This window comes from Artibeus jamaicensis, unplaced genomic scaffold (genome assembly GCF_021234435.1).
Source record: "Artibeus jamaicensis isolate MK-2021 breed Jamaican fruit bat unplaced genomic scaffold, CSHL_Jam_final contig_240, whole genome shotgun sequence".
NCBI classification, from domain to species: domain Eukaryota; kingdom Metazoa; phylum Chordata; class Mammalia; order Chiroptera; family Phyllostomidae; genus Artibeus; species Artibeus jamaicensis.
In genome coordinates this window covers 8,057,140-8,201,318 of record NW_026521506.1, presented here as the reverse complement: position 1 = coordinate 8,201,318, position 144,179 = coordinate 8,057,140, and positions in this window count along the sequence as shown.

Genomic DNA, 144,179 nt, shown 5'->3' with positions numbered 1-144,179 from the left:
GTATGAGGAGAATCTTTCAACTTTTCATGCTGTATTTTTCTGAACTATTCTGTCTGAATCTTAGAAGTCCCTAATGATAAATCAGTGTTTAATTACTATTGACTCTGTGAGTACTAAAGATGCCAAATCAAATATTTTGACATATAAATGTTTTAATATACTTTGAAATAATTAAAAAATATCACCATGCTAAACACTTGTATACGTCCATCTTGTTATACAGGCATGCTTTATTTTAGTACACTTTGCCTTATTGCACTTCACAGATGTTGCATTTTGTGCAAATTGAAGGCCAGACCTCTGCAGGCAAAAAGATTATGATTTACTTTATTGTGATACTTCCTTTATTACAGTGGTCTGGAACCAAATCCACAATATCTCTGAGGTACACCTGTACTCTGAACTTAATTCATGATCCCTTCCTGGATTCTGATATATTGCATAGTCTGGGGATAGATAATTTTTATTATTGCATATATATACATTTTTGTGTTTTGGTTGAAATTCTTAGGACACAATATTATCATACACAGGAAACATACTATGCAATAAACATTATTCTCCTTCCTAAAGTATGCAAAATACACTTCCAATAAAAATTAAGTAAAAGTCAAAATAAACATGAACATTAAGGTTACAATACCATAGTGTAACAACAGTTCAACATCTCTTGTAGGTAGAATATATTTACAAATCATGTTTTTTTTTAAAGACTTGGCAAGGTTGGTTTCACATCAGAAGATTGTCAATCTTCACAGTCATTTCAAGTATCTCTATAATCCAGTCCTCAGAGTGTGAGTATAAACTAAACAAGGTAAAATAATATTTTCCATCATATTAACATGATTGAAAGATCTAGATTTTTTCACTTCAGTTTTACTTTTTAAAAACTGGCTAGTGAAATCATCTTAACATTTTATATATTTTAAATTATAATATGTTTTAGTTTGCATTTCTCTGATGATTAGTGACATTGAACAGCTTTTCATAAGTCTATAACCATATATTCTTTCTTTCCTTCCTTCCTTCTTTCTTTCTCAATTTTTTCTTTTTTTTTAGAGAGAGGGGAAGAGGAGAAAGAGGAAGAGAAGCATCAATGTGTGGTTGCCTCTCCTGTAACCTTGCCTGCAACCCAGGCATATGTCCCAATTGGGAATAGAACCAGTGACCCTTTGGTTCACAGGCTGGAACTCAATTCACTGAGCCACATCAGCCAGGGCTAAATTTTATACTCTTAAAATCATAAATTCTTAATTTTTCATTTTGACTATTTTGAGTTATCTTATTGACATAGTTTTTAACTAAAAATTATGATAAAATTTCAAAAAATTATGTCACTTTCATCAATTGGGACATATTTAGAAAAATAGCATTTTTTTTTTGGTAATTTCAGTTACAATAAAAATATATAGGGACGACTTCTGCCAAGATGGAGGCATAGGTGGATGTGCCGTGCCTTCTCACACAACCAAGTTTAGAGACAACTAAATATTAGCAACAGAAAACACAGCCAGAACACGGAAAATTGAACTTTTCGGAAGTCCGTTAACAACAAATTCTTCAGCCTGACTGGTAAGGGGTGAAACCAGTGGCGGGTGAAGTGGGATTGCACAGGAGGTCTCCATCAGCCGGACTCAGGCGCGGAATCCAGACGCGAGGAATCCAGGCACAGGGTTGGACCTAGTGAGCGACAGAGTGAGCCACCGGGCGAGCAACCTCCAGGGAGACAGCGGGGAGCGGTGCTGCGTGTTGACTTTGGTCACGCATTTGTGCGGGGCGGACAGGCCGAGGGAGTGGGCCGTTGGACCGGGGGCAAGTGGCTGTGGAGGGCGCCACCATTTCCATGCTCTGACCCCACCTCCACATACAGCGTCATAACCCAGCGACTCTGAGTGGCCTGGCCTGGTAAACCACCTAAGATGCTAATCCTCACCCAGCTGTGAGAAACAGCAGAGGGGGTCGCCATTTCCCCGCTCTGACCACGCCCCCACACACTGCATCACAACCCAGCAACCTGGGAGTCCAAGGCACCGCTTCTCACACTTAAAGGGCCAGAACAGACCAAAAATGTCACCAGATCTCAAAGCCCCAGAGCCCATAGATCTAAGCTAAGCGATGAAGAAATAGCAAAACTCTCAGATGCACAGTTTAAAACACTGGTCATCAGGATCCTCACAGAACTGGTTGATTATACCCACAAATTAGACAAACATATGAAGGCGAAACTAATTGAAATGAATGGAATTGCACAGGGCACCAATAGCAATGAAAAGGAAACTGGGACTCAAATCAATGGAGTGGACCAGAAGAAAGCAAATAATGGCCAAACAGGAAAGAGTCAAGAAGCAAGAATTCAAAGAAATGAGGAGAGTCTTAGGAACCTCCAGGACATCTTTAAACGCTCCAACATCCGAATTATAGGGGTACCAGAAGGGGGAAAGGCACAGCCACCAGTGGAAAACTTATTTGAACAAATAATAAAGGAGAATTTCCCCAATCTGGCAAAGGAAATAGACTTCCAGGAAATCCAGGAAGCTCAGAGAGTCCCAAAGAAGTTGGACCCAAGAAGGAACACACCAAGGCACATCATAATTATATTAGCCAAAATTAAAATGAAGGAGAGAATCCTAGAAGCAGCAAGAGCTAAGGGGACAGTCACCTACAAAAGAGTCCCCATCAGACTGTCAGCGGATTTCTCAAAAGAGACCTTACAGGCAAGAAGGGGCTGGAAAGAGGTATTCCAAGTCATGAAAACCAAAGACCTACAACCAAGATTGCTCTATCCAGCAAAACTTTCATTTAGAATGGAAGGACAGTTAAGGTGCTTCTCAGATAAGATCAAATTCAAGGAGTTCAGCATCACCAAGCCCTTATTATATGAAATGTTAAAGGGACTTATCTAAGAAAAAGAAGTTAAAGAAACATGAACAGTGAAAGGACAACAAACTCACAGTTATTAACAACCGCACCTAAAACGAAAGCAAACTAAAAGGACAGCTAGATCAGGAGTGGAAACATAGATATGAAGATCTCAAAGAGGGTTAGCAACAGGGGAGTGGGAGGAGGAGAAGGGGGGAGAAGGTACAGAAAATAAGTAACACAGACAGTAGGTAGAAAATAGGGGGAGGATAAGAATAGTAGGGGAAATATAGAATCTAAATATCTTGAGACACATGGTCATAAACTAAAGGGGGGGGTAATGTGGGGATGGGGGGTAGGGTGGAGGGGAATGAAGGGGGGAATAGAACAACTGTAACAGCATAATCAATAAAAAAAATTTTTAAAAATAGATAAAAAATTAAAAAAAATATATAGGTAAACTTACACTACAGAAAACTTATGTTTTCTTTAGTAGAAAAAACAAGTATTTCTTGATTATTATGTGTCCATTTTAGTTCACTCTATCATGTCTGATTCTCTGTTCCTGAAATTTTCAAACTTCACCACCGGTTTTCTATTATATCCAATCTCAAACATTCATAGGCTCTGAAAAAATCTTACCCCTGGATAAGGAAGATAGAAAGATCAGTGATTCTTCAATCATCGGCTTACTTACCACTGAACCAACTTCCTGCTGGTCTGATTTTGACCTGGTGCTCTGTTCTAAAAACATTGTTCTTCTTGTCGTTTTTTTCTTGTAATCAGATCATCACCTTCTAGTTCTGGTAACTGAAAGTCTATTTTGTTCCTCATGTCTAAATTCTTCCCTTAATATGCATGTTCTCCGAGGAATTTGGTTTTATCAAGTGTCTTGATCCTTCCAGTTTTCTACATACTTTTTTTCCCATACCATAGTCTTAATATTTGGGTGGTCACTACCTGTTATCAGATTTCTAGGACAAGAGGAACATGGTTATATCCAGTTGTGTGCTGAAAAATGTTTAACATATGACTGTAAAAATAGAAGAATCTGAATTGTTTCTAGACTCCCTTGTATATTTTATATACAAGTTCCCTGTTTGCATAGTATATCTGCACTTCCGTAATTTTCTCTTTCCACTTTATTCCACCTTCCGGTAATGTGGTCTAGTGGCTAGTCTCTAATTCTCAGTCTTTTAGGGCTTGAGTCAGCCTTCCCCCAACCAACTCGAGGCTCAGATTGGGTGTAGACTTGTATTTCAACTGTGTTTAGTAATAGATAATGACTGATACATCTAATAGCTCTTAAGTGTAAAATATTGCTGATTAAAATACATTTAAAACAAAGGTTAATAGTTCATACTGATCTTTTAAATCCCATTTAGTTTAAGAATGTTTATACATCACTAGCAATTTATCATAATTTTGTTTGAGAATTTTGTTTCGCTAAAGAAAAAATCTTGTTAAAAACAATTTGGATTATTACTTAAAACATATGTGTTTTCATAATGTTTTTGTCTTTCAACTAACATCTGAAAAATTCATTTCCTATAAAATGAGGATGGTATTACAATTTTAACGTTAGATAATTCATTAAAAATACAAAGCACATGGTACATAGCACTAGATAAGTGTTAGCTAATAGTAGTGTTACAGAAATACATAAATGATGAATTGTGATTATTTTCTTTTATGATATGTATATTTTATTTTTATTGAATTATTAACCACAAGGTTAAATATACATTGTATTTGTGTTTAATGTTTTAGATTTAACTACTCTAGCAGGTTGTTAATAGTTAACTTATTTAGGTACATTCAGTAATAAGCAATAATTAAACTTCCCAGAAGCTAATCTAGGACAAATTCAGATTTATAAAAATAGGTGTCCTCTAGGGAAAAAGAAGGTTAGGCTAAAAGATTTGGCTCTTTTTTTTTCTTCTAGAGAATTGTCACTTATCTTATTCCTCTTAATGTGATAAATATTTCAGGAAGGATCTGAAGCTTAAGCTAAGTATTACCCCTTTTTACTGTTCCTATCAAGTTAGGAGCTTTGTTATTCATATCCACTTTGGCTTATAAAGGAAAACTTTGAACATTTTTTTCAGGTTATGTCGTTACCTAAATAAAGTGCCAGATGTACATTGCAGTCTGTCTTGTGAGATTAAAAAAATATACTTTCATTTTGATAGTTGAAGGATAACTAGGGCTATTAGGCATTACATTTTGATGTTGATATATACACAAAAAATTATTTAATAATAATTAAAACAAATAAAAATAATATTAACAACACAATTCTTAACTTTTTCAGTTTCTAAATATCAAACAGACATTATACATGTACATTATTTTTATTTTCCTGAACATTAAAATATTGGCTTGTCCTATTAAAATTAAATATTATTATCTGAAAGTGCCAGTTTAGTACACTTCAAAACATATTCTAAACTTTTTAAAGTTTTGAATGGATTAAGGTGCTACCTATTTAAATTGTTACTGCCATCCATATAGAAGTTGAAATTTATAACTTTAACCAAAATCTTGAAAGAAATAGTATTGATTTAAGAAAAAATGCATGACTATTCATTAAATCAGCATAGTCTTTTTCTCTTAAGTGAGGTGAAAAATGTTAAGCAACAATGAAGTTTTTCAACTAACCTTAAAAAGGTGTTTATAATGCACATGTTTTCAACAAGAGGTAATGAAATACTCAAGTTCACTATAATGTGCCAGCATAATCTTGTGTGTGTGTATATAAATTATCTGTGGCATTATTACAAATGAAGCAAATGCTTCTGATAAATAATTAATATTTATTATGTTATATTGTCCTGCAAATATTCATGGATAAGTTTTTTTACACTTGTCTTTTTTTCCTTTTTTTTTGTTGTGCAGCTACAGTTATTCCATTTCCTCTGCCCTACTAACCCCCACCTCCCACATTCAGTCCTCCTCTTCTTTGCCTTTGTCCATGTGTCCTTTATACATGTTACTTGATGATCCTTCCCCTTCTTTACCCCCTTACCCCCTCCATCATCCAGTCTGGTTACTGTCTGTTCTTTATTCCCAAGTCTCTGGTGACCCCAGTCAATCCAATAGATTTGATAAAAATAAAAATAAATAAATGAATAAAAATAGTCTTTTTTTTTTGTTCCTGAACACGTGTCAGTAGTTTGTTTTCTCTATTTTTTATTGTTGTTCAATTACAGTGGACACAATTTTTCACACATTGTTTTCACCACCCCATCCACCCTCCATTCCCTCAGTCAGACTCCACCCTATTGTCCATTACCATGGGTCCTTTATACATGTTCCTTGACTAGACCTTTCCTTTTCTTTCCCCAGTTATTCCCCTTCTCCCTTCCCTCTGGTTCCTGCCAGTCTGTTCTTTATCTCCACGTCTCTGGTTATATCTTGCTCATGTGTTTGTTTTGTTGATTAGGTTCCAGTTATATGGTCAATTAATATTTGACAAAAGGGGTAGAAGCATAAAATGGAGTAAAAATAGCCTCTTCAACAAATGGTGTTGGACATCTGGACAGCAACATGCAAAATAAAATGAAACTCAGAAAATGGAGACAACTGTATTTGAACAATTATATAAATAAATAAATAAATAAATAAATAAATAAATAAATAAATCAACTCAATCATCAACTCACACCATACACAAAAATAAACTCAAGATAGATAAAAGACTTAAATATAAGCCATGATACCGTAAAAGTCCTAGAAGAGAAATAAGCAGAAAATTTCAAATAAGTTTTAAGTTTTAAAACTAGCATGACATTTTACCTTTATGAACTTTTTTTAAGATTTTATTTATTTATCTGTAGAGGGGAGGGGAAGGAGAGAGGGAAAGAAACATCAATGTATGGTTGCCTCTCTTCCGTCCCCTGCTGGGAATTGGCCTGCAGGGAATCGGCCTGCAACCGAGGCATGTGCCCTGACTGGGAATTGAACAGTGATTGTCTGGTTCGAAGGCCCACGCTCAATCCACTGAGCTACACCAGCCAGGGCTACCTTTATGAACTTTTTTTCATGACTCATAAAAACATTCATTCAAAAAATATTTATTGAGCTAAAAGTATGTTGATAGGTACTGTCTGAGCACTAGCATGTAAGGTTAACAAAATAGCAAAGACTGCCTTCACAGAGTTTAAAATCTAGAAAGAGCATATTGATATCAGATCATATAATTTTAGTATAACTGCAGTTCCAAAACTGAAGAATGTTCTTAATCTCTTTCCTAGATTCAGTTCTGTATATATATGTTGATTTTGACTGACTCACAACAAAAACTTTTGCTTTATTGTTTAAAAAATGTCAACTTTTGCTATTCTGAGATTAAATTCTTTTGAGTATGGTGTCCAAATATTGAAAAAATTATTAAGAATATGAAGCATTAAAAAGACCAAAAGACAATTAAATCTACCACTATTAAACTCATATTTTGATGTGTAGGTTTCCTACACATCAAAGTTAAACCAATCTCAGTTATTAACAGTTAAATCAATCTCAGAAGAAAACCAAACCTTTTTTTATTGTACCTGAACAACAATAAAAATTAGTTTGGTTTTCTTCTGAGATTGGTTTAACTGTTATTGAATAACAATAAAAAATAGTAAAAATTATAAAAAATAAAGTGAAAGTACGTGCAACAAAAAAAATTCAACATTTTTCATACTGTTTGCTGTGTTTCCCATTAAAGCCACTGTCTGTCTTTTAAAAAATATTTTATTTATTTATTTTAGAGTGGAAGGGAGAGAGAAAGACAGGGAGAGAAACATCAATGTGTGGTTGCCTCTTGCATGCCTCCTACTGGGGATCTGGCCTGCAATTCAGGCATGTTGCCATGAGTAGAAATCAACTCAGTGACCCTTTGGTTCACAAGCCAGGGCTTAATCCACTGAGGCACACCAGCCATGGCACTGTCTTTCTTATTAAAAACAAAACAGAAAAGAAAAGAAAGCTAAAATAAAGTAAAGAATACTTATGGCTTTGTTCTTTTCAAGAATATATGATATGTTTACATATTCTAAGTGGTATTTATGGACCCCTACAGGATTCTTTACAGGTGAATTGTGTCTTTTCTCCTCAGACCTTTGCTTCAGATGCCTAAATAGCTGCTGACCTTTAAGTGAATGTTATTTCCTAAGAGGGGTAATGAATGTCAAGGGTAAACTTTACTTTCATCATGTACCTTACCCTCTTTAAGCGTAAATCTCTTTGGCTTATATGATATGCCTGTTTTTAAAATTGTATTCTTTAACACTATTTATTAAATACACATTTTGTACAAAATTCCCTAATAAATGTTTTGAAAAATGAGCTAAAAATAGATTCAAGACACCAATACTAATTCCAATTAAATTTCATGATGGCGAGGACTTCTGGCCAAGATGGAGGTGTAGGTGGAAACATTGTGCCTCCTCATACAACCAACTTTAAAGACAACAAAGTTTTAGTAACAAAAACACAGCCAAACACAGAAAATTGAACTGTATGGAAGTCTGACAACAACAAACCATTCACCCAGACCAGTAACAGGGGCAGAGTCAGCGGCAGAGCAAGGTCAGGCAGGAAAGATTGTGTGGGCTGACCCAGAAGTGCAAGTGGCGGTTGGTGGATACCAGGTGGTTGGCGGATACCTGGCACAGGGTGGCTATGGGCAGACCCAGTGAGGGTTCAGGGCATCTGGCTGACCATTGTCACACATTTGAGTGCAGATAAACCAAGCGAAGGAGTGAACAGTGAGATAGACCACTCAGGCTAGGGCCCCAGTGACAGGAATTAGACCCTGAAAGCATGAACTGAAAAAACTTTTGGGGTAGAAGTGCCAGGAGAGTTTGTTGGAGAGACCCACAGGGTCTTGGAGGTTACACAAGCTCACAAACCCAGGAACCAGCACCAGAAGGGCCCCATTTGCTTGTGGGAAGTGGCAGAGGGGACAGAAATCTGGGAGAGAGTGGAACAAATGCCATTGCCTCTCTCTGACCCTGCCCACACATATAGCATCACAACCCAATGACCTGGGTGGCCCTGCCCTGGTGAAAACCTAAGGCTTCACCCCTCATACTTAACAGGTGCGATCAGACCAAAACATTAAGGCTCAAGAGCAGCTCAAGGCCCCAGAACCAATAATTCTAAGTGACCAAGAGATAGCCAAACTTTCAGATGCACAGTTCAGAACACTGGTGATCAGGATGCTCACAGAACTGGTTGATTGTAGTCACAAATTAGAGGAACAAATGAAGGCTAAACTAATTGAAATGAAGGAAAATGAACAGAGAACGAATAGTAATGGAAAGGAAACTGGGACTCAAATCAAGAAGACTAGACCAGAAGGAAGAAAAAATGGCCAAACAGAAAAGGATGAAGAAACAAGAATTCAAAACAATGAGGAGAGGCTTAGGAACCTCCAGGACATCTTTAAACGCTCCAACATCCGAATTATAGGGGTACCAGAAGGGGAAGAGGAACAGCCACAAGTGGAACACTTATTTGAATAAATAATAAAAGAGAATTTACCCAATCTGGCAAAGGAAATAGACTTGCCAGGAAATCCAGGAACCTCAGAGAGTCCCAAAAAAGGTGGACCCAAGGAAGAACACATGGGGGCACATCATAATTACATTAGCCAAGATTAAAATGAAGGAGATAATCCTAGAAGCAGCAAGAGCTAAGGGGAGAGTCACCTACAAAGGAGTCCCCATCAGACTGTCAGCAGATTTCTCAAAAGAGGCCTTACAGGCAAGAAGGGGCTGGAAAGAGGTATTCTAAGTCATGAAATCCAAAGACCTACATCCAAGATCGCTCCATCCAGCAAAAGTTTCATTTAGAATGGAAGGACAGATAAAGTGCTTCTCAGATAAGATCAAATTCAAGGAGTTCATCATCACCAAGCCCTTATTATATGAAATGTTAAAGGGAATTATCTAAGAAAAAGAAGATAAAAAAGATGAACAGTGGAAGGACAACAAACTTACAGTTATTAAGAACCACACCTAAAACAAAAGCAAACTAAGAGAACAGGTAGACCAGGAGTGGAACCATAGAAATGGAGATCACATGGAGGGTTAGCAACAGGGGCGTGGGAGGAGGAGAAGGCAGGAGAAGGTACATAAAATAAGTAGCATAGACAGTAGGTAGAAAATAGACAGGGGGAAAGGCAAGATTAGTATGGGAAATATAGAATCTAAAGAACTTGAGACACATGGACATAAACCAAAGGGGGGATGGTGGGGGAGGGGTGTGAAGAGTGGAGGGGAATTATGGGGGGGAACAGGACAACTGTAATGCCATAATCAATAAAAATATATATATTTTTTAAATATTAAATTTTATTTAGTTACTTTTCAAGTACATTTTTTTATCTATTTCTCCCATCCCACCCCACCCCCCCCGCCCGGTCTCCCCCCTCCCTCCCATTCCCCCCCCCAGTCCTCATCTCTGTGTCTTTCATACTTGTTCCTCAAAATACCTCCCCCTTTTTCCCCTTAAGTTCCCTTCCCTCTCCCCTCTGGTCGCTGCCCACTTGTTCTCTTTTTTTTTTTTTAAATATTTTATTTATTTATTTTTAGAGAGAGGGGAAGGGAAGGAGAAAGAGTGGGAGAGAAACATCAATGTGTGGTTGCCTCTCTTGAGTCCCCTGCTGGGAACTGGCCTGCAACCCAGGCATGTGCCGTGACTGGGAATCGAACCGCGATACTCTGGTTCGCAGGCCCGCGCTCAATCCACTGAGCTACGCCAGCCAGGGCCCACTTGTTCTCTATTTCAGTGTCTTTGTTTTTATTCTGTTTGCTTGTTTGTTTTATTCTTTAGCTTCCTGTCAAAGGTGAGATCATATGGTATTTGTCTTTCAATGCCTGGCCTATTTCACTCAGCAAAATAGATTTTTAAATTATTTAAAAATAAAATAAATTTAAAAATAAGAAAACAAGACAAAAAAGAAAAAGTTTTGATTTCAATAGCTTGTTTTGTTATTTTTTAGAAACAAATGATGTTAACTGTATGTTTTCCTCTCCTATGATTAAAAATAACTCAAATGGTAAATAAAATTCATTATGTCATAATAAAATAGATATGACATATTTATGTCTTTTTATTACATGAATTTTAATATGTTAGGTGACACATTAGACTCCTAAAACCAAGATCCTACTATAAAAATAACCTGTGCTTTAGATGTTCTCTCAAAACCTTTTACTTTTTGTTTTGTAATTGGACATTGCAATAGAAGATATGAACACTTCCCTGGAAGTTCTTGAAGTCCACCTGTCAGGTACCGTATTTGTATAAAGGGAACACAAATTTTGGAGATAACAGAATATTTAGCAAACTAATCTTTTTTTGTGACAATATGAAACTATACTATAGTATTTTTTTACTTCTACCAAAGTATGATTGGCATGTTGATTTGCAGAATTGATTGAACTAAAATTACAAAACAAAGGTAGAACCCAAATTGAAACTACCAGCTGTCTCTGCTTAGCATAGAATTTATTCAATTCATAAGGGGATAAGTACATCCATCAGAAAGGTAAGCATATGAGGGTGATATTTTTACTTTGATTTTGCTTCACAGAGTTTGCCAGTGGGTTGATCTCATCTCGTTGGTAACTAAGGCAGTCAGTCTTTTGCAAGTAATGCATTTTTGGTGGATTTTTTTTCACCATGGACTTTTAGAGAATTTTAATGCTGGTATTTCACTATAAATTCCCCATAATCATTCACTAGTGGAAAATGGTCTCTAACAATTTATCATGAGTTATTCCAAGATACATAGTAAATCCTCAGACAATTGATGGTTCATGTGGAGGAAATAGTATGCTGATTTGCAGTTATAATTAATGAAAATTATTTGAGAGTTCTGACAGTACAGAAAATAGGCTAATTAGTTACCCATCTCTCATCCTCCTGTGATTCATGATTGTCTCCATTCAATTTTGCTGTCATTTATGAAGTGAAGTTAAGAATAGATTAGTTTCTTTTAGCCACATCTTACAATTAGCTTACTCCTTTGCTTCTTCTTCTTCCTCTTCTTTTTATACTATGATAGGGTTGAAAAAACAATATTCTCAAAACTGTAACAGTTATTCATCAAAAGCACTTGCTAATATTTTAAACTACTTCTCTCAGGAGTATAACCTAACAATTGATCATGTTCAGAGTAAGGATTTCTTTCCTACCAAAGGATTATCAAATGCTACTTTGCAATAATTCAGAGTTTAAAATCTAGAATCAAAGTCAAGAAGATATAATAAGATTTGAACAAGTAAAAAGACATTATTGTTTGAAAATCAATTTTTAAGTGACAAATTCATTATATCAGAAAAAGGAAAAATATAGCATAATATAAAAAAACAACTTCATGTAATATAAAGTCTAAGAAATGAACATTTTTCTATGCCTCTGTTATTTTAAATTATGTCAAAACATTACTCATACTTCCTTTATGGAGAAGAATCAATAAATATTATGAGAATGAGAATATTTCAGTTGATAAAAATGGAGGTTCATCACATTTTCTCATATTTGTATATAGATTGGTTATAAGCTTTGTCTATGTTCAAAATATGTTTATGTGTGAGTGTGTGTAATGTCTTTCTAATAAAGGTATCTTAAGGATCAGACTAAGGCTTTTACTTATATTATGCTCAAGTCAGAGCATGTACTTTGTTTCTGATCTCACAGTAGGACTTAAAAATATATTGTGGGCATGAGGAATCATCAAATAAACTTAATTTATTTGTGCTAGGAAGTTGGCTTGTTGTATCCAGAGGCAACAATATTATTGTTATTATTCTAATTAAAATGCATCAGTTCTGAAGCAATTTACTTTGGATTATATCAAATCTACCCTAGGTATCTATATCTATCTATCTATCTATCTATCTATCTATCTATCATCTATCTATCTCTATTTTTCTGTCTATCACCTGTTCATGTTATTTTTAAAAATATTTTGTTATATTCCAGAATCAGGGTGAATGGGTTACAAGACAAGGTTAAATCATCTCTAATTTACACGTGTAATTTGGCTGATTATTTCTGCATATTTGGCCAATAATTATAAAATATCATGTAAGATAATCAAATTATGCGTTTTTCTGGTTGAATATAATAGTCCAGGTATCACCAAGCTGAGTATACATTGTGTGGCATAATTAGCTGAATTATTATTTAATGAATAGATGTTCCTCTTAGAAATCTCTAACACCAAGCCCTAACTTAAGGAAGTACTTTTTGGTGGTTCAAAAGTATTTGTGAGCCCTGACTGGCATAGCTCAGTGGATTGAGCATGGGCCTGTGAACCAGACAATGGCGGTTCGATTCCCAATCAGGGCACATACCGGGGTTGCAGGCCTGTTCCCTGCAGGCCAGTTCCCAGCAGGGGATGCATGAAAGGCAAACATACATTGATGTTTCTCTCCCTCTCCCCTTAACTTCCCCTCTAAAGATAAATAAATAAAAATCTTAAAAAAAATACTTGTGAATGCCCTGGATGGTATGGCTCAGTCAATTGAGTGCCAGTCTGTGAAGCAAATGGTCTCTGGTTCAATTCCCAGTCAGGGCAAATGCCTAGGTTGCAGGCCAGGTCCTCAGTACGGGGTGTTAGAGAAGCAACCGCACATTGATGTTTCTCTCCCTCTCATACTCCCTCCCTTCACCTCTCTCTAAAACTAACTAACTAAATAAATAATTTTTAAAAATACTTGGAAATTTCATCCACATTTCTGGGGAATTAATGAGCTATTTGATTATAACTGGAAGCATGTAAATTACTGCTATAAAATAATATCCATTTATGTATTATTTATTCAAGCTGTGAAAGAAACCCCTATCTATGTAAACTCCATCTTGTTTCTCAAGATCCTAATTATTTATTAAAGTACAGAACATAAAATTGTGGACCAAAACAGCTTAGAAAAAAACATTAAACACCATCTGCAGAGTCTTGTGAATTTTAACATTTTATGAATACAGCATAAAAATATGAACAGAAGCAACCAAAAAAAGAAAAGCCAATTATACATCTATATCAATTTCACTTTTCATCTTTCTCAATTGTAAAAACATATTTTGAAACAGATTACTCAACAAGTCAAGGGAACAAAATGAAACCACAGTTTAATTACAAACAACTTCAAAACATCTTGTGTCTTATGATGGAAAATTTCAAAGAAAAATGAATGTCATTTGACTATCTATTCTACTATATTCTTGTTTTACCTTTTAATAATGGTTGGTTTTAAGAAAGATACAATTTATAAAATGGACACAGAATATGCTTTTTTATGTATCATAGTTAATTTTTATTGTTTTTTAATTTATTTTTTATTGATTATGCCATTACAGTTGTTCTATTCCCCCCTTCATTCTCCTCCACCCTACCCCCCCGTCCCCACCATTACCCCCTTTAGTTTATGACCATGTGTTTCAAGTTCTTTAGATTCTATATTTCTTATACTATTCTTGCCCCACCATCTATTTTCTATCTACTGTCTATGCTACTTATTTTCTGTACCTTCTCCCCCCTTCTCCTCCTCCCACTCCCCTGTTGCTAACCCTCCTTGAGATCTTCATTTCTGTTTCCACTCCTGATCTATCTGTCCTTTTAGTTTGCTTTTGTTTTAGGTGTGGTTGTTAATAACTGTGTTTGTTGTCCTTTCACTGTTCATGTTTCTTTAACTTCTTTTTTTTTAGATAAGTCCATTTAACATTTCATATAATAAGGGCTTGGTGATGATGAACTCCTTGAATTTGATCTTATCTGAGAAGCACCTTATCTGTTCTTCCATTCTAAATGAAAGTTTTGCTGGATAGAGCAATCTTGGTTGTAGGTCTCTGGATTTCATGACTTGGAATACCTCTTTCCAGCCCCTTCTTGCCTGGAAGGTCTCTTTTGAGAAATCCACTGACAGTCTGATGGGAAGTCCTTTGTAGGTGACTGTCCCCTTAGCTCTTGCTGCTTCTAGGATTCTCTCCTTCATTTTAATTTTGGCTAATGTAATTATGATGTGCCTTGGTGTGTTCCTTCTTGGGTCCAACTTCTTTGGGACTCTCTGAGCTTCCTGGATTTCCTGGAAGTCTATTTCCTTTGCCAGATTGGGGAAATTCTCCTTTATTATTTGTTCAAATAAGTTTTGCACTGGTGGCTGTTCCTTTCCCCCTTCTGGTACCCCTATAATTCGGATGTTGGAGCATTTAAAGATGTCCTGGAGGTTCCTAAGACTCTCCTCATTTCTTTGAATTCTTGCTTCTTGACTCTTTTCTATTTGGCCATTATTTGCTTTCTTCTGGTCCACTCCATTGATTTGAGTCAGTTACCTTTTCATTGTTACTGGTTTCCTGTGCATTACCATTCATTTCAATTAGTTTCGCCTTCATATGTTTCTCTAATTTGTGGGTATAATCAACCAGTTCTGTGAGGATCCTGATCACCATTGTTTTAAACTGTGTGTCTGAGAGTTTTCCTATTTCTTCATTGCTTAGATTTATAGGATCTGGGGCTTTCAGATTTTCTTGAGCCACTTTTGGTCTATTTCCGCCCATTAAGTATGAGGAGCAAAACCTTGGACTCCCAGGTCACTGGGTTGTGATGCTGTATGTGGGGGCATGGTCAGAGCGGGGAAATGGCGTTGCCCTCCGCTGCAGCTCACCGCGGGGACCTACTGGGTCCCCCCAATCACTCACTCCCTTGCTTGTATATCCACGCAGGAAAGCGCGACCACAGTCAACCTGCAGCCCTGCTCTCTCACTTTTTCCCTGAGGTCGCTTGCTGGGTCTCTCACTAGGTCCAACCCTGCGCCTGTATTCTGTGCGCCTGAGACATCTCACCAAGTTTTCCTGTGCTACCCCACTCCACGAGCTGCTGGCTTCGCCCCTCTTACCCGTCAGGCTGAAGAAGTTGCTGTTATCAGACTTCCGAAAAGTTCAATGTTCTGAGTTCTGGCTATGTTTTCTGTTGCTAATATTCAGTTGTCTCTAAACTTGGTTGTGTAAGAAAGCTCGGCATCTCCACCTATACCTCCATCTTGGCGGAAGTCCGTTATTGTTGTTTAAGTATAGTTTTCTCTATTTTCATCCCACAATGCCCTCCACCCCATCCATCGCCTCCTTCTACTCTCCTATCCCATTTGGTTTTGTCCATTTATCCTTTTTACATGTTCCTTGATGGCCCTTCCCCTTGTTTCCCCTGATATCATCCTCCCTCTATCCCTCTGGTTACTGTCAGTGTGTTCTTTATTTCAGTGTCTCTGGTGGTATTTTGCTTGCTTCTTTGTTTTTCTGATTAGGTTTCACTTATAGGTGAGATCACATGGTATTTGTCTTTCACCGCCTGGCTTATTTCACTTAGCATAAAGCTCTCTGGTTCCATCCATGCTGTCAAGAAGGGTATAAGCTCCTTTTTTCCTTTCTGTTGCATAGCATTCCATTGTGTAAATATACCATAGTCTTTTTATCCACTCATTTACTGGTGGGCACTTATTGTTTGTTGATTTGCTAATGATGGCCATGCTGATGGGCGTGAAGTGGTATATCATTGTGGTTTTAATTTACATCTTTCTCATGGTTATGGATGCTGAGCATCTTTACATGTCTCTGGGCCCTCTGTATGTCCTCCTTGGGGAAGTGCTCAAGGTGATATATTGGTGAAAATATTGCTGAGTGGGATATCTGAAATTTTCCTGTCTATGTTCTCCTCTAGGACTTTTATGGTGTTGTGATTTATATTTAAGTTTTTATCCATCCTGATTTTATTTTGGTGTATGATGTTGGTGATCAAATTTCATTTTCTGGCATGTAGCTGTACAGGTGTCCCAACAACATTTGGTGAAAAGGCTATTATTAGTCTATTTTATGATTCTTCTCCCTTTATTGAATCTTAATTGATCATAGAAACTTGGGTTTATTTCCGTGCTCCTTATTCTGTTCCATTGTTCTATGTGTCTGTTCTTATGCCAGTACCATACTCTTTTGATTACAGTAGACTTGTAATATTGTTTTATATCAGGTATTGTGATCCTTCTTATTTTGTTCTTTCTTATAGATGGTATGGCTACACAAAGTTATTTATGGTTCCATATAAATTTCTGAAATGTGTATTCCATATCTGTCTAATAGGTCATTGATATTTTAACAGGAATTGCATTGAATCTATTAAAATTTTTGGTAGTATGGACATTTCACTGATGTTAATTCTTCAAATTCATGAAAACAGTATGTACTTCCATATATTTGTGTCTTCCTTCATTTCTTTCTTCAGTGTTGTGTAGTTTTCTAATCAAAGGTCTTTTACTTGTTTGGTGAGGTTTATCCCTAGCTATCTTATTTTTGATGCAATAGCAAATGGGATTTTCTTCTTGTTTTCTGATTTTATTATTTCATTGTTGTACAGGAAGCTCAGAGAGTCCCAAAGAAGTTGGACCCAAGAAGAAACACACCAAGGCACATCATAGTTACATTAGCCAAGATTAAAATGAAGGAGAGAATCCTAGAAGCAGCAAGAGGTAAGGGGACAGTCACCTACAAAGAAGTTTCCATCAGACTGTCAGCAGATTTCTCAAAAGAGACCTTCCAGGCAAGAAGGGGCTGCAAAGAGGTATTCCAAGTCATGAAATCCAAAGACCTACAACCAGTAAAACTTTCATTTAGAATGGAAGGACAGATAAAGTGCTTCTCAGATAAGATCAAATTCAAGGAGTTCATCATCACCAAGCCCTTATTATATGAAATGTTAAATGGACTTATCTAAGAAAAAGAAGAGGGGACCTTAGTTCACTGTTGGTGGGTTTGCAGACTGGTACAACCATTATGGAAAACAGTATGGAATTTTCTCAGAAAAATAAAAATCGACCTGCTTTTTGACCCAGCAATTCCACTGCTAGGATTATACCCCAAGAATCCTAAAACATCAATATCAAAGAACCTATGCACCACAATGTTCATAGCAGCACAATTTACAATAGCCAAGAGCTGGAAGCAACCTAGGTGCCCATCAGTAAATGAATGGATCCAAAAATTGTGGTACATATACACAATGGAATTCTATGCAGCAGAGAGAAAGAAGGAGCTACTACCCTTTGCAACAACATGGATGGAACTGGAAAGCATTATGCTGAGTGAAATAGGTCAGGCATTGAAGGACAAATACCATATGATCTCACCTTTGACAGGAAGCTAAAGAATAAAACAAACAAGCAAACAGAATATAAACAAAGACACTGAAATAAAGAACAAGTGGGCAGCAACCAGAGGGGAGAGTGAAGGGAATTTAAGGGGAAAAAGGGGGAGGGATTTTGAGGAACAAGTATGAAAGACACAGGGATGAGGACTGGGGGAGGGGAAATTGGAGGGAGGGAGGAGACAGGGCGGGGGGTGGGATGGGAGAAATAGATTAAAAAATGTACTTGAAAAGTAAATAAAATTTATTATAAAAATAAAAAATAAATAAAAAAGAAGATAAAAAAGATGAACAGTGAAAGGACATCAAACTCACAGTTATTGACAACCACACCTACAACAAAAGCAAACTAAAAGGACAGCTAGATCAGGAGTGGAAACATAGAAATGAAGATCTCAAGGAGGGTTAGCAACAGGGGAGTGCGGGGAGGAGAAGGGGGGAGAAGATACAGAAAATAAGTAGCATAGACAGTAGATAGAAAATAGATTAGGGGGATAAAAGTAGTATGGGAAATTAGAATCTAAAGAACTTGAGACACATGGTCATAAACTAAAGGGGGGTATTTGAATAGCCATTCATTTGAATGGCTAAATGAATCCTGCTGTTTTGCCAAATTTGCATACTACATGAAGTAGTTTTTTGGTGCAGTTTATAGGGTTTTTAATGTACACTCTCATATCATCTGTAAACAGTGATAGTTTCACTTCTTCCTTTTCAATTTGGTTGCCTTTTATTTGTTTTTCTTATCTGATCACTGTGGCTAGGAGTTCCTATACTTGGTTGAAGGGAAGTGATGAATGCAGACTTCCTTGTCTTGTTCTGGATCTTAGTGGGAAAGCTTTTAGTTTTTGTCCATTGAATATGATGTTAGCTGTAGGTTTCTCATATATGGCCTTTATTATTTTGAGGTATGCTCCCCCTACTTGCACTTTGCTGAGTGTTTTTCTCATAAATGGGTGGTGTATCTTATCAAATACTTTTTCTACATGTATTGATATGATCATGTGATTTTTGTCTTTCCATTTGCTTATGTGATATATTATATTTATTGATTTGCAAATATTATGCCGTCCTTGCATCCCTGGGAAGAATCCCACTTGATCATGGTGTATGATCTTTTTAACTTATAGTAGTGTATTGTTTGCCAATATTTTGTTGAGGATTTTAGCATCATGTCCATCAGCGATATTGCCTGGCAGTTTTCTGTCTTTGTTGTTTCTTATCTGGCTTTGGAATTAGGATGATGCTGATTCCTAATTTGAAAAACTCTTTTTTATTCCTCAAAAGAGTTTGAGAATGTTAGCTCTTCTTGAATTTTTTTTTAATATTCTGGAAGGATAGGGGTTAGCTCTTGCTTAAATGCTTTATAAAATTCTTCTGTAAAACCATCCAGTCCAGGTCATTTGTGTGACAGTAGTTTTTTTTTATTAGTGCTTCTATTTCATCAGATGTTACTGTTTATTTGTGTGTTGTTGTTTTTTTAGGCTTTATGCTGCTTCTTCATTCAGTTTTTGGAGATTATATTCTTCTAGAAATTAGTCCACTTCACCCTGGTTTTCAAATTTCTTAGCATAACTTGTTTGCAGTAATTTCTTACAATTCTTTGTATTATGATCAGTAGTCATCTCTTTCATTTCTATTTTGTTTATATGTGTCCTCTGTCTTTTTTTCTTCATGAGTCTGCTTAAAATCTTGTCCAATTTACCTTTTCAAAGAATCGGCTCATGGATTTACTGAATCTTTAGATTGTTCTTTTAGTATCTATGTCATTTAATTCTGCTCTGATATTGGTTATTTCCTTTCTTCTCTTTGCTCTGAGCATTATTTGTTGTTCTTCCTCCAGTTCTTGTAGATACAGTGTTAGGTTATTTATGGGAAATATTTGTCTTTTTTAGGTAGGCATATATTGCTATAAACTTCCCTCTCAGGACCATGTTTGCTGTGTTCCATAGGTTATGGACTGTTTTCCATTCATTTTCATTTGCTTCCAGGAACTTTGAGTTCTTCCTTGATATTATTATTAACCCATTGATTGTTTAATAGAATGCTGTATAATATCCATGAACTTGAGTGTTTCTGACTTTTTCCTTGAGGTTGGTTTCTAGTTTCAGGCCCATGTGGTCAGAAAAAATTCTTTTTTTTAAATTTTTTTTATTGATTATGCTGTTACAGTTGTTCTATTCCCCCCTTCATTTCCCTCCACCCTAAACCCCCATCCCCAACATTACCCCCCCTTTAGTTTATGACCATGTGTCTCAAGTTCTTTAGATTCTAATTTCCCATACTACTCTTGTCCCCCAAATCTATTTTCTATCTACTGTCTATGCTACTTATTTTCTGTACCTTCTCCCCCCTTCTCCTCCTCCCACTCCCCTGTTGCTAACCCTCCTTGAGATCTTCATTTCTGTTTCCACTCCTGATCTATATGTCCTTTTAGTTTGCTTTTGTTTTAGGTGTGGTTGTTAATAACTGTGAGTTTGTTGTCCTTTCACAGTTCATGTTTCTTTAACTTCTTTTTCTTAGATAAGTTCATTTAACATTTCATATAATAAGGGCTTGGTGATGATGAACTCCTTGAATTTGATCTTATCTGAGAAGCACCTTATCTGTCCTTCCATTCTAAATGAAAGTTTTGCTGGATAGAGCAATCTTGGTTGTAGGTCTTTGGTTTTCATGACTTGGAATACATCTTTCCAGCCCCTTCTTGCCTGTAAGGTCTCTTTTGAGAAATCCACTGACAGTCTGATGGGGACTCTTTTGTAGGTGACTGTCCCCTTAGCTCTTGCTGCTTCTAGGATTCTCTCCTTCATTTTAATCTGGCTAATGTAATGATGATGTGCCTTGGTGTGTTCCTTCTTGGGTCCAACTTCTTTGGGACTCTCTGAGCTTCCTGGATTTCCTGGAAGCCTATTTCCTTTGCCAGATTGGGGAAATTCTCCTTTATTATTTGTTCAAATAAGTTTTGCACTGGTGGCTGTTCCTTTCCCCCTTCTGGTACCCCTATAATTCGGATGTTGGAGCGTTTAAAGATGTCCTGGAGGTTCCTAAGACTCTCCTCATTTCTTTGAATTCTTGCTTCTTGACTCTTTTCTGTTTGGCCATTATTTGCTTTCTTCTGGTCCACTCCATTGCTTTGAGTCCCAGTTTCCTTTTCATTGCTATTGGTGTCCTGTGCAATTCCATTCATTTAAATTAGTTTCACCTTCATATATTTGTCTAATTTGTGGGTATAATCAACCAGTTCTGTGAGGATCCTGATGACCAGTGTTTTAAACTGTGCATCTGAGAGTTTTGCTATTTCTTCATCGCTTAGCTTAGATCTATGGGCTCTGGTGCTTTGAGATCTTCTTGTGACATTTTTGGTCTGTTCGGGCCTTTTAAGTGTGAGAAGCAGCGCCTTGGACTCCCAGGTCGATGGGTTGTGACACTGTATGTGGGGGCATGGTCAGAGAGGGGAAATGGCGACCCCCTCTGCCGCTTCTCACAGGTGGGTGCGGAGGAGCAGTGCCTTAGGTGGTTCACCTGGGCCGGGCCACTCAGAGTCGCTGTGTTATGACGCTGTATGTGGAGGTGGGGTCAGAGCAGGGAAATGGCAGTGCCGTCCACTGCCGCAGGCTTCCGGGACCCGCCGGACTCGGTCCAACCGCCCACTCCCTCGCCTGTCCGCCCGTGCATTTGTGCACGACCACAGTCAACACGCAGCACCGCTCCCCCGCTGTCTCCCCCGCGGTCGCTTGCCTGGTGGCTCGCTCGATTGCTCACTAGGTCCAACCTTGCGCCTGGATTCCTCGAGTCTGGATTGCGTGCCTGAGTCCGTCTGACCGAGTCCTCCTGTGCAACCCCACTTCACCAGCCGCTGGTTTCACCCCTTACCAGTCAGGCTGAAGAATTTGTTGTTAACGGACTTCCGAAAAGATCAATTTTCCGTGTTCTGGCTGTGTTTTCTGTTGCTAATATTTAGTTGTCTCTAAACTTGGTTGTGTGAGAAGGCACGGCACATCCACCTATGCCTCCATCTTGGCGGAAGTCGAAAATTCTTGATATGAGTTCAATTTTTTTTAATTTGTTGAGGCTAGTTTGGTACCTTATTATATGGTCTATCTTTTAAACTGTTCCATGTGCATTTGAAAAGAATGTATTTGCTTCTTTGGGATGAAATGTTCTATATATATCAGATATATATATATCAGATAATGACATTTGATCTAGGACATAATTCAATGTTGTAATATCTTTATTGATATTTTATTTGGAAGATCTATTCATTTTTGATGATGTGGTGTTAAAATCCCTTTTATATGTGCGTTGTTCTCTATATCTGTTTTCGAAGACGTCTAAGATTATGCTTATATATTTGGTTGTTCCTATGTTGATTGCATATATGTTTAAAATGTTTTTGTCTTTTTTAATATATTTTATTGATTATGTCATTACAGTTCTATTTCCCCCTTTCATTACCTTCCACCATGCGCACCCCTCCCCCACCATTCCCCCCTTTAGTTTATGACCACGTGTCTCAAGTTCTTTAGATTCTATATTGCCCATATTATTCTTGCCCTCCCCCCATCTACTTTCTACCTACCATCTATGCTATTTATTTTCTGTACCTTCTCCCCCCTTCTCCTTCTCCCACTCCCCTGTTGCTAACCCTCCATGTGATCTTCATTTCTATGGTTTTGCTCCTGATCTAGCTGTCCTCTTTGTTTTTGTTTTAGGTGTGGTTCTTAGTAACTGAGTTTGCTGTCCTTTCACTGTTAATCTTTTTTATCTTCTTTTTCTTAGGTAAGTCCCTCTAACATTTCATATAATAAGGGCTTGGTGATGATGAACTCCTTGAATTTGATCTTTTCTGTGAAGCACTTTATGTGTCCTTCCATTCTAAATGAAAGCCTTGCTGGATAGAGCAATCTTGGTTGTAGGTCTTTGGATTTCATGACTTGGAATATTTCTTTCTAGCCCCTTCTTGCCCATAAGGTGTCTTTTGAGAAATCTGCTGACAGTCTGATGGGAAGTCCTTTGTAGGTGACTGTCCCCTTATCTCTTGTTGCTTCTAGGATTCTCTCCTTCATTTTAATCTTGGCTAATGTAATGATGATGTGCCTTGGTGTGTATCTTCTTGGGTCCAACTTCTTTGGGATTCTCTGAGCTTCCTGGATTTCCTGGAAGTCTATTTCCTTTGCCAGATTGGGGAAATTCTCCTTTATTCTTTGTTCAAATAAGTGTTCCACTGGTGGCTGTTCCTCTTCCCCTTCTGGTACCCCTATAATTCAGACATTGGAACATTTAAAGGTGTCCTGGAGGTTCCTAAGCTCTGTTCATTGTTTTGAATTCTTGCTTCTTCATCCTTTTGTGTTTGGTCATTTTTTTCCCTGTTTCTGGTCCACTCCTTTGATTTCAGTCTCAGTTACCTTTTCATCGCTATTGGTTTGCTGTGCATTTCCATTCAATTAGTTTAGCCTTCATTTGTTCCTCTAATTTGTGACTATAATCAACCAGTTCTGTGAGCATCCTGATCACCAGTGTTTTGAACTGTGCATCTGAAAGTTTGGCTATTTCTTCATTGCTTAGATTTATCAGCTCTGGGGCTCTGAGTTGTTCTTGAGCCATGTTTTGATCTGTTCGTGCCTGTTACTTACAAGGAGGAGGTGTTCACCAGGGCAGGGATCGCTCAGGTTGCTGGTTTGTGATGGTGTATTTGGGGGCAGGATCAGAGAGGGACAATGGCGGTCCCTTCTGCCACTTTCTGCCACTGGGGCCTGCAAGGTCTGTCTCACTGCTTAGCTACTTCACCAGCTTCTCTGAGCTTAACTGCGTGACTTTGGTCAGCCCTCAGTGAGTCTGCCCGCTACTCCACACCTGGGATCTGCCTATAGCTGCTGGTGGGCTTGGGTTGTGCACCCCAGTCAGTCCGGTGGATCTTTCCTGCCCGACCTGGCTCTGCTGCTGGCTCTGCCCCTCTTACCAGTTTGGCTGAAGGGTTCGTTGTTGTCAGACTTCCGTGTAGCTCAATTTTCTGTGGTTTGGCTGTGTTTTTGTTGCTAAAACTTTGTTGTTTTTAAACGTGGTTGTGTGAGAAAGTGCAGTGCTTCCACCTACACCTCCATCTTGGCGGAAGTCCTATTTTTGTCTTCTAGATGGATTCTTCCCTTGAGTATTATGAAGTGTCCTTCAGTTTCTCTTTTTATGGTTTTTGTTTTGAAGTTGTTTTTTTTTTTTCTGAAAGGTGTATTTCTTTCCCAGGTTTTATTTCTATTCATTTGCTTGAGACATTTTTTTCCCAACCCTTCACTTTCAGTCTGTGTAGGTCTTCTTTTATAATGTCGGTCTCTTGTAGGCAGTGTATGTGTGGGCCATGTTTTCTTATCCATTCAGCTACCCTATGTCTTTTAATTGGATAATTTAATGCATTTAAATTTAAGATTATTATCGATGGGTACTTATTCATTTTCTTACTTGTACTTATCTTCCTCTCTCTCTCAGTTTTCTTAAAAGAGTCCCTTCCACATATCTTGTTATCCTGATTTGGTGGAGGTACATTCTTTCATCCTTCTTTTCTTTCTGGGAAAATTCTTATTTTGCCTTCTATTTTAATTGAGAGCCTTGCTGGGTAGGGTCATTTCAGTTACAGACTTTTGTTTTTCATTACTTAGAATATTTATTGCCATTCTCTCCTGGATTGAAGTGTTTCTGTTGATAAATCAGCTGCTAACCTTATTGGAACTTCTTTGTATGTTACTTCTTATTTCTCCTTTGCTGCTCTTAAGATTCTCTATTTGTCTTTAAAATTTGGCATTTGAATTATGATGTGTCTTTGAGTAGGCCTCTTTGGGTTCTCTTGATTGGAACCCTCTGTGTTTCCTGAACTTGCACGGTTTTCCCCCTCCTTCAGAAAGTTTTCTGTCATTATTTTTTCAAACAGGGTTTTTCTCCCTTGTTCCTTATCTTCTTCTTTTATTCCTATTATTTGAATGTTGTTGCGTTTCATGATGTTTTGAAGCTCCCTTAAGCTATATTCATATTTTTAAATCTTTTCTTCATAGAGTTTCTCTACCTGGATATTTCTTCCTACCTTGTCTTCCAGCCCATTAATTCAGTCCTCTGATTCATCAAGTCTGATTGTAATTTATTCTACTGTGTTTTTTAAAATTTTAGTTATTGTGTTCTTCATTTCTTTTTGGTTCTTGTTTATAGTTTCTATTTCCTTTATCATGATGTATTTCTCACTCAGTTCCTTGTAGCTGGCTGTCTTTGTGTTCCTTGAGCATCTTTATAACATTCTTTTCAATTATATATCTGATAGTTTGCTTGCCTCCATTTCAGTTAGCTCTTTTAGTGGGGAGTCTTCCATTCCTTTTGATGTAGGTTCTTTCTTTGTCTCCCCATTTTAGGTGAATCTTTTTGCTTGTTTCTGTGTTTCCCATCCTCTGCTTTACTAGCTGTCTTTGTAGTGTGAACTTCTATGGTAATAGTTTTGTGGAACTCAGTGGTATCCTTCACTCTGTTCTTCAGAAAATCAGCTAGGTGTCCCAGTTGGGTGCACGAGTAAGTGGATTCAGCCCCCATTTACTTCACCATCATATTCCACCTCTAGGAAACAGGCTTTATTCCCTGGGTAGTTATATACCTATTTATTTCCTTCATGGCACACATCAACATCCATTTATGAAATGGTTGTTTTAGAGTGAAGTACATTAGTATGTAGCAAGGAGTAGAGTTCTTTGGATATTATTAACAGAGTAATATGAAAATTAATCTTATTAACTTAACTAGGGAATTATAATATTGTTAAGGAGTCAATATTTTTAGCTTGAATTTAAAAAAAATGAAAATTTTGATTGGGAAGATGGTGAAAGAGTAGGATGGAGTGGATTCTACTTCCACCTACAAATGGGAGAAAAACCTGGCCAATCTATGGAGGTTCAGAGCAAACAGCCAACAGTACCCCAACATATATGAAAATAAGAGACCAGAAATTGTAGCGGACACTGAAAAACTAGACAGTAAGAAGATGGCTGCAGGACAATAAAGTTTGAGGGACCAGCATGGAGACAGGGGTAGCAGCCTTGGTACGTGCCCAGTGCCCAGTGCCTGGTGCTGGGGTTACCATGGACTCTTGGGGAGCCATGGGCCTGCCTAAGGGTCCTTGGGAGAGAGCCAGGTCATCTGCTCCCTCCATCCCCAGCCAAACAAGTTTTGAGCAACACTGGGAGAGACCTGGTTGATTGAAGTTGCAGAGAGGGGAATAAGGACAATGAGGCAAACACACAAGGACCATGATCACCCGAAGAGTCTGTGGTTGCCAGCTTGGGAGAGCTGAGAGTTGGAGTGTCGGGCACTGACCTCAATAGTCACTGGTCTGGCTGGAGAATTGGGCTGTACTGAGCAGCAGGCTTGAGTGGGAGAAATTTCTCAAAAGGTAAAATTGTTTGGGGGATTCTCCTGTGATAGCTACTTGGCCTACTACCCACTCAGCCAGGCGAAAGGCCCTGTGTTCCCCCATAGCACTGGGAAGGGTTCTGCCCAAGCCTGTGGGACCCAGGCAGCCTGGCCAGGCACGCACGCCTGCACACCAGCTGCGGTGATGACCCCTGGGGAAAAATGCTCTGAACAGGACCTGGATAACCTGCATAAGGTGCTAGGGAGAGGAACCAGACTACCTCTTGGGGGAGTGCTTTCAAGACTGGCTGAGTACAAATCAAGATGGGAGAAAGGTCAAACCAAGCTTCTCTGGCCTGCTGTAGCCAGCAAAACCAGAATAACTGATTTGGCCAGTTTGAAACAAAGAAGAGGTGTGTGTGTGTGTGTGTGTGTGTGTGTGTGTGTGTGTGTTTTAAAGTAATCTTTTAAAACAAATTTTATTAGAGTTTTATCTTTCAGTGTATTTTTCTCTCTTCCCTTCTTTCTTGCTTTATTTCTTCTTCCTTTATTTCCAAAATTATCTCTTCTTCCTCCTTTCTCATGCCTTTTTTAACCCACAAGTGAGACAAAAAACTTGGAACTGCAAAAAGACCAGAGTTGGACCCAAACAGGGGGCATCCCAAAAGTGAAGACAGAGAGACAAATTTCACTTTGCTGTAGTAGAGAAGCCACCAGTCACTGCATATTATTATTTTTCATTATTCTAACATCTTTTATTTTATTTATTTATTTATTTTGCGTTAGGAAATTCTTTTTTTAATTGATTTTTTAAAATTGATTATGATGTTACAGTTGTTCTATTCCCCCTTTATTCCCCTCCACCCTACCCCCCATCCCCACCATCACCACCCCTTTAGTTTATGACCATGTAACATCTTTTATTTTAACAGTATCTTTATATTCCTCCTCTTTCTGTATAGTCTTCTTTGCCTTGGTTGGTTATATTGTATTATTTGACAGATTTCCCTGTTATATCTTTCACAGTGTATTGCTAATTTACTATCCTTCACATCACTTGTGTTCCTTTTAGCACACTACTCAAGGCCCTATTCTCCCTATTCATGTAATCCAGATCACATAGATTCTGTCATATGATTGTTGCTCTAATACTATTGTAAATAATAGCTGTTCCATACAAATGTAAATACTTCACAACACCCCTCTTGGATCTTAGCCCACTTCACAGTTTCCTGAACTTTATAACTGTAGTAGTTAACTCTATTCTCTCACATAACACACCTATTTACTATCTTTTACTCTCACCTTACCTCAGAATCTGATCTCCCACAACCTCACTGCTTTCTAGATCCAATTCACAAGCCTTCCCTCCCTAACAAGAGTTTTATGTTCTGTCTATCTTTTCTTAAAAGTGGCTAGTGGGGTTTAAGATCATGGTAAACACTATATATAGCCAAAGGATCTTCTATCTCTCCTTACTGGCTGCTACTATAAATATCATAGAATACTCTCTTGCTTACATAAACCATTTTGGCTTCCCCTCCAACTGATCACAAAAAAAAGAGTAGGTAGAAGTGGTGGACACTAGGATACCCACTGGAAGAGGAAACCCAACAACAAAAGAACCACCAAAAGATAACAACAGAAGAAGGTGAAAGAGACAGTGGAAACCACATAAACTTCAATCCAAGACCTATCTGGAACTACAGCAAAATAGTGGAGAAACTACCCAGCACAAACAACTGAATAAGAACAAAAGATAATCCTCGAAACCTTGTACACACAGAAGAACTAGCTACAACACAACCTGACCTCACCAGCACAACAAATTACAACAGGTGATGGACAGAGGGACCATCAGTTAACCAGGTGGTGGGAAGGACGCACAACAGAAAGACCACAAAACAACCAAAATGCAAAGACAAACACAGAGCCAACTTAAAGGACAGCCCAAGACCAGTGAGCTTGGGAGATCAAGGAGACTACACTACTGATATTATACCACAGAAATTCACACCATAAACCCAGGAAACCAGAACAGATCAATTTAAGAATATGAAGCTAACAAGAAGAATCTCACAAACAATGGGAATACAAAAAAAAATAATCCCCAAATGAAAAGAAAAGAGGAAGCCTCAGAAAGAATGCTAGATGAAGTAGAGGCAAGTCAACTATCAGATATTGAACTCAAAGCACTGGTTATCAGGAATTTCAAAAAGGTCACAATGAGCTACCAGAAATTACAGGGGAACTACAATGAACTCACTGCAAACTAAATCAACATGAAAGAAGAAATAGAAACTATCATCAAGGGCCAAGAGGAAATGAAGAATACAATTCTGAACTGAAGAACACAGTGGAAGAAATCAGAAGCAGCATAGATGAAGTAGAAGATCGAATCAACGAGTTGGTGGACAAAGTAGAAAAAAATCACCCAAAGAGAGCAAGCAAATAAAAAGAGGCTCAGAATACATGAAAAGAGATTAAGAGAAATGCAAGAAAATATGAAACATAATAGTATCTGTATAATACAGATACCAGAAGGAGAAGAAGAAAAACAAGGAATAGAAAACGTATTTGAAAGAGTAATGAAAGAAAACTTCCCCAATTTGATGAGAGAAAAAGTCACACAAATCTAGGAAACACAGTCCCAATAAAGAGGGACCCAAAGAGGCCCACTGCAAGACACATCATCATTAAAATGTCAAAATTCTAAGACAAAGAGAGAATCTTAAAGGCAGCAAGGGAGAAATAAAAAGTAACATACAAGGGAGCCCCAATAAGTTTAGCTGCTGACTTCTCAGTGGAAATTCTCCAAGCAAGATAAGAATGGCATAAAATATTACAAGTAATGAGAATGAGAGGCCTGTAACCAAGGCTACTTTACCCAGCAAGGCTCTCAATCTTGATGGAAGGCCAAATAAAGAGCTTCCAAGACAAAAGAAGCCTAAAACAATACACCTCCACCAAAACAGCTCTGCAAGAATTGCTAAAAGGACTGTTTTAAGGAAAGGAAGGAAAAGAGAGAGAGACAGAGAGGAACACAGGTACAAAAATGGCAATGAATAAGTACCTATCGATAATAACCTTAAACGTAAATGGACTAAATGCTCCAATCAAAAGACATATAATAGCTGAATGGATAAGAAAACATGACCCACACATGTGCTACCTGCAAGACACCCACCTTAGAACAAAAGATCTACACAGACTAAAAGTGAAGGGCTGGAAACAAATTTTCCAAGAAAACAAACAGGGAAAAAAAGCTGGGGTAGCAGTATTTATATCAGGCAAAATACTCTTCAAAAAAGTGCATTAAAAGACACCGGGTCACATCATAATACTCAAGGGAAGAATCCACCAAGAAGACATAAACATTGTAAATATATATGCACCCAACATAGGAGCACCCAAATATATAAAGAAATTCTTAGAGGACTTCAAGAAAGATATTGACGGTGACACAATCATAGTAGAGAATTTTAGCACCCCACTGTTAAAAATGGACAGATATTCCAAACAAAATATCAACAAAGATATTGTGGCATTGAACAATGCCCTACATGAAATGGACTTAACTGATACATGTAGACCCCTTCATCCCAAAGAAGCTAAATACACATTCTTTTCAAGTACACATAGAACATTTTCAAAAATAGACCACATGATACGACACAAACCGAGCCTCAACAAATTCAAGAAAATTGAAATCATACCAAGCATTTTCTCTGAACACAAGGGACTGAAACTGGGAACCAACTCCAAAGGAAACAACCCAAAACACTCAAAATCATGGAGATTGAATAGCGTGCTAGTAAAGAACAAATGGGTCAAGAATGAAATTAGAAAAGAAATGAAAAAGTTTCTGGAAACAAATGAAAATGAACTCACAACAACTCAAAACTTATGAGACTCAGCAAAAGCAGTCGTGAGGGAAGTTCATAGCAATACAGGCTTACCTAAAAAAGATAAAAACATTTCATCCAAACAACCTAACCCTACACCTGCAAGAACTCGAGGAACAACAACAAAGAAAGCCCAGAGCAAGTAGAAGGAAGGAAATAACCAAGATCAGAGCAGAATTAAATGACATAGAGACTAAAAGCACAATTCTAAAAATTAATGAATCCAGGAGCTGTTTTTTTTAAAAGATAAACAAAAATCAACAGACCTTTAAGCAGGCTCATCAAGAAAAAAAAGAGAGAGAGAGAGAGAGGACCCAAATAAACACAACCAGAAATGAAACAGGAGAGATTACAACTGACACCACAGAAATACAATGGAGTGTAAGAAAGTATTGTGAAGAACCGTATGCCAGGAAATTTGAAAACCTAGGTGAAATTGACAAATTTCTAGAAAATATATAATCTTCCAAAACTCAATGAAAAAGAAGCAGAAAACCTGAATAGACCAATAACAGCAAATGAAATTGAAGCAGTAATCAAAAAACTCCCATCACACAAAAGCCCTGGACCAGATGGGTTCACAGGATAATTTTACAAAGCATTTAAGGAAGAGCTAACCTGTACCCTTCACAGACTATTCCAAAAAATCCAAGAAGAGGGAAGACTCCCAAACTCTTTTTATGAAGCCAGCATTATCCTAATTCCAAAAGCAGATAGAGACACAACAAAGAAAGAAAACTTCAGGCCAATATCGCTGATGAACATAGACACTAAAATCCTCAACAAAATATTGGCAAACCAAATCGAACAATACATTAGAAGATTGTACACCATGACCAAGTGGCATTCTTCCCAGTGATGCAAGAATGGTTCAATATTCACAAATTAGTCAATGTAATACATCACATAAACAAAAGCAAAGACAAAAATTGCATGATTGTATCAACAGATGCAGAAAAAGCTTTTCATAAGGTACAGCACCTATGTGTGATAAAAACACTCAGCAAAGTGGGAATAGAGGGAACCTTCCTCTATATAATAGAGGCCACATATGAGAGACCTACAGCCAACATCATACTCAATGGGCAAAAACTAAAAACTTTTTCACTAAGATTAGAAACTAGACAAGGTTGTGCATTTTCACCACTTCTATTCAATATAGTATTGGAAGTTTTAGCCACAGTGGTCATACAAGAAAAGGAAATAAAACAAATCCAAATCAGAAAGGAGGAAACAAAACTGTCATTGTTTGCAGATGACATGATAATGTACATGGAAAATCCTATAGACTCTACCCAAAAATTGCTCTACATAATAAATGAATTGGACAAAACCCAATTCATTTATTGTTCAGTGGTATACAAAGTCAATATCCAGAAATCAAAGGCATGTTTGTATGCCAACAATGAAACAGCAGAAGAAGAAATCAAGAAAAAAATCGCATTCACTATAGCAAAACAAAAAATTAAATACCTAGGAATAAACCTAACCAAGGAGGTAAAAAACCTGTATGCAGAAAACTACACAACTCTGAAGAAAGAAATCAAGGAAGACACAAACAAATGAAAACATATACCATGCTCATGGATTGGAAGAATTAACATCATCACAATGTCCATACTATTCAAAGCAATTTAGATTCAATGCAATACCTATTGAAGTACCAATGGCATATTTCACAAACATAGAACAAACACTTCAAAAATTTATATGGAACCATAAATGACCCCGAATAGCAGCTGCAATTTTGAGAAAGAAGAACAAAGTAGGAGAGATCACAATACCTGATATCAAATTGTATTACAAGGCCACTGTAATCAAAACAACCTGGTACTGGCATAAAAACAGGCACATATACCAATGGAACAAAACATAGAGCCCAGAAATAAACCCAAGTCTCTATCATCAATTAATATTTGAAAAAAGGGGCATCAACATGAAATGGAGTAAAAATTACCTCTTTAACAAATGGTGTTGGGAGAACTGGACAGCTACATGCAAAAAAATGAAATTCAAGCACCAACTTACACCATACACCAAAATAAATTCAAGGTGGATAAAAGACTTAAATATAAGCTGTGACACCTTTAAAGTTCTAGAGGAGAACATTGGCAGAAGAATCTCAGATATTTCATGCAGCAACATTTTTACTGATATGTCTCTTAGAGCAAGGAACATAAAGGGAAGAATAAACAAATGGGATCTCATCAAAATAAAAAGTTTCTCCATGGCTAAAGAAAACAGTATTAAAATAAAAAGAAAACTAAGTGTATCAAAAAACATAATTGCCAATGATAGCTCAAACAAGGGTTTAATCTCCAAAATACACAAAGAACTTACGTGACCCCACTCTAAGAAAACAAACAAACCCATTAAAAATTTGGGGAAGGACTTAATCATACATTTCTCCAAGGAGGACATTACAGAGGATCCAGAGACACAGGAAAAGATGCTCAATATCACTAGCTATCAGAGAGATGCAAATTAAAACCACAATGAGATACCACTTTACACCAGTCAGAATGGCCATGATAAACAAAGCAATAAACAAGTGTTGGAGAGGCTGTGGATTAAAAGGAACCCTAGTGCACTTTTGGTGGGATTGCACATTGGTACAACCACTGTGGAAAATAGCATGGGATTTTCTCGGAAAACTAAAACTGGATCTGCCTTTTGAGCTAGCAATTCCACTACTAGGATTATATCCTAAGAATCCTGAAATGCCAATCCAAAAGAACCTATGCACCCCAATGTTCATAGCAACATAATTTACAATAGCCAAGAGTTGGAAGCAACCTAGGTGCCCATGAGTAAATAATGGATCCAAAAACTATGGTACATATACACAATGGAATTCTATGCAGCAGAAAGAAAGAAGGAGCTGCTACCCTTTGCAACAGCATGGATGGAACTGGAAAACATTATACTGAGTGAAATAAGCCATGTGGTGAAAGACAAATACCATATGATCTCACCTTTAACAGGAACCTAAACGACAAAACAAACAAGCAAGCAAAATATAACCAAAGACACTGAGGTACAGAACAGGCTGACAGGGACCAGAGGGGAGAGGGGAGGGAATTTTAGGGGAAAAGGGGAAGGGTTTACAGGAAGTAGTATAAAGGACACATGGACATAAACTAAGGGGTTGGAAATGGGAGGGAGGTGGGGAGCACTGGGGGTGTTAGCTAGGATGGGAATAAAAGATAGAAAACTGTACTTGAACAACAATTAAATAAATTAATTTAAAAACACAAGAGAAGCAAGTATAAAAAAATGGAAATGTAGATTGAAATTATTAGTGTTTTTTGTGTAGGTGAAAAAAGTGAAGGATATGGGAATTAATATAGATGTTGGATTTGTCAGTGAAATTTGTTGGACTGCATTAAAATGGAAGATAATATTTCAGTAATCGTTATTATTATCACCAGTTATAATAACTAAAAAAGTTAGTGGTGGTGTTCATGTTTATATGTACCAAACATAGTCATTTGCCACCTTAAAATAATTTTTAAAGACTAAAAACAGGATATTTAATAAAACTCTTCTTGGTTCACAGACCATTTTCAGTTTTTTTCATTAATTGTTACTGTATGTTTTTCCATTACCATTCAATCCCCTTATACCTTCACCCCTGCAATCATCACATTGCTGTCCACATCCAGGAGTCCTGTTTCCTTTTTGCTCAATTCCTCCACCTCTACCCTCCCCCAGTAGCTGTCCTCCTCTCTCTAAGTCTGTCTTTATTTTGCTTGTTGGTTCAGTTTGAGCATTAGATTCCACATATGAGTGAAATCACATAGTACTTGTCTTTCTCTAGCTGTCTTATTTCACTTGGCATAATGTCCTCCAGGCCCATTCAGACTGTCACAAAGGGTGACACAAAACAGGTAAGTAAAATATTTGATCAAGCTAATTATTTAATAACTTTTAAACCAAACAATAACTATTTCAATTGAACTTTATAAAATGAAGTTAATATACTCAAATAGATTTGTAGATTTATTTAAGGATTAATCTATTAGTGGACAATCTGACATTACTTCAAGAATAAAATAAATTGGGAAGTTTAAGTGTTTAAAGACCTGTTAGCAAAATGATTATATCCACATAAAATATTAATTAGTAAACATTCATTTGGTGTTCCATTATATGAAACTAGAATTCAATGAACTGTTCATGTCTTTTGTATTTGTGTAAGAAAATAGCATAAGTAACCACAAGGTATGCTTGTTTCTTGAGGTATATTTTAACATAACTTCAGGTGATAATAGCTTGATGCATCCCTATAAAGTTCCCCATCAACTTTCACCTAGTGGTGAGAGCTAGAATAACAATATAATTTATTATATGAAGCAGAAAACTTTTGAGAGTGAAAGGAGAAACTAAAATTAAGCAAAATTATGTGTTAAAACACATTTATTTACAGTCAATTTATTTACAGTTCAGGTTTTGGGAGGTGCAGTATCTACTGAAAACTTTGAGTTAAGATTCCTGAGAAATGTTGAACAAAGTGCAACCAGTATGTAGAGGACTTGTTCATAAAGAGTAATTCAATATAATTGTATGATACTTAGGATGATTTAAAAGCAGTTCCTTTGAAGGCTCAAACTTTTCTGAAGTGTAAATTGATATGGCTAACTCATTAAATTTATATTGACATATGAAAGAATATTTTATATTTAGCATAGACTTCAGCTGAAAATTATGGAGTTCCATATCTTGTATATATTATAATATTGATAAATTTTGATAACTAAAGCTTCTATTTCAATAAATAGAATGTTACAGTTTCCTTGGAAAAATTTATGCAGTGACATATCAATACCAATTCCCAGTATTCTACTTTTTTATAGGCTTCTTAAGCTAATAAAATGCTTTTACTACATGCTTTATGCCAACAAAATCTTACTTACAGAAATTATGCAAGGATTTTATCACAAAACTGATTAGAAAATGAAAGATAGAAAACACCTTCATGATAAGTATGGCTAATAAACCAAATAATTTGTAATGTGTAATAATTATGAATTATAAATATATTGCTATATTTGGCATGGGAAGGTGTTCATGGTACCCTGTTGTGTAGCCAAGTGAAAATTGTCTACAAAACTGCTTGTGTATAACTCAAAATAAAACAATGCAGTCAAAGAAGCCAAAATGCTAATAGTAGTTACGTCTAAAAGGTGGAAAAAAGATTTTTTTAATGGTATTTTATTTATTTGTGTTTTCTAATTTTCTACATTAGTATTATAGATGATAAATATACCTTACTTTAGAGGCCACTTGCACAGATTGAAATATCAGCTCTGTCACTTACTAGCTGTGAGATTTGGGGAGGTTAGTAACTACTCATTATATTAGTTTCTCCATGTGTCAAATGGAGATAATAACGATGCCTACCTCATAGGGTTCTTGCAAAGAATAAATTGGTTAACACATATTAAATATGTATCATCAACTAGTAAATAAGTTGTGTGCAAGTTTTAGCTATCATATTGATAGCAGTAATTATTACTATTTACAAATATTACATACTTACTGCATATATAATAAAAATAATGCAAGAAAAAGATAAAAGTGACATCAAGAAATATATAAAGCAAAAAGCTAGATGCTGAGATTAGTGGGGCGGTAAATAAAATTAAATGGTCCAACCCTAGAAAGACCTTTCTATCAAGGCAGGAGAGGTTTGGGTGGGAGTAAATTAATCCAAATAATGCAAAAACTAAACCAAAAAATTAAAAAGGTGGTGGTGGTGATCAAATGAAGATGGGTACACTTTTCCTGATTATTATATTAAAATATTTGTGTTATACTGTTGTTTTGAGTGATTTCTTTTTTAAGTTATGAAATTTTATTATGTGGATATAGTTTATATCTCAATTCATCAACATCTCTATTAATACCACTTAATAAGGTTTCACTGTATATTTATAGAGGTATTGCACATAACTTATTACTTTCCAATTTTTTAAATTATTTTATTGTTGTTCAAGACCAGTTGTCTGCATTTATCCCCCACCACTCCCCCCACCCAAGCCATCCCCACCTCCTTCTCCTGCTTCAACCCCTCCTTAGTTTTGTCCATGTGTCCTTTATAGTTGTTTTTGAAAACCCTTCCCCCCTTCCCCCTCATTATCCTCTCCCACCTCCCCTCTAGTTACTGTCAGATTGTTCTTAATTTTAATGTCTCTGGTTCTATTTTGCGTGCTTTTTCATTTTGTTGATTAGGTTCTAGTTAAAGGTGAGATCATGTGATATTAACAGTATGCTTAGTGTTAACTTTAGCTATGTGTGCAAGCAAGAGAATAAGTCAGTTGGAAGAGTCTCTCATATTCTTAGAAAAGTATTGATCAATTTTAATAACCCTAGTTTACTACCATGTATAAGCCAAATAAACAGAAACACTTCAAAGTATGACTCACACATTAACTTAATTGGGAAACAACCTCCTTCATCTTAGAATTAAAAAAAAAATAGATGGGCTAGGGTTAGCTATTGTATGGATTTAGGCCATAGTTAGCCATTTTACAGCAGGGTTAGTGGAATTATAGCTACATCTTAGAACTAAAGCTGCCAGGTGGCACTATGAGGATTTCTAAATAAAATTTCATATATATACTTTATATGTGAGTACACACACACACATACACAATAGACAGCAATGTGGTAATAGCCAGAAGCAAAGGGTTTTGAGGCTAGGTGAAAGAGGGCAAAGAGGGGATAAATGGGACTAGAAAGACACTTTAGTTTTGGTGATGGGTACACAATGAACTATGGCAAGTAATATTTTGTTGACTTATACACTTGAAACATGTATGGTTGCTAACCAATGTTATCCCGATAGAATCAATAAAATGAAGATGAAAGAAGTAGTAGGCTTATTTCAGTATTAAATAGCAAAACAAATAACCCACAACTTTGTTTCTTTATTTAACATCTACCTCTTTCACTCTAGATTGACAACTATAAAAGGTAAAACTGTAAATTGATAAATATAGAGAATTAATATTTTTAGTTACTAACTTGCCTTTAATATAACAACAGACAAACAAAACACAGGCTACACCTATGATTTATGTCAGATGCCTAGTGGAAGTTTTTACTTAAGACTAACACAGATCAAGGACAGCTTTCTCACAAAGCAAAATTGTGTACAAAAAGAAAACATGTTTTTTTTTTCTTTTCCTCACTTGAGTGTCTTTGCTCCATTTTGACTGCCTAATGAGTGCACATGACAGACAGAGACACTTTACAAATACCAAGACAGGTATTTGATATTCTTAGAATAAATTGTCCCTTCTCTGTTGTAAAACAAATCAATCAATTTTTTGCAGGCACTATAATTCTTTTCAACAGTAACATGGAGAAATTAGATTAAAATATTGCTGTTAAATAAATTATCCTTCAGAGATTTATAATGTAAACACGGGTAATACAAACTTCTCAGATATGTGTCTGTTTTCTCAAAAGTGTTGAACTGATTGAATTACAGAATAAGACATTTGAGTTTTATGAGGGCTTTTTTGACATTCTTTTTGAGTATTGAGACAGGACATTAGGGGCTGTACTTTATCTGTAGCTTATGGTATAGGTGACTTTCTTGAAATATCAGAATATCCTCCAATGCTGCTGCCAATTGAATAACTGGGAATAAAGTTAACCATAGAAAATGAATTAATTAGTAATTTTAGCAATTAACTTCATTTCCTGATTTTAAGCCTGTTCCGTGATCCTTTGAGGATCCACACTTTTGAACTAAGAAGAAGATGATGAAAAATAAGTAAAGGAACTGAAATGTGAAAAATTAGTAAAGTTAGACTTAAATGCTTTTCTTCTACATCATATTTTTAAGGTAACTGTTAAATGCATTCATCAATGAACTAAGAATGTTTCCTCCAGACTTGAGTAAGAAAGTTTAAGTGGGCAGGCTCAGACACTAGAGTTTAGAGTTCAGAGACTCAGAACCCTGTTTATAAGTTCCAAACTTTCTCCCCATTCTTTCATCTTGAAGGAGCTCCACCTGAAGAAAGTTAACCAGATTTAAGAATTCTGGATTCACCCTGTAAGTGTTCATGTTATCAGCGAAAAAAAAATTTAATTCATAAGTTTAAATGAAAAATTCAGGTTAAAAGCAGTCAAATCACAGTGAAAGTGAGGAAGTCAGAATTCTTTGGTTTTATCATTAGTGCTCAACCTGGCTGTACCCAAGTGAGAACACCATGCAGCTAAAATAATGTATGAGCAAAACAAAGGGAATTAGTCCTATAGGTGCTTTGAATCCTGAAATGCTCTGAGTTTAGCAAATTATCATTTTCTATATAAAAAAACGACTAGTAAAAGTATAAGTTCATCCAATTTTAGTGAGTTATTTTTTGTGCTATACAATGAAATTTAAAGAGGAGAACAAAAATAACTTTTGATTTAAAGAAAGTTAGTGGTATTTCATTAAAAAAACTGTAAGTAGTAACAGTATAAGCTGGATGGGAAGCTGCTTTTACAGGCAATAAATGCTTAATGTTTATTACCAATGAAAGTCAAAGAAGCATTTAGTGAAGCAGTTTACCAAACAAATATTAAATACTTTAACGCCTTCACTTCAGTGGACAGAATCAGGCTATTTAATTAGCAATGAGTACTCTGTTCGGCTATGATCTACCACAAATAATCTGCAGCTTAATACAGGGTGATGGACTTTGAAAGCAAGAGATGAAGGTAAAGATCAATTTGGGGGTAAGAGGGTGATATTCTTGAAAGCTAGGGAGGATAAAGACCAGTTGTAGGAATAGTTGAATCTGACAAAAGTAAAAGTAGTGGAGTACTTACTATCTTATGATGTATGGTGTGGTGGAAAGAAAATGATCACCACTTCTAAGGCTGTATGATTTCGAAACAGTTCCTTGACTACCTAAGTTTCAGTTTCTTCATCTGAAGAATGAGTCCTATCTCACTGAGTGGCTGGGAATATTAGTGATACATCATATTTATGTATCATATTGATGTATTATACATCAATATGATATTATACATCATATTGATGTATTAGTGATACATCAATGATAGCATATGCATTGTTCTGGGACATAATGAATGTTCATATGTAATTTTACATTACATTACCTGATTTTTGTGTCTTTCATTGCTTCTACTACAGGCTTGCACCTTCCTCTTTCCATCCCCATCCCTCTCCTCCTCTTCTTTGTGCCATTTAATGAGAATACATAAGTGAAGATATAAAGTTCTTTGAGTTTCAAGAAAAATTAAATCACAGATTACCTTTACTTATAGACATTTATTGCAAGAGCATAAAAATAATCTCATTTGCTACATTGCGAACATTGGGTTATTTACTGGTCTTCATAAAAAAGAGAAAATGCCCACAGATATGGACAACAGTGTGGGAATTTGCTGTGGGAGTAGGTGGTGGGATGGGCAGAGGATGGCAAAGGTAGAAAAATTGGGATGACCATAACAGAATAACAATAAAAACTCTTTTAAAAAAGAAGAAATTTTATTCACTATCACTTGGAATAGCAACCTGAGCTGACATTATACTTTCTTTTTTTTAGCATCTAGCATTTATACTTTCCAAGAGATGTTTTGATTGGGTTGGTTTGTTACTACGCACTGTGGGAGATGAAATGATCAGTGGTCTTTGTGCCCAGGCTCCTTGTGCACTCATCCACAGACCAATGAAACAAATCCAATTTTGTAAATTGGCTATTCTTACACAACATGTTGCATGAATTAGAACAGTTTATGAAGAAAATATTCTGTTGAGGCCACTTTTCTTAAAATAGAGAAGAGTATTTAATGGGCATTTGAGAAGTTTTATAGGGATGGGCTCACAATTATTATGAAGACAATATATTCCAAATAAAAAAACTAAGAAACATATCCATTGATGTTATTTTAACGACCTTGTAATAATAGTTATTATACCCTTTATATACATGAGTTATAAATGATGCTTTCAAAAAATTTAGGAAATACTCCAAGATTTAACATCTGGTCCATGACATTGGTTCTATTCAAAACCAAGGCTGGCCATTGTTCACTCTTTCTTTCTCATTTAACTGGCAACAGTTCTGCTTTAACTCAATGACCTTGTGTAAATCATTCTCCCATTTATAGACCTTTATTTACTTTTTTTTAATATTAAATTTTATTTAGTTACTTTTCAAGTACATTTTTTTCATCTATTTCTCCCATCCCACCCCCCAGCCAGTCTCCCCCCTCCCTCCCATTCCCCCCCCCCAGTCCTCATCTCTGTGTCTTTCATACTTGTTCCTCAAAATACCTCCCCCTTTTTCCCCTTAAGTTCCCTTCCCTCTCCCCTCTGGTCGCTGCCTACTTGTTATCTATTTCAGTGTCTTTGTTTTTATTCTGTTTGCTTGTTTGTTTTATTCTTTAGCTTCCTGTCAAAGGTAGATCATATGGTATTTGTCCTTCAATGCCTGGCCTATTTCACTCAGCATAATGCTTTCCAGTTCCATCCATGTTGTTGCAAAAGGTAGTAGCTCCTTCTTTCTCTCTGATACATAGAATTCCATTGTGTATATGTACCACAATTTTTTGATCCATTCATTTACTGATGGGCACCTAGGTTGCTTCCAACTCTTGGCTATTGTAAATTGTGCTGCTATGAACATTGTGGTGCATAGGTTCTTTGAAATTGATGTTTTAGGATTCTTGGGGTATAATCCTAGCAGTGGAATTGCTGGGTCAAAAGGCAGGTCAATTTTTATTTTTCTGAGAAAATTCCATACTGTTTTCCATAATGGTTGTACCAGTCTGCAATCCCACCAACAGTGAACTAAGGTCCCCTTTTCCCCACACCCTCTCCAACATTTGTTGTTTGTTGCTTTGTCTATTATAGCCATCCTGACTGGTGTAAAGTGGTATCTCATTGTGGTTTTAATTTGCATCTCTCTGATAGCTAAGGATATTGAGCATCTCTTCATGTGTCTCTGGATATTCTGTATGTCCTGGTAATCAAAACAGCCTGGTACTGGCATAAAAACAGGCACATAGACCAATGGAACAGAACAGAGAGCCCAGAAATCAACCCAACCCTCTACAGTCAATTAATATTCGACAAAGGAGGCAGTAACATAAAATGGAGTAAAGATAGCCTCTTCAGCAAATGGTGTTGGGAGAACTGGACAGCTACATGCAAAAAAATGAAACTTGAGCACCGACTTACACCATACACCAAAATAAATTCAAGGTGGATAAAAGACTTAAATATAAGCCATGACACCATTAAAGTCCTAGAGGAGAACATTGGCAAGAAAATCTCAGATATTCTACGCAGCAACATTTTTATGGATATGTCCCCTAGAGCAAGGACTATAAAGGAAAGAATAAACAAATGGGATCTCATCAAAATAAAAAGCTTCTGCATGGCTAAAGAAAACAGTATTAAATTAAAAAGACAACCAACTGTATGGGAAAACATATTTGCCAATGATACCTCAGACAAAGGTTTAATCTCCAAAATATACAAAGAACTTACACGACTCCACTCTAGGAAGACATCGAACCCAATTAAAAAAATGGGAAAAGGACTTGAACAGACACTTCTCTAAAGTAGACCTTTATTTACTTATATGAAAACAAAATATTGACTCATATTACCAATATTTTATTTTTAAATAAATCATAGCAACCTCACTTTATTTAAAATATTACAAAATGTATATGTAAAGTAAAAATAACAAAATGACTCTTCTTGAAGCATGCGTGTAAGAGTCTGCTAATGCTTTTCTCTATTATTTAACACCCTTCCTCCCTTTCCAAGGTCTAAATTCCACTCATTCATTAAGGCCATGCTCAATGCCAACCTTTCCATTTAGTTTTTCCTGATCTTTTGATCTATAAATAATACCATATTTTTCTGAAAGTTTATAGCATTTAACTTGTAGCTCCTATCACTATATCATTTTATACCTTATTCTTATTTGTGTAAATATCTTAACTCCTGTGGTTAACAGGCCATCCCTAAGCAGAAGCTCTCACATTTGTTACATATCCTCCATATCATCTAGCATAGCATCTGACATATATAAATTTTAGGAATAAAAAATAGGTTACATTTTATATGCTAACTCAAATTAATTGGTAGTTGCAGTGTGGTATAAAAGATTCTAAACCTATACAAGAGTTCATAAGGAATCATAATAATGTGTTATGTGAACTATCAGAACTTTTTTTGTAATATGTCAAAGAATCTATCTCAAACTATCTTTAATATAAAAGAAAATTTATCTTATTATAAATTAGTGACTTTCTGGTCTGGGGTTATATCTAGTTTGACTCACTGTGACATTATCAGGGCTCCTCTTCAGATAGTTTATAATTATCTCAAACCTGTCCTATTCTGTGGGTCAGCCTCATTTTTAGTCAAATTACCTTCATGGTATCAAAAGTATCTGTAATAGTGCCAGATGTTTCTTCTTTAAACAACAGAAAATAGCATGTTGATGGGACCAAGAGGTCTCCTGGAATACCTTCTTATATCTTATTCTGTATTGACTAAGATATATAGCCCTGAATTGACCACTGTAGTCAAATGGGATAAATTGGTTGCTTTTAATGAGTTAGATGTAAATTCCTGAAGAATATAAACAACATGAAGGAGAAAAATTGCTTTTGTGAATGGAGTCATAGAAAGAGATGTAAATAGGTTGGGTTTTTTTCAGGTAAAGGGGGACAGAAGTGTTATATCCTTCAGCCTAAAGTATTGACAGACAACCATAAAATAATTATTTTTCTTTTAAATAACTACTTTTAAAGATTTTATTTATTTTTAGGGGGAATGGAGGGAGAAACAAGGGGAGAGAAACATCAATGTGGGGTTCCCTCTCACATGCCCTCTACTAGGGACCTGGCTTGCAACCCAGGAATGTGCCTGACTGGGAATTGAACTGGCAACCCCTTTGGTTTGCAGGCCGGCACTCAATTTACCAGGCCACACTAGCCAGGAAAAAATAATGATTTCTTAGCTAGAACAAAAGTAAAATTAGAGGTTGGTGAAAATGTGGTGGTCCATTTCTATTAATGGTATGTACATAAAACACTTTTAAAATAGTATAAAGTGAGGCCTGGCTGGTGTAGCTCAGTGGATTGAGCAAGGGCCTGCAAACCAGACAATTGAGGTTCGATTCCCAGTCAGGGCACATGCCTGGGTTGCAGGCCAGTTCCCTGCGGGCCAGTTCGCAGCAGGAGACACACAAAAGGCAACCATACACTGATGTTTCTCCTCCTCTCTCCTTCCCTTCCCCTCTAAAGATAAATAAATAAATAATAAAATAAAATAGTATAAAGTGTTCCTTTACCCCTCATCTTCCTTCCCCTAATGCTAACTTCTTACATGCCATTAAATAGTTACCAAGAACAAAAAAAGTGACATTGATACAATATTATTAAACAAACTAGAGACATTTTAATTTTACCAAATATATTTTCATTCTACTTATTTGTACCAGGGTTCTATCCAGAATCCCAGATGCAAATGTTTATTATTTCTTCTTAGTCTCCTCCAACTTGGAGTTCTTTAATCCCTGTCTTTCATGACATAAATTTTGAATGGCACCAATCGGTTATTTTGTAGAATTTCTCTCAATTTATGTATCGCTAATGATTAGAAAGAGGTTATTTATTTTTGGTAAGCATATCCCACAAATTTCATGTCTTTCTCCATGCATAATATGTAGGGCTTCTTGATGCCTATGTGTCTAACCCCTGCTGATGTTGACCTTGCTCACTTGACTGAGTTGATGTTTGTTCAGATTTTCCAATGTAAAGTCCTATCTTTTCTACTGTAGGTGATCATTGTTTTGGGGAAGATACACTGAGATTTTGTAAATTCTACTTGTCCTCAAACTTGCACCCACAAATTTTACCATCCATCCATGGTTCATATTTGTGGAATTTATTTATATACAGTCTGCCTATTGGTTATTCTCTATCTCCCTCTTTTCTTTAAGTTTATTTATTGGAAGTTTTTTTTATTGATTATGCCATTACATTTGTACTATTTCCCCCCTCCGTTCCCGTCCACCCTGCACACTCCTCCCCCACCATTCCCCCCCTTTAGTTCATGAACACGTGTCTCAAGTTCTTTAGATTCTGTATTTCCCCTACTATTCTTACCCTCCACCATCGATTTTCTATCTACTGTCTATGCTACTTATTTTCTATATCTTCTCCCCCCTTCTCCTCCTCCCACTCCCCTGTTGCTAACACTCCACATGATCTTCATTTCTATGATTCACTCCTGATCTAGCTGTCCTCTCAATTTGCTTTTGTTTTAGGTGTGGTTGTTAATAACTGTGAGTTTGCTGTCCTTTCACTGTTCATCTTTTTTATTTTCTTTTTCTTAGGTAAGTCCCTTTAACATTTCATATAATAAGGGCTTGGTGAGGATGAACTTTTTGAATTAGATCTTATCTGAGAAGTACTTTATCTGTCCTTCCATTCTAAATGAAAGCTTTGCTGGATGGATCAATCTTTGATGTAGGTCTTTGGATTTCATGACTTGGAATACTTCTTTCCAGCCCCTTCTTACCTGTAAGGCCTCTTTTGAGAAATTCGCTGACAGTCTGATGGGAACTCCTTTGTAGGGGACTGTCCCCTTAGCTCTTGCTGCTTCTAGGATTCTCTCCATTTTAATCTTGGCTAATATAATTATGATGTGCCCTGGTGTGTTCCTTCTTGGGTCCAACTTCTTTGGGACTCTCTGAGCTTCCTGGATTTCCTGGAAGTCTATTTCCTTTGCCAGAAAGGGGAAGTTCTCTTTTATTATTTGTTTAAATAAGATTTCCACTCGTGACTATTCCTCTTCTCCTTCTGGTACCCCTATAATTCGGATGTTGGAATGTTTAAAGATGTCCTGGAGGTTCCTAAGCCTCTCCTCATTTTTTTGAATTCTTGTTTCTTCATTCTTTTCTGTTTGGTCATTTTTTCCTTCATTCTCGTCCACTCCCTTGATTTGAGTCCCAGTCTCCTTTCCATTCCTATTGCTTTCCTGTGCATTACCATTCATTTCAATTAGTTTAGCCTTCATATGTTCCTCTAATTTGTGACTAAAATCAACCAGTTCTGTGAGGATCCTGATCACCAGTGTTTTGATCTGTGCATCTGAAAGTTTGGCTATTTCTTCACCACCTAGATTTATCAGCTCTTGGGCTCTGAGTTGTTCTTGAACCATGTTTTTATTTGTTTGTGCCTATTACGTATGAGGAGGGGAACCTTAGTTGTTTACCAGGGCAGGGCCACCCAGGTCACTGGTTTGTGACACTGTATGTGGGGGTGGGGTCAGAGAGGGAGCAATGGCGGTCCTCTCAGCTCGCCCAGTCTGTCCCACAGCTAGCCCCCGCCTGTTTATCTGAACGGAAATGTTCGAGCCCGCCCCGCCGCCCTGCACTGTGCGGTCTCAATGCTTGCCTCTTCACTGGTTTATCTGCGTGCAAATGCCTGGCCGACTGCAGACAGCCAGCCTGGCCTCTTCCCTGTGTCTGCCTGTAGCTAGCCCGCATCTGGGATCCACGCCTTCGGCTGCCTGCGCACCACCCTGGACTGGGATCTTTTTGGCCAACCTGCTCTGCTGCTGGCTTCACCCCTCTTACCAGTTTAGCTGAGCATTTCTTTGTTTTCAGACTCTGTATTGCCGATTTTCTGTGTGGTTTGGTTGCATTTATTATTGTTAAGACTTTATTGTTTTTAGATTTGGTCGTGTGCGGATGCAAGGTGTTTCCACCTACGCCTCCATCTTGGTGGAAGTCTGGAAGTGGTTTTTTTTTTTTTTTTTGTAAGGAACACCTCTTTCTTCTCCAATATTTATTTATTTATTTAATCATTTCTTTTTTCTTTTCTTTTTTATTTTAGTTTAAGCACAGTTTCATTGTTGTTCAAGTATTGTTTTTTATTGTTGTTCAAGTACAGTTTTCTTCATTTCCCTCTACCATTCCCCACCACCCAACCATCCCCATACTCCACACTCATTCATACCCCCTTTGGCTTTGTTCATGTGTCCTTTATATATAGTCCTTGACAATATTTCACCTATCCATCCCATTATCTCGCCTCACGTCCCCTCTGGTTACTCACAGTTTCTTCTTAATTTCAACGTCTCTGGATGTATTCTGCTTGCTTGTTTGTTTTGTTGTTTAGCTTCCTGTTAAAGGTGAGATCATATGGTATTTGTCTTCACCTCCTGGTTTATTTCACTTAACATAATGCTCTCCAGTTCCATCTATACTGTTGCAAAGGGTTGAGCTCCTCCTTTCATTCTGCTGTGTAGTATTTCATCATATAAATGTACCCTAGTTTTTTTTATCTACTCATTTACTGATGTGCATTTAGGTTGCTTCCAGCACTTGGTTATTTTAAATTATAATGTTATGAACATTGGGGTGCATATGTGAATTTGGCAAAACAGCAGGATTCAAAGTCAATATTCAGAAATAGAATGCATTTTTGCATACAGACAATGTAATATCTGAAACAGAAATCAGAAAAAAAGTACTATTTGATATAGTAACAAGAAAAAAAATACCTAGGAATAAACCTTACAAAGGAGGTAAAAAATTGTGTTTCAGGATACTTATGGTATAGTCCCAGGAATGGAATGCCAAACCAAAAGGCAGTTTCATTTTTAGTTTTCTGAGGAAATTCCATACTATTTTCCATAGTGCCTGTACCATTCTGCATTCCCACAAACAGAGCACTAGGGTTCCCTTTTCTCCATAACCTCTCCAACACTTGCTGTTTGTTGATTTGTTTATGATGGCCATTCTGACTGATGTTAAGTGGTATCTCATTGTGGTTTTAATTTGCATCTCCCTGATGGGTGGTGGTGCTGAGCATCCTTTCATGTTTCTCTGGGCCCTCTGTATGTCCTCCTTAAAGAACTGTCTGTTAAGGTCCTTTGCCCATTTTTTAAATTGGGTTGTTTGTCTTCCTGGACTGGAGTCATATGAGTTCTTTATGTATTTTATGGTATTCACTTTTATGGTGTTGTGACTTATATTTAACTCTTTTATCCATCTTGAGTTTATTTTTCAGTGTGGTGTAAGTTTGTGGTCAAGTTTCATTTTTTGCACATAGCTGTCCAGATATCCCAGCAGCATTTTTTAAACAGGTTATTTTTATTCCATTTTATGCTTCTGCCCCTTTTGTTGAATATTAATTGACCATAGAGACTTGGGTTTACTTCTGGGCTCTCTGTTCTGTTCCATTGATCTATGGTCTATTCTTATGCCAGTTCCAGACTGTTGTGATTACTGTGGATTTGTAATATATTTTGATATCAGGTGTAGTGATTTTTCTTAGTTCTTTTTTCTTAAATGAATAGACTCATCAATCAAAATTGGTGAGTCTATTAAGGGTCATTTATAGTTCCATACAAATTTTTGAAATGTTTGTTCTGTATCTGTGAAATATGTCATTGGTATTTCAATAAGGATTACTTTGAATCTATAAATCGCTTTTGATGATGTTAATTTTTCCAATTCATGAACATGGTACATGCTTCCATTCATTTGTGTCTTCCTTAATCTCTTTCTTCAGTGTTGTGTAGTCTTCTTAATATGAGACTTTTACCTCCTTCATAAGGTTTTTCCCTAGGTACTTTATTTTTCTTGTTGCTATATTAAATGGTATTTTTTCTGATTTCTGTTTCTGATATTTCATTGCTTGTGTACAAAAATGCAGTCTATTTCTGAATATTGACTTTGAATCCTCCTGTTTAGCCAAATTCACATATTAGATTATGTAGCTTTTTCTTGTAGTCTATAGGGTTTTGTATATACACTGTTATATCATATGTAAACAGTGACCATTTTAAATCCTCCTTTCAAATTTGGATACCTTTTATTTCTTTTTTCTTTTCTAATTGCTGTGGCTAGGAATTCCAATACTATGTTGAATAGAAGTGGTGAAAGCACTGTGTCTTATTCCTGATATTAGTGGGAAAGTTTTTAGTTTTGCACAATGAGTATGATGTTTGCTGTAGGTTTTACATATACGGCTTTTATTGTGTTGCGTTATGATTCCTATACTTCCACTTTATTGAGTGTCTTTATCACAAATGGGTACTATACTTTATCAAATGCTTTTTGTGTACCTATTGATATGATCATGTGACTTTTGTTTTTCCTTTTATTTATGTGATGTTTTATGTTTATTGATTTGTAGATATGTACCATCCTTGCATCCTTGGGATGAATTCCACTTGATCATTGTATATGATCTTTATGATGTATTTCTAGATGTGGTTTGCCAATATTTTGTTGACGATTTTAGCATCCATGTTCATCAACAATATTGGCCTATAGTTTTCTTTCATGGTTGTATCTTTGTCTGATTTTGGGTTTAAGGTGATACTGGCCTCATAAAAGGAGTTTGGGAGTTTTCCTTCTTTTGGTACTTTGGAATACTCTGAGAAGGATAGGGGTCAACTCTTCCTTAAGTGCTTTGTAAAAATCTTCTGTGAAAATGTCCAGTCCAGGGTTTTTGTGTGAGTCCAGGGAGCTTTTTGATTGCTACTTCTATTTCATCAGCTGTTATCAGTCTCTTCAGGCTTTATGCTTCTTCTTCATTCAGTTTTGGAAGATTTTATTTTTCTAGAAATGTGTCCATTTCACCTAGGTTTTTGAATTTCTTAGCATATAGTTGTTTATAGTAATTTCTTACAATCCTATATTTCTGTGGTATCTGTTGTAATCTCTCTTCTATCATTTCTGATTGTATTTGCTTGGGTCCTCTCTCTTTTTTTTTCATGAGTCTGCTTAAAGTTTGAGAATTTGTTTATTGTTTCAAAGAACCAGCTTCTGGATTTATTGATCCTTAGAATTGTTCTTTTAGTCTCTATGAATTTTCTCTGATCTTGGTTATTTCCTAGCTTCTACTCGTTCTGGGTGTTGTTTGTTGTTGTTTCTCCAGTTCTTGTAGGTGTAGTGTTAGCTTGTTTATTTGAAATGTTTCTATCCCTTTTTTAGGAAGGCCTGTATCATCATAATTCCCTCTCAAGGCAGCCTTTGCTGAGTCTCATAAGTGTTGGGCTGTTGTGAGTTCATTTTCATTTGTTTCCAGAAACTCATTGATTTCTTCCTTAATGTCATTTTTAACCCATTCATTTTTCAATAGCATGCTAGTAAATATCCATGAATTTGAGTGTTTTTGACTTTTTCCTTGTGGTTGGTTTCTAGTTTCAGGCCCTTGTGGTCTGAAAAAATGCTTGATATGAGTTTAATTTTCTGGAATTTGTTGAGGCTTGTTTGGTGTCTTATTATGTGGTCTATCTTTGAAAATGTTCCATGTGCATTTGAAAACAATGTGTATATTACTTCTTTGGGATGAAATGCTGTATATGTAGTCCATTTGATCTAGGAAATTATTCAATGCTGCAATATCCTTGTTAATATTCTGTTTCAAAGATCTATACATTTTTGACAGTGGGGTTTTTAAAGCCTCCATTATAAGTGTATTGCTCTCCATATCTTTCTTGAAGTCCTCCAAGATTTTCCTTATGTATTTGGGTGCTCCTATGTTGGGTGCATATATGTTTACAATGTTTATGTCTTCCTGATGTATTCTTCCCTTGAGTATTACAAAGTGTTGTTCTGTGTTTGTTTTTATGGCCTTTGTTTTGAGGTCTATTTCGCTGATATAAATATTGTTACTCCAGATTTTTTTCAGTCCATTTGCTTGGAATGTTTTTTCCAACCCTTCACTTCCAGTCTGCATAGGTCTTTTTTTTTTTCTGATTTAGGTTTCTTGAAGGCAGTAATGTGTGGGTCATGTTTTCTTATCCACTCAGCTACTCTGTCTTTTGACTTGAGCACTTAATGCATTTTCATTTAAGATTATTATTGATAGGTATTTATTCATTGCTATTTTAGTCCTTTCATATCCATGTTCCCCTCTCTCTCACTCTTTTTCTTCCTTTTCTTAAAGCAGACCCTTTAGTATCTCTTGCAGGGCTGGTTTGGTGGAGGTATATTCTTTCAGCCTGCTTTTGTCTGGGAAACTCCTTATTTCACCTTCCATTTTAATTGAGAGCCTTGCTCGATAAAGTAGTCTTGGTTACAGTCCTTTGCTTTTCATTTCATGAAATATTTCTTGCCATTCCCTTCTGGCTTGCAGTGTTTCCATTGATAAGTCATCTGCTAGCCTTATTGGGGCTTCCTTGTATGTTACTTCCTGTGTCTCCCTTGCTGCCTTTAAGATTCTTTCCTTGTCCTGGAATTTTGCCATTTTATTATGATGTGTCTTGGAGTGAACCTCTTTGGGTTCCTCTTTTTGGGACACTCTGTGCTTCCTAGATTTATGTGACTTTTTCTCTTATTAAGTTATAGAAGTTTTCCACTATTACTTTTTCAAACAGGTTTTCTATCCCTTGCTATTCTTCTTCTCCTCCTGGTATCCCTATTATATTGATATTATTACATTTTATGTTGTTGTACATTTCCTCAACACCTTTTCATTCTCTTTGAGTTTTTTTTCCTTTTCCTGCTTTTTCTGGAATGTTTTTTTCTTCCTTGTCATTCAGATTGCTGATCCAACCCTCTGCTTCATCAATCTGCTTTTGATTCTTTCTACTGTGCTCTTCAGTTCAGAAATTGTATTCTTCATTTCTTCTTGGCTCTTGTTGATAATTTCTATTTTTGGCTGACATAGGTTATAGTGAGTTCATTGTAGTTTCCCTGTAGTTTTTGGCAATTCTCACTGAGCTCATTGATCTTTCTTATAACCATTGTTTTGAACTCAGTATCTCATAGTTGACTTGCCTTTATTTTATTTAGCATTCTTTCTGAGGATTCCTCTTTTTCTTTCACTTGGGTTTTTTTTTTTGTCCTCCCATTGTTTGTGTGACTCTTCTTGTTTGCTTCTGCTTCTTAGATTGATCTGTTTTGACTCCCTGAGTTTGTGGTATGAACTTCTATGGCAGGATATTTATGAGGGTTAGTTGTTCAGTCTCCTTGATCTCCTAAACTTAATTATCTTGGGATGCCCTTTATGCTGTTTTTGTTGGCTCTCTGGATGTAATTTCATTTTGATTATTGTTGGGTCATTCATTGGTGAGTCCTCCCCTCATGCTGGTTCGCTGAAGGTCACTCTGCCCCATCATGTCTTATATGCTATTGTGCAGGTGCTACCAATGCAAAACCACAAAGCCAAAGGAACAAATTCACATTCAAAAAATATCTCCCCATCAATGCCACTATTCACAGCAATTGAACCATTATTAATACTGTTGTAAAGAAATTAAGACTATTATGAGAAAGAAGAGAAATAAACTGTAATATAAATTCTAGTGAGTTAATATGCACTAACCTGCTGGATAAGAAATGAATGTTAGAAAGCTATGTAATGTAGAAAATATCATTAATCATGGAGAGAAAATAGAAAAGAAGAGATGTGTTCAACAAAATAAGGGCTGAAAGTGCCAAAATTCAGGAGATAAATGTACATCCAAATTAATCAAGCTCCAAAAATCTGAATAGATTGAATGTAAAAAGGGCTAAACCAATTTTTAAAAAAAGACAGAAGTTTGAAAATAGCTAAATAAAGGCAACTTGGATTCAAGGAAACCACCATAAAGCTATAGGTAGTTTTCTCAGTACAAACTTCACAAGACAGGAAACTGAGATAATATATTCAAAATATTGAAAGAAAAAGATGTAACCAAGGATACTATACTCAGCAAAGATCTTCAGAAATTAAGGAGCAGTATTCTCACCTGCCTTACAAGAAATATTACCAGGAGTTCTTCATGTTGAAATAAAAGGATGCTAATTTTGGTAAAGATAAATATACAATCAAAGTCAAAATCTCTAATATTGTAGTGGCTGTGCATAAGTCACTTATAAATGATAATGTAAAGTACTAGATAAATGTATTAAATTTTTAATTATTTGATATTGGCCACAATATAAAACATAAATTATAACACCAATAATATAAAATTTAGAAGTAGAAGTAAAAGTATAAAGCTTATTTATGCTATTTTGGTTAATTTTTTATCATCTTAAAATAGGATATTATAACTCTAAACTCCTTTATGTAAGTTTCATGGTAGCCACAAAGGGAAAACCTGTAGTGAATACACTAAAGATTATAATAAATGAGTCAAAACCTCCAAGGTTTCAGATGAGAAATGCATTGTCATTTGAATCGGTGTTTCCTTATAAGAGATATGTCAGTTCTGTCTGGTTGCTTTTAAGATTTTTGTCTTTTTTTTAATAATTTTTTTTAGATTTTATTTATTTATCTTTAGAGGGGAAGGGAAGCAGAGAGGGAGAGAAACATCAATGTATGGTTGCCTTTTGTGCATCCCCTGCAGGGAACTGGCCTGCAGGGAACCAGCCTGCAACCCAGGAATGTGTCCTGACTGGGAATCGAACCGCGATTATCTGGTTCACAGGTTCGCGCTCAATCCACTGAGCTACACCAGCCAGGGCTAAGATTTTTGTCTTTATTACAAGTTTATGATGTGTTTGACAGAATTATTCTGGTTTCCTCACATAGGCTTCATTCAGCTACTTAATCTTTGAATTTATATATTTTACCAAATTCGAGAAGTTTTCTAGTATTATTTTTTCAAATACTCTTCAAACTTTTATTTCTTATATGAGTTTGGATTGCTCATGTTATGGAATGAAGGAAAGGAGACTCCAGTCCATGGGCACAAATCACATTTCCAGGGCTAGGTGCATATTTTGGCAAATCCACCCTTTTACTGCTCTTTTGCTGCTCATTATCTCCAAGTAAATTAAGAGATTCTCTGCCCCATGGAGATAAATAATATTTCCCAAGCCAGGAAACTTTTCAGGCTAGAATATTCTGGCAGTAACACCCAGCCACCTGGCCCTGTGGTTTTTGTATGTCAGGTAAGCGATTCTCCAGCCTGCAGTAATAAAGATTAATTCTTACCCTAACACTTGTTTTGCCAAGAACCCTTTGCTGAGTGTCTCTGGTTGAGGAAAGAACTTCCCAAACCCATGCAGACAAAGAATGTGTCTAGATATGAGTCTTGTAATGGTGGGATTTTCCATTATCTGAACCACCTGGCCCCTTTGTGTTTTTAGTTAGTGGAATGAGGTCTCAGGACTGGAAGAGATGCTGATGCTTCCTGGGTTGAGAGTACTTGTAGTGGAAGGATCTCTTTTGATAGCCTTTCCATTTCCAACTGCCTGGCCAGTGATTCTAAGATAACGGAGGGGGGATCTCATATCCACAAGGGAAGGAGAGTGGTTCTTCTGGCCACTTACATTCCATTGACTAATTATCAATCCTTCTTGCCAGTGCTCCTGGATCTGCCTGGTGTTGATGAAGAAAATCTACATCCTGGGTAAGAATAAGCATGCCTGAACTCAATGCTATGTTCTATGGCTATGATGACTATCAGAATTCTCAGGGCCTTGACCACCTTCTGCTATTTGGTCAGGTATCCTAGAACACACTGCTGCCATGTTCTTTCTCCAGTTTCTGGGTCCTTAGGCATTTTACCTTTCTCTTTCTAGCTTTCAGGGTTATGCTTTGGCTTATTCTTGTCATTTTTAGAAGAACTGGTAAAAGGAAGAAGTCATGAATCTGTTCCTTGTAGTAACACTAGAAGTCTTGCCTGATTGTATTGTTTTGACAGGCCCTTGGCCTGTCATCTCTTTTTTTTAGCTACTTGCTTTAGTAAGTAAGTAACTTACTTATTTTAGTTATTTTCTTACTTTTTGAGAAGCACAAAATTTTCAAGCTTACCTTGCATTCACCCTGCCCCAGCCCTGGATCTAGAAGTACTTTTCCTAGGAGGCCTGATTTCTGGCACTGGAGAATGGTGTTTAGACACCAAGATCTGGATGCTAGGCACATAAATTGTTAATGAGATTTTATTATCTATAATCTACTTGCATGTTATAGTCACAACAGATATTTTCTACTTGAGTTTGTTCAGTGATTGTATTATTCATTTATAAGTGTGATTTGTTAATGATTGAATATATTTTGAGTGCTTCCCCTCAATCATGGTTGATTTTAATTATTTGCTTATATGTTTAATATAAGAAATGCATATGAAACATTAATATACTTCTAAAATCTAGATATTTTAAACATCTTATTTCTCCTAATCTCAGCTATGCAGTTTCAATTCCTCATTTATTGCCACTTCCTTTTCACTGTGTGTAGGTAACCAATCTATTCAGTTTTTAGTATATGTACCTTTCCCATATATCTTTTTCACAAATGAGCATATACGTGTTCACTTTTTTATCACATATTTCTTACACAAGGTGTAAGATTCTCTTTTGAGTTTTCTTTTCACTTAATAGTGTGTTCTGGTGACCATTCCATGTCAGTGAATAGATTTTTAGTCATAGTTAGTGTTTACCTACACAAAAGTTAAAAAATAGCTCAACCATATTTTTCCTAGTACTTACTTGGATTCTTTTTTTTTAACATTCAGATCCATACTACATTTGGAATTCATTATTGTGTATATTGTAAAATATGGACCCATTTGTCTCCGAACTCTTTGTTAAAACATTTATGTTCATTCTAGTAATGTGAGATATGGTGGCTCATTTTAAAATACTGGTAGCTTGTGACTTCAGAACCAATGACCTATATTCTGGTGAAGTAATTCAAAGCTCATATATATCACTATAAACTAAGTCTTCATAAGACGGAGTAAGGAGTAAAAATTATCTTAGGAATTATGGTATTAAGTCTAAAATTTGGTGTTTAAGGAAAGGTCATGAAAGAATATAGTTTAAGGAGAAGATATAGGCAAGAAAAAGAGAGAAATAAGTCTAGCAATAATTTCATTAAACAAAAAATTTGAAATTCTTAAAATTAAAATAGTTTCAATGAGCATTTTTCACATAATGTGGACATCATTGTTGTAGGCTTATTGAGGTAGAGGGCATAGAGAAGAGACCAAAGGACATGGTATAATTTTGCTTTATAAACTCTGAGTTTGGGATTTTATTTCATGGAATGACATTTTATGACAGTTTATGATCATAATAATCATATAGCTAATGGTGTGTAATTCAATTACTGCACTGTTGTGAACATTAAAAATCATGTAGCAGATCTGAAGAGCAGGGGGACAAAGAGGCAATATGCATATTTCAGTTAGTTACAGCCCATTGCATGATTATTTGATATAACTTGACATTTGTAAAAAAAAAAGTGACACTGGCTTTGAATTGCAACACTTAATTCTGAGATCAATGTATCATTTTGAAGATGGTAGGTTGCAATACAGGTAATTTATAGAACAAATGAATATACATACTTTGTTAGAAATCACCATGATACAAAAATACTAGTGTTTGCAAAATTTTAGGGTAAAATCATCTTTCTTTCTTAACTAAATTACAACTATGTTCAATGGTTGTATTAACTCTGTATTTTATGAATAGACCTGGAGAATTCTCTTTCTCCTTAATTCATTCAATTTTTAAATGGAGACAGCTATGCTCATTTTAAATGTTTGTGTTCTTTTTCTTAGATTAAAAATATGAACAGTAAAAGGACAGCAAACTCACAGTTATTAACAATCACACCTAAAACAAAAGCAAACTAAAAGGAGAGCTAGACCAGGAGCAGAACCATAGAAAAGAAGATCTCATGGAGGGTTAGCAACAGGGGAGTGGAAGGAGGAGAAGGTACAGAAAATAAGTAGCATAGACAGTAGGTAGAAAATAGATAGGGGGAGGGCAAGAATAGTATGGGAAATATAGAATCTAAAGAACTTGAGACACGTGGTCATAAGCTAAAGGGGGGAATGGTGGGGGAGGGGTGCAGGGTAGAGGGGAATGAAGAGGGGAAATAGAACAACTGTAATGGCATAATCAATAAAATTTTTTAAATTGCAAAATAGAAATGTTTGTGAAGGAAACATTAGTTGTTTAAGGCATTTGTTTTTTCCAGTAAGATTTTTAAACATTTTAAATTAAAATATTTAAAAAATATTTATTTATTTATTTTTAGAGAGGGAAAGGGAGAAAAAGTGGGAGACAAACATCAGTGTGTGATTCCCTTTCATATGCCCACTACTGGGGACCTGGTCCAGAACCCAGGTTTTGATGGTATTGTTTTGAAAAATAATATGTAGTAAATTTCTACAGGTATTGAAACTTGAATATATTAGATACAGAATCTATAAATGTGTATTTTAATTATGTGCCTTTTAATGTACTTGTAGATAACTATGTTTCAGTCAAGAAAAATATTTATTTTTGTAAGATATTTATTAGGAAAATTTAATAAGTCTGAATTAAACAATTCTAATCTCTTTTTTTGTTTACTATTTTTCCTAAATGATAGGTGCTTTCATGTGTATTTCTAGAAATATTTTGACTTACTTTAAAAGTATAATTACAGTTTTATCCTGAAAGTGTACAGATAATAAACTCCCTTGAATAAAAGCATGCTTGTTAGGACAGAAGTAAAAGTGGTCCCAACTCAATCATTGCTAAACTAAGGTATAATAGAAAATGGGTACTGGTTCCAACACATTACTTAAATGACCATGTCCTAATATTATGGATATTACTATAATATTTATACTTATTTATAACACCCAGAGCACCTACCACAATGCTGGGCACACAGCAAATTACTCATTAAGTTTTTATTAATTGATTATGGGATAAATCTGCATTAAACTGCTTATGAGGTTATTATAAGACAGCTGAGAATAGATGAAGGTATTTTGTAAAAGATGTAAATGCAATGCAATGAAAAATATTGCAGTAATAATACACTTAGTTGAAAGTTACAGAAAATAAAAGGTCGTTATCTTTTTTCTTCATGTAATTTGATACTTTTATGTTACACCATTGATAATTAGAATGAACCCATGTCTCACATGACAAAATGTGGAGCCACCATCATAATGGCTCCATTAGTGATCTTATCTGATCTCTTCTGTTTGAGTTAGCCATAAGTTATTGTTAACATAACCTACATTGTGTTTAGAAGGGTAATATCATATAGTTATATTTTAATGGGATCTTATGACACCACTTCAAAGAAAGTTACTTAACTTCATATGTAAGCATGGTTCATTATTCATTGAGACATGTACTTTCTCAGTGATTCTGGAGTACCTAAGTCCTCTGGAAACCAGAGTAAAGTTTCCTCTGGAAAATATATTGAAAGACTGATATGCCAGGATGTTTACAAATAACTGTGCATGACTTAAAATTTTCAGTAAATGCGGAGATTTAAAAGTAAACCTGGGAAATGTGTGGGACCTTAGGAAGAAATTGCTGAGGTAACATAATTAAAGTCAAATTTATTAGGCTAAAATTAAAAATAGATGCTGTATGGTGCTAAAATTTTATCTAAACTTTCTACAAGAGTTAAAATCATTGAAGTTCTTGCTCAGAGTTTCTTAATATTTGTAGGATAAAAACATGTTAGAAAATAACTTACTTTTGCTACTAAAGTGGTTATGCCAAATCTATCTGTTTGTAATTCTAATCTGAGAGTCTTCCTGGAATCCCTGGTCAACAGTGCTCACAACTTAATAACTCTCTATAAATGTTAATTATATTGTCAAGTTATGACGTTCTTTTCATATTTATAGTTTATATTTTAAAGATTATAACTTCTGGCCCAAGAATCAATCTCAACATGCACAGAGAATCGTGACTTAAGAGATAAAGGAAAATGACTTTATTGAGGCTTTGGTATGAGATTTAAAAACAAATATTCAGTAGATGTTTCATAAGAACCACATGTGTTTTGATCCCAGACTTGAAGCTGAATATACAAAAATGGAAGTTATATTTCTCTCCTTCATGAGTTCACAGTTTGCTAAGGTGGAAAGCTCAACAATAAGCAAGGTGTGCAATGGAGTGAGGAAAGTTTCCTCAGAGGATACTGGAATCTTCACTGTTCTACATCTATAAAAATAGATCAAGTTTCATGATAGAAGATCTTTAAAATATATTTACCACTAAAGTGTTTTTAAAAACATCTTTATAAGGGAAGATTTTTATGTTCTGTCAAATTTAGTAACACCTTTCTAAACACTGGAGGAGGTCCCCTTATTTATGCTTTTGCTTTCTGGGTAAACTATATTTAACTGTTGAATTTGTGGATATACAGTTTAACTTTATAGACAAGTGTTTTGTTTGACTCAACTTAGCCACCTGTTATCCTTCACCATGAAAATTCATAAAATATCATGTGCTGAGCCAATGGAGGATCAGTATATATATATATATATATATATATATATATATATATATATATATATATATATATATATATATTACAGAAGCCAGGGAGATAAAGATCGTTATGAAATTCAGATGTTTACAAGAAGTGAATATTGACATTTAAATCCTAGTGGGATGTGTCCAGTCTCTAGGCTTGATTAACCATAGTGTTATCAGAGATGCAAGTAATATTAGAGATATGGAATGGGGGGAAGTTTCATGGAAAAATGGCAAAGGATACAAAGCTCAAATTCCTGTTTTTGAAAATTATAGAGTAAGAAATTTAAAGTTGTTAGTGGTCTCTGTAATAAGGATCACATAGGATAAGATGAGTTTGGAGCCCAAGGCTTGGAGCAACTATTTCAATATGGAGTATATATCAAGACATCAACTTACAGTCCTTGGCATCATCAACAGAAATCCCCAGTTTGGGGTATGGTGAAGAAAGAAACTTTATTCAGTGCAAACAGCTCAATTGTGATAGAGCACAGTTATGAGAACAGCATGGCTGTGCAACATCCCAATAATATTACAGCTCAATTATGAAGCAGCACAGCTGTTAAACAGCATGGCTGTGAGGAAGCCCTGTGGCCAGGCAGCTCTGGAGCCAGGCAGCGCTGGGGCCATGTCCCTCTCTGGCAGGAAAGTGTGCTTTGCCCTGCTCTAATCCTATAATGGTGTGCTCCACTCTACTCCAGTGAGACATCCTACATGTTTCTATCTTTGATGTTTCAACTCCAGCTGGAGAAAGGCAGTCTTCCCTAAGAAGCAGGGAAAGTGCCTTCTCTGAGACAGATGGGAGCTGACTGATGTAGACAAAAGTCCCATGCCAGGTCCCTGATTAGTGTATCCTCCTGCAAATGAGAACTACAATCCTCACAATTTTATTGGTCCAAAAGGCACTGTCTTGATTGAGCAGAATGGAACTGCTCTGATTGGTTGGTGAAGATGTTCACAGGTATATATCTGGGCAGCTCTGATTGAACAAGAAAAGCCTAGGTCCTATGGGTTGAAATAAAAATCCAGGCACTCCTGTGTAAGGGTTAGCACAGGTGGCAGTAAAATAGTACAGGCACACAGTTCAATGTGAAAGGCAAGTAGCTTAGTAAAATGCTGAACTGTGGTTTGTGTGATAGGCCCCTGTTTAGAAATGGCTGCTTGGCTGAGAGAGAGAGAGAGAGAGAGAGAGAGAGAGAGAGAGAGAGAGAGAATGTGTGTGTGTATTTAATTTGAGCCCAGTTAAGCCACAGAGAGCCCTTCTTAGTAGGTATCTACTTTCTCAAGGTCCACAAAATAAATATAGCACAATTCCTACCCTCTCAAACCATAACCTCTAGACAAAAATCTAAAATGGCTTCTTAATTTTTTGTTACTTTAATTGTTGTTCGAGTATAGTTTTCTGTCTTTTACCCCCATCCCATGGCTTTCTGATTGAGTAAAGATATAACTGCAACCTTGTCAGACCAGGTCCCTCAAGGGGCTACATTTTTTAAAAACCCTCTTCCAATTCTCCACCCCAATAACAGTCTCAAGAAAAAAAGGGGGTATGTAAAACATAAGACTTCTCCATTTCTTCTGACATTATCAATTACCTGGGAGTGAGGGGAAGGTTGCAGTGGACAGAAGAAGGAATACTTACAAATGAAATAAACCATCGGTTAACCAGCATTTCTGAAATTAAAAGACCAGAGATTGTGACTGATGCTGAAACACCAGACAGCGGCAGAGTAAGCTATGGGAGCTGGGACACACGCAGCCCCTGTGCCGCTGCCATAGGAACAGGCCTGGGAGCCGGGGAGTCAGGTACAGGAGCCGGACACTCCAAGCCCCTGTGAAGGTCGTGGGCGCCAGAAGAGTCAGGTACCAGAGACAGGACATTCTCGGCCCCTGTGACACTGCTATAGCTACGGGCCTGGGCAACAGAAGAGTCCGTTACAGGAGCTGGGACACTGGAGGCCCCTGTGCCCCTGCCATCGAGATGGGCCTGGACGCCGTGGAGTCAGCTACAGGGAGCGGACACCCCAAGGCCCTGTGACGGATCTGGGCGCCAGAGGAGTCAGCTACAGGAGCCAGGACATTCTCAGCCCCTGTGCCGCTGCCATAGTGATGGGGCTGGACGCCAGGGAGTCAGCTAAGGGAGCTGGGAAACACTCTCCCACGTGCTGCTGCCATAGCAATGGGCCTGGGCGCTTGAGGAGTCGGTTACTGGACCTGGGACACTCAGCAGTGGTAGACAACCAGCTCGGGGAACAGCGAGAGGACCAGCGTGAGAGTAGGTGGAGACGGAGAACATCAAAATACTTGAAGGAGTCTGCACCACTGAACTTCACTGGTATTATACCACAGAAGTTCACACCATAAACCCAGGGTGTAAGAACAGATTAATTTTAGAAGCTGAGACTAACAGGAACAGTCCCAAACAATGGGAAGACAAAGAAACAATCCCCAAATGAAAGAAAAAGCAGAAACTTTAGAAAGAATGTTAGATGAAATAGAGGCTGATCAACTATCAGATAGTGAATTCAAAGCACTGGTTATTACGAAGTTCAAAGAGCTCACAATGAGCTATCAGAAACTACAGGGGAACTACAATGATCTCTCTGCAAACTACATCAACATGAAAAAGAAAATGGAAACTATCAGCAAGGGACAAGAGGAAATGAACAATACAATTTCCAAATTGAAGAACACAGTAGAAAGTTTCAAAAGTAGGATAGATGAAGCAGAGGATAGGATTAGTGAGTTGGAGGACAAGGTAGAAAGCATCTCACAGAAAGAGCAAGAAAATGAAAAGAGGCTTAGAAAGAATGAAGAGGAATTAAGAGAAATGCAAGACAATATGAAACGTAATAATATCCGAATAATAGGAATACCAGAAGGAGAAGAAGAAGAACAAGGGATAGAGAACACATATGAAAGAGTAATGAGAGAAAATTTCCCTAATTTGATGAGAGAAAAAGTCACACAAATCCAGGAATCACAGAGAGTACCAATCAAGAGGAACCCAAGGAGGCCCACTTCAAGACATATCATTATCAAAATGGCAAAATTCCAAGACAAAGAGAGAATCTTAAAGGCAGCAAGGGAGACAAAAGAAGTAACATACAAGGGAGCCCAAATAAGGTTAGCTACTGACTTCTCAATAAAAATTCTCCAAGCAAGAAGAGAATGGCAAGAAATATTCCAAGTAATGAGAACCAGAGGCCTACAACCAAGGATACTTTACCCAGCAAGGCTCTCAAACAGGATAGAAGGCCAAATAAAGAGCTTCAAACACAAAAGAAGTTTAAAAGAATGCACCTCCACGAAACCAGCTCAACAAGAAATACTAAAGGGACTCTTTTAAGAGAAGGAAGGGAAGGAAGCAAGAGAGACAGAGGAATACAGGTAAAAAAAATGGGAATTAATAAGTATCTATCAATAATAACCTTAAATGTAAATGGATTAAATGCTCCAATCAAAAGACACAGAATAGCTCAATGGATAAGAAAGCATGACCCACACATATGCTGCCTATAAGAGACCCACCTCAGGACAAAAGACCATCGCTGACTAAAAGTGAAAGGCTGGAAACAAGTTTTCCAAGCAAACGGACAAGAAAAAAAAGCTGGGGTAGCAATTCTCATATTGGAGAAAATAGAGTTCAAAAAAAGGGCCATAAAGAGAGACCCAGAAGGTCACTTCATTATACTCAAGGGAAGAATTAACCAAGAAGACATTAACATTGTAAACATGTATGCACCAAACAGAGGGGCAACCAAATATATCAAGAGAATTTTAGAGGACTTCAACAAAGATATTGACAGAAACACAATTATAGTAGGGGATTTGAACACCCCACTATCAAAAATGGACATATCTTCCAAACAAAGTATCAACAAAGATATTGCGGCATTAAACAACACCCTAGAGGAAATGAACTTAAATGATATATATAGAGCTCTTCATCCCAAAGAAGCTAAATACACATTCTTTTCAAATGCACATGGAACATTTTCAAGGATAGACCACATGATAGGACACAAAACGAGCCTCAAAAAATTCAAGAAAATTGAAATCATACCAAGCATCTTCTCTGACCACAAGGGACTGAAATTGGAAACCAACCCCAAAGGAAAAAAAAACCCAAAGCACCCATAATCATGGAGACTGTATGGTATACTATTAAACAACAAATGGGTCAAGAATAAAATTAGGTAAGAAAACAAAACGTTTCTGGAAACAAATGAAAATGATCTCACAGCAATCCAAAACTTATGGGACACAGTGAAGGCAGTCCTGAGAGGGAAGTTTATAGCAATACAGTCCTACCTAAAGAAGATAGAAACATTTCAAACAAACAACCTAAACCTAGGCCTGCAAAAACTTGAGGAACAACAACAAAGACAGCCCAGAGCAAGCAGAAGGAAGGAAATAACCAAGATTACAGCAGAATTAAATGACATAGAAACTAAAAGCACAATTCTAAGGATCAATGAATTCTGGATTTGGTTCTTTGAAAAGATAAACAAAATAGACAAGCCTTTAAGTAGGCTCATCAAGAAAAGAAGAGAGAAGACACAAATAAACACAATCAGAAACGAAAGAGGAGAGATTACAACTGATACCACAGAAATAGAAGGGATTGTAAGAAATTACTATGAAGAACTGTATGCCAAGATAGTTGAAAACCTAGCAAAATAAAAACAAAGAAACTGAAATAGAGAAAAAGGGGACAGTTACCAGAGGGGAAAGGGAAGGGAATTTAAGGGGAAAAAGGGGAGGAATTTTGAGGAACAGATAGGAAGGACACAGGGACGAGAACTAAGGGGGGTGAAAATGGGAGGGATGTGGGGAGCACAGGGCGGGGGAGGCTGTGATGGGAGAAATAGACAAAAAACTGTATTTGAAAAATAACTAAATAAAAATTTAAGAAAATAAATATTCTCAGATAAAAAACCAACAATATTTTTTATACATGGGGGAGATTTGGGGGAAAAGGCAGACAATTGTACTTGAACAACAATAAAATTAAAAGTTGGAAAAAAGTAAATTTTAAATGATTAAAAAATAAAGAAACAGGTACTTCCGCCAAGATGGAGGCATAGGTGGAAATGCCGTGCCTTCTCACACAACCAAGTTTAGAGACAACTAAATATTAGCAACAGAAAATATAGCCATAACACAGAAAATTGAACTTTTCCGAAGTCTATTAACAACAAATTCTTCAGCCTGACCTGTAAGAGGCGAAACCAGCAGCTGGTGGAGTGGGGTTGCACAGGAAAACTCGGTGGGAAGTACTCAGGCGCACAGAATCCAGGCGCAGGGTTGGACCTAGTGAGCCACCCAGCGAGCGACCGCTGGGAAACAGTGAGGGAGCAGGGCTGCAGGTGGACTGTGGCGGCACATTTGTGTGTGGATAGACAAGCGAGGGAGTGCGCGATTGGACCGGAACCCAGCGGGTCCCCACCACCGGCAGCAGGGAGGGCGCCTCCATTTCCCTGCTCTGACCCCACCTCCACATACAGCGTCATAACCCAGCGAATCTGAGTGGCCTGGCCCTGGTGAACCACCTAAGGCACTGCTCCTCACCCATAGGAGCAAAACAGCAGAGGGGGTCTCCATGTCCCCATTCTGACCACGCCCCCACATACAGTATCACAACCCAGTGACCTGGGAGTCCAAGGCACCGCTTCTCAAACTTAAAGGGCACAAACAGACCAAAAATGGCGCAAGAAGATCTAAAAGCCCCAGAGCCTATAAATCTAAGCCATGAAGAAATAGCAAAACTCTCAGACGCACAGTTTAAAACACTGGTCATCAGGATCCTCACAGAACTGGTTGATTATAGCCACAAATTAGATAAATATATGAAGGTGAAACTCATTGAAATGAATTGAATTGGACAGGACACCAATAGCAATGAAAAGGAAACTGGGACTCAAATCAATGGAGTGGACCAGAAGAAAGCAAATAATGGCCAAACAGAAAAGAGTGAAGAAGCAAGAATTCAAAAAAATGAGGAGAGTCTTAGGAACCTCCAGGACATCTTTAAATGCTCCAACATCCGAATTATAGGGGTACCAGAAGGGGGGAAAGGCACAGCCACCAGTGGAAAACTTATTTGAACAAATAATAAAGGAAAATTTCCCCAATCTGGCAAAGGAAATAGACTTCCAGGAAATCCAGGAAGCTCAGAGAGTCCCAAAGAAGTTGGACCCAAGAAGGAACACACCAAGGCACATCATCATTACATTATCCAAGATTAAAATGAAGGAGAGAATCCTAGAAGCAGGAAGTGATAAGGGGACAGTCACCTACAAAGGAGTCCCCATCAGACTGTCAGCGGATTTCTCAAAAAACACCTTACAGGCAAGAAGGGGCTGGAAAGAGGTATTCCAAGTCATGAAATCCAAAGACCTACAACCAAGATTGTTCTATCCAGCAAAACTTTCATTTAGAATGGAAGGACAGATAAGGTGCTTCTCAGATAAGATCAAATTCAAGGAGTTCATCATCATCAAGCCCTTATTATATGAAATATTAAAGGAACTTGCCTAAGAAAAAGAAGATAAAAAAGATGAAAAGTGAAAAGACAGCAAACTCACAGTTAGTAAGAACCATACCTAAAACAAAAGCAAACTAAAAGGACAGCTAGATCAGGAGTGGAAACAGAAATGAAGATCTCATGGAGAATTAGCAACAGGGGAGTGGGAGAAGGAGAAGGAGGGCGAAGGTACAGAAAATAAGTAGCATAGACAGTAGATAGAAAATAGATGAGGGGGCAAGAATAGCATGGGAAATATAGAATCTAAGGACTTGAGACACATGGTCATAAACTAAAGGGAGGGTAATGGTGGGGATGGGGGGGTAGGGTGGAGGGGAATAAAGCAGGGGAATAGAACAAGTGTAACAGCATAATCAATAAAAAATTTAAAAAAATAAACAAACAAACCTTACTTATGAATAGTTTCTAGAAACCAAGATCCAGAAAGAATTATTTCTTCCACTCATATATTTACCCTTGAGGGGAATTTTCTCTGTTATCAACAAATACCCTTGCATACAGAGGCGCCATAACACAGTAAGATCTTTCTACAAGGGTGGTTTTTGGGTAGTTTTGTAAAATTTTTGAGATTTATTTATTTATTTTTAGAGAGGGGGAAGGGAGGGAGAAAGAGAGGGAGAGAAACATCAGTGTGTGGTTGCCAGGGACATAGCACACAACCCACACATGTGCCCCAACTGGGAATTGAACCATTGACTCTTTGGTTCACAGGCTGGCAATCAATCCATTGAATGACACCAGCTAGGGTAGTAGTGGTTTTGTAAATTTTTAAAACATGCATTATAAATAGAATCATGCAACATATTACATTTTGAGATTGATTTATTTCATTCAGCATAATTTCCTATAGATTCTTCTAAGTTGTTGTATATCTAAATTGTTCTTTTTTTCATTACTGAATAGTATCTCATGATATGGATGTATCACCATTTGTTAAAGGGCATTTGGATGGCTTTAAGTTTTTGAATATTAAGGATAGAATTCCTATGAACATTAGTATACAGATTTTGTTGTGTGCCTGTAAACATAAGTTTTCCTTTTTAGAGGATAAATTCCCAGATGTTCATTTTCTGTGTTGGATGGCAATTACATGATTCATTCTATAACAAACGGCAAAATTATTTTGCAGAGTATGCTCTATCATATTACATTTCCACTAGAACATATGAGCAATTCACTCCCTCTGAATCCTCACCAGCATTTATGCTGTCATTATGTTACTGAGTATTAGAAGGATGTATTGACATTTTATTGTGGTTTTATTTTTTATTTCTATGATGGTTCATGTTAAATATCTTTTCATGTGCTTATTTGCCATCTGTTTATCTGGATTATTGATTTTTGTAACTGTTGTATTGGAAAAGTTTATTAAGGTAAATCCATTCATATAACATCAAGTTAACCATTTTGAAGTGCACAATATGGTGGCATATTCACATTAACAATATCATGGAACTATTTGTTTGTCTAATTCCAAAATATTTTCATTTCCCCAAATGAAAACACCATAATAATTTAACAGTCATTTCCAATTCCCCTCTCCCACCAACCCCTAGCAACTAATAATCAACTTTCTCTATATGTAGGTTTACATATTATGAGAAGTTAATAGCAGTTAAATCATAAAATATATAATGTTTTGTGTCTAGAGTCTTTTACTTGTCATAATACTTTTGAGATTCATCTATATGATAACTGGAATCATTGAACAATATACTTTTGTTTAATTTTTTGAGTAATCACCAAACTTTTTTTTCATAGCAGCTCAATCATTGTACAGTCTCATAAACAATGTGCAAATGTTGTAATTCTTCACATCCTTACCAACAATCGATACATTTTTAATTTTTTAATTGTATTGTTGTTCAGTTACAATTGTCTGCATTCCCCTCCACCCTGGTCAAACCCACCTCCCTCCCTTACTTCCACCCTCCCCCTTGGTTTTGTCCATGTGTCCTTTATAGTAGTGCCTGAAAGCCCTTCCCCCTATTGTCCTCTCCACCCTTCCCTCTGGCTATTGTTAGATTGTTCTTAATTTCAATGTCTCTGGTTATATTTTGTTTGCTTTTTTCTTTCATTATATTCTAGTTAAAGGTGAGATCATATGGTATTTGTCCCTCACCATCTGACTTATTTCACTTAGCATAATGCTCATGCCCATCAGTAAATGAGTGGATCAAAAAACCATGGTACATTTACACAATGGAATACTACACAGCAGAGGGAAGGAAGGACCTCCTACCCTTTGCAATAGCATGGATGAAACTGAAGAGCATTATGCTAAGTTGATATATTTTTTAAAAATTATAGCCATTCAAGAGTGTGTGAGTGATATATCTTTGAGTTTTTATTTGCATTTCAGTAATGACTAGTAATGTTAAACATAGTTTCTCCTGTTCACCATTTGTATATCTTCTTTGAATAAACATCTATTCATGACCTTTGCCCATTTTTACTTGGGTTGTCTTTTTGTTGTTGAATTGTAGAATTTCTACATTATTATATGTTTTGGAAATAACTTTTATCAGATACAAGATTTGCATATATTTCCTCTCATTCTATAATATATCTTCATTTTGTTTGTAGTTTCTTGTGATGTATAAAAGCTTTAGTACTGATAAATCTAATTTAACCATTTCTTTGTTCCTTTGCTTTTAGTGTTCTATTTAGGAATCTATTGTAAATATATGGCCATGCAGATTTACCCTTATTCATCTTTTAAGAATTTTATAGTTTTAGCTTTTACATTACATTTTTCTCCATTTTGAATTCATTTTAAAATTGTTTCTTTTTTTTTAATTGTTATTTTTATTTTTATTTTTATTTATTTTTTTTAATTTTATTTAGTTATTTTTCAAGTACAGTTTTTTGTCTATTTTTCCCATCCCAGCCTCCCCTGCCCCTTGCTCCCCACCTCCCTCCCATTTCCTCCCCCCCCCCTTAGTTCTCGTCCCTGTGTCCTTCCTATTTGTTCCTCCAAATCCCTCCCCCTTTTTCCCCTTGACTTCCTTCCTTCTCCCCACTGGTCACTATCCCCTTGTTCTCTATTTCAGTGTCTTTGTTTTTGGGGGTTTTTTTTTCTGCTTACTTGTTTGTTTTGTTGTTTAGCTTCCTGTTAAAGGTGAGATCATATGGTATTTGTCTTTCAGCACCTGGCCTATTTCACTCAGCATAATGCTTTCCAGTTCCATCCATGTTGTTGCAAAGGGTAGTAGCTCCTTCTTTCTCTCTGCAGCATAGAATTCCATTGTGTATATGTACCACAATTTTTGGATCCATTCATTTACTGATGGGTACCTAGGTTGCTTCCAACTCTTGGCTATTGTAAATTGTGCTGCTGTGAACATTGTGGTGCATAGGTTCTGTGATATTGATGTTTTAGGATTCTTAGGATATAATCCTAGCAGTGGAATAGTTGGTTCAAAAGGCAGGTCAATTTTTATTTTTCTGAGAAAATTCCATACTGTTTTCCATAATGGTTGTACCAGTCTGCAATCCCACCAGCAGTGAAATAAGGCCCCATTTTCCCCACACCCTGTCCAACATTTGTTGTTTATTGCTTTCTTTATGATAGCCATCCTGACCGGTGTAAAGTGGTATCTCATTGTGGTTTTAATTTGCATCTCTCTGATAGCAAGTGATATTGAGCATCTCTTCATGTGTCTCTGGATGTCCTGTATGTCCTCCTTGGAGAAGTGTCTGTTCAAGTCTTTTTCCCATTTTTTAATTGGGTTAGTTGTCTTCTTAGAGTGGAGTCATGTGAGTTCTTTGTATATTTTGGAGATTAAATCTTTGTCTGAGGTATCATTGGCAAATATGTTTCCCCATACAGTTGGTTGTCTTTTTAATTGAGTACTGTTTTCTTTAGCTGGGCAGAAGCTTTTTATATTGATGAGATCCCATTTGTTTATTCTTTCCTTTATAGTCCTTGCTCTAGGGAACATAGCAGTAAAAATGTTGCTGCGTGAAATATCTGAAATTTTCCTGCCAATGTTCTCCTCTAGGATTTTAATGGTGTCAGAGCTTATATTTAAATCTTTTACCCATTTTGAATTTATTTTGGTGTATGGCATAAGTTGGTGCTTAAGTTTCATTTTTTTGCACATAGCTGTCCAGTTCTCCCAACACCATTTGCTGAAGAGGCTATCTTTACTCCATTTTATGTTACTGCCCCCTTTGTCTAATATTCATTGACTGTAGAGAGTTGGGTGGATTTCTGGGCTCTCTGTTCTGTTCCATTGGTCTATGTGCCTGTTTTTATGCCAGTACCAGGCTGTTTTGATTACAGTGGCCTTGTAATACAGTTTGATACCTGGTATTGTGATCCCTCCTAGTTGTACCTCTTTTTCAGAATTGCAGCTGCTATTTGGGGTCATTTATGGTTCCATATAAATTTTTGAAGTGTTTGTGCTATGTCTGTGAAATATGGTATTGGTACTTTAATAGGTATTGCATTGAATCTGTAAATTGCTTTGAATAGTATGGACATTTTGATGATGTTAATTCTTCCAATCCATGAACAAGGTATATGTTTCCATTTGTTTGTGTCTTCCTTGATTTCTTTCTTCAGAGCTGTGTAGTTTTCTGCATACAGGTCTTTTACCTCCTTAGTTAGATTTATTCCCAGATATTTTATTTTTCTTTTTGCTATATCAAATGGGATTTTTCCTTGATTTCTGCTTCTGCTGATTCATTGCTGGTATACAAAAATGCCTTTGATTTCAGGATATTGACTTTGTAACCCACTGTTTTGCCAAATTCATTAATTAGTTCGAGCAATGTTTGGTAGAGTCTATAGGATTTTCCATGTACACTATCATGTTATCGGCAAACAGTGACAGTTTTGGTTCCTCCTTTCCTATTTGGATGCCTTTTATTTCCTTTTCTTGCCTGATCCCTGTGGCTAAAACTTCCAATACTATATTGAATAGAAGTGGTGAAAGTGAACATCCTTGTCTTGTTCCTGATCTTAGTGGAAAAGCTTTTGCCCATTGAGTATGATATTGGCTGTAGGTCTCTCATATATGGCCTTTATTATATTGAGGAATACTTCCTCTATTCCCATTTTGATGACTGTTTTTATCATAAATGGGTGCCGTAACTTATCAAAAGCTTTTTCCGCGTCTATTGATATGATCATGTGGTTTATGTCTTTGCTTTTATTTATGTGATGTATTACATTTACTGATTTGTGAATGTTGAACCATCCTTGCATCCCTGGTATGAATCGCACTTGGTCATGGTGTATGATCTTTTTAATATATTGTTGGATGTGATTTGCCAATATTTTGTTGAGGATTTTAGCATCTATGTTCATAAGCAATATTGGCCTGAAGTTTTCTTTCTTTGTTGTGTCTCTATCTGGTTTTGAAATTAGGATGATGCTGGCTTCACAAAAAGAATTTGGGAGTTTTCCATCCTCCTGGATTTTTTGGAACAGTCCCTGGAGAATAGGCGTTAGCTCTTCCTTAAATGCTTTGTAGAATTCTCCTGTGAAGCCATCTGGTCCAGGGCTTTTGTGTGATGGGAGTTTTTTGATTACTGCTTCAATTTCTTTTGCTGTTATTGGTGTGTTCTGATTTTCTGTGTATTTTTCACTGAGTTTTGGAAGGATTATGTTTTTATAGAAATGTGTCCATTTCCCCAAGTCTTTCAAATTTCTTGGCATACAGTTCTTCTATTGTAATTGTTACAATCCCTTCTATTTCTGTGGTATCAGTTGTAATCTCTCCTCTTTCATTTCTGATTGTGTTTATTTGAGTCCTTCCTCTTTTTTTTTATGAGGCTACTTAAAGGCTTGTCTATTTTGTTTATCTTTTCAAAGAACCAAATCCTGGATTCTTTGATCCTTAGAATTGTGCTTTAATTTATATGTCATTTAGTTCTGCTATGATCTTGGTTTTTTCCTTCCTTCTGCTTGCTCTGGGCTGTCTTTGTTGTTGTTCCTCAAGTTCTTGCAGGCATAGGGTTAGGTTGTTTGTTTGAAATGTTTCTATCTTCTTTAGGTAGGCCCGTATTTCTATAAATGTCCCTCTCAACTGCCTTAGCTGTGTCCCATAAGTTTTGGATTGTTGTGAGTTTGTTTTCATTTGTTTCCAGAAACTTTTTGATTTGTTCCCTAATTTCTTGACCCATTTGTTGTTTAATAGCATACCATTGAGTCTCCATGATTTCAGGTGCTTTGGGTTTTTTCCCTTTGGGGTTAGTTTTCAACTTCAGTCCCTTGTGGTCAGAGAAGATGCTTGGTATGATTTCAATTTTCTTGAATTTGTTGAGGCTCCTTTTGTGTCCTATCATGTGGTCTATCTTTGAAAATGTTCCATGTGCGTTTGAAAAGAATGAGTATTTAGCTTCTTTCAGATGAAGGGCTCTTCTATGTACATCAGTTAAGTCCATTTCCTCTAGGGTGTTGTTTAATGCCAAAATATCTTTGTTGATATTTTGTTTGGAAGATATGTCCATTTTTGTTAGTCGGGTGTTAATATCCTGTACTATAATTGTGCTTCTGTCAATATCTTTCTTGAAGTCCTCTAAGGTTTTCTTGATATATTTGGTTATTCCTATGTTGGGTGCATATATATTTATGATGTTAATGTCTTCTTGGTTTATTCTTACCTCGAGTATTATGAAGTGACCTTCTGGTCCTCTCTTTATGGCCGTCTTTTTGAAGTCTATTCAGTCTGATATGAGAATTGCTACCCTAGCTTTTTTTTCTTGTCCGTTTGCTTGGAAAACTTGTTTCTAGCCTTTCACTTGTAGCCTGTGATGGTGTTTTGTCCTGAGGTGGGTCTCTTTTAGGCAGCATATGTGAGTGTCATGCTTTCAGCTATTCTGTGTCTTTTGATTGGAGCATTTAATCCATTTACATTTAAGGTTATTATTGATAGATACTTATTCATTGCCATTTTTGTACCTGTTTCCTCTCTGTCTCTCTCTTTTCCTTAAAGAAGTCCTGTTTGTATTTCTTGTAGGACTGGTTTGGTGGAGACATATTCTTTTAGACTTCTTTTGTCTTGGAAACTCTTTATTTGGCCTTCTATCTTGATTGAGAGCCTTGCTGGGTAAAGTAGCCTTGGTTGTAGGCCTCTGGTTCTCATGACTTGGAATATTTCTTTCCATTCTCTTCTTGCTTGGAGAATTTCCATTGAGAAGTCAGTAGCTAACCTTATTGGCGTCCCTTGTATGTTACTTCTTTTGTCTCCCTTGCTGCCTTTAAGATTCTCTCTTTGTCTTGGAATTTTGCCATTTTAATGATGATGTGCCTTGCGGTGGGCCTCTTTGGGTTCCTCTTGTTTGGGACTCTCTGTGATTCCTGGATTTGTGTGACTTTTTCTCTCCTCAAATTAGGAAATTTTTCCCTCATTATTGTCTCACATAGGTTTTCTGTCCCTTGTTCTTCTTCTTCTGTTTTTGGTATTCCTATTATTCGTATATTGGTACGTTTCATATTGTCTTGCATTTCTCTTAATCCCTTTTCATTTTTTCTGAGCCTCTTTTTATTTTCTTGCTTTTTCTGTGAGATTTTTTCTAGTTTGTCCTCCAACTCGCTCATCCTATCCTCCGCCTCATCTATCCTACTTTTGAAACTTTCTACTGTGTTCTTCAATTCGGAAGTTGTGTTCTTCATTTCCTCTTATCCCTTGCTGATAGTTTCTATTTCCTATTTCATGTTGATATAGTTTCCGGTGAGAGCATTGTGTCTCTCCTGTAGTTTCTCGTAGCTCATTGTGAGCTCTTTCTCTTCTTTCTTTAATCTGCCCTATAAGTTTTATGTCCTCCCCTCTATTAGCTCTAAATTTAGTTTACTCATGGTTTTTTTTAAATTTCGTTATAGTTTATAGTTAGATTATTAATTTGGGATTTTTTTTCTATTTAGGAATTTATAGCTATAAATTTCCCTCTTAGTACTATCTTTGTGATGTCATAATAACTTTTATTATGTCCTGTTTTTATTTCTGTTTATCTTACAGTATTTTCTAGCTTGTTATTTATTTTTTGACCCACTTGTTTTCTCAGAGTGTTTTGTTTAATTCGCACATATTTGAAAAATTTTCACTATTCTTTCTGTTATTCATTTCTAGTTTCATTTCATTTTGGTGATAGACAGCATTAATGATTTTATTTCCTTTTTTAATATTTTGGTACTTGTTATGTAGTGTATGTGGCTTATCCTTAAGAATTTTCATGTTTAATTGACAAAAATGATTAGTGTATTTTTTTGGGGGGTGACATGTTCCATATAAGCCTGCATGTCCGGGTGGTTTGTAGTATTGTTGATATCACTTGTTTACATATTGATCTTCTGACTGGTTGTTGTGTGAAGTATTGAAAGTAGGGCATTTACTTCTTTAGATATTATTAGAGGTTATTTCTCCTTTTAAACATCAATTTTTGCTTCATATAATTTTGGCTTTGTTATGTGTGTTTATAATTGTTATATATTATTGATGATATTGATCATTTAATCAATAGAAAATGTCGTTCATTGTCTCTTGCAATATTTTTGTCTTAAAAATCTATTTTATCTGACAATACTATAGCCACTCCAGCAATCTTTGGTTACTATCTGCACAGAATGTCTTTTTTAATTCTTTTAAAATTTATTTTAATTGTATTTTTCTATTGCCATTTATCCCCCTTACATCCTCTTCCATGTCCCTCACTCACCTTCTGTCTTGCATAATCAGTGTATTATTGTCCATGCCCATGAGTTTTTTTTCTTTTTTACTTGAATTCGCCATCCTTACAACTTCAAATTTTTTTGTTGGATGTAAAATGAGCCTGCTGTAGACAACATATAATTGCAATATGTATTTTTATCTATTCTGTATGTCTCAGCCTTTTAATTGGACTTTCGCCACTTTATATTTTATTTACTTTTAATTTATTTTAAATACTTTTATTTAAATTTTTTTATTTATTTTTTTAGAGAGGTGAAAAGAGAGAGAAAGAGAGGGGGAAACATCAATGTGTGGTTGTCTCTTGTGTGTCCCTTTCTAGGGACCTGACCTAAAACCAAGTGATTTGCTCTGACTGAGAATTGAACTGGGAACCCTTTGATTGGTAGGCCTGCATTCAACCACTGAAGCACACCAGCCAGGGCCACACCTTTATATTTTAAATAATTGTTGATAAAGAAGGAATTTTGTTATTTGTTTTTTATATGTTATAAATTTTATGATTCTCACTACATCCAATATTGCTTTTATTTGTGATTGTTGTTTTTCTCTAATGAAGTTCCCTTCTCTCTCTTTCTGTATATTTATGTAGTGGTAAACTTAATAATTAAAATAACATCTGAAAAAAAAATAACATCTGAACTTTACAACGCTCCAGCAAACTTAATTCCAACTTACTGCCAATGGTGTACAAAACTCTGCTCTATTATAGCTGCATTCCTCCTCATTATGTTGTTGTCATGATTTACATTTTAATACAGTATATGGTAGAAACATGGATCCGTACTTGTTATTTTTGCACAGATTTAGGTTTGTTATATTTTCTTGTTGGGTTGATTATTTTATCATTACATCGTGTTTCTCTTTGTATTTACAAATTTTCTTTGTTTTGATGTTCATTTATGTAATATTAATATAGTCACTCATGCTTGTTTAATGTCTGCCTGTTATAATCTTTTCCTCTTTTACTTTCAGACTTCCGACACCTCTTATTTTGAAGTAATTTCCCTTTTTTCTTGTTTTTATTGTTCTTCTTTTTAAAAATATATTTTATTGATTATGGCATTACAGTTGTCCTATTCCCCTCCTTCATTCTCCTCCACCCTGCACACCCGACCCCCAACATTCCCCCCTTTTGTTTATGTCCATGTGTCACAAGTTCTTTAGATTCTATATTTCCCTTTCTATTCTTGCCTTCTTCCCTGTCTATTTTCTACCTACGGTATATGCTACTTATTATCTGTACATTATCATCCATTCTCCTCTTCCCATTCCCTTGTTGCTAACCCTCCATGTGATCTCCATTTCTATGGTTCTGCTCCTGATCTAGCTGTCCTCTTAGATTGGTTTTGTTTTAGGTATGTTTGTTAATATCTGTGAGTTTCCTGTCCTTTAAATGTTCATATTTCTTATCTTATTTTTCTTAGATAAGTCCATTTAACATTTCATATAATAAGGGCTTGGTGATGATGAACTCCTTGAATTTGACCTTATCTGAGAAGCACTTTCTGCCCTTCCATTCTAAATGAAAGCTTTGCTAGATAGAGCAATCTTGGATGTAGGTCTTTAAATTTCATGACTTGGAATACTTCTTTCCAGCCCCTTCTTGCCTGCAAGGTCTCTTTGAGAAATCAGCTGACAGTCTAATGGGAACTCCTTTGTAGGTGACTGTCCCCTTATCTCTTGCTGCTTCTAGGATTCTCTCCTTCATTTTAATCTTGGCTAATGTAATGATGATGTGCCTTGGTGTGTTTCTTCTTGGGTCCAACTTCTTTGGGACTCTCTGAGCTTTCTGGATTTCCTGGAAGTCTATTTCCTTTGTCAGATTGGGGAAATTCTCCTTTATTATTTGTTCAAATAAGTTTTCCACTTGCTTTTCCTCTTCCCCTTCTGGTACCCCTATAATTCAGATGTTGAAGTATTTAAAGATGTCCCGGAGGTTCCTAAGCCTCTCCTCATTTCTTTGAATTCTTGTTTCTTCATTATTTTCTGTTTGGCCATTTTTTTCTTCCTTCTGGTCCACTTCCTTGATTTGAGTCCCAGTTTCCTTTCCATCACTATTGGTTTCCTGTGCATTTCCCTTCATCTCACTTAGTTTAGCCTTCATTTGTTCCTCTAATTTGTGACTAAAATCAACCAGTTCTGTGACCATCCTGATCACCTATGTTTTGAACTGTGCATCTGAAAGTTTGGCTATCTCTTGGTCACAGAATTATTGGCTCTGGGACTTTGAGTTGTTCTTGAGCCATAATGTTTTGATCTGTTTGTGCCTGTTATGCATGAGGTGGTGGAACCCTAGGTGCTCATGAGGGTTGGGTGACCCAGTCACTTTTTTTTTTGCTTTTTACTTCTTTATGTTCTCATTCTTCCTCTTCTTTATTTTTGCCTTCCTGAGGATTATTTGGATATATTTTAAGAATTATATCTCTTGTAAAAAAGATTTGATTTATTTTTAGACAAAGGGGGAGGGCAGGAGAACAAGAGAGGGAGAGAAATATAAATGTGTGGTTGCCTTTCACATACTCCCTACTGGGGACTGAGCTCACAACTCAGTCATGTTTCTTTATCTGGGAATCAAACCAGCAACCCTTTTGTTCAGTCCCCGTAGTGAACAAAATCATTCCACCGAGCCACACCAGCTAGAGTAGAATTATAACTTGATTGATTTTGGAGGTATCTGTTTGTATGGTTTCCTTTGTAGTAGCTATAGGTAATATGATACACTTAACTTGCTCATCACAGTCTATTCATAATAATGTTTTAATACTTACAATGAAATTTGGAAACCTTACTTCCATTAGGTCTCTTTACCACCCTCACTTTTAAATATGATATCATTGTCATGATTTTCAGTTTTATATTGTAATATGTGTTTTTATAATCAGATATTATTTAGGAGAGACAAGATGGTGGCAGAGTAGGAGAATATATCATACACTACACCCCAGAACCATATTGAATATAAAATTAAAGAGAAGAGCAAGTACCAGAGTTAAACCTAGACTACCTGAAAAAGAGACTCTTAACCAAAGACTTCAAAAAAAAAAACAGTCCTAGACTGTTAGGAAGAGTAGAGGCACCTTAAAAGGGCAAGGGCAGCCACATGGGCGATGGGCTGAACTGACAGGGAGGCAGGTGGAAGCCAATGTGCCACTGGTGGAACTTCTCCTTTAGAGGAGAAAAGCCAAGACCACAGACTGGGCCCCCAAGCACAGAGAGCCAGTGATGAGAATGGCCCACCACACAGCATTAAGCAGTGAAATGCCCAAGGGTTTGTTTTTGCTGTGGAGAGTTGAAAATCTCTGAACACAAAGCAGACTTTTGTTTTCCTTAAAGGGGCACAACACAGGTTTGTGTTTCAGGCTGCTCACCTTGAGCTCTAGTGATCGGAGGGCAACACAGACTGGAATCATATGAAGAGAGTATGGAGTGGTAGGCACTAGGAAGAGATTTGGAGGAGAGTCTGTGGGATTTTGGGGGCCGGGATATACCTGGTCTCCATGGCAGCCATCTTTCTTGAGGATTTAGTCCCTCCCAGGAGAAAATCAATTACCTTATCATGTGGGATACCATTTCCCCCGCCTACTGGAATTCCCCACAACACACACTTTGAAAACCTGTTTGTTCCACCCTGAAATTTTTTGCTCTTTTTTAAGTTTTGTTCTGCTTTGATATTTTGTTTTGTTACTTTTGTTTTCTTCTGTCTTCTATCTTAAACCTTGCTGAGGAGATAGCAACATAAACAGACTCAAGAGTTGTCAGAGACAGACAACTCTTGTATGGTAGGGCAGAGCCAAACCATACATTTTCTTGGAAAACAGACTAATGCTTCCCTTTCATGAGAGAGACAGAGAGACATACTCCTGATGTCCAGCAGACCCAAAATCTAGGCTCTAGAAGCCTACTCGGGGTCCTTCCTTTCTGAGTACAGGTAAATAAACTCAGATAGATTCAGGTTAGTTACTCAGGGAAGGGGGGATACACCCACCATCTTCCCTGAAGTGTGAAAGGCATCTGCCACAGAACATCCAGGAATCACATTCCCTTGTTTCCACCAGAGGCCCTCTCAGAAATAGTGGGGTCTATGACTAGTTTAAGATTGATAGCAGGCCATCAGACACAGGTGGATCTTCTGGTGACTTGAGAGGTTTGTGGACACAGTTCTCCAGCCACTATTGATAAAAGCCAACTTTTCAGAGCACCTTGGGCCACCATGGGAGAAGCCAAGCCTGGAAGAATCAACCAAAAACTGTGGATTGCTTGTAGCTTCAAAAAGGCTGCTAAAGGCATGGACAACACCTGACATTGACATACCCAAGACTCAAACATCAGAACAGGATTCAAAGGAAGAAACCAACAGGCAAGATCTAAACACTGCTGAGAAGAATCCACTTGATTCTTTTTTCATTATTTTTCTTTTTTATAACCTTTTAATTATGTTTAGTTGTCTTTTCTTTTTCTTTTATTGGTGATGCTTTAATTTTTCTTTCATATCTCCTATTTTATTCTTATCTTTGATTACTCTATTGTTCTCTTCTTCTTCCCTTTTATTAGCATTGTTACTATTTCTGTGTTCCTTTTCCCCATTGTCTTCTTTCAATTCATTGCTAGCATTAGTTCTCTCCCTGTTTGTCTTTTCATAATCACTTTTCTTTCCTTTGGTCTACTCATATTCTTTTTCATTTTCTCCTAACTCTACTGTTCCATTTGCCTTTCCACATTTATTTTTTTGTTCCCTTGTGATTAATATTGCTGCTGTGGTTCGGGGTTGCTTGTTACGGTGTTTGTGTGTGTGTGTGTGTGTGTGTGTGTGTGTGTGTGTGTGTTGTTTTGCATTTTTCTGCCAGCGCCTATACAACAACATACAACACATTGTGGGGGTTGAGCCCCTCAATCAGCAAGCTAGAGGGGAGTTACCATATGAACAGGCCAAAAACAACAGAAGAGTCCACTTAACCCATACAAAATACATTCCTACAGCATTCAGTTCAGGAGATCAAGCAGTGTGAACCACTGGGTCCCACAGGACTCCTAACACATAAGGACATGCCACAAGACAGGAAGTCAAAGCAAATCTATCTAACACATAGAAACAAACACAAAAAGACAACTAAAATAGGGAGACAAAGAAATAATCCCCAGCCTTTAAAAAGGGAGGAATCTCCAGAGAAAGAGCTCAGAGAAATTGAGGCAAGCAATTTATCAGACATAGAGTTTAAAGTAATGACCTGGCTGGTGCAGCTCAGTCGATTGAGCATGGGCCTGCAAACCAAAAGATCACAGTTTGATTCCCCGTCAGGGCACATGCCTGGGTTGCAGGCCAGTTCCCAGCAGGGGCCAGTTTCCAGCAGGGGATGCACCAGAAGCAACCATACATTTATATTTCTCTCCTTCCCTTCCCTTCTAAAGATAAATAAATAAAAATTTTAAAAAATAATAAGGTAATGGTTATAAGAATGCTCAAGGAACCTACTGAGAATTGCAAGGAACTTAGTGGGAACTACATCAGCGTGGAAAAGAACATAGAAATATTGAATAAGAACCAGCTGGAAATGAAAAATGCAATATCTGAAATGAAGAACACACCAGAAGGAATTAAAATCAAGCTAGATGAATCAGAGGACTGAATCAGTGAGTTGGAAGACAAGGTAAAAAAAACACAGTATGAGCAACAAAATGGAAAAAAAGACTCAAGAAGAACAAAGATAGTGTAAGGGAGCTTTGAAACAACATACAACATAATAGTATTCATATCATAAAGATACCAGAAGAACAAGAAAAGGAGCAAGGGATTAAAAACTTGTTTGAAAAAGGTAATGACAGAAAATTTCCCTAACTTGGTAAGATAATAATTCATACAAGTTCAGGAAGCACAGAGGAACAAGAGAAATCCAAAAAGCTTTACCCCAAGACACATTACAATCAAAATGGCAAACTTTGAATACAAAGTAAAAATGAAGGCAGAAATGGTGAAATGACTAGTAACATGTAAGGGAACTCCAATAAGGCTATCAGCTTATTTCTCAACAGAAGCACTACACACTAGAGGGAATGGCATGAAATATTCCTAGGAATGATAAGAAAGGACCTGAAATCAAGAGTATTCTATCCAGAAAGTCTCTCATTTAAAGTGGAAGGCAAAATAAAGATCATTCCAGACCAAAAAAAAAAAAAAAGGTAAAAGTGTATATCTACACCAAGCCAGAATTGCAAGAGATGCCAAAGGGACTGCTTTAAGAACAAGAAATGAGAGAGAGGTAGGGGGAATACAGATGCAAATAAAAAAATGGCAATGAATAAGTACCTATCAATAATAACCTTAATGTAAATTGATTAAATGCTCTAAAAGACATAAGGTAACTAAATGGATAAGAAAACATGACCTACATATATACTGTCTATAAGACACCCAACTCAGAAGAAAAGATATACACAAGCTGAAAGTGAAGGAATAGAAAAATATTCCATGCCAATGGATATGAAAAAAAAAAGATAAGGTAGCAATGCTTAGACAAAATAGACTTCAAAAAAAAAAGGCCATAACAAGAGACAAGAAGGTCACTACATAATAGTTAAGACAGTAGTTCAAGAAGAGGATATTACTCTTGTAAACATATATACACTCAACACAGAATCACTTAAATGTATAAAGAAAATATTGGAGAACTTTTGGAAAGAGATCGACAGTAATACAGTCATTGTAGGTGATTTTAACACCCCACTGTCAACAATGGATAGACTGTCCAAACAAAAAATCAAAAATCAAAATCATTGAACAATATTCTAGATTCAATGGATTTAATTGATATACACAGAACTGTTCACCCCAAAGAAGAAAAATATACATTCTTCTTAAATGCACATAGATCATTTTCAAAGAGAGACCACATGGCAGGACACAAAACAAGCTTACAAAAATTTAAGAAAATTGAAATTATATCAACCCTCTTCTTGGATCATAATGGCTTGAAACCAGAATCTAATCATAAAGAAAGAATAAAAAATTCAAATGTATGCAGACCAAATAACATCATATTAAATAATGAATGAATAAACAATGAGATGAATGAAGAAATTTAAAAGTTTCTGGAAACAAATGAAAACGAATACACGATAGCCCCAAACCTATGGGATACAGTGAAAGAAGTTCTGAGAAAGAAACTCATAGCAATACAGACCTTCATAAAGAAGATGGAAAAATCTGAAATAAAACGCCAAAACCTACATCTAAAAGTACAGGATCAACAACAAACAAATCCCAGAGTGAGAAGAAGGAAGGATATAATCAAGATCAAAGAATCAATGAATCCATTGATTCTGGAGCTGGTTCTTTGAAAAGGTAAACAATATTGACAAACCCTTAACCAGACTCATCAATAAAATAAGAGTCAGGACCAAAATAAAATCAGAAATTATAGAGGAGAAGTAAACAACTGATATCACAGAAATATAAAGGTTTGTAAGAAATTACTATGAACAATTATATGCCCATAAATTGGACAACCCTAGTGAAATGAATAAATTTCTAGGAACATACAATATTCTAAAACTGAGTCAGAAAGAAGGAGAAATCCTGAACAGACCAATAAAAACTATCAGAATTAAAGCACTAATAAAAAACATACATCACACAAACCCTGGACCATATGGCTTTATAGACAAACTTTACCGAACATTCAAAGAAGAAATAACACCTAACCTTCTCAAACTATTACAGAAAATTCAAGGAGGGAAGACTCCCAAACTCTCTTATGAGGCCAGTGATTATCCTAATCCCAAAACCAGTTATAGACACAATAACAAAAGAACATTATAGGCTAATATCTTTGATGAACATAGGTGCTAAAGACCTCAACAAAACATTAGCAAACTGGATCCAGCAGTACATTGAAAAGATAAAACACCATGATAAAGTGGGATTTATTCTAGGAATGTAATGATGGCACAATAGTCACAAATCAATAAATGTGATACATCACATAAATAAAATGAAAGACAAAAATCACATAATAATATAAATTGATACATAAAACACATTTGATAAAATTCATCACCCATTTATGATAAAAATACATAGGAAAGTGGGAATAGGTGGAGCATACCACAAAATGTTAAAGGCCATATAAGAAAACCCTAAAACTAACATCATACTCAATGGGCAAAAACTAAAGGAGTTTCCCTTAAGATCAGGAACAACACAAGTGTGTCTCTTTTCACGACTTTATTTCATCATAGTACTGGAAGTCCTATCTGTGGCAATCAGACAAGTAGAAGAAATAAAATGCACCAAAACTGTGGAGTAAATAAAACTGTCATTTGCAGACAACCTTATAGTGTAACAGAAACCCTATAATCTCTACTAAAAAATACTCAACCTAATAAATGAATTAAACAAATTAGTAGAATACAAAATCAATATTCAAAAATTAATGACATTTTTGTACACTAAGAATGAACTATCAAAAAGAGAAACTAAGAAAAATCCAATTTACTATAGCAACAGCAACAAAAAATATAAAGTACTTAGGAATAAATTTAGTCAAAGAGGTAAAACACCTGTATTTGGAAAACTATACAGCACTGAAGAAATAAATTGAGGAAGAAACACATAAATGGAAGCATACACCATGTGCATGAATTGAAAGAATTAACATCATTAAAATGTCTATACTACCCAGAGCAATCCATAGATTCAACACAATTCCTATTCAAATACCAATGGTATATTTCAAAAATCTAGGACAAATATTCCAAAAATTTATATGGATCAAAAAGTGACCCCAAAGAGCCTTACCAATCTTCAAAGAGAACAAATTAGGAGGTATCACTATACCTGATATCAAAGTATATTACAAGGCCACTGTAATCAATACAGCCTGATATTGGCATAAGAACAGGCACATAAATCAGTGGAACAGAATACAGAGCCCCAATATAAACCCTTCATGGTCAATTAATATTTGACAAAGGGAGCATGAGCATACAATGGAGTGAAAATAGCTTTTTCAATAAATGGTACTGGAATAAATGGACTAGTACATGAGAAAAAAATGAAACTACACCAGAAATAAATGTAAAATGTATAAAAGACAAATATAAGTTAGGATACCATAAAAATCCTTGTGGAAAACATAGGCATTAAAATTTCAGATGTCTCATGTAGCAATGTTTTATTGATAAATCTCCTAGGGCAAGAGAAATAAGGGGGGAATGGGACTACATCACATTACAAAGCTTCTATGTGGTTTAAAAAATCACCATCAAAATTAAAAGGGAACTGACTGTATGTGAGAACATATTTGCCAATAATACATCAGACAAAGGTTTAATTTCCAAAAAATATAAGGAACTCATATGACTCAACACCAGAAAAGCAAACAATCCAATTAAAAATGGGCAAAGGTCCTGAATAGAGACTTATCCAAGGAAGATATACAAATGGCCCATAGACATATGAAAAGATGCTCAATATCAGTAATCACCAGAGAGATACAAATTAAAACCACAATGAGGTATCACTTCACACCTGTCAGAATGACCATCATTAATAAATCAACAAAACAAGTGCTGGCAAGGTTGTAAAGAATAGGGAACCCAAGTACACTGTTGGTGGGAATGCAAATTGGTGCAGCCATGGTGAAAAACAGTATGGAATTTCACCAAAAAATTAAAAATGGAACTACCTTTTGACCCAGTGATTCTACTGCTGAAACATATCCAAAATATTCCAAAACACCATTTCAAGAGAATGTTCATAGCAGCATCATTTACAATAGGCAAGTGTTGGAAACAGCCTAAGTGCCCTTCAGTGAATAAGTGTATAAAAAACAGTGTTACATTTACATAATGGGATACTATGCAGCAGAATTAAAGAAGGAATTCCTGCCTTTTGAGACAACATGGATGGAACTGAAAATCATGTTAATTGAAGTAAGTCAGTCGATGAAAGAAAGATGTCATGTGATCTCACTTATAACAGGAAACTAATGAACAAAATAAATTATTGTGAAAATCAGACCTGGAGGCATGGAATCATGGAAAAGACTGACAGCTGTAAGAGGGAAGGAGGAGCTAGGGACTGATTGAAATAAGGCGAAGAAATTAGTCAAATAAATGCATGAAGGACTCATGGACATGGATAGCGGTGTAAAGATTAACTTTGGAAATGGGAATCGGGCTGGGTGGAGGGAGGCAAAGGAGAAAAATGGGACAATTTTAATAGAATAAACAATAAAATATAAAAATCATAAAATTAGTTACAATAAAATTAATAAAATATTATTTTTTAAATTTTAATGAAATGGAAGGTCTATATTTTATGAACCCATGTTTTAGCTACTATTATTTATTTTTCCTGATCATTTCTTTTATCATATTCTTTAGTTTCAAGAAACCTTTTTTAATTAAATATTTAGGAGTAGGCATGGTAGCTATATTTAGTTTTCTTAAGCCTGAGAATGTTTTTATTTTCTTATTACTAATATACATGTGAATTAGCCACATGTCAAATTTATAGTTGTCAATTCTTTCCTTTCAGTGGTTGTAATCATTTTGCCACTCCCCCTGGCCTCCATGGTTCCAGAGGAGAAATGTAGTGTCATTCAAATTGATGTCCTCATACCATTAATACTCCATTTCTCTCTGGCTGCTTTCAAATTTTTTTTTGTTTTTACTTTCTCAAAAGTTGAATTAATGCTGTTTGTGTGTGTTTGCATTTGTGTGGGCTAGTCCTATTTAGGATTTGCTCTTCTTTTGGATCAATAGGGTAGTGTTATTCTCCATACTTGGGACATTTTAATTTATTATAAACTCATAGGGTCTCTAGGTTTCATTCTCTTCCCCTCTCCATCTGGAACTATGACGGTTTCAATATTGAATCTAGTGTTATAGTCTCACACATGTAAGACTCTAGTTATTATTTTCTAGTCAATACTTTCTGGATTTTTCAGATACTGTAATTTTTATTTTTCTGTCTTCAAATTTAGTGGTTCTATTATATTTTATCTCCACTCTATTATTGACCCCATATAGCACATTTTTATTTCAGTTATTGCATTTTCAGATTATTTATTTACTTTAATATTTTAAGAAATTTTGTATTTCATTTGTTGTAAGAAAATTTATAATTTTTGAAAAGCTTTAGGTAGACTCATTTACAAATTGTTTTAATTTAATTTTTCAATTACATTTTGCAACATGTATAAAAGACCCATGAACAAAGACAATGGTGGGGGAGAAATGAAGGTGGGAGGTAAGGGTAGGTAGGAAAGGGGAGAGTAATGGGCGGAGGAAGTGGGGACAGCTGTAATTAAACAACAATAAAAATATTTTGTATTAATTTCAGATGTGCAGCATAGGTGTTGGACAATCATATAATTTAAAAAGTGTTACCCCCAGTATTTTCAGTACTCACCTGGCACCTTACATAGTTTTTACAATATTTTTAACTAAGTTTACTGAGGTGACATTGGTTAATGAGATTATATAGACTTCTACTGTACAATCCTAAGACATATCATCTGAATATTGCATTGTGTGCCCACCAACTAAAGTCAAATCTTCTTTTGTCACCATACATTGGACCCTGTTTACCCTCTTTATTGTCTGTATTCCCTAAACTTTACTTTACATCCTTATGACTGTTTTATCATTACCAATTTGTGCTTCTTACTCTCTCCACCTTCAACCATCTCCCAACCTCCTTCCCTTTCAGTAGACAGCAATCTGTTCTTTCTATCTATCAGTTTGTTTCTATTTTGTTTGTTGTTTTATTTTGCTCTTTAAATTTCACATATAAATGGAATCTTATGGTATTTGTCTTTCTAAGACAGACTTATTTCACTGAACGTAATACCCTCTTGGTTCCTTCATGCTGCCCCAAATTTTAATATTTCATTTTTTATGGACAATCAATACAGTATTTTATTTAAGTGTAATTACCACAACTTTTTAAAATCAATTTGTTCATGGATGGGCACTTGTGTTACTTCCATACATTGACTATTATAAATACTGCTGCAATGAACATGGGGAAGGGTGCATATATCTTTTCAAATTATTATTTTGTGTTTTTAAAAATATATATCCAGAAGTGGAATCACTAGGTCATAAGGCAATTCCATTTTTAAGTGTTTTGAGGAATTTGAGGAACCACCATAGTGTTCTTCATAGTTACATTTATAGAACCAAAGTTAAAATTATAATGTCATAGTTATGTTTTATAGGTCATAGTTCTAGGTATAGTGATAAAGTTATTGTAATAGAATTATTCTGGTACTTCCGCCAAGATGGAGGCATAGGTGGAGACACCATGCTTTCTCACACAACCAAGTTTAGAGACAACTAAATAATAGGAATAGAAAACACAGGTAGAACACAAAAACTTGAATTTTTTGGAAGTCTGATAACAACAAATTCTTCAGCCTGACCGGTAAGAGGGGCAAAACCACCAGCTGGCAGAGTGGGGTAGCACAGGAAAACTCGGTCAGACGGACTCAGGCGCGCGGAATCCAGGCGCAGGGTTGGACCTGGTGGGCAACTCAGCGAGCGACTGCGGGGAAACAGCAAGCGAGCAGGGCTGCGGGTTGACTGTGGTTGTGCAATCCTGTGTGGATAGACAAGGGAGGGAGTGGGCGATTGGAGAAGAGCCAGCAGCCTCTGTGGCAAGCTGTGGCAGAGGGCCACGCCATTTCCCTGCTCTAACCCCGCCTCCACATACAGGGTCATAATCCAGCCACCTAAGTGGCCCTGCCCGGGTGAACAACCTAAGGCTCTGCTCTTCACCCAGCTGTGAGAAAGAGCAGAGGGGGCCGCCATTTCCCCGCTCTGACCACGCCTCCACTTACAGAGTCACAACCCAGCGACCTGGGAGTCCAAGGCTCCACTCCTCATACTTAATAGGCGCAAACAGATAATTAATGGCTCAAGAAGATCTCAAAGCCCCAGAGCCTATAAATCTAAGCGATGAAGAAATAGCAAAACTCTCAGACGCACAGTTTAAAACACTGGTGATCAGGATTCTCACAGAACTGGTTGATTATAGCCACAAATTAGAGAAACATATGAAGGCGAAACTAATTGAAATGAATGGAATTGCACAGGACACCAATAGTGATGAAAAGGAAACTGGGACTCAAATCAATGGAGTGGACCAGAAGAAAGCAAATAATGGCCAAACAGAAAAGAGTCAAGAAGCAAGAATTCAAAGAAATGAGGAGAGGCTTAGGAACCTCCAGGACACCTTTAAACGCTCCAACATCCGAATTATAGGGGTACCAGAAGGGGGAAAGGCACAGCCACCAGTGCAAAACTTATTTGAACAAATAATAAAGGAGAACTTCCCCAATCTGGCAAAGGAAATAGACTTCCAGGAAATCCAGGAAGCTCAGAGAGTCCCAAAGAAGTTGGACCCAAGAAGGAACACACCAAGGCACATCATCATTACATTAGCCAAGATTAAAATGAAGGAGAGAATCCTAGAAGCAGCAAGAGATAAGGGGACAGTCACCTACAAAGGAGTCCCCATCAGACTGTCAGCAGATTTCTCAAAAGAGACCTTACAGGCAAGAAGGGGCTGGAAAGAGGTATTCCAAGTCATGAAATCCAAAGACCTACAACCAAGATTGCTTTATCCAGCAAAACTTTCATTTAGAATGGGAGGGTAGATAAAGTGCTTCTCAGATAAGATCAAATTCAAGGAGTTCATCATCACCAAGCCCTTATTATATGAAATGTTAAATGGACTTATCTAAGAAAAAGAAGTTAAAGAAACATGAACAGTGAAAGGACAACAAACTCACAGTTATTACCAACCACACCTAGAACAAAAGCAAACTAAAAGGACAGCTAGATCAGGAGTGGAAACATAGAAATGAAGATCTCAAGGAGGGTTAGCAACAGGGGAGTGGGAGGAGGAGAAGGGGGGAGAAGGTACAGAAAATAAGTGGCATAGACAGTAGATAGAAAATAGATGGGGGGCAAGAATAGTATGGGAAATATAGAATCTAAAGAACTTGAGACACATGGTCATAAACTAAAGGGGGGTAATGGTGGGGATGGGGGGTAGGGTGGAGGGGAATGAAGGGGGGATAGAACAACTGTAACAGCATAATCAATAAAAAATAAATTAAAAAAAGAAAACAATGTCATAAAAAAGAATTATTCTTATTGAGTTATAGTTTTAAAACTGTTGTGATTTTATTCTTATAGCATTATAGCAATGGTGTAGTGCTATAATTATAGTGAAATAGTTATATTTATAGTGTTTAATTATATTTATGCTTCTGAAGTAATAATTGTAGTCATATACTTATACATGTTACTATCATTATAGTGTTAATATAATGTTTGTGTTGTACCTATGTTTATATTGTTGTAATGTCATTGTAGTTAGAATTTTATATTTCAGTTAAAGTTATAGTTATGGAATGATATTTATAATTATTTTTATTCTTGCATGATTAAGGGTATAGTGTTATAGTTTTAGATATATTTAAAAAGTCATGGTTAGAGTTAAGGTGTCATAAATCAGAGTTATACAACAGTCATCACAATTAGAGTACTATCACTGTATTTATAGTGATATAGTTATAGTGTTAGCATTACAGTTTAGTGCTATAGCTATAGTTAGAGTGTTAGTAGCATAGTGTTAGGGATATAGTTATAGTGGTTAGTGTTATAGTTGAGTATTATATTGTGATAGTAATAGATGTAAGTATAGTGTTATAGTATCACTGGTATAATTCTAATGTGATTGTTATAGTTATAATGATAGTTCTGGTAGTTACAATGCTGTAGTTATAGTGTTGTAGTTGTAATGAATATGTTATCATTGTAATATTTTGGTTATACGGTTATTTTTATTTTTTAGTTTATATTTTTATTTTAATTGTTGTTTAAGTACAGTTTTCTGCCTTTTACCCCCATCCCAGCTCACCCCCACAGGCTTCCCCACCTCTCTCCCATTTCCACCCCCCTTCTTATTGTCCATGTGTCCTTTATACTTGTTCCTGCAAACCCTTCCTCTTTTCCCCTGAAATTCTTTCCCCTCTCCCTTCTGGTCACTGTCAGCCTGTTCTCAATTTCAGTGCCTTTGGTTATATTTTGCTCATACATTTGTTTTGTTGATTAGGTTCCTATTAAAGGTGAGATCCTATGGTATTTGTCTTTCACTGCCTGGCTTATTTCACTTAGCATAATGCTTTCCAGTTCCATCCATGCTGTTGCAAAGGATAGGAACTCCTTCTTTCTTTCTGCTGCATAAAATTCCATTGTCCAGATGAACTGTAGTTTTTGGATCCATTCATTTACTGATGGGCACTTGTGTTGCTTCTAGCACTTGACTATTGTGAATTGTGCTGCCATGAACATTAGGGTGCATAGGTCCTTTTGGATTGGTGTTTCCAGGTTCTTAGCATATAATCCTAGCAGTGGAACTGCTGGCTCAAAAGGCAGATCCATTTTTAGTTTTCTGAGAAAATTCCATACTGTTTTCCATAGTGTTTGTTCCAGTCTGCAATCCTACCAACAGGGCACTAGGGTTCCCTTTTCTCTACAACCTGTCCAACACCTGTTGTTTGTTACTTTATTTATGATGGCCATTCTGATTGGTGCAAAGTTGTATCTCATTATGATTTTAATTTGCATCTCTCTGATAGCTAGTGACACCATTAAAGTCCTAGAGGAGAACATAGGCAGGAAAATATTTCATGCAGCAATATTTTTACTGATATGCTCCCTAGATCAAGGGAAATAAAGAAAAGAATAAACAAATGGGATCTCATCAAAATAAAAAGCTTCTGAAAGACTAAAGAAAACAGTATTAAAATAAAAAGAACCAACTGTATGGGAAAACATATTTCCCAATGATACCTCAGATAAGCATTTAATCTCCAAAATATATAAAGAATTCACAGGATTCCACTCTAAGAAGACAAGCAACCCAATTAAAAAATGGGCAAAGGACTTGAACAGACACTACTCCAAGGAGGACATAAGGAGGACCCAGAGTTATAGGTTATTTTCAGTTTAAATTATGCTTATTGTTATAGAATCATAGGTCTAATTATACTATACTTGTGCTACATATTTGGTCTCCATTCTAATTATGGAGTCTTGGTATAGTTCTAGATTATAGTTATTATTAAGTTATAATCATTTAATAGTGTTCTAATACTATATATTTAGTAATAGATATATTTACAGTTATGATAATGTAGTTACTGTAAGATGAAGTTATAGTTCTAATGTTATGTTCATGTTATATTTATGGTATTTGTAATATTATTTGTGTCATATAGTAATGTAGTTATGTTGACAGTGTTTTGATATTTTGTATTATGGTTACAGATTTGTGTTTACAAAGTCAGAGTCTTAGATGCTTAGTTTGAGTTATATATTCTTATTATAATTATAGATATATGTAACAATTATAAAATTTCTTTTCTATTATAGTTTTATAGTTACAGAGTTATTGTTTTTTCTATAGTTTTTATAATTCTAACAGTTATCAGTATAGTATTATAGTTATAATTTTATTGTTATAATATTATGGAGTATTTTATAGAGTCATAGTTTCTTAATTTCACACATACATATATTTGAAAATGGCAAAAATCAAGATAAGGATTTATTTTGCTCTCTCTTTAACAACTTTCCATGCAATACAGTCCTATCTCCTCTTTCCCACACCTCACCTCTCCCACACCTTTCCCAATCCTTATCATCAAATACTAAGTCATGGTCTCAGGAGATAATAGAAAGAGGTATACCTAATAATTATTCATATATTTATCTCACATTATATACACAACAACCTTTTAAAAACTTATGTTACAACCATCAATATAATCATTAAAAACAGTCTAGAATTTTCTTGTATATACATTCTGACTGTATCATATTTTCGTAGTTATACCTATACCCTCTGCATATATATCCATTATATAACATACTCTCTTTTTCTTTTAAACCTCATTTCGCTTTAGTTCTATAAGTAATGTCAATGTTTAAATGTTAAATGTTCACTACTATGTCTTATGTCACTGCTTCTAGATATTTTGACTAGCTAAATCTTATTCTTACTCTTTATTTAACAGACTAATATTGTTTGAGTTTTCACACGTTAAATGTTATTTTTCCCTTTATACTTGAAATGTAATTTTGCTGGATATCAAATTCTAGGCTAGGATTTTCTTTCCATGGCAATCTCAAATACATTAAGTGTACAACAGGCACAAAAACTGCTTTTGCAAAGTCTGAAGATAATCTCGTTTTCTTTCATTATCAGTTACTTGATATTTTAATCAAGGACCCAATTATTTTTCCCTTTTTCATAGAGTTCAGTAATTTCAATCTCTTACTACAATTGTGTTGGTCATTATGCACTTGAATTTTCTCAAGTGCTTATTTCTTAGGTTTTCTCTTTCAATATCAAATTCTAAATCCAATTCTTTAAATTAGAATTTTAGAATCTATTCTGCCTCTTGTTTTGTTTTCTTCTTCAAGAAATTTAATTATACATGTTGGGTCTTCTATACCAATATTCACTATTTGTCACTTTCTCTTTAATCATTTTTATCTTTTGCTATTACATTTTGTAAAATTTGTAGGTATTCCTCTTTTACCTTTTCCTTTTCTTAAAGCATTTCAAATATTTTTCATGCTTATAATCCCCTTTATATCTATTTTATTTGCAAAATCAAGTTTTTACTTTATTTATAATTGGCTTATTATTTTGTTACCTCATAAACCAAGGTTATATACCTCATAACATATATAATTATGTTATATATTTTTTCATGTCTTGAAGTATCACCTTAATGATTTTTTCCTTTTTTATTGAATTTATCAGAGTAACACTGGTCAACAAAATTATACAGGTGTACAATTCCACCACGCATTATATCTATTATGTGTTACTACCCCAAGTATTATGTGTTCAATACCCCAAGTCAAGTCTCTAAGAATCACCTTTATGTACCCTATACCCACTACTACCTCCCCACACTTAACTACCCCTGGCAATCACCACACTGTTGTACATGTCCTTCAGTTCTTTTTTTTTGTCTTTTTTGCTCAATCCCTCCACCACCAACTGAGCTCCTGTACTCCTGAGCAGCTATCAAGCTTCTCTTTATCTATGAGTCTGTCTCTATTTTGCATGTCATTGTTACAGAAAACAACTCAGCTGCTTTTGGGTGTACGGAGTGGAACTTTATTTTACACACGCGGACCCAGAGGAGTCAATCTCCAAATTCTGGGCCCCCATCAGTGGGGAACAATTGTCTATATAGGGTGAGGGGCGGTCTGCCACTTGGACCATTGCTTCTGGTGGGAAAGCAAGAAAGTGGAACTGCTGATAAGAGTTTATATGAATTTCTTTGTTCTTACTCCTCAGTTACTTAGTTACTTGCTCTCCCTGATCCTGTTGACTCAGCTGCAAGCCCCCTCCTGGGCAGGCTATTAGCCATTACATTTATCCTATTGATTCATTGGCTAGCTCCCCTCCTGGGCAGGACACCACATTCCCCCCTTTAGATGCTTGACAGTGCTGTTGACTGCTCTAGCATCACTTTATGGTTATTATTGTACGTCAGGGGGCTGTTGTAATTTCTGATAACGGTATTGCTGGAGGGACAGGATCCTGGTAATTGCCCTGAAGGTAACTGTTGCTTCTAAGTTCTGGACTATGATACGCAGAATACCAGGGCCAAAGCTTAAACTTAAGAAGATAATAATTAGGACATCCGCCAAGATAGAGGCATAGGTGGATGTACCGTGCCTTCTCACACAACTAAGTTTAGAGGCAACTAAATATTAGCAACAGAAAACACAGCCAGAACACGGAAAATTGAACTTTTCGGAAGTCCATTAACAACAAATTCTTCAGCCTGACCGGTAAGGGGCGAAACCAACGGCTGGTGAAGTGGGGTTGCAAAGGAGGACTCAATCAGATGGGCTCAGGTGCGTGGAATCCAGGCGCTCGGAATCCAGGCCCAGGGTTGGACCTAGTGAGCGACCGACCAAGCGACCAGGTGAGCGACCTCGGGGGAGACAGCGGGGGACCGGGGCTGCGTGTTGACTGTGGTCGCTCATTTGTGCGTGGGTGGACAGGCGAGGGAGTGGGCGGTTGGACCTGGCCTGGCGGGTCCCTGTGGTAAGCGGCAGTGGAGGGCGCCGCCATTTCCCTGCTCTGACCCCACCTCCACATACAGCGTCATAACCCAGCGACTCTGAGTGGCCTGGCCCATGTGAACCACCTAAGACGCTAATCCTCACCCAGCTGTGAGAAACAGCAGAGGGGGTCGCCATTTCCCCGCTCTGACCACGCCCCCACATACAGCATCACAACCCAGTGACCTGGGAGTCCAAGGCACCACTTCTCACACTTAAAGGGCCAGAACAGACCAAAAATGGCGCAAAAATATCTCAAAGCCCCAGAGCCCATAGATCTAAGCTAAGCGATGAAGAAATAGCAAAACTCTCAGACGCACAGTTTAAAACACTGGTCATCAGGATCCTCACAGAACTGGTTGATTATAGCCACAAATTAGACAAATATATGAAGGCGAAACTAATTGAAATGAATGGAATTGCACAGGACACCAATAGCAATGAAAAGGAAACTGGGACTCAAATCAATGGAGTGGACCAGAAGAAAGCAAATAATGGCCAAACAGAAAAGAGTCAGGAAGCAAGAATTCAAAGAAATGAGGAGAGTCTTAGGAACCTCCAGGACATCTTTAAACGCTTCAACATCCGAATTACAGGGGTACCAGAAGGGGGAAAGGAACAGCCACCAGTGGGAAACTTATTTGAACAAATAATAAAGGAGAATTTCCCCAATCTGGCAAAGGAAATAGACTTCCAGGAAATCCAGGAAGCTCAGAGAGTCCCAAAGAAGTTGGACCCAAGAAGGAACACACCAAGGCACATCATAATTACATTAGCCAAGATTAAAATGAAGGAGAGAATCCTAGAAGCAGCAAGAGCTAAGGGGACAGTCACCTACAAAGGAGTTCCCATCAGACTGTCAGCAGATTTCTCAAAAGAGACCTTACAGGCAAGAAGGGGCTGGAAAGAGGTATTCCAAGTCATGAAATTTAAAGACCTACAACCAAGATTGCTTTATCCAGCAAAACTTTCATTTAGAATGGAAGGACAGATAAGGTGCTTCTCAGATAAGATCAAATTCAAGGAGTTCATCATCACCAAGCCCTTATTATATGAAATGTTAAATGGACTTATCTAAGAAAAAGAAGTTAAAGAAACATGAACAGTGCAAGGACAACAAACTCACAGTTATTAACAACCACACCTAAAACAAAAGCAAGCTAAAAGGACAGCTAGATCAGGAGTGGAAACATAGAAATGAAGATGTCAAGGAGGGTTAGCAACAGGGGAGTGGGAGGAGGAGAAGGGGGGAGAAGGTACAGAAAATAAGTAGCATAGACAGTAGATAGAAAATAGATGGGGGGCAAGAACAGCATGGGAAATATAGAATCTAAAGGACTTGATACACATGGTCATAAACTAAAGGGGGGGTAATGGTGGGGATGGGGGGTATGGTGGAGGGGAATGAAAGGCGGAATAGAGCAACTTTAACAGCATAATCAATAAAAAAAATTTAAAAAAATTAAAAAAAGAAGATAATAATTAGGTGTCCTAGAAAGGAAATAGCCACTGGAGCTAGGCTTGAGGATTTATTCCTCAATTTCTCCAATTCTACCTTTCTGTTTCTTTGGTACGGTGGTTTATATTCTCTTTGATTTTTTTAACTTTCTTTGCTATGATCCCTGAGTGATTTACCTAGTAGCAACATTCCTCTCCTAGGAATGCACAGGTCCCCCCTTTCCCTGGATTCAGAGTATTAATGAGGTTTCTTTCCTCATCATTTTTCTCTTCCTGTGATTTATAATCAGGGAGGGGTTCTGAGACCCCTCTTTCCTTCTGGAATTATATAAAGGACAATGGACGAAGGTCTCATCTTCTTGCAACTACTTCTGGCTGTACATGGACATTGTCCTACCTACCCTTGGGTCAGGGATACCCTGAAAGAGGAGGGAGGTGCAGCATAGAGGGAGTCCTTCCTGCAAGGGGAAGGACCTTACAGGGTCCTGGTCAGTTGGCTGTCACCAGGAAGTAGCAGGCTTGGTGTCCAAAGTCTGGCATTACTAGACTGTTGGCCTTCTGGTCAGGTCATATTCTGGAGGTGACAGATTGGGCAAGAAATTGGAAGCACAGTTAAATCATAACTATTAAATTACAAAGGCAGGGACTTCAGTAAAGAATGGCTTATCTAGTGGAATGTGTACAAGGCATACTACGCCTATCCCAGATCCTAGCGGCCTACTATACTTCACTCCGGATGAGGGGAATACATTAGGATTTCCCTCCTTTTAGATTTCTGAGCCTTTTCTGTTCAAGCTTTCAAGACAGAAAAGGGAACATCAGTTCTAAAGTGAAGCCCACAGACTGCCCAAACCCTTTATCAACTTAACCACTTAGTTCAATCAAACCGTTGAGTCTCAGCGGGCAATGACAAAGATGGGCTCCTTAAGTGAGGCCTATATTGCAACCAGTCACTCATAGGCATAGGCAGGTCATAGGCATATGCCCTATGAAAACAGAAGAACACACAGGATAATTCACACAATAATCTCTAAACCAGTCTCTGCGCCTGTGACACTGTCTTTTGAGAAGACATTCCATTGCAAGTTCCTTCCTGCAATGACATTTACAGTGGCAATTTGATAGGTCCTTTGCACCTGTACATTGTACATCTTTGGTGATATCAGAAACCTGGTTTCAACTCTTAAATGAAAACAAATTTTCAAGAGAGCTGCACCATTCTTTTTAAAAATAATTTTATTTAGTTATTTTTCAAATACGTTTTTTTTGTCTATTTCTCCCATCCCCGCCCCCCCCCCCCCGTGCTCCCACCTCCCTCCCATTTCCACCCCCCTTAGTTCTCATCCCTGTGTCCTTCGTATTTGTTCCTCCAAATACCTCCCCGTTTTTCCCCCTTAAATTCCCTTCCCTGTTCCCTCTGGTCATTGTCCCCTTGTTCTCTATTTCAGTGTCTTTGTTTTTATTCTGCTTCCTTGTTTGTTTTCTTGTTTAGCTTCCTGTTAAAGGTGAGATCATATGGTATTTGTCTTTTAACACCTGGCCTATTTCACTCAGCATAATGCTTTCCAGTTCCATCCATGTTGTTGCAAAGGGTAGTAGCTCCTTCTTTCTCCCTGCTGCATAGAATTCCATTGTGTATATGTACCACAATTTTTTGATCCATTCATTTACTGATGGGCACCTAGGTTGCTTCCAACTCTTGGCTATTGTAAATTGTGCTGCTATGAACATTGTGGTGCATAGGTTCTTTGATATTGATGTTTTAGGATTCTTAGGATATAATCCTAGCAGTGGAATTGCTGGTTCAAAAGGCAGGTCGATTTTTATTTTTCTGAGAAAATTCCATACTGTTTTCCGTAATGGTTGTTCTGATGTCCAATACTGAGCATTTCGATTTTCCTTGAACCACAGGTTTTCTCCTTAAGATCACCCTTACTGTTATTACAGGGACTACTTTTGGTCCTGCTTTTGATTTTGACTGTTGATTTGCATAAACACACCAAGAGCAGCCTGGATCAATTCTGATCCTTAACTGTGTTTTGCTGGAACTCACACAGGGAACCCTTAGATTGACTTCTAAGTCCACCCTTTGGGGCACAGAAGCAGAATCACACATCGGGCTTTACCTGTACCAGTTATTTCACTTAAATCCTTGAGCCTCTATTGTGCTTAAAGGTTCCTTTTTAGCCATCTTTCAGGAAAGCAACCTTCATTCCTTCCCTGGAAAGAGTGGTACAAACTGCACAACCAACCAGAGTACCAGGCTTTTCTCGTGGGTTTTTGCTAGCTTCACAAGTCATCCCAGTTCCTCGGGGCTTTCTGGTAATGACCAGAACCCATACATGCCTCCTGCCAGTGTGACATTCCAGTCAAAGTGTTGGTTAACAAAACCACTGCTAAAGACTGGTCTTATTGGTTTTGTGCAAAGAAAGTTCACGTCATCATTCATTCCTTCAGAATGCTAAATTCTGGAGGGATCAGGTAGGGAGAAAAATACATAGTGTGATGGAAAATCCTTTTCCTTCTGTTACCCACTAAGATTGCCTCTCCATGCCTTATACCTTCCATTACTAACCCCACATAATTTTTTCCAAAACTTTTGTAGACTTCTACAACCTCTCACACACTTTCTTCATTTACCAATCTTATACTTTCCCTTGTTGACTTTCCTATGAAGTATGAAGTTTCAAACCTTTCTGGAATCCTCAATTTCCTTTCTCAGAGCAGATACAGAGTAAAATCTGAAACACAGAGTTCTGAAACAATGCACAGGTAGAGGCATTCTCTTGCACCAATGCATCCACTTGTGCCTTGCAGAGACATGCTCCTTTAGGCCCAGTTTCATGGCAGAGACATGCTGCTTTGCCTCAGGCTGAAACACTTATCAGCCCCAAATGACCCTTACTGGGTCCCAGGTGGCAAAGGCATCCTCCCCAACTGGCTACAGTGACCTTTTCTAGGTCTTCAGGTACACAGGGTTTCTGATCAGAAACAACCAATGGCAGAGAAATTCGCTCTTTTCCCACAAAATCAGAAAACAAGTAGTTGAGGTTTCCTTTACTCTAGGTTTAAAACTTTTACATCATATATATACACTCATATAGATTTACCTGTTATTCTCTTTTATTATTGATTCTTTTCCCACAAGGAAAGGACTATACTTAAACTAAGTATTTAAATTCAGTATGTGGCAGCCCAAAAGTCCCTAGCACTATAGGTATCTCCTATTAAAAATGCCTAGATTCGCAGGGACATTTTGCACCTTTCTGAAGCTTAGACATTGTAAATACCCTGTAAATCAGGTGGTCACTCTTGGACCTCAGTTTATGACCTTCAAAACCAGAGCTATTCCTATCAGAACTAGTTACACAGAGAACCTGACTGCTGCAGAGTCCATACAGCAGCAGCATACAGCTCATAATCTGGAGAGAAGCCTTAGCCAGTTCCAAGATGGCAGCACCCATGAATGATTTGTCCTCCATGGTGGGGCACCCGCATGGCTCATCCATTTTACCTAAAATGGCAGCACCCTGAGTCTGGTTCCATCCACCTGCAAAGGTCCCAGGACTCCAGTTTCAGGAGCCCCGGAAGCCCCAAAGGCTCCTTCCACCTATGGGTGTGGGGGCACCACAAAGCCACCCTCCACCAATCGGGGGTGGTTCACTGAGGCTGTAGTAACCAGTGGAGGCGGGGGCGGAGGTCTTGCCCACCTGTGAAGGTGGGGGCCCTATGGCTCCACTTTTGGGAGCCAAGGAAGCCCCTGCCAATCCCCAGTTTGGCAGGTGCGCAGAGCCCACTTGCAGAGGCTGCGAATCCATGGTGGAGACTTCTCCCACCTGTACGGCAGCAGAAGCTGTAGTGGCCCTCACCTTCCTAGAAGGCAGCATCACCATGGGAGTTCCCACTCTCTGGTGTCCCCCATTGTCTATTCTGAGGATGGGAGGAGGTCTCCCAAAGACTAACTCATACAGAGTATAGCCTGAAGGGTTAGGGGCATTCCTAACCCTAAGTAGTGCCAGCGGCAGCAAGTCAGTCCCAGGCAGTCTAGTCTCCTGGTGGAACTTTGTTAGAGTTTCCTTGAGAGTCTGGTTCATGCGCTCTACTTTTCCCGAGCTCTGGGGTGGGTATGCAGTGTGCAATTTCCAAGTGATATGGAGGAGCCTTGTTACCTCCTGTATTATGTCTGAGATGAAAGCCGGGCCATAGTCACTCCTAATAGTCAGAGGCAATCCGTACCTTGGGATGATTTCCCTCATCAGGGCCTGGGTGACTTCTTGGCTTTTCTCAGTCCTGGTGGAGAAGGCTTCTACACACCCAGAAAAGGTGCAGACAAAGACTAAGAGGTACTCACACCCTTGCCTGGGGTCTGACTTCAGTAAAGTCCACTTGCAAGTCCTCAAACGGCTGCTTTCCTGAGTGCTGTATTCCTGACTTTATCCCTGGGTGCCTTGCCACATTGTTCTGGGCACATGTAACACACTGTATCGCCACAGAGGCACAGAGCACAGCCAGGTTAGGGAAGTAAAGATACCTTTTTAACAGGTTTTCTAAGGACGTCTTGCCCATTCTGTTTTGATTTGTGCCCCTTCTTTAATGACACTCAGTACCTTGTCTTGGTTAGCAATTTGAACAGCTGGCAAGGGCCCTCCCAGCACCGGTCTGGGGTTGGTGTGGCTGAAAGGAGGTTATCTACATACTGCCTTAACTGGGTCAGTCTCCTTCTTGGTAAATGATTTTAGATCTCTGGCTAGGGCCTCACCGAGGGGACTGGGAGAGTTTCTGAAGCCCTGTGGCAGTCTGGTCTGGGTCTAAATCAGCTAGGCTGAGGACTGTAGGCGCCTGTAACCCTGGTTTTTGTCGCCTGCCAGTAGGTTTTTTTTTTCCTTTTGGGGCGCTCTCTTTTCTAGTATCCCTTCTCCCTGCAGTAGGCACACTGGTCTCGTTCCATGCATGCTCCTGTGTGCCAGTCTATTTCCTATCTTAGGCAATCTGGTGGCTCCCTGCTCCTGGTTTCCCAAAGGATCTGCTCCTGGTTTCCCAAAGGATCTGCTGCTGGGCCGCCAGTGCAGGCCCAGGAGGTCCTGGCTCTGCTCGGTCATATTGCTCCTGGCTCATTCACAGGGGCTTGGCTGGGGTAGCACTGCTCGTCTCCTTGGCTACTTGTTTAGCAGGACCAGGTGCTGGGGCCATGTGGGCCTCTGCCGCCTCCACTCCCTCCAGCGGAGAGGGGGATCACTTCCTGCTGCCTTCGTGGGCAACTGCTCTGTTATATTGGGGCATATTTTAGAGAGGCTGACCCCTTTGAACAAGTTCTCTACTCTACCGCCAGAGTGCAAGAGCAGAATCTAGGTTGCAGATAAGGGTCTTTGCTTCCCCAGGTCTGGCCTAGAGTTTCCAGAGCATATAGAGGAGGCAGACTGATAGGCAGCTCCTCCTCTGGCTCTCCTTTGAAAATGGGGGGGGGGTGCAATGTGTTTCTTTTCACCAGGCAACTAAACACTGAAGTGTGCCACTTTTCACCTACTACTAGTCTTTCCTACTGTTTTAGGCTTCTGACCTGCACACTGACGGCATGTCCTGTGCTGATTCCTGCCAGCGTTTTATATAAACATACTGACTGGGGTGCCCTGGCTTGCCTGTTACTATGAGGTGGACTGACCTAATTATACCTAAGTTCAGTGTTCCTTCAGGGGGCCAGCCTACTCCAAATGTTGGCCACTCAAAGGTGCAAAAGACCTCTAACTGACTGGCATCCATGCTCAGTTCCTGGTCCAGAATCGGTCAGAGTTCTGCAGCACGCAGACTAACACAGTGGAGGGTCCCCCACCCAAAGTGATCCTCCCATAATGGTGCAGACAAAGAAAGGGAAGGAGTTTTTATTTCCCCCGCATGGCCTCCCCTTTTGCAAGGTGCTTGGGTCTTTCTTAACTAAGGCTGCCCGAGTAGAATCCGGGTTAAACTCTCAGCCGTTATGCCATATGACAGACCGAGGAACCGCAGGTTGGGGCCCACTCTTGCTCCGTAGGTTTTTCACCTGTGGAGCCACAAACACAGTCACTCCTACAAACACACAGACAAACATCCAAGAGTTTATACAGTCTCGCCCAAGTAGGACTGCCCAGGTGGGGATACCTTTCCCCTTCCAGATGGCCAGTTGGCCTTCAGAGGACTTATGGCTAATTGCCTGCCTGAGAGGTGATCAGTCTCTCCTTCCACCACAAGGGGTGGGCTGGTCTTGGGCTCTGGTCCCCAAGGCACTTACCAATTGGCGCCTTTCCAGGTCCAGATAGTTCCAGTCCGCACCTTGCCTGCCCAGATCAAAGACAGGTCTGGAGGATGATTTCCATGCAGCCTGGGGTGTCCAGGACCTGAAATCACCAGGGCACATGCTTCCCTTCAGCCACTGGGCTTCCTCTGGGTCACTCTCCCGTGCCTTCACTGTTATGCAAAAAAAGGCCTGCTTGCATGAGTGTTTCCCGGTCAGGGAACCAAAATGTTACAGAAAACAACTCAGCTGCTTTTGGGTGTATGGAGTGGAACTTTATTTTATGCACGCGGACCCAGAGGAGTCAGTCTCCAAATTCTGGGCCCCCATCAGTGGGGAACAATTGTCTATATAGGGTGAGGGGCGGTCTGCCACTCGGACCATTGCTTCTGGGGGGAAAGCAAGAAATTGGAACTGCTGATAAGAGTTAATACAAATGAATTTCTTTGTTCTTACTCCTCAGTTACTTAGTTACTTGCTCCCCCTGATCCTGTTGACTCAGCTGCAAGCCCCCTCCTGGGCAGGCTATTAGCCATTACATTTATCCTATTGATTCAGTGGCTAGCTCCCCTCCTGGGCAGACCACTACATTATTAGTTAATTTTGTTCATTAGATTCATTTTTTTCCTTTTTTAAAATTGTTCAAGTACAGTTGTCTCCATTTTCCTGCCACCACTTTCCCCTGCCACACTCACCCCCACCTCCCACCATCAATCCTACGCCCATTTGGCTTTGTCCATGGGTTCTTTTTTTGTGTGTGTGAATTTTTTTAGAATACATTTTTTAAAATATTTTATTTATTTATTTTTCGAGAGAGGAGAAGGGAAGGAGAAAGAGTGGGATAGGAATATCAATTTATGGTTGCCTCTTATGCATCCCCTGCTGGGAACTGGCCTGCAACCCAGGCATGTGCCCTGACTGGGAATTGAACCATGATACTCTGGTTGACAGGCCCATGCTCAATCCACTGAGCTATGCCAGCCAGGGCTCATGGGTTCTTTATTCATGTTCCTTGACAACCCTTCCCCTATTTTCCTCCATTTTCCCTCTCCCTCCTCCCCTCTGGATATTGTCAGTTTGTTCTTTATTTCAATGTCTCTGGTTTTATTTTGCTTGCCTGTTTGTTCTGTTGATTAGGTTCCACTTACAGGTGAGATCATATGATATTTGTCTTTCATTGTTTGGCTTATTTCACTTACCATGATGCTATCCACATATGAGTAAAATCATATTGTTCTTGTTTGTCCTTTTCTGAGCGACTTATTTCACTGAACATAGTGATGTACAAGTCTACCCATGATGTCACAAATGGTAAGATTTTCTTCTTTTCATGACTGAGTAGGATTCTATCATGTAAATTCACTACAGCTTTTTTATCCAGCTTCTTTTTTTGGAAGAAGCCCAAGTGTCTATTGATGGACACTTGGGCTTCTTCCAAATATTGAATAGGGTAAATAATGATGCAATTAGCACAGTGGTGCATATATTTTCTTCAAATTAGTGTTTCAAGTTTCTTCAGATGGATTCCCAGAAGTGGAATCTTTTGAGATTACTCCATACTATTTTTCACAGTGGCTGTAAAAATCTACATTTCCACAAACATTGCACTAGGGTCCCCTTTTCTCTATATCCTCACCAACACTTATGCTTTTTTTTGGTGAGGGCTTGTTTTTATTTTTTTTAATTTACCATTGTTCAGTTACAGTTGTCTCACCTTTTTACCCCTTCCTAACTCCAACCCCATCCCCCACACTGCTACAGTCAATTCTCCCTTGTCTATACCCTTGAGACCTCTATCTGTGTTCCTTTGCTAGCCCCTTCCTCTGCTTTTCTCTGTTATCCCCCTCCCACCTCCCCTCTGGTCACTGTCAGTTTGTTCTTTATTCCAATATCTGTAGTTCTATTTCACTGGCTTGTTTGTTTTGTTGATTAGGTTCCACATATAGGTGTGATCACATGGTATTTGTCTTTCACCACCTGGCTTATTTCGCTTAGCATAATGCTCTCCAGTTCCATCCATGCTGTCACAAAGGGTAGGAGTTCCTTATCAATTATGCTGTGTAGTATTCCATTGTGAAAATGTACCACAGTTTTTGATCCACTCATTTACTGATGTGCACTTAGGCTGTTTCCAATACTTGACTATTGTAAATTGTGCTGTTATGCACACTGAGGTGTATAGGTTCTTTTGAATTAGAGTTTCAGGATTCTTAGAGTACAGTCCCAGTAGTGGGGTCATTTGGTCAAAAGGCAGTTTTATTTTTAGTTTTATGAGGAAATTCCATACTGTTTTCCACAGTGGTTGCACCAGTCCACATTTCTTTTTAAGGAAGGAATTTAAGAAACCTTTTTCTTAATGTTTATGCTCCTATTTAGTAAATATGGATGACTCATTTCAATAATGTTACAATAACTGCCTTTTCTCATTGGAAACATTTTGAGACTATTTCCAAACCTTTGTAGACAAAAACACATTCCCAATAGACATTCTTACTGGCAAAAGCTGTATGTTTATGAGTATACTATTTATTCTATCTGCCTTTTCAGCCATCAGCCTTAACAGATGTGCTTATTTAATCACACACACACACACACACACACACACACACACACACACACACAGGCACACCTGCTTTGCCACTTAGAAATTATATCACTGGTGACTCAGTTTAATTTTATTCACATGAAAGAAACAATAAGAAATAAAACAATTCAGAAGTGCAAACATTACAATTGTCAATTGGTGCTGGAAGAAGGGCCCAGGTATTTTTTCACATTGGAAATGAATGACTCTTTTTCTCAATTTCCACTTTTAGTTTTTGACTTATGGTCTGCAGGGCTAATTCATGTGAGTTCTCAAAAATCCTGGTTATGAAAACTTTTTTCACTCATTGGTTTTGCACTAAAAAGTAAACAATCCATCTGCATTTTAATTTCATTCTCTTATACAATGCCTCTTTGGCATACTAAATGTCAAAACTGTGAAGCAGGCTTTGTGTGCCATTTCATATACCATAAATAAAACCACAATTGATTGTATATATAGTTGCTTGGATATATCATTTGTTTTTTTCACAAAATATTACTAATGATATAAACATTAATTTCAAGCAAATATCTCCCTATCTAGTTGTGAGTTTTTGCTCAAATACCATGCCTAAGCAAGTCCAAGAGCATAAATCACAGACTTCAGTTGCACAAGTTAGTTTATGTGTAAGTTCTTGGTGGGAGAAAAGATAATATAGTCTAGGAGAGAATGAGAAGAACTTATACATGCATTTGTGGTTTTGTGGTCATAAATTTACATAGCTGAAAATTTATGAAAAACAAGCACACTTTACACAGTGTATCAGCTAGACGAATTTTTAACTACAATTGTTCTATTTTTTTTTGTGAAATAATGTCACTTCTACCTTGCTTCCATACCTGTTTTAATTTCCCAGTATTTGATTTCTGAGGAAATATATCAGCCTGTCCACTGTTTGTCAGTGAGAGTTAGACAATCTGATAACTGATTTTCATAATAATAAACTATTTATCTGATAGCTCTGTGCATTAAAGGTACTTTCTAGAGGTTGTAGCTGAACCTCAAAATGCAATTCTAATGCTGACAATTTTAGTTAGCAAAATAAACCTGAGAGCATCATTTGCAGATTTTTAGTTAAGTGAGTGCCTTCTCTGTTTAAGTAGTGACCGACCTTGTCCTGTTGTTTGCAAATCCTATCAAAGATGTTTATCATCTTCAATTATGCATTAAAATTCTAAAAAATGTTGTTGGCATACAATTTCCTTTGTCTACAATGGGATGATTATCCTATAAGGATACAAAAACTTTTTGCTTAAAAACACTTAAGCAACTAATTTTCTGTGGAGTTATAAGAAAATAGTTGTATTATACTCATAGTTTCTCTTTGTATGGCAGTTGTCTTCAGATTAACCTTTGGCCTAAACAACCAGTTTCATAAAGATCTATCAGGTTAGAAAGTCCATTGAAGTAATGTTCTTACTGTTCAGAGAATATTTCTCTCTAAATTTCAAACTCAATTTCAAAAAAAGTTAATAACTTAGTTGTGTTAATATACATCAAGATGCATTAACTTTTTAGAGAAAACTATTATTCAGTTATGCGAATAAAAACTTTTGTTTGTCAGGAAAGCTTTTTGGAGTGGGTTCAATAGAAGGTGAGATGAGTAGATAGTGATCACAAATATATCTTTTGAGAGTTTTGCTGAAAAAAGGAGTAGAAAAATAGAGGGGTGGCCAGAGAGGCATGAAGAGTCAATTTATTTTTTTCAAAGGTAGAAGATATTACAGCAAGATATATTAATTTTAAGGCACTTTGATACACACACATACACACACATCTCAGCACATTTGGTGATAATGCTTTCATTGTTTACCTAATCTGCCATTTCTAGATTTTGCAAATAACTCACTTTCACAAACTGATTATATTACTGAATAGTCTAACTTGATTATTCTAATCCAACTCTTCTAATTACATTATTTGCATAAAAGTTGCTGATCAAAGGCAGTAGTCATTGAATCAATATACCCAAAATTAAAAATTGGCAGAAATATTTCTACAAGTTGACTTTTCCTTCCATCTTCATTGTCTATGTTCCAGCCATATAGAAATTATTTCAGTTATTTAAAATTTTCCATATTCTCTCCTCCCTCTGGTCTTTTATATGTGTTTTTTCCTCATTTACTCTATTCGGAATTTAGTGAAGAGAATTCTTCCTTCAGGAAACTAAAAAAAATCAGCTACTTGGACTCAATTTTATATTTCCAATTCACATTGAACTTCATTCACCACAGTAGTTAATACTCTTTTATGATTGCTTATATAGTTATTCATACGCCCTACTAAATTATAAGTTCCCTGAAAATCAAGACATTTTTATTCGTTATCTTTACCTTTGCATGATCAGTACCTAATATAATACCTGGCACAACATAGGCAATCAATAAATACTTATAACTGACTATATGAATGTCAATATATGAATGCTATTAATTGGCATAATATTTTTAGATGATGAAATACCTTAATAAAATGTTCAGCTAATATTTTTTATCATATTGTGATGGTGTATAAGCAACGTAGCATTATTAATTACACTTCATGGACTACAAAGGAAGACAAAAATAAAGTCACTTTGTAAGGATCCTGGCATGGGTAGGTGGATAGCTAAATCCGAACTTAGGTCTTCATATAATTCGTATCCAGTTTCAATCTAACTTACACCTTATTTTCATTATTTGACACTGCCTTCCACTATTATTCTGTCTCTGACTTCAGTAGTAAAGTCTAACCTCTTTTCACTTAACAAATATTCATCTTCTTTAATGATAATACAGTGATTTATAACTTATAAATCCTAGAGTATTTTTTTCCTGTAGAATTCTGGAAAGAAATCCTTATTTTTTAAATGCCAATACCTAAAGATACCATACACCTAAATGAATATTCTTTCTATGTGTGGATATCAAGAGTTCCATAATAAGTCACCAGGAGTTTTGTTTGATGCTAATACTTGCCAATTGTATGATGAATGCTCATACATTATGATAGTAGCATTTTAATTTTTTTATGTCATTGGCTTTCAGCTTATAAGTCAGCTATTTCAAAAGCTTTGAAATAAGGAGAAAACTCATTTAGCATTTTTCTTCACAGAAAACAGAAAGTATAGTGTTTCTATGAGGGATAAAAATGGAAAAAACAGTATGTTATTCTATTTGCAATATTTTCATTGCTATTAGCGGTAAAGACTTGTACACTTCATTTACCTTTATCACATGGATCTATAATTTTGTCCATATATAAAATTTCATTAAAAGATGTTTTTAAAATAAATAACATTAACATTTAAAATATATTTACAATCAATATTTCCCAAAAGAATAAAACATTACAAATGCATTTTAATATAGTTTATTATTTTGTTTTATCATTTTGCTCATCAACTAACTATCTCAAGGGCTTCTTTTGATCAAAGAAATAAAGAAAAGTATAAGTTGCAAGAAAACTTAGTTGAAATAAATATTTTACTAAATTGAAAATAAATACGTATGAGTAGCATATGTTAAATTCATTAGATTCTAAACTATACACATAGATGAAAATAAAATTTTAAAAGAGATTTATTCATTTTATAGATTTGTTCATTTAGATAGCTCCCCATATACTGGTTGAACATATGTATAACTGAATATCTAATTAGATATCTTATGAATATCTATTGCTTTTACAATATTTCAAAACAGATTATATCTGGTCATTTTCTTTTTTCTTTAATTGTTGTTCAAGTACAGTTTTCTGTCTTTTACTCCCATCCCAGCCCACCCCCACACCCTTCCCCAGCTCCCTCCCATTTCCACCCCCCCCAGAGTTTGTCCATGTGTCCTTTATACTTGTTCCTCTACACCTTTCCCCTTTTCCCTTGAAATTTCCTCCCCTTTCCCCTCTGGTCACTGTCAGCCTGTTTTCTATTTCAGTGTCTTTGGTTATATTTTGCTCTTTGTTTTGTTGTTTAGATTCCTGTTAAAGGTGAAATTATACAGGAAACTTCTACATAATATAATGGGCCCATGGAAATAATTCAGAAACCTAGATAAATTCAGTGTAAACAAAATAGTCATATAGCCATTCCTATTCGCTCTGATTGTTTTCTTACATTTTCCTTCCAAAAATTTCAAACATATCTATTTTCAATTGGTTTATGATAAAAATACATTATGATGTTAAGATTTATTACTTAACATTATAATGTTAAGTAATAATTAAATTATTTATTACTTAAAATATTTTATAATGTATAAATATTTGCTGAATGTTGTTAGTGTTGGTCAGAAATTTATTTCCCATTATCCTTTCAATCATCTTCTACATCCCTCCCTTTCTTAATTCAAGGACCTCATCATTACTTCATCAACCAGTATGGTGGGGTTACTAGCTAATTAGGGTCATGTAACTCCATGATTACAAACCTTTTTATACCATTATAACTAATGACCATATGCACTAAATTGAAAGTTTTGGAAGTCAAGCCAAGAGATCTTCAGAAAATGGATAACACATCTAAAGATATATTTTAGGTAGTTGAATTTGAAGTACACTCCTTAAAATTAATATATTGTTGCTGAATTGATCTTTACATGAATAAACTTACTGCTTATGAACAGCAATTATGAACATAAGCCAGAAGCTTTGTGTGGGTGTTATGTTTCTTAACCAGCCTTCTTTAATTAGTTTGGTGAATATAACATTCAATAAATATCTTCTAATGTAAATTCCTGGTGTCCTTTATTCTTACAGAATATTTTTATAATGGAAGTTACTGTTTTATCTTTTATGTTCAAGCAAGCACAAAAGTTTATTAATCTTTGCTTCTGACTGACTGGCAACATTTATTTAACACTCTCATTAATTAAAGTTTTGGGCTTAAAAAGGTTTGACCCTTATATTATGTCTGTTACATCTGTAGAGAGCTCCATGTGATAAATATAATTTGTTAATAGGAAAATTTTTACTTAGGAGATGAATAAAGAGAACATCAATGGGATATCAGTTAAAAAGTGTTACTGGAGTTAATTTTAATAGGCAAAAATAAATATTTCTGTGACTATCCTACAGATCTATACCAGATGCAGAAAGTCTGGTTTTGATATCCTTCATATAGGTATCTAAAAGTAATTTCCTAACAAAATTTACTGTGATCTACACATTTTGCTTTAAAAATAATAAAGTGTGTGGGGCTCCTTTTATATTCTAATTTACAGAAATCTCATGTATTGCCTCAGGATGAATTCAGAGTGCATACCAAGTGAGAACATTATTCAGACATAGCAAAAACTCTGCTTGAGAGATAACTAATTCTTCAACAAAGAAAATATGCTGGGTAGATTAAGAAAGGAAAAAACACACATAGTAAAAACACATGTGATTAGATATGAAAACATGCAGATGTAGTTGAAATATATTCACAGACCAAAAGCCTAAGGTCAGGAAACAGAAGGAGCTTTGGTTGGTAACAGAGTGACTTGGATGCAGACTTCACAAAAAGAGAGTATTGTGTTCTGCTCTACAAAAGTTGATGTGAACATCTCTACCCTACTCAAATAACTCTCAAATCTTTATTCTCTAGTCTCATCCACTATAATCAATTTGGCTTCTAACCAACGATTTGTGGTAGAGAAGATACTGTTAGATAAGATGAATGCAAGAACCACGAGACATTTTTACAATGGACAGATTTTTTTAAAACAATTATTGAGATAGAATACATATATAAAATTCACCCATTTAAAACATACTATTCAATGAATTTTAATATATTCACAGAGTTAGGCAGCCATCAACTATCATCACAATTGATTTTAGAACATTTTTATCACCCATTAGAAGAAACTCTAACACCCTATTCTCCAAAGCTCTAGGAAAATACTTATCTACTTTATTTCTTTATAGTTGCCTATTTTGAACCTTTATATAAATGGAGTGATATAATATGTGATCCTTTGCCACTTGTTTCACTTAGAAAAATATTGTCAAGATTCACCTATGTTTTAGCTTATATCAATAATCTGTTTCTTTTAATGGCTGTAACAATACTTCAGTGTACAAATATACTCCCATTACTTTAACCGTTCATCAGCTGTTAGACATTTGAGTTCTTTCTTCGTTTTGGCTATTATGCATAATGTTGCAATGGATATTCATCTATAAGGTTTTTTTTTTTTGCTTTATGTTTTAATTTATCTTGGGTATATAGCTAGGAATAAAATTTCTAGGTACTGGGATTTCTGTATAATGTTTTGAGGAACTTCCATATTTATTTTCCAAAGTGACAGAATTACTTACATTTCTGTCAGCAATTCCCCACATCTTTAACAATATCTTTATTATAAATATTTTAATAATATCCATCTTAGTAGGTATGAGCCAATATCTCACTGTGTTTTGCTTTGCATTTACATAATGAATAATTATATTGAGCAACATTTAATGTGCATATTTGGCCATTTGTATATCTTCTTTAGGAAAATATTCATTCACACTCTTTGTTCATTTCTCTTTAATATTGAGTTGTAAGAATTGATTTTCAGGTCTTCTGACTCAAACTAAATTAAACTACTGGTGTACCTGGGTTTCCAGCATGCAGATGCCAGATAGATCATGAGATTTCTCAGCCTCCATAACCATGTGAGTAAATTCTGCATAATAAGTCTCATTGGACCTATATTTCTATATCCATGTATATATTTGGATATATCTTATTGGTTTTGCATATATCTTATTGGTTTTGTATAACTGGAGAAGCCTGTCTAATGTAGACTTTGGTACAAGAGAACTTCCAGAAAACAGAGTTTTAAGCTTGAATTTTCTAAATTGGTTCTAGTGTTTCTGGTATTGGCTTTCTAATATGGTTGTATTTAAAGATGACAATCTCTCTGTTTCTACTAGTAAAGAGTTCTGAGAGTACATGATGTGCACTTTTTATAAAGGTACAAAAATATCTGCATTAGGTATTCCATATCAAACAGTTTTTTAAAAAGGAGCTAGATGATTCTGTACATATTTTTAAATATTTTTGGAACACTAATGAATAGAATAACATTGGTATGTTTGTCCTAATTTCCCTGAACACAGTGATGAAGGTAAAGGATCAGGTCAGTTATTTAAATTCCCAGCTCATGCACCTTATAAATGATCTAAGACTTTCCAAGCATGCCCTGAAGGACACCTTAATTTATCTGTAAGGCTGAAATTGCTGAAAACCAAACATAGAACCTCATACCTCAATGGGCTGAATTACAACACAATTTGAATTTATAGTCTTATAGACTGTCTACCAATAAATCGAGGAAAGAATGGGACCATATAAGTTAAAATAGAGACACGTGGGAAGATCCTATTAATTCTGGGAACATTAAGCCCCTAAACTCTGATAAGACTTCTTTACCAGTAAAAGAGATCTCCTCAGTGCCAGGGAAATTGCCTATCTCAACTGCAACAAAAGTGGCCTCCCTACTATCAGTAGCATTAACATCCAAACCCCAAGTGAAATATGACTCTTATTACAAAATGGTGTCAACCTTTTCACCTTAATCCATTGGGATTGACATAGCACTGAATGAGAAAACTCTAATGAACTCCCCTAAGGGTGTGGATACGTAAGACAATGCTGATTCTCCTCAGAGCATATCCCCACAATCCATCTTTATTTCTAAGATTAAAATTAGATTCAACTCCTATCAGGCCGTTAAAGGTAAGGTCTAAGCACATTTCTAGAGGTGATATATTAGGCAGTGTACTGTGCTCCAAAAGAAGTACTTTTATTTTTAATTTATATAGACAGAAATTCATGTAATATGTTCAGAAATATATACTAAGAATGTATGATAATGGAGAAAGAAACAAAGTTGGATCAAGTAGAATTTCTTGACACAAGCTAAGAAGATCAAAATCATATCAAGCAGCTTCTTTGAATATAGTGGTAAAACTACAAATTAATAACAAGAAAAAAACTGAAAAACACATAAACACATGGAGGGTAAACAGCATGGTATTAAAAATGAATAGGTTAACAATGAGATCAAGGAAAAACTCAAAATATATCTTGAAACAAATGAAAATTAGAACACAACAACCTAAAATTTATGGGACACAGCAAAAGTAACTCAGAGGGAAATTCATAACACTGCAGGCCTAGCTAAAAAAAAAAAGAAGTATCTCAAACAATCTATCTTTACAATTAAAGGAGCTTGAAAAAGAAAAACAAACAAAGTCTAAACTGAGTACAAGAAAGGAAATAATAAAGATCAGAGAATAGGTAAATGAAGTACAGTGTAAAATAAATAATGTAAATATCAATTAAACCAAGATCTGATTCTCTGACAGATAAATAACATTGACAAAACTTTAACCAGACTCATAAAAAAAAAAGAGAGAGGACCCAAATAAATAAAATCAGAAATGAAAGAGGGGAAGTAATAACTGACACCACAAAAATACAAAAGATTGTAAGAGAATATTACAAACAACTTTATGCTAATAAATTGAACAATCTGGAAGAAATGGATAAATTCCTAGAAACATACATTTTCCCTAAACTGAATCAGAAAGAATCAGAAAATTTGAATGTACAGCTTAAAACTAATGAATTTAAAACAGTAATAATGATAATAATTTTAAAAACTCACAAGAAACAAATATCTTGGACCAGATGGCTTTAACAAACATTCAGAAAAAAAACTAACACTGATCCTTATCCAACTATTGCAATTAATTCCAGAGGAGTGAAGACTACCATGCTCACTTAAAATGTCCAGCATTATCCTAATTCTAAAACCAGATAAAGACACTAAAAAGAAAAAAATTATCAGCTAATATTTCTGATGAAGATAAATTCCAAAACCCTGAGAAAATTAGATCCAGCAATACATTGAAAGATCACGCACCATGATCAAGTAGGATTTATTCTAGAGATGCAATGTTGATACAATATTTGCAAGTGAATGAATATGATACACCATATAAACAAAATGAACTACATGAAGGATAATAATCATATGATCAATTCAATAGATCAATAGAACAAAAAGCATTGATGAAAATATAGCACCCATTTAGAAAAAATGCTCTCAGAAAAGTGAGAATAGAGGGAATATGCCTCAATATACTAAAGGCTATATATCACAAACCCACAGCCAAAAATATACTCAATGGGAAAAAATGAAAAGTATGTCTGTTAGTACTGGGAAAATAACAGGTATGTCTACTTTTGGCATTCTTATTCAATACAATATTGGAAGTCTTAGCCACAGCAATCAGACAAGAAGAATAAATAAAAGGCATCCAAATTAGAAAAGAGGAAGTAAAACTGCCATTATTTACAGATGATATGATATTTTATGTAGAAAACCTTAAAGATTGTCAAAAAGCTACTACAGCTGATAAATGAATTTGACAAAGGAGCAGGACACAAAATTAGCATTCAGAAACTGTTGGCATTTCTATACACCAGTTATGAACTATCAGAAAGAAAAACTAAGAAAACAATCCGAGGACTTCCGCCAAGATGGAGGTTTAAGGTGGATGTGCCTGCCTCCTTACACAACCAAGTTTAGGGACAACTAAATATTAGCATCAGAAAACACAACCAGAACACGGAAAACTGAACTTTTCAGAAGTCTGCTAACAACAAATTCTTCGGCCCGACCGGTAAGGGGCAAAACCGGCCTCGGGTGAGGAGTTACAAAGGAGTCGACCCGGGCGCGGAATCCAGACGCGCGAATCCAGTCCCACGGGTTCCAAACCCAGGATTGGACCTAGTGAGCGACCGAGCGGCCCACCGGGTGAGCGACTACGGAGGAGTCAGTGGGGAGGCCGTGGCAGCGAGTTGACTGAGGTTGCATGGTTGCACGCAGGTGAGGGAGTGAGCGCTTGGACCAGCGCCGGCGGTGATAGACGGCGGCTGCGAGGGCGATAGCAGGCGCCGCCATTTCCCTGCTCTGACCACGCCCCCACATACAGCGTCACAACCCAGCGACCTGGGAATCCAAGGCGCCGCTCCTCCCACTTAAAGGGCCAGAACAGACCAAAAATGTTGCAGGAAGACCTCAAAGCCCCAGAGATAAATCTAAGTGACGAAGAAATAGCAAATCTCTCAGACGCACAGTTTAAAACACTGGTCATCAGCTTCCTCACAGATCTGGTGGACTATAGCCACAAATTAGAGAAAGATATGAAGGCTAAATTAAGGGAAATGAATGGAATTCCACAGGAAAACCATAGAGATGAAAAAAAAAACTGGGACTCAAATCAATGGAGTGGACCAGAAGGAAGAAGAAAAAAATCATCAGACAGAAAGGAATGAAGAAATAAGAATTCAGAAAAATGAGGAGAAGCTTAGGAACCTCCAGGACATCTATAAACGCTCCAATATCCGAATTATAGGGGTACCAGAAGGGGGAAAGACACAACCACCAGTGGAAAAACTATTTGAACAAATAATAAAAGAAAATTTCCCCAATCTGGCAAAGGAAATAGACTTCCAAGAAATCCAAGAAGCTCAGAGAGTACCAAAAAAAGTTGGACTCAAGAAGAAACACACCAAGGCATATCATAATTACATTAGCCAAAATTAAAATGAAGGAAAGAATCCTGGAAGCAGCAAGAGGTAAGGGGACAATCACCTACAAAGGAGTCCCCATCAGGCTGTCAGCAGATTTCTCAAAAGAGACCTTACAGGCAAGAAGGGGCTGGAAAGAAATATTCCAAGTCATGAAATCTAAAGACCTACAACCAAGATTGCTCTACCCAGCAAAACTTTCATTTAGAACGGAAGGACAGATAAGGTGCTTCTCAGATAAGACCAAATTCAAGGAGTTCATCATCACCAAGCCCTTATTATATGAAATGTTAAAGGGACTTATCAAAGAAAAAGAAGTTAAAGAAACATGAACAGTGAAAGGACAACAAACTCACAGTTATTAACGACCACACCTAAAACGAAAGCAAACTAAAAGGACAGCTAGATCAGGAGTGGAAACATAGAAATGAAGATCTCAAGGAGGGTTAGCAACAGGGGAGTGGGAGGAGGAGACGGGAGGAGAAGGTACAGAAAACAAGTAGCATAGACAGTAGATAGAAAATAGATGGGGGGCAAGAATAGTATGGGAAATATAGAACCTAAAGGACTTGAGACACATGGACATAAACTAACGGGGGGGTAATGGTGGGGTTGGGGGGCAGGGTGGAGGGGAAGAAGGGGGAATAGAACAACTGTAACAGCATAATTAATTCAAAAAATAAATAAATAAATTTATTTAAAAAAAAAGAAAACAATCCCATTTAGTGCTGCAACAACAAGAATATAAGGCACCTAAGAACATTTTTTTTAGTTTTTTTTATTGATTATGCCATTACAGTTGTTCTATTCCTTCCCTTCATTCCCCTCCACCCTGCACACCTTTCCCCCACCATTCCCCCTCGTTTTGTTTATGTCCACGTGTCTCAAGTTCTTTAGATCCTATATTTCCCATACTATTCTTGCCCTCCCCCTATCTATTTTCTACCTACCGTCTATGCTACTTATTCTCTGTACCTTCTTCCCCCTTCTCCTCCCACTCCCCTGTTGCTAACCCTCCATGAGATCTTCATTTCTATGGTTCTGCTCCTGATCTAGCTGTCCTCTTAGTTTGCTTTTGTTTTAGGTGTGGTTGTTAATAACTGTGTGTTTGCTGTCCTTTCACTGTTCATATTTTTTATCTTTTTCTTAGAGAAGTCCCTTTAACATTTCATATAATAAGGGCTTGGTGATGATGAACTTGAATTTGATCTTACTTGAGAAGCACTTTATCTGTCCTTCCATTGTAAATGAGAGCTTTGTTGGATAGAGCAACCTTGGTTGTAGGTCTTTGGTTTTCATGACTTGGAATACTTCTTTCCAGCCCCTTCTTGCCTGTAAGGTCTCTTTTGAGAAATCTGCTGACAGTCTGATGTGGACTCCTTTGTAGGGGACTGTCCCCTTATCTCTTGCTGCTTCTAGGATTCTCTCCTTTAATTTTGGCTAATGTAATGATGATGTGCCTTGGTGTGTTCCTTCTTGGGTCCAACTTCTTTGGGACTCTCTGAGCTTCCTGGATTTCCTGGAAGTCTATTTCCTTTGCCATATTGGGGAAGTTCTCCTTTATTATTTGTTCAAATAAGTTTTCCACTGGTGGCTGTTCCTTTCCCCCTTCTGGTACCCCTATAATTCAGTTGTTGGAGCGTTTAAAGATGTCCTGGAGGTTCCTAAGACTCTCCTCATTTCTTTGAATTCTTGCTTATTGACTCTTTTCTGTTTGGCCATTATTTGCTTTCTTCTGGTCCACTCCATTGATTTGAGTCCCAGTTCCCTTTTCATTGGTATTGGTGTCCTGTGCAATTCCATTCATTTCAATTAGTTTCGCCTTCATATATTTGTCAGTGTAATCAACCAGTTCTGTGAGGATCCTGATGACCAGTGTTTTAAACTGTGCGTCTGAGAGTTTTGCTATTTCTTCATTGCTTAGATCTATGGGCTCTGGGGCTTTGAGATATTCTTGCGACATTTTTGGTCTGTTCTGGCCCTTTAAGTGTGAGAAGTGGTGCCTTGGACTCCCAGGTCACTGGGTTGTGATGCTGTATGTGGGGGCGTGGTCAGAGCGGGGAAATGGCGACCCCCTCTGCTGTTTCTCACAGCTGGGTGAGGATTAGCGTCTTAGGTGGTTCACCTGGGCTGGGCCACTCAGAGTCGCTGGGTTATGATGCTGTATGTGGAGGTGGGGTCAGAGTGGGGAAAGGGTGGCGCCCTCCACTGCCGCTTGCTGCCGGGACCCGCCGGGCCCAGGTCCAACTGCCCACTCCCTTGCCTGTCCGCCCGCGCACAAATGCGCGATCATAGTCAACACTCAGCACCGTTGCCCCGCTGTCTCCCCCGCGGTCTCTTGCCTGTTGGCTCGCTTGATTGCTCACTAGGTCCAACCTTGCGCCTGGATTCCTCGAGTCTGGATTCTGTGCCTGAGTCCGTCTTACCGAGTCCTCCTGTGCAACCCCACTTCACCAGCCGCTGGTTTCGCCCCTTACCAGTCAGGCTGAAGAATTTGTTGTTAACGGACTTCCGAAAAGTTCAATTTTCCGTGTTCTGGCTGTGTTTTCTGTTGCTAATATTTAGTTGTCTCTAAACTTGGTTGTGTGAGAAGGCCTGGCACATCCACCTATGCCTCCATCTTGGCGGAAGTCCCCCCAAATTTCTATGTAACCAAAAAAGACTCTGAATAGCCTCAGCAATCCTGAGAAAGAACAATTAGAAAAATTGCAATACCTGAAATCGAACTATAAAACGAGGCCATTGAAATCAAAAGAGACTGTTACTGGTGTAAGAACACACATATATAGACTAATGGAAAAAAGTATAGCCCAGATATAAACCCATGTTTATATGGTCAATTAATATTTGACAAAGGAGACAACAGCATACAGTGAAGTAAAGATAGTTTCTTCAATAAATAATGTTGGGAAAATTAAACAGGTAGATGCAACAATATAAAATTAGATGACTAACTTACACCATACAGAAGAATAAACTCAAAATGGATAAAAGATTTAGATGTAAGATGTAAAACCATAAAAATCATAGAAAAATATATAGACAGCAAAATATCAGACATCTCTATAGTGATATTTTTGTTGATATGTCTCCTAGGGCAATGGAAATAAAGGAAGAAAAAAACAAATGTGACTACATCAAAAAGCTTCTGCACAGCTAAATGAATTATCAAAAAAGTGAAAAGAGAGCCCATTGTATGGGAGAATGTACTCTCCAATAACACATCTGATAAGGGGTTAATTTCTAAAATATGTGAATAACTTATATAACTCAACTCCAGGAAAACAAACAATCCAATTAAAAAATGGAGAAAGGATCTGAAGAGACTTCTCCCAAGAGGACATACAGATGGCCACTAGATATAAGACAAAATACTCAACATCACTAATCATAAGAGAGATGCTAATTAGAATCATAATAAGATATTGCCTCACACCTACCAGAATCATTACCATCAATAAATCATCAAACCACAAGTGCTGGTGAGGATGCGAAGAGAAGGGGACTCTAGTGCACTGGTGTTAGGAATGCAGACTAATGCAGCCTTGTGGAAAATAACATGGATTTTCCTCAAAAAACTTAAAAATGAAACTGCCTTTTGACTCAGCAATTCCACTTCTGAGAATTTACCCAAAGAATCCCAAAATACTAATTCAAAAGAATATATGCACCTCTATGTTCATTGCACCATTATTTATAGCCAAAGCCTGGAAACATTCCAAGTGACAATCAGTAGATGAGTGGATAAAAAAAGTTGTGGTGTATTTACACAATAGAATACTACTCACCTGTAAGAAAAAAAAAGAAGGAAATCTTACCTTTGGCAACAGCATGGATGGGGCTGGAGATTATTATGCTAAGTGAAATAAGCCAGTCAGAGGAAAAAAAACACCATATGATCAACATGTATGCAAATTTTAACAAACAAAATAAGCTGACAAACAAAACAGAAACAGAGGCATGGGCACATGGAACCGACTGACAGCTGTCAAAGGGGAGAGGGAGTGGGGGCTGGGTGAAAAGTGAAGAGATTAGCCAAAGAACATATATGCATAAGCCATAGACACAGACAACAGTGTGGTGATGGCCAGAGGGAAGGTGGATGGTAGCTAGGCGGAGGTAGGCAAATTGGATAGGGAAATGTGGGCATCAATAATAGTATCAACAATAAATATTTTTAAAAAGGAAATTTACTTGGTTAAATCACTGAATATAGCTTTTGTGTAAGACTCAACTTTTTAAAATGTAGACTGTAACTTTTTGGATTACTCAGAAACATAATGTGACAGCTTTGTAAATCAGACTATTTCTTCCCCTTAAGGTTTTGTTGTTGTTCTTTCTGTTCATTTGTTTGGTTGGTTTTTAATTTGTTTTTGGTGGTTGTTTCTGATTTTTTGGTAATTTTCATTCATTTTTTGTAAAGTCTGCATATTTGTCATGTGTGGCCACTGAGCTCTTAGCTAACTTAGCATTCAAAAAATTATTGTTAAAAGATATCTTTATACGAGTGGAACTAATAACTCTCCAAGTTCTTGATGAAGGGCTTTGTGTGTTGAAGGCACAGCTTCAGTATTCATCTAGGCAGTTTCCAAGTCATCCTTAGTCTCCATTTCCATCTTTGTGGAACCCCAAAGCCAGATAAATGTGGGAGCTTAAGGCCTTCTCATATATATCATGAGCATAACCCTATGCTCTGTGCATGTGCAGCGCACCATACATATGCATGGATTTTTATATTCCCAGGAATATGATGAGACTTCTCAAAGCCCACTATGGACATTTGATTCCCACAGTTTTCTTATAAATTTTTGCTTAGGCTACTCTTTACCTCAACTGTTATCCATTATCTCAGGAAGTTGTACTGTCTAATTGTGTCTGAATTTGTCAGTAATGCTGTAACAGGATGCCGAGCTGGATGTTCCCCCAAATGGAGAAAACTCCCACAGCTATCACTTTGGGAATAAGGGAAGTGGAGCAGGCCCATTGAAAGCTATTTTGCACATATGAAAAAATTGTCCAGTGTTTTAATAACATTAAAGGCTGTGCCTGCTTGGAGTCAGGCAGGTGGACGTGACTCTAACCTGTGATGCAACATAGCTGGAGGAATTTCCTGCACCTGAGAGAGTAGCTTGGAGGTGGCTCCTATGTCATGGAGCTACACTTGCCTGGACTAACAGTGGCATCCAAGATGAGCAGAGGAAACCAGACTACTAGCAGGTGTAACCCAGTATGGGAGAAGTTGGAAATAGGGTTACAGAAAAAGATATGTGATTCAAACTCCATCCTGCTGAGTCTGTATGTTGTGGATGCAATGAACAAATTCACATGGACTACAGAAGTCCTGTGGAGAAAAAGGGATGGCACAGCCACTCTCTGAGAGAGAGGGTGCCTTGACCCTTGCCTGATCAAGCTTTTATTGCTGTCTAATAGCATACATCAAAGAAGATTTTCATTCATTATGCTCAGGTTTGCTTTAGGTGATTGCTTTTACAGATAACAAAGGAAAGGATGTTACTGATTACTTCTTACAGATTAACAAGGAAAAAATGTTGCACATGCAAGGGAACGATAAGAGTGATTGGTCTGGTTACAATTCATCCTTGGGAGAATTATCACAGACTTCAGGAAGTTACTTTAAAGATATGCAGTTAAGTATGTGCTGCTTCAGCTCAGGGTGAGGGAGTTTTAGCAAGGGCAAGCCTCAAAGCAGCCTACTACATATAATGCAGGCCTGGTTTTCCATGGGAAAGCTGATCCATGGGTTTGGCTCCCTTCGTACTGATTTGTGCCTATTGGTTTTCTGATAGGGCTGGGCTACATCTGCCATTCCATGTGGATTGGTTCCTTATAATATATACCAGGATTTAAAATCCAGGCATGGCAGCCATGCTGGGGCTCTTGACCATGGGGCTGGAGAAGGATAAGCCTCTTGATCAGGTAGTAGCATTGCTGGGTCTTGGCCATGCAGTTTGAAATAATGCAGAACTCCCACCATACTGCCATAAGGAAGTGCCATGTGGTTTGGGATTAAGAATGGGAGCCTAGCTGAGCTATGGACTTCTATTTTTTTTCCTGAGATATGGTCCCCCTGGCAAGCCTGGTTTGGCAAGGGGAGACAGGACTGTGTGTGTGTATTTGTGGGTGTTTTAAAGGGACTTTGGGATTTAATGGCGACATCCTGCCATCATTCTGAACCTGTACACCTTTTGAATACATAATTCCTTCCCTTTTTATCAAACCCTGGTATTAAGAGCAGTGTGCAAAAAGAACCCAGAGTAACAGGTTCTGTAACAATATCCTTAGGAGAAAAGCGATTCCCTGGGAATTGCTTCGGGTCAAGCAAAGACAATGTTCTGAGTTGAGTCTTCCAAAAAAATCACCAGACAATCAAATAATGACAGTTTTTAGAGGTGAGGCTTTAAACTATATACAAATTCATGTGCTACAGAATTCTGGTCTTTACTATGATTTTGGCCTGTTGGTTTTTAAAACAATTGTGGATTTGGGGGTGGAAACTAGGAATAAGGCAAATTAAAATACCACAAACTGTGTTATAATTTCTGAGAGTCATCCATTTACTTGAATAATGCTCCTGGCAATTTATACCTAATATTCCCTTGGGGAATTCCAATGAAACTGAAAATTTTAATGGTAATATTGGAAAGTGTAGTATCAGTCCAAGGCAATGCCCTTTCTTTCCTTGGATAGATGTTGACTTTTATTACAGCAAATTAAATAAATATAGTTTTATGGCATCCAAAATATGGGGGAAATCCTACAAAATTATTTTATCTGAAACAAAAACTTCAAAAAATGCCCTTTTACTAGCTATTTAATGACATAAGGTCCAATTATTATATCTGTTAACTTCTTTCCTATTTACAGTGAGAAAAATAAAAATAAAGTAGGACTAATGGCCAAGATGGAGGCAGAACTTATGCCAAGATGGAGGCATAGGTGGAGATGCCGTACTTCCTCACACAACCAAGTTTAGAGACAACTAAATTATAGCAACAGAAAACACAGCCAGAACACAGAAAGTTGAACTTTTCGGAAGTCTGATAACAACAAATTCTTCAGCCTGACCAGTAAGAGGGGCAAAACCAGCAGCTGGCAGAGCGGGGTAGCACAGGAAAACTCGCTCAGACAGACTCAGGTGCGCGGAATCCAGGTGCAGGGTTGGACCTCGTGGGCAACTCAGCAAGCAATCGCGGGGAAACAGCGAGGGAGCAGGACTGTGGGTTGAATGTGGTCGAGCATTCGTGTGTGGATAGACAAGCGAGGGAGTGGGCGATTGGACCACAGCCAGCAGCCCCAGCGGCAAGCTGCTGTGGAGGGCACTGCCATTTCCCAGCTCTGACCCTGCCTCCATATACGGCTTCAAAACCCAGCGACCTGGGAGTCCAAGGCATAGCTCCTCATACTTGACGAGCACAAACAGACCAAAAATGGCTCAGGAAGATCTCAAAGCCCCAGAGCCCATAACTCTAAGAGAGGAAGAAATAGCAAAACTTTCCGATGCACAGTTTAAAACACTGGTGATCAGGATGTTCACAGAACTGGTTGATTTTAGTCACAAATTAGACAAATATATGAAGGCGAAACTAATTGAAATGAAGGGAATTGCACAATAAACCAATAGTGATGAAAAGGAAACTGGGACTCAGATCAATGGAGTGGACCAGAAAAAAGCAAATAATGGCCAAACAGAAAAAAGTGAAGAAGCAAAAATTCAAAAAAATAAGGAGAGTCTTAGGAACCTCCAGGACATCTTTAAACGCTCCAACATTTGAATTATAGGGGTACCAGAAGGGGGAAAGGAACAGCCATCAGTGGAAAACTTATTTGAACAAATAATAAAGGAGAATTTCCCCAATCTGGCAAAGGAAATAGACTTCCAGGAAATCCAGGAAGCTCGGAGAATCCCAAAGAAGTTGGACCCAACAAGGAACACACCAAGGCACATCATAATTACATTAACCAAGATTAAAATGAAGGAGAGAATCCTAGAAGCAAGAAGTGATAAGGGGACAGTCACCTACAAAGGAGTCCCCATCAGACTGTCAGCAGACTTCTCAAAAGAGACCTTACAGGCAAGAAAGGGCTGGAAAGAGGTATTCCAAGTCATGAAATCCAAACACCTACAACCAAGATTGCTCTATCCAGCAAAACTTTCATTTAGAATGGAAGGACAGATAAAGTGCTTCTCAGATAAGATCCAATTCAAGGAGTTCATCATTGCCAAGCCCTTATTATATGAAATGTTATAGGGAATTACCTAAGAAAAAGAAGTTAACGCAACATGAACAGTGAAAGGACAACAAACTCACAGTTATTAACAACCACACCTAAAACAAAAGCAAACTAAAAGGACAGCTAGATCAGGAGTGGAAACAGAAATGAAGATCTCAAGGAGGGTTAGCAACAGGGGAGTGGGAGGAGGAGAAGGGGGGATAAGGTACAGAAAATAAGTAGCATAGACAGTAGATAGAAAATAGATGGGGGGGCAAGAATAGTTTGGGAAATATAGAATCTAAAGAACTTGAGACACATGGTCATAAACTGAAGGGGGTAATGGTGGGGATGGGGGGCTTGGGTGGAGGGGAATGAAGGGGGGAATAGAACAACTGTAACAGCGTAATCAATAAAAAATAAATTTAAAAAAAGATGGAGGCATAGGTAGAAAAACTGTGCCTCCTTGCACATCCAAGTTTAAAGACAAGAAAATTTTAGTAACAAAAACACAGCCCAAACACAGAAAATTGAACTGTACAGAAGTTCTACAACAACGAACCATTCAGCCAGACCAGTAAGAGGGGCAGAGTCAGTGGCAGAGCAGGGTCAGGCAGCAAAGATTGTGTGGGCTGACCTAGAAGTGCAAGTGGTCGATGGTGGATACTAGGCATAGGGTGGCAACAGGTGAACCCAGTGAGAGCACAGGGCATCTGGCTGACTGTGGTCATGCATTTGAGCACAGATAAACAAAGTGAAGGAGTGAACAGTGAGATAGACAGCTCAGGCTAGGGCCCCAGGGACAGGAATTAGAGCCTAAAAGCACTAATTGTAAATATTTTTGGGGTTGAGGTGCCGGGAGGGTTTGTTGGAGAGACCCACAGCATCCGGGAGGGTACACAAGCCCACACACCAAGGAACCAGCACCAGAACCACCCAGTTTGCTTGTGGGAAGTGGAAGAAGGGACAGAAATCTGATAGAGAGTGGAACAAATGCCATTGCCCCTCTCTGATCCCGCCCCCACATATAGCATCATAACCCAGTGACCTGGGTGGCCCCGTCCTGGTGAACACCTAAGGCTCTGCCCCTCATACTTAACAGGTGCGATCAGACCAAAACATTATGGTTCAAGAGCAGCTCAAAGACCCAGAACCAATAATTCTAAGTGACCAAGAGATAGCCAAACTTTCAGATGCACAGTTCAGAACACTGGTGATCAGGATGCTCACAGAACTGGTTGATTTTAGTCACAAATTGGAAGAACAAAAAAAAAAGGCTAAAGTAATTGAAATGAAGGGAAATGCACAGGGAACCAATAGTAATGGAAAGGAAACTGGGACTCAAATCAAGGGAGTGGACTAGAAGGAAGAAAAAAGGACCAACCAGAAAAATATGAAGAAACAAGAATTCAAAACAGTGAGGAGAGGCTTAGGAACCTCCAGAACATCTTTAAACACTCCAACATTTGAATTATAGGGGTACCAGAAGGGGAAGAGGAACAGCCACAAGTGGAACACTTATTTGAACAAATAATAAAGGAGAATTTCCCCAATCTGGCAAAGGAAACAGACTTCCAGGAAATCCAGGAAGCTCAGAGAGTTCCAAAGAAGGTGGACCCAAGAAGAAACACACCAAGGCACATCATCATTACATTAGCCAAAATTAAAATGAAGGAGAGAATCCTAGAAGCAGCAAGAGCTAAGGGGACAGTCACCTACAAAGGAGTTCCCATCAGACTGTGAGTTGATTTCTTAAAAGAGACCTTACAGTCAAGAAGGGGCTGGAAAGATGTATTCCAAGTCATGAAATCCAAAGACCTACAACCAAGGTTGCTCTATCCAGCAAAGCTTTCAGTTAGAATGGAAGGAGAGATGAAGTGCTTTGCAGATAAGGTCAAATTCAAGGAATTCATCATCACCAGGCCCTTATCATATGAAATGTTAAAGGGATTTCTCTAAGAAAAAGAAGATAAAAAATAAGAATACTGGAAGGACAGCAAACTCACAGTTATTAACAACCACACCTAAAACAAAAGCAAACTAAGAGGAGAGCTAGACCAGGAGTGGAACCATAGAAATGGAGATCATATGGAGGGTTAGCAACAGGGGAGTGGGAGGAGGAGAAGGGGGGAGAAGGTACAGAGAATAAGTAGCATAGACGGTAGGTAGAGAATATGGGGGGAGGACAAGACTAGTATGGGAAACATAGAATCTAAAGAAGTTGTGACACATATACATAAATGAAAGGGGGGAATGGTGGGGGAGGGGTGTGCAAGGTGGAGGGGAATGAAGGGGGAACAGGACAATTGTAATGGCATAATCAATAAAATATATTTTAAAAAATAAAATAAATTATTGTACTGGTTAGATACTGAATACTGAAAGGCTTATGTAAATAGATGGGGATACTGTAGGCAGTACAAATTGTGTTCCTTGAGTTCAGATGCATTATTATACATTATCATGTAACTGGCTTTCAATGAATTTTGATGTCAAGGATAAACATCTCCTTTATGTTAAGTGTGGCGTTATATCAATTTGAAAGGATAAAAGGCAAAATTTAATAAATAATGTTTAAATATCTATAGAACTTAAATTCCAAACATAATGCATTAATGTGTGTTTATGCAAGACTTGGAGGAAGAAACTTTAAAAGCCTGTAAACATAAAGCTTCTATCCAGCATGGTAAATAGAGTGATATATCTGATGTTTTCCCAGTGAATTTTGCGGTAGTTGGTGGCCTACATCTTTGGTAACATATGCAGAAACAAGAGGAAAATAGGAGACACAAATAAAGTAAGACATTTAAAAAAATTTAGTGTATTTTTTCATTACCATTGATTCTCCTCATACCCGCTCCTCTCAGAAGTCACCAATGTCTGTGTCCATGAATCCTTTTTCCTTTTTGCTCCATCTCTCCATTCCCTACCCCCCATAATTGTCAACTTGCTCTCTATCTATGAGTCTGCCTATATTTTGCCTGTCAGTTCACTTTGTTCATTTGATTCTACATATAAGTGAAATCATGGTATTTGCCTTTATCTGACTGGCTAATTTCACTTAGCATAATATTCTGCAGGTCCATCCATGCTGTCACGAAGGGTACAATTTTCTTCTTTTTTACAGCCAAGTAGCATTCCATTGTGAAAATGTCCCATAGATGTCTTATCCACTCATCTACAGGCATAAACTTGCACTGTTTCCATATGTCAGCAATTGTGAAGCTTCAATAAACATAAGGGTGATAATGTTCTTCAAGTTAGTGTTTTGTGTCTCTTCAGATATATTCCCAGAAGTGAGATTGCTGGATTAAAAGGCAATTTTATTTTTAGTATTCGAGGTATTTCCATACTTCTTTCCACAGCGGCTGCACCAATCTCCATTCTCACCAATAGTGCAAAAGGACTGTCCATTTTCTACATTTGCATCAGCATTTGCTGTTGTTGATTTATTGATGATAGCCATTTTGACTAGTGCAACGTGTCTCACTGTGGTTTTTATTTGTATTTCTCTGCTGGTTAGTGGCATTGAGCATTTTTTTCAATATATCTATTGACCATCTCTAGGTTTCTTTGGAGACATGTCTATTCAGGTACTTTGCCCATTTTTTTAAAAAAGTTTTTATTTACTTATTTTTTAGGAATAAGGGAAGGGGGGAAAAGAGAAGAGAAACATTGATGTGCTACAGAAACATCGATCAGTTGCTTCTTGCACACCCCCAAATAGGGACCTAGCCTGCAACTTGGGCATGTGCCCTCACTGGGAATCAAACCCGCTATCTTTTGGCTCAGAGGCCAACACTCAGTCCATTAAGCCACACCATTCAGGGCCCTTTGCCCATTTTTCAATTGGATTGTTTGGTATTTTTGGTGTTGAGTTTTATAAATTCTTTATAAATTTTAGATATTAACACTTTGTCTGATGTATCAGCAAATATGTTCTCCATTTAGTGGATTGTCTTTTTATTTTGTCAATGGTATCCTTTGCTGTTTCAAAAACTTTTTAGTTTGATGTAGTCCAATTTGTTTATTTTTTCTCCTGTTTCCTTTGCCTGAGGAGATGTATCAGGTAAAATATTGCTACGAGCAATATCTGAGATTTTACTGCCTATGTTTTCTTCCAAGATTTTTATGGTTTGGGGTTGAACCTTTAAGTCTTTAATCAATTTTTAATTTATTCTCGTGTGTGGTATAATGTGATTGTCTAGTCTCATTTTTTGTACGTATCTGTCCAATTTTTCCAACACCATTTATTGAATAAACTATCTTTAGCCCAGGTATGTGCTCACTTCCTCTTTGAACTATAATTAATATATCTAATTAAGTATATCTACTTAAAAGGTATGGGTTTATTCCTGGGTTTTCTTTTTGTGCCTATTGATCTATGTGTCTATTATTATGCCAGTATCATGCTGTTTTGATTACTATGGCCTCATAACATAGTTTGATATTAGTTGTGTGATTCCTTCATCTTTGATCTTCTTTCTCAGTATCACTTTTGCTATGTGGGGATTTCTGTGTTTCCATATAAATTTTTAAAATATTTGTTCTAGTTCTGAGAACTATCTCATTGGTATCTTGATATGAATTTCATTGGATCTATAGATTGCTTTAGGTAGCATGGACATTTTTATGGTGTTAATTCTTCTTATTCATGGATGCTTTATGTGCTTCTATTTATTTGTATCTTCTTGAGCTTCTTTCTTCAGTGTCTTAAAACTTTCTGAGTACAGGTATTTATATCCTTAGTTACATTTGTTTCTAGATATTTTATTTTCTGAAGCAATTGTTAATAGTATTGTTTTCTTAATTTATCTTCCTAATAGTTCATTATTGGAATATAAAAATGCAACTTATTTCTAGATATTAATTTTGGATCTGCCATTTTTTAATGAATTTCTTGATCAGTTCTAGTAGTTTCTTGGTGTAACATTTATGGTTCTCTATGCACAATATCAAGTCATTTGCAAATAGAGTTTTACTTCTTCCTTTCCAATTTGGATACCTTTTATTTGTAAGGTACCATTTATAAGGCCAGCATTTTCCTAATTCCAAAACCAAATAAAGACACTACAAGAAAAATCAAGCTATAGGTCACTCTCCCTGATGAACATAGATGCTAATATCCTCAGCAAAATACTAGCAATCTGAATGCAACAATACATAAAAAAGATCATATCATGACCAAGTGGTGTTTATTTCAGGAGTACAAGTTTGATACAATATTCACAAATCAACAAATGTAACTCACCACATAAATGAAATGAAGGATAAAAACCACGAGATCATACCAATAAATGCAGAAAAAGCATTTGATAAAATTCAGCACCCATTTATAAGAAAAACTCTCCACAAAGTGGGAATTAAGGAAACATACCTAAACATAGTAAAAGCCAAATATAACAAGCCCACTGCCAACATCATAAAAAATGAATGAAACATAGCATTTGAATGTCACACATAAAGCTAGGAGCCTTGAAGAAAGTGACATATACAGTGAATTAAATAGAAAATACTTATTATGAGAAACATATTCTACACTTATGAATTTAAGAACAGAAATCAATTGGAGGTCATGTCTTTGTCTTCCTATTATTTATGAGACTCTTCTGGTTTGCTTATGCTTTTTAATTTATTGGTTTTAATTCCCTGAGTTTGTGGTATGAACTTCTATGGTAGGAGATATGTGAGATTCAGTGGTACACTCTCCTTGATCTCCTGAACTTGTTGCTCTTGGGATAACATTTATGCCTCTTATGTTGGATTTCTGGATGTAATTGGGATCTTATGGTTGGGTCATTCTTTGGTGGGCCCTTACCCACAGCTGGTTGACTGAGAGGGTCACTCCACCCACCACATCTTGTATGCAGTAGTGCAGGTGTTACAGGAACAAAACCACAAAGCCTGGGAAACAAAACCACATCTGCAAAAATATCTCCCCAATACCGCAATCCCACTATCAACAGTAAATGAATCAGTATTACTAAGGGTATAAAGAGAGTAAGACTATTATAAGAAAGGGGAAATAAACTATAGTATAAAATCTAGTAACTTAATATGCACAGACTTGTTGGACAAGAAATGAATGTTAAAAAGCTATGCAGGAAAGAAAATATCACAAATCATGTAGATGACCACAGTGGATTTTGTCTTGGTAGTCTCTAGTATTTACCACCATTTTTTCTTTCTGGACCCACAAGAAAGAAAATATCAGATGTTGATATCAGATGTTGACCGTGTCCAACCTTGGGCAACCTGTTCCAGACTTCCAGGTATCTAGTGTCTGTAGCTGTCTCCTTCGGTTGTTAATCTAGTCACTCTGCTTAAAGCAATCAGGTTTAAACCCCATAGAGTGGGGCAGAATCTCTCCTGGGGTTGGGGCTATTGTTTCCCCTCAGGCTGCTGCCACTCCAAGGGGAGGGATCTGACTGAACAGGATGGCTGCTGCCTTATTGGAGATGACTCAGCACTGGGATCCTGGAGTCTATTCTCTCAGCTCTCTCCCCAAAGCCTCTGCCCCCAGTCTCTCTTCAGGTATCTCCAGCCCACTCTGCTTCTGTCTTTGCTGCAGCCCAGGGTAAGTGGCTGAAAATGAAAATTTGTGTGTTGGACCTTTAAATGGCTCTTCACGTCTCTAGCCATTCATCTGTGGCAGAGAGTGATCCTGCTGCTTTGCACCACCAGTTGTTATCTGTGTACTTTTTGGGTTCTGGTGCTTTAGGCTGGGGATCTTAGCTTAGGGGTTTGACCCCACATTTCTCAGGGGGATTAAAGTAGTTGCTTAATCTCCACCACACTCCCTACCAATCAGGTGGTGCAGAAGTTGATCCCACAGACAAGGGTTTGATCTCCAAAGTATATAAAGAACTCACACAACTGCACTCCAGGAAGACAAAAACCCAATTACAAAATGGGCAAAGAACCTGAGTAGACATTTTTTCAAGGAGGACATACAGAGGGTCCAGAGACATATGGAAGGTTGATCAGCATAATTAGCCATCAGAGAGATGCAAATTAAAAACAAAATGAGATACCACTTCACACCAGTCAGAAAGGCCATCATAAACAAAATCAACAAACAATACATCCTAGTGAGGTTGTGGAGATAAGGGAACCCTAGTGCACTGTTGGTGGGGTTGCAGACTGGTGTAGCCACTATGGGACACAGTATGGAATTTCCTCAAAAACCTAAAAGTAAACTGCCTTTTGTCACTGCTGGGACTATATCATAAGAATCCTGAAACACCAATTCAAAAGGACCTATGCACCCAAATGTTCATATCTGTACTATTTATAATAGCTAAATATTGGAAGCAACCTAAGTGCCCATCAGTAAATGAGTGGATCAAAAAACAATGCTACATTTATACAATGTAATAGTACACAGCAGAAAGAAAGGACAAAGTCCTACCCTTCAGGACAGCATGGATGGAGCATTATATTAAGTGAAATAGCTATGTGGTTAAAGACAAATACCATATGATCTCATCTACAAGTGGAAACTAATCAACAAAACAAACAAACAAGCAAAATATAACTGGAGACATTGAAATTAAGAACTGACAGTAACCAGAGGGGAGTGGGGAGAGGATAATGGGTAAAAATAAGGAAGGGTCATCAAAGAACATGTATAAAGGACAAATGGACATAACCAAAAGGTGGTAGGCTCAAGGGTGGGAGGTGTGGATGGGTGGGATAAAATTGGGGACAACTATAATTGAACATTTCAAATTTTTTTTAAAAATCAGTCAATAAATAGCTTGTAAATTGTAGACTATAGTCTTATGTTACAGTGATATTTTTATTATAAAATAATGTTCTAGGTCCTTTACTTGTTAAAACTCTTTGAGGTTTGTATCAAATAAATTGCACTATATAGAATTTGCTTTTTCTCTTGATATTTTAAAGCTAGGACTACCTTAAACTAAAATTTAGCTCCCTAATTTATAATCCATATATGTGCATTGATTCTTGTTCCTAAATTTATAAATGTAGGATATGTTTCTCAGAATAGGCTTTGTTTTTATTCCACTCACTATATCTGTTAGCTAGTGTAAAAAATCTAGTATTAGACAAAAAACACTGCAATATTTGCAAATGTATATGACAGTATGAAATAAAAGTATAATATCTTGCCATGGCAAGAAAGTTCTATTGGTTAGAGCCTCATCCTGATATGCCAAGGTTGTGACTTCAGTCCCCCCAGTCAGGGCACATACCAGATCAACCAATGAATGCATAAATAAGTGGAACTGCAGACCAAGATGTTTCTCTCTCTCTCTTGCTCTTGATCCCTCCCGTCCTCCTTCCTCTTCTTCTCCCTCTGTCTCTTCCCCAATTCTCTCTCCCCATGCGCTCTATCCAAAATCATTAAATAAAAATTGTAAAAGTATATCTTTAAGTAATTTGTCAGTATTTAAATGTGTGATGAACAAAAATATGACCACTGAAAACAATGAAGCAGTTTTGAAAAGGAAAGATACAACTTCTAGAAATGATAAATATAATTACCAATGCTGCCCTGGCTGGTGTAGCTCAGTGGATTGAGCGCAGGCCTGGGAACCAAGCAACGACGGTTCGATTCCCAGTCAGGGCACATGCCTGGGTTGCAGGCCAGTTCTCTATAATTACCAATGCTATAAATAAAATAATGTTAGATATAAAATGTTAGTTGTAAATTTACATTTCTACACTGAATGTTAGTTATCTGAAAGAGAAGTTATATAAAAAACGGTATTTAAAAAGTTGTCACTGTAATAGACTAATTAAGGATTGAAATAGAGATTCAAATATAGTTAAGAGGAATAATATAGAAGAGAAATAAAATGGAAAGTACAATATTGAGGAAAATTAACTAGGAACCTTCCAGAACTGATGAAAGGTGGCGATTAACAAGTAAAAAAAAACAACTAAGTGAATATCCAGCAGGAAAAATAATTTTAAAACTTATACGACACTTCCGCCAAGATGGAGGCATAGGTGGATGTGCCGTGCCTTCTCACACAAGCAAGTTTAGAGACAACTAAATATTAGCAATAGAAAACATAGCCAGAACATGGAAAATTGAACTTTTTGGAAGTCCGTTAACAACAAATTCTTCAGCCTGACTGGTAAAGGGTGAAACCAGCGGCTGGTGAAGCGGGGTTGCACAGGAGGACTCGGTCAGACGGAATCAGGCGCGCAAAATCCAGACGCGGGGAATCCAGGTGCACGGAATCCAGGCGCAAGGTTGGACCTAGTGAGCGACCTAGTGAGCGACCAGGTGAGCGACCGAGGGGAAGATAGCGAAGGAGCGGTGCTGCGTGTTGACTGTGGTCATGCATTTGTGTGCAGGTGGACAGGTGAGGGAGTGGGCGGTTGGACCAGGGCCCGGCAGGTCCCGTGGCAAGCGGCAGTGGAGGGCGCCGCCATTTCCCTGCTCTGACCCTACCTCCACATACAGCGTCATAACCCAGCAACTCTGAGTGGCCCGGCCCAGGGAAACCACCTAAGGCGCTGCTCCTCACCCAGCTGTGAGAAACGGCAGAGGGGGTCGCCATTTCCCTGCTCTGACCACGCCCCCACATACAGTGTCACAACCCAGCGACCTGGGAGTCCAAGGTGCCGCTTCTCACACTTAAAGGGTGCGAACAGACCAAAAATGGCACAGGAAGATCTCAAAGCCCCAGAGCCTATATATCTAAGTGATGAAGAAATAGCAAAACTCTCAGACACACAGTTTAAAACACTGGTGATCAGGATCCTCAGAGAACTGGTTGATTATACACACAAATTAGACAAATATATGAAGGCGAAACTAATTGAAATGAATGGAATTGCACAGGGCACCAATAGCAATGAAAAGGAAACTGGGACTCAAATCAATGGAGTGGACCAGAAGAAAGCAAATAATGGCCAAATAGAAAAGAGTCAAGTAGTAAGAATTCAAAGAAATGAAGAGACTCTTAGGAACCTCCAGGGCACCTTTAAACGCTCCAACATCTGAATTATAGGGGTACCAGAAGGGGGAAAGGAACAGCCACCAGTGGAAAACTTATTTGAACAAATAATAAAGGAAAATTTCCCCAATCTGGCAAAGGAAATAGACTTCCAGGAAATCCAGGAAGCTCAGAGAATCCCAAAGAAGTTGGACCCAAGAAGGAACACACTAAGGCACATCATAATTACATTAGCCAAAATTAAAATGAAGGAGAGAATCCTAGAAGCAGCAAGAGCTAAGGGGACAGTCCCCTACAAAGGAGTTCCCATCAGACTGTCAGCAGATTTCTCAAAAGAGACCTTACAGGCAAAAGGGGCTGGAAAGAGGTATTCCAAGTCATGAAATCCAAAGACCTACAACCAAGATTGCTCTATCCAGCAAAACTTTCATTTAGAATGGAAGGACAGATAAAGTGCTTCTCAGATAAGATCAAATTCAAGGAGCTCATCATTGCCAAGCCCTTATTATATGAAATGTTAAAGGGACTTACCTAAGAAAAAGAAATTAAAGAAGCACGAACAGTGAAAGGACAACAAACTCACAGTTATTAACAACCACACCTAAAACAAAAGCAAACTAAAAGGACAGCTAGATCAGGAGTGGAAACATAGAGATGAAGATCTCAAGGAGGGTTAGCAACAGGGGAGTGGGCGGAGGAGAAGGGGGGATAAGGTACAGAAAATAAGTAGCATAGACAGTAGATAGAAAATAGATGGGGGGCAAGAATAGCATGGGAAATATAGAATCTAAAGAACTTGAGACACATGGACATAAACTAAAGGGGGGTAATGGTGGGGATGGGGGAGTAGGGTGGAAGGGAATGAAGGGGGGAATAGAACAACTGTAACAGCATAATCAATTAAAAAAATTAAAAAAAAGAAAACATTAAGGCCCAGTTGTTTGTTCAGTAAATTGTAACATCTATATCACAAATTCATGTTTTATACAAACTGTTATGGAGAATTGGGGTTGTAACCTTAACACTAAATCTAGGCAAGGGCGATAAAAGGTAAATAATACTGGTCCTTGATGCAAAAATTGTAATGAAAAAATTGCAACATGGATCTCTCACTTTAGAAAAATGTTGATACATCATCATTAGGTCTGGGTTTACTGGGAATGGAAGCCTGACTTTATATTAGAAAACCTAGTAATATGATTCACAACATTAATGAATTGAAAGGAAAATATGTTGAACCCAATAGGTGAAAAAACATTTTGGATAAAATTAAGCATTCTTAATAAATAGAAACAAAACAAAATGCAATCTGTTAGAAAGTTAAAATAGATGATGTATTTTCATCTATTTGAATTGTAGATTATAGAATCTACTCTAACTAGTTCAAGGAGGGAAATATTTCAGTAACAAATGATCTCCAGAATTATACTGGTTTTAAGCATTATTTTTATTTAGACAATTCTAATTCAGTTCTGGTGGCTCTCCAGGGCAGTACCCCTCAGGCTACTTTCATGCTGTAGCTTTGACATTTGAAATTTATGGACTCTAGTATCACATGAAAAGGGGAAGCAGATTGGGTTCATGAGATCTTTCTAATGGCAGGCTTTGGAGAATTTTACATCAATTGAGCCCATATACTTTGGCTAGAATCCAGTTGCATGTCCTCAACCTAACTGCAAAGTGCCTTGGGAATATAGTTTTCTGTATATACAAGAAATCAGAAAAGTGTTTTGATTAATACATTGCATTGTCTCCGCCACAGAAGTAGAACATTTGATTCCGTTAAAACCTGGAGTAAAAAAAGATGGTCTGCCAGCAGAACTACAGTTCAACGTTGTAAAACTTTTCCTAGACAGTGCAGTAAGATATCACAAATATAAACAAATGGTGTAAGGATTAAAGGAAAGACTTTAATATGAATATGTGATCATTAACAAAAAAATCTACAATTATTAATTAATTAGAGGGTTTACTTAGATTGCTGAATACAAAGCAAAGTAAAAAATAATAATATTTCTATGCACATAGAAACTGTTCTGAAAAGCTTTTCTTATTTGTTTTTCTCAATAATTCAGATGGATATTTTAAAGAAATAACTCTCAATGTGAAGGAACATTTATCTGAAGTTCAGCAATACGTACAGATTTATTCTTACAGATCCACTCTATACATTAGGTAAATTTAAATAAAATTTAATGGGATAACTATATTTAAATATATCATGTATGGAACAATGCCTCATTATTCCTAACTGAATGTCAATTTCTGTATGTATGATGAGAGATATCATATTTGAGGATCAATGCATAATGGAAATAACTACTTCTATGCTGAAATATTTCATAAACATGTATGTATATATTATAATACTTATAATTATAATAAAACTATTATATATACACTATATAAAATTAGAAAATGTCATATAACAATATAAAACATAATAATATAGACCAAGTATAATAATACATATTATTAAAATTAAAACAGCAGTTCGTTAGAAAATATAGTGTAGACAAATTGTTTGAAAATAATTTAAAAATGACGATAAAATAAAGAAATTAATTAAACAACGTGATATATGTTTCCTATTAGATTCATAAAGATGACAAAATGTTGAGCTCTTAAGGACCAATCTGCTAGAGAATGGATGCAAATATTTATTATGATATTGCAAATTTTATTTTTCTGGGAAGCAATTTTTGTCTCTACATCATAAGTTTAAAATTATGCATAGACAATTATCGACAATTTGAATTTTATGAATATTCCTAAGAAAATTAAAATATGGCTTTACAAATGATGTGTATAAGGAATTTCTTAAATCCTTAATTTCTTAAAATGTCATAGTATAAAGGGATTAGCAATAAAAGACTAAATACCCATCAATATATAATTAGCTGTGATAAATTAGAGTCACTGAAATTATACTTTAGAGATTTATGTACTGATATAGAATATATCTGAACTATATTATTGAAGAAGGGGCCATAAAATACAAATCTCTTTTTGAAATGTAAGATAAAACAACACATCTATTTACATAGATGAAGGTAGAGATAAATATACATGATATTGATAATGACTAGCACTGTGTTGTTAAATAAATGGTGATATTACGGTGTTTTATATTTTTCTGATTATCTTATTTTTTATGTAGAGCATATATTACTTTTAGCATCATGTAAATAAATACTGCTTCTATTTTGAAAGAAATAAAAACATTTAATTCTCACATTTACCAAATATTAGTATGCCTCATTAATTAATAAATTTGTTCTTTGATTTTATAAAACTTATTTCTATTATTTCTTTTTTTATAATCTGTTTCCAATTGTTACCTTATTTATTTATTTATGTTCACCATCTCAATTATTTCTTTTTTCATTTTTTTCTTTTTTATTGTTGTGTAATTACAGTTGTTCCCATGTGTTGGTATGTGTATATAGGCTTCTAAATTTCCCTAAACCCTACTTTGTCTAAGCTTCATGGATTGTTATAGAATGCTTAAATCATTTTTCAGTTTTGGGTATTTTATAACTTTACATGCAGTCTCTCTTATTTAATAAAATTACTATTTGGTAATAAGTGTTTTAGTTTTTAGCAATAAATAATTTGAAAAGTTTTTATTTATTATTCAGATATAATTCTATTAAATTATGGCCAGAAGCATAATCTGTGGAGTATTGAGGCTTCTTCTCTTCTTTTGCCTAAAACATGGTAATTGACTGGTGAATCACATGTGCCCATAGAAGCAATGTATTTTAATTTTGTTGTAAATATTGTATTACATGTCATATACTGTAGATTACATATGGTATATTATGGCATATTACATTCATTAGTTTAAACCTGTAGGCTGCCTAATTGGAAATGTGGTCTTCCAAAATAGTGTATAGTCACTGCCAATTTGTAGTCCACTAGAAACCCAGGAGAACAATACTCCAAAATTTTCTCTTCTTATCCTTCAAGGTTTGCTTGTGACTTCTATAGCTTGAAGTCAACAAAAAGACAGAGGAAAAGGGGGAAACCAGGTACATAGAGTCAACAGAGGTCAGTTTTCCAGGGTTCTAAGAAGAGTAAAGACAAATGGAGGGTAGATATGGAGGAACAAACAGCTGAATTTAGTTAAAGGAGGCAATCATACAAACTCACTAAGTTCCAATTAATGTGTGTCTGTGTGTATGCATATGTATATGTAAACTTTCTCAGTTATGAGGAAAAGGAGATAATCATACAAATTTCCAATAAAAATGACAAGGTAGTTATGATTGAAGATGATCAAACAAGCATATAATTTTTTATCTGAAAACTATCACCTCAAAATAATAGAACATTATATATAGAACATTAATATAGTTAACAATGCTGGGTGCCAGACACTATTATAAACATTGAAGACATGTTAGAAAGAAATACTGATAAGGTACCTATACAAATCATATATTTAACAGAATAAGCAAACAAATGAATTATAAAAATATAAAATAGATAAATATTTATGAATTCATATATTTGTTTTCTATGAGTGAAAATAAATTAGGATAAGAAAAACATGAAGTGACAGTGAAAAACAGATTTCTTCTGTCTGTAAAAAAATGCTAAGCTGTCAAGATATCATACTTCTCACTATGTAACAATATAACTACCCTTTAACTACTTTTTTTAAAAAATAATATTTTATTTATTTATCTTTAGAGGGGAAGGGAAGGAGAGAGGGAGAGAAGTATCAATGTATGGTTGCCTTTCATGCGTCCCCTGCTGGGAAGTGGCCTGCAGGGAACCGGTCTGCAACCCCGGTATGTGCCCTGACTGGGAATCGAACCGTGATTGTCTGGCTTTAACTACTTTTATGCACCAGAAAAAAAATAAGTTTGGAAACATCAAGCACATACAGCAATGTGACTATAGTATTGTATATATAAAAGTTGCTAAGAGAAAAGATCTTAAACAGTCTCATAACAATTTAAAAAAACTGTAACTAAAAAATAAGAAAAAGAAAGAAAGCCCTAACCTAACATAGCCACAAATAAGGGTTGCCATGCAAAACTAGCAGAATATCTGAATATGAACCACGAAACCCTTAGCTCCTACAATCAGCCCTGATAGCCTTAGCCACTACAGTTACATCCTAGTGAGACACGCAAAACAAAATGTCCTGCAAAGTGAAAAAATGCCCTACAGTTTCTGGAAAATAAGGGTTTTTCAATCAAACATTTCCTTTCCTGGAGTGCATTCTATCTTTCAAAAGTACCATCCATTCACAGAGAACTTTTTTTCAGTTTCTTACTGCCCCAGTAATAAACTTTAATAAGAAGCATGTATTAGCAGACATTTAATATAAATTATAAAAACCTATAAAAAACCTTTAATATAAATTATTATAAAACCTATAATATAACAATAATAGATTTTAAACTATTATAAGCCGTTAATGGGAATAGAAATAACACAGAAAGCAAATAAAAGTTCAAAAATAATTAATATTCTCAGATTTTAGAGAATACACTGCATTAGTTACTGTCATTATTTTATCTGTGTAAAGGGTATTCAGAGAAAAATATGATTGTGAAAGAAATAAATACAAAATTTGAAAGATGAATTTGAGTCAATAACTTGATGTGATGGTTCATGTTATGTGTCAACTTAAAGGGGCATAAGATGACATTTGGTAAAACATCATTTTGGATGTATCCTTTAGGGCGTCTCTGTATGAGATTAACATTTGAATATTTTGAAATACTTTGAGAAGGAGAGGTGTTAGTTCTTCTCAGAATGTATGGGCAAATTCACCTCTGAAGTCATCTGGTCCAGTGCTTCTGTTTGTTGGGAGTTTTATTTTTTTAGTACTGCTTCAATTTCATTAGGTGTAGTCTGTCCAGATTCTCTGATTCTTCCTGAATTAGTTTTGGAAGATTGTATATTGCTAGGAATTTATCCATTTCATCCAGGTTGTACAATTTATTGGTATATAGTTTTTCATAATATTTTCTTATGGTACTTTGTATTACTTTAGTTTCAGTTGTTCTTTCTCCTCTTTCATTCATGATTTTATTGATTTAAGTTTTCTCTTTTTTTTTTAAAGAATTTGTATACAGGTGTGTCAATCTTATTATTTCAAAGAACTAGCTCTTGGAATCATTGATCTTTTGTATTTTTTACACTCTATTTCATTTATTTCTGCTCTGATCTTTATTATTTCCTTCCACACACTTTGGATTTTTTGTTCTTTTTCAAGTTCCTTTAAGTGTAAAGTTAGAGTGTTTATTTAAGCTTTTTCTTGTTTCTTGAGATGGACCTGTAATGTTATGAATTTCCCTCTTTGGATTGCTTTCCCCATATCCCACAGATTTTGGGTTGTGGTGTTCTTATTTTCACTTGTTTCAAGGAATTAATTTTATCCTTGATTTCATTGTTGACCTATTCATTGTTTAACAACATACTATTTAGCTTTCATACCTTTATGTATTTTTTAGTTTTCTTCTTGTAATTAACTTTAGGTTTCATAGCACTGTGGTGAGAGAAGAAGCTTGATATGATTTCAATCTTTATAAATTTATTGAGACTCTTTTTGTGTCCTGATATGTGGTCAAACCTAGACGACATTCTATTTGCATTTGTAAAGGATGTATATTCTGCACCTTTGGAGTGAAATACTTTGTAGATTAAATTAAATATATTATATCTAGTCTATCAGTTAAGGTGAGTATTTCCTTGTTGATTTTCTGTCTGGAAGATCTATTCATTAGAGAAATACATGCAGAAAAATGAAACTACACTACCTTCTTATGACATACACAAGAATAAATTCAAAATGTATTAAAGACTTAATCCCACCAACAGTGAACTAAGGTCCCCTTTTCCCCACAACCTCTTCAACATTTGTTGTTTGTTGCTTTTTTCTGATAGCCATCCTGACTGGTGTAAAGTGGTACCTCATTGTGGTTTTAGTTTGCATCTCTCTGATAGCTAGCGATATTGAGCATCTCTTCATGTGTCTCTGGATCTTCTCTATGTCTTCCTTGGAGAAGTGTCTGTTTTTTTTTTTAATTGGGTTGGTTGTCTTCTTAGAGTGGAGTCGTGTAAGTTTTTTGTATGTTTTGGAGATTAAACCTTTGTCTGAGGTATCATTGGCAAATATGTTTTCCCATACAGTTGGTTGTCTCTTTAATTTAATACTGTTTTTTTTAGCCCTGCAGAAAGTTTTTATTTTGATGAGATCCCATTTGTTTATTCTTTCCTTTATATTCCTTGCTCTAGGGGACATATCAGTAAAAATGTTGCTGCGTGAAATATCTGAGATTTTCTTGCCGATGTTCTCTTCTAGGACTTTAATGGTGTCACGGCTTACATTTAAGTCTTTTATCCACCTTGAATTTATTTTGGTATATGGTGTAACTTTGTGCTCAAGTTTCATTTTTTTGCACGTAGCTGTCCAGTTCTCCCAACACCATTTGTTGAAGAGGCTGTCTTTACTCAATTTTATGTTACTGCCCCGTTTGTCGAATATTAATTGACTGTAGAGAGTTGGGTTGATTTCTGGACTCGCTGTTCTGTTCCATTGGTCTATGTGCCTGTTTTTATGCCAGTACCAGGCTGTTTTGATTACAGTGGCCTTGTAATACAATTTGATATGAGGTATTGTGATCCCTCCTAGTTTGTACTTCTTTTTCAGAATTGCAGCTGCTATTCGGGGTCATTTATGGTTCCATATAAATTTTTGAAGTGTTTGTTCTATGTCTGCGAAATATGCCATTGGTACTTTAATAGGTATTGCATTGAATTTGTATATTGCTATGGGTAGTATGGATATTTTGATGATATTAATTCTTCCAATGCATGAACATGGTATATGTTTCCATTTGTTTGTGTCTTCCTTGATTTCTTTCTTCAGGGCTGTGTAGTTTTCTGCATACAGGTCTTTTACCTCCTTAGTTAGGTTTATTCCCAGATATTTTATTTTTGTTTTTGCTATATCGAATGGGATTTTTTCCTTGATTTCTGCTTCTGCTGTTTCATTGTTAGTATACAAAAATGCCTTTGATTTCTGGATATTGACTTTGTATCCTGCTGTTTTGCCAAATTCATTAATTAGTTTGAGCAGTTTTTGGGTAGAGTCTATAGGATTTTCCCTGTACACTATCATGTCATCTGCAAACAGTGACAGTTTTGCTTCCTCCTCTCCTATCTGGATGCCTTTTATTTCCTTTTCTTGCCTGATCGCTGTGGCCAAATCTTCCAAAACTATATTGAATAGAAGTGGTGAAAGTGGACATCCTTGTCTTGTTCCTGATCTTAGTGGAAAAGCTTTTAGTTTTTGCCCATTGAGTATGATGTTGGCTGTAGGTCTCTCATATATGGCCTTTATTATATTGAGGAATGCTCCCTCTATTCCCACTTTGCTGAGTGTTTTTACCATAAATGGGTGTTGTACCTTATCAAAAGCTTTTTCCATGTCTATTGATATGGTCATGTGGTTTTTTTCTTTGCTTTTGTTTATGTTATATATTATGTTTATTGATTTCCAAATATTGTACCATCCGTACATTACTGGTATGAACCCCAATTGATTATGGTGTATGATCTTTTTAATGTATTGCTGGATGTATTTGACCAATACATTTTCGAGGATTTGTTCATCAGTGTTCATGTATGTTCATCAGTGATATTGGCCTGCAGCTTTCTTTCTTTGTTTTGTCTTTATTTGTTTTGGGGATTAGGATGATGCTGGCTTCATAAAAAGAAGGTCTTTCCTATTCTTGGATTTTTTGAAATAGTCTGAGAAGAATAGGGGTTAACTCTTCCTTAAATGTTTTGTAAAATTCTCCTTTGAAACCATCTGGTCCAGGAATTTTGTATGCCAGAAATTTTTTGACTACTGCTTCAGTTTCACCCACTGTTATCATTCTATTCAGGCTTTCTCCTTCTTCATTCTCTTTCAGAAAATTTTACTTTTCTAAAAATTTGCCCATTTCACCCAGGTTTTCAGATTTCTTGGCATACAGTGTTTGTAGTAATGTTTTACAATCCTCGTATTTCTTTGGTATCGTTTGTATTCTCTCCTCTTTTATTTCTGATTTTATGTATTTGGGTCCTCTCTTTTTTTCTTGTTTCTGCTGAAAATCGTGTTATTTTGTTTATCTTTTCCAATAACTTGCTCTTGGATTTATTGATCCTTTGAATTGCTCTTTTAGTTTCTACGCCATTTAATTCTGGTTGATCTTGGTTATTTCCTTCCTTCTGGGCTTTGTTTGTTGTTGTTCTTCTTGTTCTTGTAAATGTAGTGTTGGGTAGTTTATTTGCAGTGTTATCTTTTTTAGGTAGATCTGTATCTCTATGGACTTCCCTATCAAGACTGTCTTTTCTGTGACCCATAAATTTTGGAACGTTGTGTGTTCATTTTTATTTGTTTCAATAAACTTTTTGATTTCTTCATTGATCTCATTTTTAACCCATTCATTGTTTAACAGCCTGGCATTCAATCTCCATAAATTTCTGTGTTTTTTAGTTTTTTCCTTTAGGCTGATTTCTAGTTTCTGGTCCTTATATTTCAAGGGAATGCTTGATATGATTTGGATTTTTGTGAATTTGTTGAAGCTATTTTTTGTCACATATTATGTGGTCTGTCTTTGAAAATGTTCCATTTGAAAAGAATGTGTATTTTGCTTCTTTGTAATGAAAGTTTATATATATATTTGTTAAATCCACATGATCCAGGGCATTGTTCCATGCTGCAATATCCTTATTGATATCATGTTATATTGGTATTATGTTTTTGACAATGGTGTGTTAAAATCCACTAGTATAGTGTGTTGTTGTCTATATCTTTCCATAAGTCTTCCAGGATTATGCTTATATATTTGGTTGCTCCTCTGTTGGGTGCATATATATTTACAATGCTTATATATTTTTATGGATTCTTCCCTTGAGTATTGTGAAGTGTTCTTCAGCGTGTCTTTTCATGGTTTTAATTTTGAAGTCTGTTTTTTCTGATATGAGTATGGCTACCCCAGCTTTTTTTTCCTTGGCCATTTGCTTGAAATATCTTTTTCCAAACTTTCACTTTCAGTCTGTGTAAATCTTTTGTTCTAAGGTGGGTATCTTATTGGTAGCATAAGTGTGGGTCATGTTTTCTTATCTATTCAGCTACCCTATGTCTTTTAATTGGAACATTTTATTCATTAATATTTAAAGTTATTATTGATTGGTTCTTATTCATTTTTCTCCTTTGGTACCCATGTTCTTCTCTCACTATTTTCTTTTCTTATAGCAGTCACTATATCATATCTGCAGTGTTTATTTGATGGAGGTGTATTCTTTCAGTCTTTTTTTTTTTGTCTCAGAAACTCCTTTTTTCACATTCCATTTTAATTGAGAGCCTTGCTGGGGAGAGTAGTTTTGATTGCCTGTTTTATAGGCCTTTGGTTTTCACTTGTTGAAATATTTCTTGCCATTTTCTCCTAGTGCAGTGTTTCTGTTGAGAAATCAGCTGCTAGCCTTATCAGAGCTCCTTTTTATGTTACTTGTTTTTTCATTGCTGCTTTTAAGATTCTCTCTTTCTCTTTAAAACTTGGGATTTTAATTATGATGTGTGTTGGAGTAGATATCTTTGAGTTAATCTTTTTTTAAGATTTTATTTATTTATCTTTAGAGGGGAACGGAAGGAGAGAGGGAGAGAAACATCAACATATGGTTGCCTTTCATGTGTCCCCTGCTGGGAACTGGCCTGCAGGGAACTGGCCTGCAGGGAACTGGCCTGCAACCCAAGCATGTTCCCTGACTGGGAATCGAACTGCGATTGTCTGGTTCGCAGGCCTGTGCTCAATCCACTGAGCTACACCAGCCAGGTCTTTGGGTTAATCTTGATTCAGACTCTTGGTACTTCCTGAACTTGCATGGTTTTACCCCTCTCCAAGTTCAGAAATTTTTCTGTCATTATTTTTTCAAACATAGTTTCTATCCTTTGCTCCTTTTCTTCTCCTCCTGGTATTCATATTATTCAAATGTTGTTTCATTTCATATTTTTTTAGAGTTCCCTTAAGCTATCTTAATATATTTTTAGTCTTTTTTCATGCAGCCTCTCTACTTGGGTATCTCTTTATAGTTTGTCTTCTAGCCCATTAATTCAGTGTTCTGCTTCATCCAGCCTCCTTATAATTCTTTTTAGTGTGTTATCATTGCAGAAATTGAATTCTTCATTCCTCCTGATCTTGTTGTTTCTATTTCCTTTTTTATACTGTTGCAGTTTTCACTCACTTCTTTGTAGTTGTCTGTCATTTCCAACCTTATCTTTTATGTGCTCTGAGGCAGGCTAAAAGTGGAGTAGGTTATGATAATGGTAGTGCATTCTATGGGATTTAAAGTACCAGCAAGTAGAGAACAGATAGGAGATCCTTTGGAAAAGTACAGAAATTAACACGATATTTTATCTAAATAGCCACTTTTTTTCAAAGGTGAAAAATAGATAAGAATCTTGTTGGAGAGGAAAAGGAAACTGATGTGACTCCAGAAAGCAGGGCACTTACACTATTATAGATGGTGAAATATAGTGAGAGTAAAGGTTAGAAACTTGACATAGTGTGCAGGAGAATGAAGTTAAACACAACAGTAATAAATCTCAGAAAGATAGTAAAATTGACCAAGACCAGATTAAAGTGCTGTGTGGGAATAAGAGCAACAATAATATGACAAGAAATATATGGTCTGAATAAAAAGAATAAAAAGTGAAAGAAGAAGAATAGTGTGTTACAGGAATATGAGTAAAATGAAGGAAGAAAAATGAAAATGCAATATGAAAGGGAGAAAAAACAAAACCAGTCACACAATGAAATTAAAGTAACAAAACAAAGAAAACTACATGGAAGAAAGAGAAATGAAAAAAGTAATAATAATACCCAAAAATGCAAATTCTTTAGGATAACAACATGGAAAATCAATGCCTCCTACTGATTTTGAACCTACCAAGTGGGTTCTGCTGGTCTTCCTGGATATTGCAGGCAGAGGAAGGCAGAGCTTCATTTGTTTTCCTTTCTGAGTTCTGCATTGGGGGCTATGTCAAGGATCCAATATTTACATGTGTCTCACCTTTACTTATTAATATAACTATTGATTTTTAAATTTCTTTTTAGAATTTAAAAATATACTTTTAACTGTTCAGTTTGTGTTAACATAA